Raw genomic sequence first — 136415 nt, forward strand, 5'->3', positions numbered from 1 at the left:
GGGAACCCCGTGATAATTTGCAATCATATATACATAATTATTTATGTTCTATAACATGTGGCGTTATATAAAGATTATGTTGCATGTTATGTTATAAATATTATTATATGTTTATACATTAGATATTGTGTTTTACCTGTGTAATGTTATGAATACTATATGTATATGATAGGCTAGTATTATAACATTTATATAAAGATTACTATAACATATAATGATGTTACATTATATAGTTACATAATACATAATTGTATTTATAATGTATAATCAAATATAGAAATGTGTAAGAGAATATAGTAACATTTAAATATAATACCCATAGTATTATTAATATAGTAACCAAGTGACTATAAAATACTCATATGCTATATATGATACTGACGTAATATATAATATTATATATAAATATATAATTGTATGTATAAATAGAGCAACATTTAAAGGAATCAATCTCTGGGTATTAACATATTTGTATTCATAAATTTGTTTAAAATTTATTTTTAGGGGTACCCGGGTGGCTCAGTGGGTTAAGTGCCTGCCTTGAGCTCAGGTCATGATCCCAGAGTCCTGGGATTGAGCCCCACAGCCTGCTTCTCCCTCTCCCTCTGCCCATCTCCCCCATCCTGACTTGTACTAGCTCTCTCTCTCTCTCTCAAATAAAATCTTAAAAAAAAAAAAAGATTTTATTTTTAAGTAATCTCTACATTCAACGTCAGGCTTGGACTCATAACCCCCAGATCAAGAGTTGCACGCTTTCAGGCATCCCTGCATCCTTAAAAATCCCTAAGTATTTTTAAATGTTTAAGAGACTTTGGCCGTTGAGAAATAACAGATCGGCTTTGGCTTTTCCTGTGTAACTGAAGAATGCACTTAGGTTGTGATTCTGGGGTTGAAATACATACCTGGTCTTCACAAGGCTCAAGGCCAGCTCTTTGGCCCCCACAGGATGGGAACACTTGACCCAGGGCTTCCTTGCCCTCTGGCACCCGCTGCTGCTGCTCCAGCTCTTACCAGCATTCTGTTCATGTGGTCACTGCATTCCCCAAGAGGACAGCTCTCCGGCCTACCTTGGAGCCCTGGGGATGCACATCCCCTCCCACAGTCTCCTGGAGGTGATGGAGGCTTACCCATCACGCACCTCGAGAGTGGTGTTCTTAGCCTCTCCCAGACCCCAGTCCCAGAGCCACGTGCCCATCTTTAGGACCTGTTCCCAGGTCCTGCTGGAGCCATCCTCACAGAGCACCACAGACTGCACTGTCCCTGCTCTGGAGGCTGGAAGCCCAGGGTCTTCGTGTCCCAGGGCTGTTTTTTTTTTTTGTTTGTTTGTTTGTTTTGTTGAGGACCGTGGGGGAGGATCTGGGCCAGGCTTTCTCCGGGGCTCAGAGGTGACTGGCCACCTTCTCCCTGTCTCTTTCCTCTGGCCTGTCTGCATCCTGATCTCCCCTCCATACAAGGACACCAGTCCCTGGACTAGGGTCCACCCCGAGGACCTCATTTTCACTTCATCACCTCTGTATAGACCCTCTCAGCAGATCAGGTCTCATGCTGAGGTCCTGAGCTTAGGACTCCATCATAGATGTGGAAGGAACGCAGTTCAACCTACAATATTCGTGCTCTAGATCGCTGAATTTTCTTACCACTGTCTGTGGGTTTCTTGACATGTGACTTCGGGGCTGAGTAAAATGTCACAGGTTTCTGGAGAGCACAGGGGAGTCACTTTTCTCTACCCCAGGACGCACAATCACACCCAAACAGACTCCAAATAAAAGCTGTTAAATTTCCAAACCTTTAATCCCAAACCGACCATAGCAAGGTCAGACCCAAAGATTTCCCCTCCCCTGGTTCAAATTAGGTTGAAGAGGTCTCTCCCACAAGTGAACACATCCAGATCAAGAAAACGAGTCGGTCCAACTCCCTCCCAAGACCCCCTGGCCTCATCCCGCCACCCCACTCCCTCGTTACCCCATCAGGTCCCCTTCCCTCCCACCTTCCCTGGGGACCCTCGTTTGCAAAAATCCTCTCCCCATCCTACCCCCAAGCATCCCAATTCAGCCACAGAGAAGAACATATTCACAGAGGGAAAAGATGAGGCAGAAGCAGGTCTGTGCGAACCCCATGCGCCCCACAACAAGGCGAACACAGTCTCTCCAGGATTGGGGGGGCAGATTTGGGGGGATAAAATGGAGAAAAGGAAGGGATTAGAAGTAGCTTGCACAAGGCACAGAGGTGGTTCTAGGCGGCCCTGTGCCCCTGCTTGGGGCAGAGTGAGCCCCAGGGCCAGGGAGGTAAGGTGAGCAGGAGAAAGCAGCCGCCCCCCAGCAGCAAGACCAGGCTGGCCCCCACCCCACAGCCCAGGGACCAGGAGTATTCGTAGGTCAGGGCGGGGGCAGGGGGAGGCTCAGGGCTGACTCTCCGCAGGAGGGCTTGCACGGAATGCCGGAACACCTCCAGGCTGACCAGGAGCAGCAGGCCTGTGGGGAAAAGACAGGCAGGGTGCTCAGGGCCCCAGGGGAAATCCCCCCACCTGGATCTGAGCGTTTCCCTAACATGCTCCATCTCATGCTCCTGTCACCCCCCCCCCATTCATCCAGCTGATGCTTACTAAACACCCACTACACAGCATGCACAGTCTGGGAAGCTGGAGATACAGAAGGAACACAACACAAACTGAGAGGGACAGAAGGACAGAGGGATGGAATGGTGGCCACCGGAGGCTGAGGGACCGGGGGAATCTATGGGGGTTGCTTCTTCACGGGACAGAGTTTCAGCTGGGGAAACACGAAAGTGAAAAAGGGGTGGAGATGGGGTGCCTGGGTGGCTCAGTGGGTTAAAGCCTCTGCCTTAGGCTCAGGTCATGATCTCAGGGTCCTGGGATCGAGTCCCGCATCGGGCTCTCTGCTCAGCAGGGAGCCTGCTTCCTTCTCTCTCTCTCTGCCTGCCTCTCAGTGTACTTGTAATTTCTCTCTGTCAAATAAATAAATAAATAAAATCTTTAAAACAAAAAAAAAGGGGTGGGGTGGGGATGGAGAGCAGCGCTGGCTGCGCCACCGGACAGACCGACCACAAAAATGGATGAAATGGTAAATTTCATGTTGTGTGTGTTTTATAGCCTTAAGAAAGAAAAAAGCAGGCGGTGTCTGGGTGGCTCAGTCTGTTGAGCATCCTGCTTGACTTAAACTCGGGTCACGATTTCAGGGCTGTGGGATCAAGCTCTGTGTTGGACTCCATGCTAGACATGGAGCCTGCTTCAGATTCTCTTTCCTTCTGCCCCTCCCCCTCCTTCAAACAAACAAACAAACAAACAAACAAATAAAGCCAGCCCTGGGATCAAGAACAGCAAAAAGCAAATGACAACTCCATTTTAAAATATTTTTTTGAAAAAAGAAAAAGAAAAGAAAAGGGGTGTCTGGCCAGCTCAGTTGGTAGAATGTGTAACTCTTGATCCCAGGGGTTGTGAATTCAAGCCCCACATTGGGTATAGAGTTACTTAAACCAAAAACAAAAACAAAACTCCATCAAGGCTTTTGGAAAGAGTGATGATGGAATCTGAAACAGTCCGACTCATGGGAGCCCAGAGTAGAATGTGGTTGCCAAGGGCTGGCGGGGAGGGGAGTTGGGGAGATGTGGGGCAAAGGGCACAGAATTCAACTATGCAAGGCGAAAGGCGAATGAGTTGTGGGGATCTGAGGTCCAGCCGTGTGACTATGGTTAGCAACACTGTATCCTACACTTGAAATCTGCTATGAGACTAGGTCCTCAGAGTTCCCACCATGCACACGAAGGCAGCCATGTGAGGTGACAGATAGGGTTAATTAGGCTGACTGTAGTTTTATCATTTCATGATGAGCAGGTATACCAACACATCAACTTGGACACCTTGAATTACTACGATTTCCACTCATCAACCATACCCCAGGAAAGCCCATTTGTCATACCCTAATGAAGAAGTGGGATCATAAAACGAAAAGAAAGTCAGTCAAGTCGCAATGCAATTTGGTTAAAAACAACAACAACAAGAGAAGAAGAAAGAACAAGATAGACAAAGACGCTAACCTCATGGAGCTTATGTTCTACTCGGAAGAGACAGGTGGTGAGCAAGTAAAAAAAGCTTGCAAAACTTAGATGCCCGCAGGAGGCAACGAGGAAGTATAAATCTACAAGGCAGGTGAGTGTGGTGGGAAACATGAGAAAAAGCAGCCAAACCTCAGCTTTGACCAACCTTCACTTCCCCTTCAGAAATAGGGACTTACATTGCCAGACCTTCTGATCAAGGATAGCTGGAATTTTTTAAATGATGACTGTTTTTATGGAAATTCGCCCAACCTTTAAACACTTGCTCAGAGACATTTTTACGCACTGCCCGCCCAAGTACGTTTCTGGGTCATTGCTGGCTGTGGGCTGCCAGGCTGTAACTTCCAAAGTAAACACATGAGGAGACAAGATAATTTCAGACAGTGATGTGTGCCGGGAAAGGAGATAAATACAGGGTGATGGGAAGGGGAGTGACATCCAGGGGTGGAGCAGGGACTTTAAGATGGTGACACCAGGAAGAGCCATTTGAGTAATACCTGGAGGATGAAAAAAAGAACGAGGCACACACAAAACTACGTGATGGTTGTTCCAAGCAGATGGAACAGCTCGTCCAAAGGTCCTACGGTAGAACGAGTACAGGGTATTTGGGGGAAAGAGAGAAGGTCAGTGTGGCTGGAACAAAGAGAGTGGGGAGCAGAGAGTGGCGGGTGATGGAAGTAGAGAGGCCAGCAGGGGTCAGGTCACGTAGGACTCTCTGATGGTCATCCATGAGTCATGGGTCCTAGCGGTCTCCTCTCTCTGACCCTGAGTCTGGCCCCAATCTCAATCCCAGACCCTCCTTCTGCCCGGCAATCTGCTTCCCTGTGTGGATTTTAATCAGGGGACTGGAGAATGCAGCCAGGAAACTCTGTCCTATGGGTCACTGGCTCCCTGCTGAGGCCTCCTTGACCCCACACAGCTCAGTTTAAGGGACTGGAGTACAAGAGCATTGGGACAAGGAGGAGACGTTCTCCAGTCCCCTTTCTTCCTTGGCTAATCCACTCATCCTTCATTCATTCAACAGACCTTCCCTGAGTTCTCATTGTAAACAAGACTAACAAAGACCCTGCCCTCCTGGAGCTCCATCCCAAAGGGAGAATTGGACAATAACCAGGTAGATGTATTGCTGTGGGCTGAATTGTGGCCCCAAAAGTTCAGGTGTTGGTGTCCTGACCTGTAGTTTCTCAGAATGTGACTATATTTGAAGATAGGATCTTTAAAGCCATAATCAAATGTAAATGAGGCCAATAGGGCCCTCATCCAATACGGAGAACAATATGACTAATATTCTTACAAGAAGAGGTGGTGAGAACACAGACACACGGAGTGATGATCGTGTGAGGACACAGGGAGAAGACAGCCATCTACAAGCCAAGAAGAGAGGCCTTGGAGGAAGGCAGCCCTGCCCACACCTGGATCTCAGACCTCCAGCCTCCAGAACAGTGAGAAAATACATTTCTGTTCTTTAAGCCCCTTCCCTCCCCTCAGTCTCTGGTATGTTGCCATGGCAGCCTGAGCAAACAAATACATACATAAATACATAATTTCGGGTATTGATCAAGTTTGTGGAGGAAGAAAAGGCAAGGTAAGGACATACCAGGTAGTGGACCTACTCTAGACAAAGTGGTCAACAGTGGTCCCTCTGAGACAGAAATATCTGGTCAGAGACTTAGATGATACGAGGAAAGAAGACACGGAAAGATGTAGTGGAAGAACATTCCAGGCTAAGGGGACAGCAGTGCAAAATGCTCTGAGGAAATGAGCTTGGAGTATCTGAGGGGGAGTGGAGAAGCCCACATAGCCTGAGTGGAGGGAGCGAGTGGTAAGAGCTGAAGTCCCACGTAGTCAGGAACCAGGCCACGTAAGACCTTGGATCCACATTATTCTAGTGGTAGTAATTTATTGTTACTCTATTGGCCTTTGAACTAGGTAGGAACCACAGTATGATTCGCGGTTTGAAAACATGACTAACCCCAAAGACAAAAAAGGAAGGACTTGGCCATGGGCTATAGTCTGTGGACCCCTGGCCTTGACACACTAGCTTTGTACCAAGAATCTCACCAAATGCTGTCGTGTCTCATCTCTTCCCGCTAGACCTTACGAGATATGTATTATTGTCTATAGATGGGGAGTGGAGCTTGGGTTTGAGGGAAGCCAGGGCTACTCCGTACACTATTCTGTTAAGCACATCTCTCTACCTCCTCCTTGACCAAGCCTGACATCCCTTGTATGACCTAGAAGGGCCCATGTGATCTGGCCCTTGCCTACTTCTTCAGCCCCCTTTTGGCTGCTCTTTTCACCTAATAGTAGAGAGTAAGACTTCTTTCAGCCTTTAGATGCACCAAATTCTTTCAAGCCTGGAGCCTCGTATGCATCCCTATCTACGTTACACTTCTTCTGAGAAGACCTCCCTGATCACTGCTGCTTAATTCAATATCAGATCTCCCTCTTATACATTTCCTTCTTACTCTGTTCATTTATAGCATTTACCACAGCCGGAATTATCAACATATATTAATTCATATTAGTGCTGTCTGGCCGGCCAATTTCTATCTCCCTCACTAAACTATAAATGCACAAGGGCAGGAAACTTGTCTGTCTCAGAGCTCTAACACATGAACAACACGTGATGTGTATATTTTATGAAGAGAAACAATATTACCCAAATATGTCCCTTTATCTAAGGAGACCTTAAAAACACAATCTGCACAGTCCCTGATACCCGATATAACCAAAGCACCTACAGCATCAAATCCGCCCCCTCACTTTCATTTGGCTGTACAGTCTGCAGAAAATTTCATGCCTGAGACTTCCATAAAATACTTTTCTATCCACACCTCCATGGCACCCCCAGGAATAACCCGGGTATGAGTTCAGTAATAACAGCAGCACCAAATCCCTACCATGCTGTAAATTCCATGAGAACAGGGACATGTTGACCTCATTCATCATTCTATCCCCCAGTGGTTCCTAACACAGCATCGAGCACTTACGAGACATCAAAAAAATACTTGTTCAATAATTGGATGGATGAACAGATGGAAAAATAGATTAGATGGAGAGGAGGAGAGAGAAAGGGAGAATGGAAAAGGAAGAAGAGAAGAGAGTGGGAGGAGAACTAATGAATTGATAGATGGATGCCTGGATGGACGGATGGGATGGATATTTGACACATGGATGTTTGGATGAGTGAGTTTGGGGATATAAGAATATTTGGGCTCAGAGATTAAAAAAAAAAAAAAAAAAGATTTGCCAGATCACGTGACTCTTCAGAAATTGGGATTCCAACCCAGATCTCTTGATTCCCTGGTCCATCTTTTATACCAGGATCCGCTTCACTCTCCATGCTCCAGCCACACTGGCTTTCTTTCAAGACCTTAACTTCATCAAACTCTGTCTAGCTCGGTTACTCATGGTAACTCTCTAACTCTCTGCTTTAAACCAAGGATTCTTATTATGCACTCTCACAGAAATCTACTTTCCTTTTCCTCTATAGCACCTAGAAGTTTATAATGGTGGGATGACCTGTGATATTTCTGTGTCCTTAACCAGATGATAATCTCCATAAGGGAAAGCACCTTTCTGTCTTGTACATTCTGATAGGACCTCTACATACATGTACAAACGTATTGTGTGTACTGTGTCTGTGTGTGCACCAAGAGTAAAATGAACACATGAATTAATGAAAGAAAGGAAGGGACATGACTGAATTCCCCCTCTTATTTAGGAAGATACCTAAGGCAACAAAGTAATAAGAATTGGCCATTATTATTTTCCAGTCATATGTTCGTGCTCTCGAAGACTCATCATGTCTCTCTTACCTTGCACCAGGATCTACCTCTCTTGTTGTTAGAGTTACCATGTACCATTGTGCAAGATTTGTCCTGCTTTATGCTCTGACCTTCATTCTGTTCCTCAAACTTGTTAAGTCTTTTACAACCTCTGTATATGCTAAACCTTCATCACCATCATCATCACCATCATTGCCAACATCACCACAAACACCACCAATTTTGCCACCACCTCTGTCACCACCACACTCTGATAGGATGATTCCCATTCATTCTTCAATTGTTAGCTTAAATATCACCTTCTCTGAGTTTCTCGGACATACCCTCACTACAATACACTCTCCTAATAGGCTTTATCCTGACTCTCGTCACAATTATGGTTGTAATATGTGTAATTACTCATTACGGCTCAATTGTTTATTATATTTTATTTATTTATTTGACAGAGTGAGAGAGCATAAGCAGAGGGAGCAGCAAAAGGAGAGGGAGAAGCAGGCTCCCTGATGAGCAGGGCACACAATGCAGGACTCCATCCCAGGACACTGGGATCATGACCTGAGCTGAAGGCAGATTCTTTTTTTTTTTTTTTTTAAAGATTTTATTTATTTGTCAGAGAGAGAGCGAGCACAGGCAGACAGAATGGCAGGCAGAGGCAGAGGGAGAAGCAGGCTCCCTGCCGAGCAAGGAGCCCGATGTGGGACTTGATCCCAGGACGCTGGGATCATGACCTGAGCTGAAGGCAGCCGCTTAACCAACTGAGCCACCCAGGCATCCCTGAAGGCAGATTCTTAACCAGCTGAGCCACCCAGATGTCCCCGGTTACTAGATCTAATTCTGTCGGAATCTAGGCTCTGTGAGGGACAGACACCATGTCTTGTTAGTCTTGTATCTCCAGCCCTTAGCACAACACATGAACTATAGCAAGTGCTCGTAAACACACAAAGCATAAATAAATGAAGCTAATATAATTAATGACGTTTATATCTTCCTTAGAAAACATTCGATCCAATGAGGACTACATTAACAAAATGTAGCTTTTTTTTTTTTTTTTTTTTTTTTTTTGGACCATCAACTCCAAGAATACAACAGTCCTTAAAGACCCCAGTTCCAAATCTAAAAGAATGTTTGGAGACCTTCCAATTCTCAGTGAACAATAGGGCTTAGAACCCTCACATTTGAGCCTACAATAGCCCTGTGCTTCCCAGAATCCAACAATGCTAAGAGATGTCCTTCAACTTCCTAGTATACAACAGTGTTTGAAGACTCCAGGTTGAACCTGGAGATGCACCCCCCCACACCAATTCCCAGCCAACAACAGGGCTCAGAATTCTCCTATGTTTGAGCCTGCTATAAACGTTGAGCTTCTCCAATCACCAGCATCCAACCCAGCATGCAATAATCCCTGGGGACCCTTGGTCCAAATTTAAAATAGTGTCTGGAGAACCTTGATCCCCAGACAACAACAAAACTTGGAATTCTCGGGGTGCCTGGGTGGCTCAGTGGGTTAAGCCTCTGCCTTCGGCTCAGGTCATGATCCCAGGGTCCTGGGATCAAGCCCCACATCGGGCTCTCTGCTCAGCAGGGAGCCTGCTTCCTCCTCTCTCTCTGCCTGCCTCTCTGCCGTCTTGTGATCTCTCTCCTTCTGTCAAATAAATAAATAAAATATAAAAAAAAAAAACTTGGAATTCTCCCATTTTGGAGCCTACTATAGCCCACGGGTTTCCCTCAACTCTCAGCATGCAAGAGTGTTTGGGGACCCTACCTCCCAGCATACAACAGTGTTCAGCACACCCTACCTCCCAGCATGCACAGTGCCTGGAGACCCAACCTCCCAGCCCAGAACAATGCCTGAAGATCCAACCTCCTAGCATGAAACAGTGCCTGGAAACCCAACCTCCCAGCATGCAACAGTAGTTGGAGATCTAACCTCCCAACATGCAACAGTGCTTGGACACACTACTTCCCAGCATGCAACAGTGCCTGGAGATCCAACCACCCAGCATGCAATTCCCTCAGTCTCCAGGCTCCCAACCTTCACCTGAGAGGCCAAAGCAGACGGCTCCAACTCGGAGTAGGAACTCTGCACCTTTGCTGAGCACCATGATGACACAGAGGCACCCCAAGGCCATGACTGCCAAGCCTAGGACTGCTATCACTGCAGCTGCCAGATTCACTTCTGCAAGGGGAGGAAAGGGAAGAAGCAGAGAACATGGGATGTAGGAAGATCTCCCCTATAGGGACCCAGAACTAAGAAGATGGAAGATTCAGATCTAGTCAAAACTTTTCAGGTAGATCATCCAGTCCAATATTTTGCTTACGCTGTTGAAGGAACTAAGACTCGTAGACGGCCAGGGATTTGCCTGAGACCCCAGAGCAAAGAGGAGACACAGCCAGGATAGGAAGGGAAAGGTAACATCATTACTTATGATCTGGTCCCTGTTTGCTTACAGGTGAAGCAGCTAAGACAGTGGATGTGAGGGTGACAACAGAGAAGAGAGTATGTTACAGTGAAATGGTCCAAGTCAGAATTCTCCCCAGCCACTTCCTCATTGGAAGACTGTAGTAGAAATCACCAAACCTCTCTGAGCCTTGGTTTCCTCCTCTAGAAAATCAGGATCAAAATCTCTATTTGATTGGGTTGTTGTGAGGATTAAAAATCTAATGTGTCCAGTGGAGCGCCTGGCACACAGCAGGTGTGCTCAACACCGGCACGCTGATGACTTCCTCTCCCAGACAGGCACAGAGACTTGCCTGAGCTCACTGAGCACAAAGACAAGACACAAAGGAGGGAGACCCACTCTACTATGCACGGGACACCACACCGTCTGTTTTAGCTGCATTGTCGCATTAAATCCTTACAAAGACTGGATAAGAGTCATGATACGACCACAATCCCTTACTGGTGGGGAGGAAAACTGAGACACTGGGCTGATGGAGAGGCTGTGGTTGTAGCAGAAAGGGTAAAATTCTAAGAGTTCCATTATTCAGTATGTGTGTGGTCTATGTGCAGTCTTTTCATTTTAAGTGGACTTAAATTAAAACAAAATTTGGGGTGTCTTGGTGCTTAGTGGGTTGAATGTCTGGCTATATTTTTTTTTAAAGATCTCACCCTACTTGAGAGAGAGAACAAGTGTGGATGAGCAGGGGAGGGGGCAGAGGGAAGCAGGCTCCCTGTTCAGCAGGGAGCCTGATGTGGGGTTCCATACCAGGACCCTGAGATCAGGACCCGAGCTGAAGGCAGATGCCCAACTGACTGAGCCACCCAGGTGGCCCATGAAGGTCGGACTCTTGATCTCAGCTCAGGTCTTGATCTCAGGGTTGTGAGTTCAAGCCCCACATTGGGCTTCCATGCATGAAGCCTACTTAAAAGCAAACAAACTCCAAATTAAAAAACAAAAAAACCTAGTTTCTGGTGGCTCAGTTGTTAAGCCTCTGCCTTCAGCTCAGGTCATGATCCCAGGGTCCTAGGATCGAGTCCCACATTGGCCTCCCTGCTCAGTGGGGAGTTTGCTTCTCCCTTTCCCCTTGCTCCTCCCCCCTGCTCATGCTCTCTCTCTGTCAAATAAATAAATAAATTCTTAAAACACACACACACTGAGTTTCTCCATCACACTAGCCACATTCCAAGTGCTCAGCAGCCACATGGGGCCCATGGCTACCATACTGGTCAGCAAAGATAACATTTTCATTTCATGGAAGATTCCATCGGAGATCATTGCCTAGGAGTCAGGACTATTTGGGTTTGAATTCTGCCACTCCCTCTGCCACTTCCCGGGAGAAGTAAATGTAACCATTTCTGGGCCTCCATTTCCTCATCTGGAAGATGAAGACAGAGCTGCTGCCCCACGGGGTCATGTAAGGGACCAGAGTTCTTAGAAAGGAAACCTTCAGCACTGTGCTTAGCATGTGGTGAGCACACATCACTAAGATGTTAAAATACTACCCACAGAAAGGGGCTGTGGCCTGCCTGAAGTCACACAGCACGTGACAAAGGCAGAGCTGGGGCAGAAGCATCAGGCACGGCAGGGCTCCCCCAAAGATAGGACCTCCCAGGGCGAAGCAGAGAAGACAATGTCATCAAGAACTCCTCCAGCATGGCCAGCCTATCCCCTCAACCCCACTCCCCCACCGCAGGGTTCAGTTCTCACCTTTCTTTGTAGTTCTCTGGAAGATGCGTGCATTTTCCCCCGTGGTAAAGAATTTAAAATAGGTACAGTTTGCTTCTGTGGGAGCAGGAGAGAAAGAGGTGGTGACATGGAAGTTGCTAGGCTAAGGTCAGGATGGACATTTAGCATCACTCACAGCAGCCTAAAAATAGGACATCCGCATCCCTGACAGACACAGGACACAGATGATGCTCGAAGCAAAAACCACCTGCCGTCACCTAGCTATCAGCAGCTGGGGCTCCAGTCTGCTCTGAGGTCCAGATCTGTGACTTAGTGAGAGCCACTGACCTCTCTGGGGCCTCTGACTCTTTCTCTATAAAATGAGAAAACAGTCTTGTTCCAGGCTCCACCATATGGGTTTGCTGAGGGCCACGTGGGATTATAAACAATGATCGCTTTATTCAACAAAGGACACCAAGATATGGGGAACAGAAGGCTAATAGACTCGGAAGAGATTCTCATCTCAGAAAGAATTCACTCCTGCAGGTCAGCAAGAAAAGAGAGGGAAACCAACTGAAAAATGGGCAAAGGACAGAAATAGTCAATTCACAGAAGACGTCTGAATGACTCACAAGGATATGAAGAGATGCTCCACCTCCCCAGGGATCCCAGAAATGCAACTTAAATCAGCAGGGGAACGCCACTTTATATCAATTAGATTGGCAAATATTAAAAGGATAATATCAAGCAGTGGAAAGAGAAGAGGAAACAGCTGGGAGTATACACTCGTGTTTTTTGGAAAGCACTCCGACGTCCTTTACGAAATGAAGTACATTGATAACCTATAGCCCAACAATTTCATCTCTGGGTACGTGCCCAGGCAAACACTAGTAGCAGGAACATACATGTGCATGTTTGCTGCAACACTGTTGCTAATAATGGGAATCAGAATCAGCCCAAGCATCCATGTCTAGGGGCTCAAGTAAGGGTGAGGGACTGGCTCTTGAGCAAATCTCTGCAGCGCACAGTAGCCAAGAATTAGAGTAACAAAGCCATGTGGGGAGATCTGAGCAAGTGTTGAGAAAAAAAAAATTATAAACAGGAAAAAAATCCACAGCATGGTATCATTTATGTAAATTAAAACAAAGACAGATATAAAGAATGCTCAGTATTTTCCAAGTTAACATGTATATTAGTGTGTGCATACCCAGCCCTTTAAAGAGCCGAGTTAGAAAGGAATGGTGGTGAATGGATAAAGAAGATGTGGTATATATACACATGGAATATTATGCAGCCATCAAAAGAAATGAAATCTTGCCATTTGTGACAACGTGGATGGAACTAGAGCGTACCATGCTTAGCGAAATAAGTCAAGCGGAGAAAGACAACTGTCATATGATCTCCCTGATATGAGGAAGTGGTGATGCAACATGGGGACTTAAGGGGGTAGGAGAAGAATAAATGAAACAAGATGGGATTGGGAGAGAGACAAACCATAAGTGACTCTTAATCTTACAAAACAAACTGAGGGTTGCTGGGGGCAGGGGGGTTGGGAGAAGGGGGGTGGGGTTATGGACATTGGGGAGGGTATGTGCTTTGGTGAGTGCTGTGAAATGTGTAAACCTGGTGATTCACAGACCTGTACCCCTGGGGATAAAAATATATGTTTATAAAAAAATTTTTTTAAATAAATTAATTTTAAAAAAAGAAAGGAATGGTGGGGGGACAGGGAAGAACAGCATCTAAAATAAAGCATGAGAAAGATCTTGGGAAGGCAACTGCTGACAATTGTGGTGTCCGCCAAAGAAGAACCAGATTCATCCGACTTGGTGTACCTGAGGTCCAAGGACACCAAAGCTTTAAAAAGGCAGGAGAGGGGGCACTTTACGAACTGCATTTCAAAACCAGCACCTCTCAGAGAATTTGCCTGGCCCTACACTCTCCTTCTACAGATGGGGAAACTGAGGCACGGGAAGGCAGACAGGAAGAGAGGTTCAAGATGTAGGAGAGGGGGGCTGGGTGGTCTGGAGAAGGAGAAAGGAACTGACCAAATTGTGGAGTGACAAGAAATAAGGTGCTGAGTCAGGCGAGGTGAGGGGAGACCCCACAGCTGTGCCCCAAAGGAAGGCGAGGGGCAGGCGGGGTCCCGTCCAAAGCAGTTTGACGGGAGTCCTTACCCCGCAGTGGCAGCAATCTTGCAGCAGCAAGATGTAAAAGATGCTTCATGCAGTAGAGCAAAGGGTGAGGCTGCTTATTTTGTAGCAGTCAGTGGGGGACCAAGGGTCTTCATCCATGAGGGAAAGGTGAAGTCCCATCTAGAGAGTAAGAAGGTCTGGTATATCTTTCTGAGAGAGTGCGGGCTGTCTGGCCTCCTGTTTTGGCTACTCAGGATTGAGGACCTCTCACCTCTGACTCCAGATGGCATAGCCCATTTGGAAAAGAGTAGGATGGCTCACATACACCCTTCTCCCCATGCAGCCCAGGGAAATATGAGAGCCCTTTGAAGACCAGGGCAACGTGTGGGATAGTCCTGAGATAATGGAAGTTGTGAGTTTCTGGAGGGTCCCCTGGAGGGTCAGGACTTGGAGGGAGGATGGAGACCTTCCTGGGAGGAAGCTGAAGTTCTTTCTGATCAATGGGGCGGGGAGGCATCAAGGGATGTGAGGAATCCTGCCTTGTGCAGTGAGCTTGGGGCAGGGGGCATCCCCTCAGGGGACAGCCAGGACCTCTGGGACATCTTTGTGGACTAGTGAGATGCAATCCAGTGTAGTTGTTAAGAACAGAGACAACCAGCGTTCAAATCCCCTATGACTAGCCTGGGTGCAGAGATAAAGCCGCTTAACCTTCCTCACTCCTCATTCCTGGCTTCTATAAAATGGGGATGATACGTAGTACCTATCCAGAAGGTTGCTACAAGGATACGAGGATTAATGAGTTCGCACATGTGAAGTACTTCGAACAAAGCCTGGGGGCATAAGCCTCCAAACATATTACACAAGCATAGGATTCCCACGGCAGCTCATTTTGGCAACATTTGGGAACTTCCTGCCTGAGACTCCACGGGGCAAACAGAAAAAAACAAAAAATGAGCCCATCTGCAGAAGCGAAGTGTTTAATCCAGACCCTGAGTGGGTAGGGAACTCACACAAGGGGTGCTGGGCATCTCATTTTGCTCTCAAGGACTTGGGACATCTTATTTGGGATCCTATGGATATAAGATAGCACATCTAGATAAGTGAGAAGGGAAATCTCATCCTGAGCCCGGAGGGGTAGAGGATCTTCTCTGAGGAGCACTGAGGTGCTGGGAGAGTAGAGTGCTGGAGATCTCATGTGGGTGATGAAGCCCGTGACAACCCGTACAGACAGCGAGGGTGTGGGATACAGAGCAAGAGCCCGCTGGGGCTCCCAAGGGGTATAGGATGTCCCACTGGTGTACATGAAGGGCATAGCATGCCCCGTCGGGGAGAGTGTGAGGTATGGGATAGCTTTCTGGCATCGGCAGGGGTGAAAGGGCATTCTGTAGAACAGTGAGGGCTGTGGGGTGTCTGTAATAGAAAGTAAGAAAGACCAGAGGGTCCAGTCTGGACACTCCAGAGTGGGAGGGATGGAGATGAAGCTGCACGTTTCCCGGAGGCATCAGATCTCCACTGGGATGTTGCAGGGTGACTGGCAAACCCCAACTCTCTCTCCAGGAGCCCAGGCTGTGTCAGGAGTGTGGGTGCTTCTGGGAAGTGCAGGCTGCTTGCATTGCCAGCGGTGTGGTGGGGGACAGGTCGGGGCTCAGGACACGGGCTGCATGGAGAGGTACAAGATCTCTTCAGGGAGCACGGACTCTCTCTGGGATACAGGCTGGCCTGGAGACACACAGATGTCTGGGCCCGCATGCTCTGCTGGACGTACAAGAGCTCTGGAGGTCAGAGCATGGTCTGAGGCACAGGCTGGCCTGTGGTACCAGCTGGTCTGAGGGTGCAGGCTGGCCTGGAGTTCAGGCTGATCTGGGGGTGCAGGCTTGTCTAGGGTGAAGGCTACTCTGTACATACAGGCTGGCCTGAGGGTGCAGGCTGATCTGGGGGGTATAGGCTGGTCTGGGGGCACAGGCTGGTCTGGGGGTGTAGGCTGGCCCAGGCGCACAGGCCAGTCTGGGGGTACAGGCTGGTTTCAGGTATGAGCTAGTTTTAGGGCACAGACTAATCTGAGGGTACAGGCAGTTTGGGGCACGGGATATAACTGGGACAGGCTGCTTGGGGGGATGGGTACAGAAAGGCCAGTTACAGGCTAGTCTGAAGTAGTCTTTCTTCTCTCCCTCTTCTCTCTCCCTTACCCCCTACTCTACCCCCCCCACCCCCAATATAGTTTGCGTCTGGGGCAAAGGTTATACCAGTGAGCACTGGCTGATGCGGGCATGGGCTGGTTCTGAGGCTGCAGGTTTCCTTCTTGGGGCTCAGGGTCCCCCTGGGGTATGGGTTCCGCTGACCCCCACCGCTCCCACTCCCTCGGGGTACAATCCTCGGGCTGGGGGCGTGGCTTCTCACCTCCGGGCAGCTCCGCGGGGCCGCAGGTGTCTCTGCCCGCAGGCACGTCGGACTGCCACAGCCGCTTGGTGCACATCTTCCACAGCCCCATGTGGGCGGCCTCGCAGATGGCACTGCCATTGGTCTTGTAGGTGTTGAGCTCTACCCAGAACTCGGTGCCCACGGCCAGCACGGCCAGCGTGGCGCCCACGGCGCTCAGCAGGAGCCCTAGCTTGATCTTTCCCTCCCGCTCGGGGGTCAGCTGGTGCTGCCCCTGAGCCCGCCGGCGGCTCGCAGCCTCCCGCCGCCGCCGGTCCTCCTCTTGCATGAAAAAGTTAGACCACATCATCATCCTGGAGGCGGCAGCCCTGGCGGGGCTCAGAACAGGTGCAAGAGAGGCAGAGCGGAGGAGGGTCCTGAGGGCGGGAGCGGGGAGGCAAGCGCCTGTGGTCCTGAAGGAGTGAGGGGCTCAGTTTCCACTGGATTCTGAGAAAGGAAGATGTGAACCTTCCCCAGAACCTCCAGTAGGGGAGTTGAGGTTTCCTCCGGAGCTTAGAAGAGGAAAAAATAGAGCCTCTGGGCGGAAACCCTCCAAGTTCAGAGGAAGGCCTGGGGAGGCCCAGAAACTCCACAAGGAAGGTGGGACCCAGAAGAAAGGCAGGGTACCCCCAAAGTGCAGAGCTGGAACCTGGGTCTCTAGCAGAGGGACCTCAGGGCTCCAGAGCAAGAACTGAGCCCTGGCTGAGGCTCTGAGGGGTCACTCTGGGTCCCCACTGGGAGGAATCACCAGTGGGAAACTGGGTGTCCAGGAGCACCCCACTAAGGCTCAGAGCTCGGGGTACCCAGGGAGGGTTGCCGAGGGCCTCTTGAGTGTTTGAGAGAAGTCTCCTGGTTCCTTTTGGGCTCAGAGTCTGGAGTGGGAGAAGCTGGGTCCCCTCTGGAGTTCAGAAGAGATCCGAACTCCTTCTGGGTCTCAGAAAGGCCGTAGGGCCCCCAACATTCACAGAAGGGGACAGTGGAGTCCTGACGTGGCTTCAGGAAAAGGGGGTGGGTGTCTCCCTGGCCATTCAGAGACGAGAGATCACAGAGTCTCCCTGCGTCTGAGAGAGAGGACAGTGGCTCAGAGACACAGTGGGGTCCAGAGAAGGGGGCTGGCGGACGCCCCGGGGCTCAGGAGGGGGACCTGGGGTCCCTATCGGGGCCAGAGGGAAGGGCTGTGGTCCCCACTGAGGCTCAGGAAACGGGCACGAAATCCCCCCGGGATTCGAAGGACAGCTGGGACCCGGAAGGGACTCAGCGTCCCTTTGGGATCACTCGGCTCCTCCTCCCCCGGGCTCCCAGGGCCTGCCGGGCCGGGAGGGCTCCAGGCTCAGCTCCAGGCCAGCTGCCTCCCGCAGGCCTCCCACCCTGGTCTCCCGGGCAGGGTCCCCTCTCGCTCTCCTGCCTCCGCGCCGCGCCGGCCCCAGCTCCGCGACGCCTCCGAGCCGTCGGGTCCTGCAAGTCGCAGCCCGCTCCGCCCCGACGCGCCACTCGGCTCCGTCCGGCGTCGCCCCACCCGCCTACCCCCGCGCCCTCCCGGGCTATTTCAGGCTCGACCCGTAAATAACACCCGCACCTGTCGCCCAGCGCCTGTTGCCATAGGGACCCTGGGTATTTTAAGGGGACGCGAGGGGAGGAGGGAAACTGCCCCGGGAGGAGGGCCTGGGGGCGGGGTCCTGACCCGGCTGGAGCCCGAGGGGACTTTTATTTCCTTAAGGGGCAAGCGCCTGAGCCGAGGATCCCATCTCCATGGTGGCAGGGAACCTGGATTTGGGGTCCGGAGCAGGCCTGGCTGGGAGCCTGAATTGCTAGGTCTGAGGGAGGAGTGACTGGGGCCCCTGACTCCTGGGTCTGAGGGAGGAGGAGGGGCTGGGGCTGGGGCTGGGGCTGGACTCCTGGTCCGAGGGTGGAGAGGACTGGAGGCTTGGTTGGATTCCCCAGTCTGAGGGAGGAGGGGGCTAGGGGGCTGGACTCCCGTGTCTGAGGGGGTAGGCTAGGGGCCTGGACTCCTGGGTCTGAGGGAGGAGGGGGCTGAGAGCCCGAAGCCCTGGGACGGAAGACTGAGACTCAGACTCCTGGGTCTTGATGGATGCAAGAACTCTTGATGGTGCTCCCGTCTTCAGCTCCCCAGGGGTGAAAGGGGCAGGCCTCGGGGAGAGGCTGGGTGTCAGGGGCCCTGGAACCAGAACCACAGTCCTCATCATTGAGTTTATTAGACAGGGGGCCCCCAGGGGACCTTCCATGCAGTTTCAGCTCCCCTGGGGGCAGGGACAGGGATGGCCATGTGGAATGGCAGCAGGGCCTCATCTTCACCCCTTCCCCCTCCCTCAGCCCTTGTGCAGATGGGCCAGGTGGGACCCACCTTCCACCACCTCTTCTGTTCATCCATGGTTGGCCGCTCCAGGGTGCACCCTGGCCCTGTCCGTCCGCCCTGCTGTGGACACGTTCAGCGCCCTGTGTGGCTCGCATTGGAGCATGAGTTGCCTGGAATGTGACCGTGTGTGTGTGTGTGTGTGTGTGTGTGTGTGTGTGTGTGTGTGTGTGTGTCTCCAGCTCTCCCACCAGCCTAGGGCAGGGAAGGGTACAGGAGAGACTCATCTTTGTCCTCAACACCGCCCAGCCCAGGACTGGACACACAGGAGGCCTTGGGAGATGTAAATTGGGTGACTTAAAAGGATGGACTGGTGGATGAAATGAGATGAGACACACAGACAGGTCCTCCCAAGAGAGGGGAAGGGGCCCCGTCGGGACGCACCTCCCTCTATGTTCTAACCAGCCTTGCTCCCTGTCTCTCAACCAGCAGCTGGGAGATTGCCGGCCAGGCTCCTGGAAGGCCTGGGACTCCTTAAATGAGTGACACCTGTTCTCTCCTTTCTCAAGCCCGACAGGACCCAGAGGGGAGCCGGAGCATTCGGAGCACACCCTGCCCGGGCAGCACAGTGCCCATGTCCTGACTCCATCTTCCCCTCCTGGCCCGGGTTGCCTACCACCACCACCACCACCACCACCACCACCACCACCACCACCACCACCACCCCCCGCAATCCCCTGGTCTGCATCTCACCCTCGCTAAACCACGTGGGAGTGCACAGTTCTCTCCTGTCTCCCCTTGCTGTCTTTTCCCAAAAAGAGTGTGAACTTCCTTTGGTATGAAAGCCCTTGTAATTTTCATGCTGAAAAGTGGCTTGCCCCTTTCCCTTCTTCTGGTCTCAACCATTGCACTGAAATGACCTCTTACCAGGCCAGACCTCGCCATCCTCTGGCTTCTGGGCTTTCTCTGCAGTTCTCAGTCCCACTGGCCACTGCCTAGCCCATGGTCACCTCCTCCCCCAGGGCTTCGTTTGCTACATCCTCTTCTCCCCCACACAGATGACCCTGAGCCTCTAGCCAGGGTCACCTCTCTGTCGGCATTCTCCCTCTAGGCACCCCCTCCCCCACTCAGGGCAGCCCCGTGGCTTCAATGTCTCCTGTATGCCGACCTTTCCAAAACTTATATCACCAGCCATTGCTTCTCCCTGAAGCTCACATATCCAGCGGGTTACCCGATACCCTGAATTGGATTTCAGGCAGGCATCTGTAACTTGACATGTCCAAAGAAGGACGCCTGGTCCCTCCCACCCAAATCCTGATTCCTTGTTCCAGGACCCCTTTCCAAGCAACACACCACAGCTCGGTGCTGTGCAAGTCCGATTAAGAATTCCTCTTTCTGTCACTCAGGCTTCCTAAAATGCAAATTTCTTCCCAGGACTACAGGATGGGCACCTAGCCTATGCCCTGACCTTGCCCTACTGTGTTCACCCCTGTTAACCAGCCTGCCACGAGGTCTCCTCCCAAACCTCCCGTGCCACCTTGGGTGGCCTGAATGCTTGTCCTGTCCTCTTTCCATGTGACAAGTCCCATATCTGTTCAAATGTCACCACTGCAGTGAGGCCTGAAGTCCCGTGTCCCATCACTGTCACCACACCCTGGATAGTGTTAATTCACCTCTTGGTAACCACGGGGTTTATCGTTGGTCTCTCCCAAGGATCCCAGAGGGCAGGACCTTGACCGTCTGCCCACCACATTCCGTAGGCCTAGCCTGGGTCCAGAACAGTTTGGCACTTGATAAATACTTCTTGCATTCTAATCCTGAACACAAACAAAAGTGGGTCATTCCTATCCTGTCTCCATGCTTGCTTTGGGGCAGATCTCTGGATCCGTCTCTATGGTTCCACCTCTCTGTCTCTGTTTAGTTTTGTGTACCTCTGAGACATCCATGCTCTGACATGTGCACCTCTGCTCCCCTCTCTCTCCACATCTGCTCACCCTCAGGGTCTTCAACTTTCCCTGGCTCTGGGACTCTTACATCCCCTCCCTCAACCCCGCTCTTCCCGTCTCTCCACTCCTCTTCATCTCCCCCATCCTTCACCTCTTTCTTGCTCTATATTTGGCCTTTGGACTCTAGAATCCACGCCCCCCCCCCAACCAGTTCTACCCCCTCCTCCACCAAGGAATCCCCCCTCCCACCCATCTTGTCTCTCTGGACTCTGCCTCTCCGTGTTCTGTCTCTCCATTGAGCTTCTGTACACTCTGTCCTGTAGTCCTTCCCCCATATTTTCTACCCACTCTCCCTAAAACTGCTCCCAGGGAATTCCTCCCTGGTTCCCTGCCCTCCAGGTTCTCCCTGTTTCTAGTCCACCCATAGGGCCCCCAAGGGGAACTCCCAACACCCAGTCTGATCCCATCCCTCCCTTGGCTGCCTCCTGTCATCAGAACAGAGGCTGCTGAAGCCCCTGGCACCACCAATGACTGCTTCCTCCCCCTCCATGTCCCAGGCTTTCTTCCCACCAGACTGGGAGCCCTAGAGGGCTGGGCAGTGTCTAAAGCATCTCCATCCCCCAGTATGGTCAGGCTCAGGGCCTGGCACAGAGGAAATATTTACTGAGCAAATGAAGGGACATCCATGAAGCAACGTCCCTTCTGCATCCCCGGTGGCCTTTGAATCCATCCCCTCCACCCCCACAGCCCTTGCTCAGCTCACCTGTGGCCCTCTTCTCCCCTATCCCAGAGCATCAGCCTCTTTCACCACTTTCCCAAGTGGCTCCTTCTAACACGCAATCCAGTCCTGGACTTCTGCTGCTCAAAACTCCCGTTTCTCCTCACTGCCCTCAGAATAAAGCCCAAACTCCTTCACCTGGCACTCCAGCACCTTTCAGCTCTGGCCTCTAGCTCCTTCTCTGACCTGACCTCTGACCCTACCCAGGCCTGCGATGTCCCAGAACTTTGAACCCTGTCCCAAATACAGAGTGCCATGTCTCTCCCCCTGGCCCATGCCTGGGTCGCCCCCTTTGTCACTTGAAAGGTTCCTATGCATCCTTCTTAAACTTCGGCTGGGATTAGGTTCTCCGGGAAGTTTCCCAGAGTACAGCTGACTGCTGGAGCTCAGTCACTGTGTTCTCCATTCAAGTGTCCATCATAGTCCCTGTCACAGCACCAATCACCCTGCCCACAATACGGTTTTTGACGACTCCACCTCGGGAGCAAGGGAACGGTCTGTTTCATCTTGGGGGACCCTGATCCCAACACACACTACCTGGTATGTTAGCAGAGGCACAGAAATGTCAATGAGTGAATGGCTGAATTAATGCATGAATGAGACACAAATGTCTAAGTCCCACAGAGACAGGGCTTCTCCTGTACACCAGATGCCTTGCTGTGCTCTAGGATTTTGTGATTACCTGCTTCCTCCCAGGAATGGAAGTTTCAAGGACCAGGGCCTGTGTTTGATGCTGAATTTCAGCCTGCCTCTGCCTCTCACTCTCCTCTTTGATTTCTGGCCTCCCTTTTGTGCCCTATTCACATTGTGCTCCTGTTTAAAGCCATTCCATGGCTCCCTGCTGCCCTCAGAATGAAATCCAAACTTCTGACCTAACCTACAAGTCCCTGGGCAGTCAAGCTGTGTCTACCTCTCCAGCTTTGTCTTGTCCCATCTGCACCTGGCTTGCTACACTTAGGCCCTCCCTGGAAGCTCTTCCTGCCCCAGGGCCTTTGCATATGCTGCTACCTGGCTGAGACACTTCCCCAGCTTCACCCGGCTGGTGTCTTGTCATCCTTTCAATGTCAGCTAAAATATTCCTAACTTTTAAATTGGGTTACATCTCCCTAACAGAGCAAGTCAAAGCATTTCAGATTTCTCCTGGGTTCTAACCATAACTTACTCTTTGTATATACAGTTCTTTGATGAATGTCTCTCTTGCACAAGATGCAAACTCTATGAGGACATTGGGGAACGCTGTCTTCCTTCTGTAGGCTCAGCGGCTACCCCAATGCCTAATGCTTAAGTATACCAATGGATTTCAGATAACGAATGAACGAGTCACCCTCTGTGGCCATTATGTTCCCTCCCCAGGACCTTCCTGGTGCATAAGAGGCACTCAATAAACCCTTGTGGAATAATGAATGAAAAAGTGAATGAATGAGCACGTCCATTCCTTGTTACCTTGCCTTTCTGCAAGCCTTCTCTTTACCTTTCTGCCTCTTCACATAGGGCATATATATAGTTTGTAGGATAACTATATATTCGTGTGTTATGGGCCCCTCTCCAGGAGTTGGGCTGGGCTGGGAGTCCCTCCCTCCCCCCCGCCCCGCCCCCACATGCACACAGCAAAACATTAAAAAGAAAACATCTCAAAACTGCAAAAAAACTCCACGGCCCTCCCCCCACCCCCCATCCCCCCCAAAAAATAAAACACGACGCCCCCTCCCAACGGCCTCCACCCGGTGGGGGTCCCCGATCCGAGCGCGGGGCGCGGGGGAAGGCCAAGCAGTCTCCAGCGCGCTCGCGGGGAGGGAGGGGCGCCCCCGCCCCCACGGCAGCCTCGTTGCACGCGCGCCCGCGCACGCGCCCCAGACACGCCCCCTCGGCGCCCCCCGGCGCGCGCCCCTACACCGGCGTGGTTTTCCTGTTGAGCGTGTTGGTGTTGGAGGCGGCGGCCTCCTTGGCCAGGGTCCCGGGGGCTGGCGCGGCGGGCGCGGGGGCGGGCGGGGCGGGCGCGGCGGGCGGCCCTGTGACCGTGACCGTGACGCCGCCGCCCGCCTCCTTAGGGAAGGCGTTGTGCAGCGTGAGGAAGCCGGGCGCGCCCCCGCGGTCCCGCTCGGCGCCCGCCCCGCCGCCGCCCGCGCCTGCGCCCGCGCCGCTGTACGCCCCGCCGCCGCCGCCGGCGCCGCCGCCACCACCACCACCACCACCGCCGCCGCCGCCGCCACCGCCGCCGCCGCCGCCGCCGGCCCCCGCCAGCCCCGCGGCCACGCTGCCCTTGGACGGGTCGCGGCTGAGCGTGTACATGGAGATGTCCGTGGAGGCGAAGCCCGGGCCCCCGGCGCCGCCGGGAGACGCATCCCGCGACGGCGACGGCTCGCTGGAGCGGGAGCTAGAGCGGGAGCGGCGGCGGTAGCGGAAGCGGTAACTGGGCAGACGGAGGATGGCCGAGGGGCCGCTCCCGCCACTGCCGCCCGCGCCCCCGCCGGCCTTGAGCAGGTCCGAGCGAGACTGGCAGTGCGCCTCGCGGCTGCGCTCGATGTAGATGTTGACGGCCAGCACGCCGATCACCTCGGCCAGGATGAACGACAGCCCGCCGAAGTAGAAGGACCAGCCGTACGAGTAGTGGTTCTTCTTCTCCTCGTCCCGCTTCGGGCCCGGCTCGCCCGCGTTGGCCGAGATGTACACGATCACGCCGATGATGTTGCTCAGGCCTGGGCAGGGGACGGTCAGACGGGAGCCTGGAGGCCACCTTGGCCCCGCCCCGCCCCCGCTCCCGCCCCGCCCCGCGGCCCAGCCGCGACCGTCCGCACAGTCTCGTCCCAGGTGTCTAACTCCTCCCGAGCTGATCCACAACCCGCCCCGCGGTGGTCTAAGCTCCACCCACCGGTGGTCTAGTTCCTGCCCCAAAGGAGCCCTGTCCCGTCTCAGGTGCTTTAATTCCTGCCGAGCTGGCCCAGGCCCCAGCCCACGCTGGTCTAATCTCCACTTCCGAAGGGCGTAAGCCCCGCCCCAAATGATCTCTGCGCGGTCCCAGGTGTTCTAACTCTTCCTTGGCTAGCTGGGGACCATGCCCCAGCTGGTCCAGGCCCTGGCTGGCCCAGTCAAAACCCCCAGTCCCAGCTAGCCCTGGCCCCAGCGGGTCCAGGCTCGGTTTGGTCTTATCTAAACCCTGCCCGTGATGACGTAATCCCGGCCTGGCTTTCCAGGCCCTACCCTGAATAGTCTAACTCAATCTTTCATGTTATAAACCTAGGTTTTCTCCCGAGCCCTAAACTCGTTTAAACTGTTAATGTGGTAATTCCGCTCTGATTCTCTAGGCTCAGTCCCCGGCTGATCTAAACTCTTACTTTCATGGTATCAATCCAGACTGGTTATCTAGTCTAGGCCCTCCCCCTGCTGGTCTAAAATTCGCCCTTACTGAATCGGGGCCCCCCTTGCTACCCTAAGCCCCGCCTCCAACTTATCAAACCCCGCCCCCTGCGGGTCCAGACATGGCTTCTCCGCCCGTACCCCGCCTTTGAGTCCTCTGGCCCAAAAGCAGATCTTGACCCATCCCCAAAGCACCCCCTTCTCTTAATGCTAAATCCTCCCTCTTCTCTGGATTCTGTCCCCTAGCATTTCCCAGCACTACTCATTTGACGTAGAAAAGAAGGGAAGCCGGGGTGCGGGGGGAGGGAACCTCACTCGAAGTTGGTCTAGATAGCGTGCGAGGGCAAGCTCTTCTTGGATCAACCGGGTTTCACGAGGCCCCGCCCCCTAAAACAGGTTCCCCCCTCCATCTGCTGCCAATTCCCTTTCTCCCTCTCGCGCTCAGTCCTCGGGATGCCAGCCCCGCCCCTCGATCCTCAAGACCCCAGTTGTCTCAAGGCCCCACCCTTCTCCTAAGACCCGCCCCTTCCGTCTGCTGGACCGCGGGCTTCGGAACCTGAGCTCCCAGCATCCCCAATTACGCGCTAGACACCTGTCAGTGCTGGCTTGTTCCCCCCAAAGACGGCGCAAAGGCGACACCTACCTTGCCCAGCGGGTGGCGATGGAGCTCAGGAAGAGCCTAGGAAGGCTCCAGGCCCCAGCAGGCGCCTGGGGCAGGGTGGCTTTACAATCGCGCAGACACGCGCGCACACACAAACACACACACGTGCGCCCGCGCAGGTGGCCTCCCCCTCCCTCTGCCTCTCACCTGCTGCCACGAACAGGATCCCTGCGCCCAGAATGATGTTCCTCTTGGATTTATAGACCCGGGAGGCCGCCACGCACACGCCCCCGAGCAGCAGCAGGATGGCACTGAGGATGGGGAAGATGCTGGAGGCCCGCACGACCCCTGCGAGGGAGAGGAGAGGAGGGGAGAGAGGATGGGGGCGAGGGCGTCATTTGCGGCCTTCTGGGCCCCCTCGAGCGCTGCGCCTCCTGTCTCCGAGCCTCTCGCTAGAATCCTCCAATTCTCGCCCTCTGCCTGTGTTCTGGCCATTGATTTTTTTTTTTTTTTTTCATTCTCTCTCCTCTTTAAAATTTTTCTGTTTCTCGGTCCGATCTCCTCTCCCGCCTTTTTCTTCCTGCTTTTCTTTCTCTCTCGGCCTAGTATTCTCTCTCCTGACACATTTTTCCCCCCTTTTTATTTCCCCAAATCACTCTCCCTCTCTGTTTTTCTCTGACCTTCTCTGTGGACCCTCCCTCTTTTTATCTTTCTCCTTCTCCTCTACGTATTTCTTTCCTTTCTCTGGATTTATCAAATCTCTTAATATCTTGCCCACCCCCTTTCGGCGGGGCTTCATCTCTCTGGGTTCCACGCCCTTCCTCCCTCTGAGCCCCACCCCCTATCCTTCTGCCCGGATCCATCTATTCCTCCGGGCTTCGCTTGTGTGTGTGTCCGTCTGTCTGTCTTGTCTTTCTCTCTGCAGTCCTTTCCACCCACCCTCCAGACCCTAGCAAACGGATTTTGCGATTTCTGAGCTCCGCTGAGGCCGCAGCCAATCATAATTCAGGATTTGCCGCGTTCTCGGAGTAGCTACCAATCGCACCACCGGCTTCCCCGGTCAGCTCTCGAGAGTGGCCAGTCCGCGCTGCAGGTTGCCTCAGAGCCAGGGCGCAGCGGCCAATCCCAGCCCAGAAACCGACAACCAGTCACGGAGCAGTGTCTACGCGAGCTTGGGCTGTAAGACGGCCAGTCACCTCCTGGGATCCCCCCTCAACCCGCCCCAAGGTGAGAGGAGGGGGCGGGAGAGGGATCACTGAACCAATTGGGGTCCAGAGGATCTCAGCCTCCGGCTCTGGACTGGCCGGCAAGTTCTTCCCTGCCTGTCGATCTAAGTGCGCTCCCCCGCCCCTCCTGCCGCGTTCCGCCCCCGCCCCAGCAGCCCCACCCACCCACTCTGACTCAGACCCCCACGTACGGAGCAGATACTCCGCGCTGTCATGATCGTAGTCCGTGTCCTCCGGGAAATGGTTGATCTTCACGCAGACGCCTCTTTTCAACCCTGGAGGGGGATGGGGGTGATGGTGGCGGGGGACACTTAAGAGTGGGAAGAACCCCCTGCGAGAGAAGACCCCTTCCTTCCCCAAACCCCTCCTCTCTCTGGGCCTATTGGGAGACAGGAAATCCTGGCTCCCGAGCCTTTCAGCATCTGGGACAAACTAAACTTCTCTGGCCTCGGTTTTCCCAGCAGTTAAAAAAAGAAAAGAAAAGAAAAGAAAAAGGAAGAAAAAAGAGAGAGCGGGGAAGGAAGGAAGAAAGAAAAGTAAGGAAAAAAAAAAAAAAAAAAAAAAAAAGCAAAAACCATGCAACACTCACTAAAAGGCCACAAAGACCTTTTTGTCCTGTAACCCGGGCTAGGACACTCAACCTCTCTGGCCTTCTGTCTTCCCCCGCTATGAGAAAGAAGGCGCCAGTCTCAGCAATGTCAAGGCGCTCTGCGACTCTGAACTTGTCGACAGGTCTGAAAACGCGTGGGAAAACGAAGGAGCGCGCAGAAGGCGAGGACTACATTTCCCATGAGGCCCTATGAAGTCGCAGCCCCAGTGAACAATGGGAGTTGTAGTCTCTTCAGTTCTGCCTCTAGGGAGAGGGATTCCCAGTCTCTTACCTGGAATCCTCTGGAAGATGGAGTGGCTGGAGCAAGTAGAGGCATGTGAGGAGGTTTGCCTCTAGACGTCATGCGGTCTCACCCCCTTCTTCCATCCCAGAATCCTCATCCTCACACCCTTTGGGGACCCATCTTCTCACCTTTGGGGAAAGCTCCTATTCTATCTCTATCACATAACTAGAGATTGATATGTAAATAAATATAAATATAAATACATTTAGACTCCTCGATTCTCCAGGCTCCTTCCAACCTGCAGGCCTTTGCCCATGCTGTGGATTCCGTTCACATTCTTCACTGGTGAAAAACTTAGGCTGCAAGGGGGCAGCTCACAGGGTACCTGCTTGAGGAAGCTTTCCCTTGTATGCGCACGAGCGTGTACACACACGCCTCCCACCGAAGATGGGTCAGCGTCCTCCTCCAGTGCAGAACAGCTCCCTGCAGTACCCTACTCCCCCCTCCTTTTGGGGCGTGTCTAGGGTTGCTTTATGAGCTTCTTTTCCTCAGTAAGCTGGGGGTTTCTGCAGGCCGACAGGCATGGAGTCTGATTCCTGTGTGTCCCTAGCATTGCCTGGCACAAAGGAGGGAGGCCTCAAGAAATGGGTGTTGAATGAATGAATGAAATTATGAATATAGGGAGAGCAGAAGGGGAGACTGTAAGCAGAAGATGATGGGGAAAGTGATGGGGATAAAGGAAAGGGTTGAGAAGGAATATAAGGCAGTGAGTAATTCCACTAATAGGTAACATTTGCTAAGTGCTTCCTAGGTGGATTAACTCATCCAGAGCTCCCACGAGTCCCATGAAATAGATAATGTTATTGGTGTTGCACAGTGGCCAAATGTTGGGAATTGGACTCACACTGCTTGATAATGAAACCCAACTCCATCATGTCCTGATTCTGTGACCTTGTCGGTGTTACTTAGGCCAATTTGCTTCAGTCCTTTCACCTACAAAAGCGGACAATAGGACCTACGTCATGGAATTGTTGTGAGGATTGAAGCCAGATAGAGATTGAGCACTTTGTAGAACATAATTAAGTGCTCAGTTGATATCAGTCCATCTACCCATTGTCCAGATGAGGAGGCAGAGCCACAGAAAGGATTAATCAATTCCCAGCTGATGGGTGGTGGAAGCAGAATTAAAACACACAGCAGTTTGCCCTACTGGCATATAAAGTTATGGGTCATTCACTACTATCGTCCAAGCATCTAGAACAACATCTAGCACTTAGTAAGTGCTTAATAAATATTTTTATGAAAGTATGATTGAATGGGCCAAGGACACGAAAAGATGCTCAACATCACTAATTAGGGAAATGCAAATCAAAACCACCATGAGATACTGCCTCATACCCACTAGGATAGCTACTATTTAAAAAAGCAAAGCAGAAAATAACAAACATGGATGGGGATGTGGAGAAATTGGAACCTTTGTGCACTGTGAGTGGGGATGGAAAATGGTACCAGCTGCTACCATTTAAAAAATTAATTTAAAGATTTTTATATTTAAAAGTGCTACTATATGACCTCACAATTCCACTTCTGGATATATACTCAAGAGGATTCAAAGCAGGGTCTCTGAGAAACACGTGTACCTCATTTTCAGGAACAGCACTATTCACAACAGCCAAAGCCAACCCTATTTTCCATTGGCAAATGAGCAGAGAAACAGAATGTGGTCGATACATTTAACGGAGTATTATTCAGCCTCCAAAAGTAAGGGAATTCTAACGATGTGATGAAACAGATGAACTTTGAAGAAACCCTGCTGAAGAAAGGAGGCCAGTCACAAAAATACCAATATTGTATGATTCCATTTCTAGGGGGTATCTAGAGGAGTCAAATTAATGGAGACAGAAGGTAGAGCGGTGGGTGTCAGGGGCTGGTGGAAGGGGGCATAGGGAGTTTTTGTTGAATGGGAACAGTTTCATTTTGCAGAATGAGAAGAGTTCTGGAGAACAGGTGCACAGCAATGCAAGTGTACCCTTAAAAAGTTACGATGATAAATTTAATGTTATGGTTTGTTATATTTTACCACAATTTAAAAAAAATGAATGATTGATTGATTATACACCTCAAGTGCAAACTCTCATCCATCAGCACATTCATTATGGTGTGGTCGGTAAGACTGGGGGTTCAAGTTCTCCCCTTTCTTGAGTGGTATCACAGCACACCTCTCAAAACACTCATCATAATTAAATGAGGTTGAGCATGTAAAGCACAGAGCACACAGTCCCTCTCAACAGATCAGTGATGACAGCAGTAATGACAACCAGTACCTACTAAGGGACTAAGCACACACCAAGCACCTAGAGCATTCGACAGGTAGTAATGCACTTGGGAATTATTACAAACCCTAGGGATACTGGATAATAATGATGTCCCTGCTTTACAGGTGAGAACGGAGCATAGAGTGGGAGACTGCTCAGTTCCGTGTAGATGGTAAATTGAGGGGAAGGAGATTAACTGTACCTGGGCTTCAGAGGTGAGCATATTTAAGACAGTCGAGCACAATCCCTGAAATCACATGCCAGGACAGCTGCTTCCCAGCTGTGTGGCTTTGGGGACTTGAATGCCCCTGAGACTCAGCTTCCTCATTTGGGAAATGAAGACAATGCCATGACCTCAGAGGCTTTGATAAGGGTTCAGTGGAACACAGGGTCAAGTGCAGAATACAGGCGGCTGGGTAACATGCTTCTGTGTATTATCTGACCTGACTAGGCTGAGCCAGGAGCTTTTTCTGTCCAGGGATGGCATTAATGTGCCCCTGGGTCTCCCTTGAGCCTGCCTAGCACAGACCTGGGTAGGTGGGAGTCAAGAGGGGGCTGTGCTGCAGTGAGGGTGCATGGAGAAGTGGGCTCCAGCCTGCTCTGCCCCTCACATGTTGGGTGACCTTGTGGCTGACTCACTTCCCTTGCTGACCATCAGCTTCCTCCTCACACCACTTCCCCCCGCACAGTTGGGGGACTGGGGAGATAATAAGATGTGCAAAGTGCTGGGCACAGGGGCTTGAGATACCCCACTTGAAGGACTGGAGCTGTGGGTCTGGGTCTTGATTCCTGAGGAGGGAGCTACACCCACACCCATGTTACCAGCCCCAGGTGGCTCCTGGGCACTTGAAATGTGGCAATTGAGATGAAGTGTGAGCATAAAATACGTACCAAATTTCAGACTTAGTGTGAAATAAATGCATAATATTCCATCAATAATTTTTTACATGGACTAAATATTAAAATGATAATATTTTGGCTATGCTTGGTTAAATAAAAGATATTAGCCTTTATATTGATTTATTATAGTGTATAAATTCTATTTATTAAATTATATTCATTGAACCTTCTCCTTTTTCCTTGTTTGAGTGTAGCTACTAGAAAATTTTAAATCATATATGCAGCTTGTGTGATGGGCAGTGCTGGGTAAAAGGCCGAGATTTCTGGGCTACCAAGGGAGGGGGTACTCAGGATAGTCACCTGAATTCTGAATAATTAGAAGAACAACAACAACAACAACGAAATATCAATGACACAATCTAACCCTTACTCTGTGCCTGCTAGCCTTTTAAATACCTTACATTTACAGCTCATTGAACCCCTCCATAATCCCTGGGAGTTAAGGAGTGTTGCAAACCCCAATCCTTGGAGGATGGAAATGAGGCACAGAGAGGTTCAGTGTGGAGCCTGAGGTCACCCTGCTGTGCTCAGCAGGCAGCAAGTAAACCCAATCCCAGTCTTGTCCCAACGTCTGTGTCTCAGTCGCTCTACCTACTGCATCTGTCCGGGAGACTCACAGGGACATGGGGACGGAACCCGAAAATCCCCAGGGATCGAGTGCCTTCAGGAGGCAGTGGTCCGGGGGGCTTGGTTTCTACATTCCCGGGTCCCTCGTGGGCTGGAGGCTGGCGGATGCCTTGCTTTGTTCTCCTAGGAAGGAAAACAGACCTGGATTCAAATCCAGACTCGACTGCCTATGAGTCGTGTCACCTTGGGAAAGTCATTGCACTTTCTCTGAGCCTTCACCTGCATTTCTAGAAGGTGGGGATGATGGGGCTACTGTGAGCGCTGTGTGGCAAATACGTGATGATTACAGTAATAATGGAGCCGGCCTTCATTTACACCCTCCTTACCACATCTCCTTTGGCTTCTGGGACACCCACTTACCTCATTTTCCCTAAATCTCCATGGCTTTTGCTTTCTGAGCTCCTTTTGCTGGCTTCTCTCATCTCTCTTTTAATAGTGGACTAGCTCAGGCTGCAGCCCTTCAACTAATTGTTTGGTATATTTCTCTCTTCGCATTATCTAGGTGACCTCATCCATCCATATGCAATGACCCCCCCAATTTATATCGCCAGCCCAGACTGTCCCCTGAACTCTGGCCTCATACAGCATATCACTCACAACCTAGATCAGGGGTCAGCAATCCACAACCCGTGGGCCAAACCCAGCCTGCCAAATCTGGCAAAGAATGGGTTTTACATTTCCTAAGTGAATGGAAAAAAAAAATATCAAAGGAGAATGTTTCGTGGCACATGAGAAAGATACAAAATCCAGAGGTCGGTGTCCACACAGGAGTTTAACTGGAACACGGCCACGCTCATTCACTCACCTGTCCTCTTTAGATGTTTTCAGGAGTGGCTGTGACAGGCACAGGTCCACAGAACCTAAAACACCAACCGTGCGGCCCTGAGCTATGCCCACCCCTGTCTTAACACTTAAAAAGCATCCTAAATGCAACACATCCAAAATCGAACTCCTGCTAGCTGTCCTCAGAATAAGTTAGACCAGAGAAAATAAAATACATAAAATGAAATACCCTCTGAACCGTCCCCCAGAGGCCTCCCTGCACCCACCTCCCACCCCCTCCCCGGCCATTCTTGGGCGCTCAGGCCACAGCCTTGGGAGCAGTGACTCCCAACCAGGGATGAATTTATTCCCGGACAGAGAAAGTGGACAGCTTTGGTTGTCATGACTTGGGGACTGCTCTCGGCACAGAGAAGAAAAGGCGGAGGCCAGGATGCTGCCGAGACCCTACAGTGTGCAGGATGGTTCCCACAGCCAAAGTGTCCGGAGTGCTGAGTTTGAGAGATGCTGCCCCGGAGACCCCCGATCTCTTTCTCTCTCTCGCCTCCCACAGCCACCCTGCCACAGTGCCGCAACCCCCACGGCCACTCTGGTTTTGGGACACACTCTGAATCCAAATCTCTCCTCCAACTCCACCCACCCACACCCCAGACAAGCGTCCACCTGTCCTCCCTCTTGCCTGACCCCTCAGTCTCCGCCCAGGGCGTCCAGAGCCCTCCTGTCCGCTAGGTATGTCAGGAATGCTGGACGGGAAAGCCAAGTCACATCCCAGCACCTAGAACATGTGAAATGGGGGCCTGTTCTCTCTTGGATTGCATCTCCCACCACACACTCTTGCTCATGTTACCAGGGGCCAGACACCCAGGCTCCCAGCTCAGGGCCTCCGCCATGGCTACCTTCCCTCCGGAGAGCCACGTGGCTCCATGTCCCCTTCCTTTAGGCCTCCACTCCGAGGTCGCCTGATGGGTGAAACCCATCTTCATCTCCTCACCTGTAATGTCACATGTATGTCCTGACACTTTCCAACATGTCCCCTGTCCTCCTTAGCACTTAGTGCCAGCTAACACCCTAAAGGTTCTGTTTACTTATCTTCTTATCATTTGTCTCTCCCTCGTGAATAGAAGACATATAAAGCTGGGATGTTTTGTTTTTTCCTGCCATTCACCCCCACAATCAAGAACAGTGTCTGGCATATAGTGTAAACTCAATAAATATCAGTCCTATGGATGGATGGACAGATGGATGGATGGACGGACGGATGGATGGATGGCATTCTTATTATATGCTGTCCACTGTCCTAGGGGTTTCAGGACACAAACCCCCACCCATGGCTGGTGCCTGGCGTTTGGTCCGACCAGTGAATGGACCAGACTCGAACGCCCACAGGAGGAAGGAAGTACAATAATAAGACAGTGGACAGATGTGAGGGGACAGGGAGCAGAGGCGACTGTGGGGACGTGCACACCACATGCCTGATCTGCAGGGGCAGCGGCTGCTTGGACCGGCCAGTCGTGGCCACTGCAGAATGAGGTCCTGCGCTGTCAGATCTTCCACTAGTTCAAAAGAAGCTGGAAATCAGATTTTCAATGTGAAGTCTCCCTATTTTTAAATGTTGGCAACTGATTCGGATTTTGGTTTCAGTTTTAAACACTTGGCACACCAGACAAAGCATATCAGCACATCCCATCCTTGAGACCTGGGTTCTCTTGGCTCTGCCCCAGTCACAGCTGGGTGACCTTGGGCAAGTGGCTTAACCTCTCTGAGCCTTGGTTTCCTCATCCCGGACAGGATCCTGCCTCACAGGATTAAAGGAGACAACTGCGCTCCTCACTCACCGCGAGTGCTCAGCAAAAGAGAGGAGGAAAGGATGGGAACAGAGAAGGATGAAGAAGTGGAGGGACCTTGGTCTTTTTGATGCTGGAGGAGAGGTCTGGGACCGTGGAGTTTGCATAAGAGCCGTGAGGCTCAGGGAGGTGAACAGATAGTGATCACACAGGAGGCGGACGCATGGTGGGCCTGGGACCCAGATGTCCTGCCTCCAGCCCCGGGCCCAGAGCTGTGCAGACACCCCTGAGTGGGAGGGAGGAGGGGCTGGGGCAGGGGGCTGGGAGAGGACAGCAGTGAGTAGGTGAGCAGAGGTTGAGGTAGAGGCCCCCCCAGCATGGAGAAGGGCTACAAGAGGGAGAGCAGCACCCAAGGACAGAGCAGAGATGGAGACTGGGAGAGGCGGTGGTCTTAGGGTTCCCGAGCGAGGTGTTCAAGGAGGAGGAAGAGGTGGAAGGAAGCGTGAGTGGAGTGAAGATGAGGCAGAGGAGGCCTAGGGCCAGGCCGGGAGGCTGGAAGAAATCCTAACGGAGAGGGCCAACGTGACTGGAGTCTACAGGAGGGAAGGGAGGAGAGTGTAAAGAGCTCTGACCAGAGAGGGCTCGACCATGACCCATGACGTCTTAGGGAGAAACAGCCCAGGAGGAGGAAGCAGGGGCAGGGGGGTGGAGGGGACGGGGGGGGGGGGCGGGGGGGGCGGGGGGGGGTAGGGTGTCTCTCGCCGAGAGAGGGGGGCCGGAGGAGGCCAGCCTGCCCAGCAGAGGAAGGGAGGGTCCCCGGGAGAGAAGGGAAGGGGAGGGAAGGAAGATGGAATGCAGAGGGCACCGTGGAGGGAGGAGGCAAAGCGAGGGATGGGGCCGGCGGCGGCAGGCGGGCCACTAGGGGACGGTGTGCGGGACGGGTTGGGAGGGTGCAAGAGGTGGGGCCGGACCCCACGAGAGGGGACAGAAGCAGCCAGCGGAGGGGGGGTCCCCGGCCCGCGGAGTCTGGAGGGGAGGTGGGGCGCGAGGCCAGGCCCCCCCGCACCCTACCTTCCAGGCAGCAGATCCTCCAGAGCCCCGAGTGGGTGAGGCCGCCGGGGTCCTTCTTCTCCGAGGAGCCGCTGCCCCCGCGGTGGGGCGGCGCGTCGTCGCTGGCCGTGAGGTTGGTGGTGTTACAGATGAAGGCGCGCGTGTACAGCCAGTAGTCGGTGCTGATGGCGATGGTCATGAGGCCGAAGGCTGCGAAGGCGCCCACCGTGGTCAGCAGCACCTGCACCCCCTTCTCGCACCAGAGGCCCCTCTCTTCGTTCCAGCGCTTCAGCGACTCCAGTTTGACCACGGGGAGCCGGGGGGCCGTGGGCCACCACCGGGGCAGCGGGGGCGGGGCCGTGCCGGCGGCTGGGGGGGTCACAGCGCAGGCAGAAGTGGGGGCCCGGGGCTGGCCGGGCTGCGCGGGGGCGGCGAGGAGGAGGCGCGGCCCGGGAGGGGGTCAGAGGGCGGCCATGGGCGCCGGCTGGTGGGGGCAGGAGCGGACACAGGGTTAGTAGAGAAGGAGCGCACCTCCCCCACCGCTGCCCAAACCCCACAACGGACCCCCACTGTCTCCCTGCTTGAAGAAACTCCTTCCACTCGGGGTCTCCCTGCCTCCCTTTATCTGGAAAGTCTCCCTCGGCCCAGGGCAGGCTTCCCACCAAACCCCACTGGGAGTTGGTGGGAAACCGCCGGCCACCGAGCCTGACGCTGCGCACCCCCCTCCTGCGCCCTCCGGCACCTCCCCCTGATCCTCACGTCTTACCCACCCGGAAGGCCGCTCCCCCCTACTCTGGCCCCCCGGGCTTCCTCCTCCCAAGGAACCTACAAGAGCCCCATCACCATTCTTATCTCGCAGGGTTCTGCTTGCTCCCCTCGTCCCCTGCAAGTTTCACCTCCTCGCCTACTGTGTCCTCTCCGCAAGAAACATAAATCTCTCAATCTCTCTCCTCAGCTAACAAAAATCTTCCCAACGGATCCTCACTGTTTGCACAACTAAGAAGAACCACGTGGTCACCACCACTCCCACTCCGGCCCCCTCCGGCTCCCACTCAGACCCCTATGTCTCTGGACCAGGGTTCTCAACCTCTAACACAGCTGGAAATCACCGAAGGACCTTAGAGATCAGGATACCCGAGCCCCACCTGGGCAATTCCAATTTCATTGGTCTGGGGTGTGGTCCCTGAGCATCTAGGTTTTAAAAATTTCCCTGGGGGATTCTAATGGGCCACCAGCACATGGAACCCTCTGGTTTAGAAGGATGTCTCCAGCCCCCTCAAACTCACTCCACAGTCCCCACTGTCTCCCTTGGACCAGCCCCAATCCCCTACTGCGTCTTGGACTCAAGCAAAATACCCCACCCTCTGCTTTGCTTCAAGAAGTCTTCCGAATCTGGCCCCCACTGTCTCTACAACTTAGGCAAACTCATCATAGCCATCACTCTCTCCTCCTCCATTAAGAAAAATTTCCTCCATGAGCTCCACGGAGAAGCTACTCACAAGAATCCCTTCCCCCAGACCCCCAGTTCCTCTCCATTCAGAAATCTCCTGATGTTTGACCCAGACTCCCACTGCTGTCCAGGGAAAGTTCCCCACTCTGCCCAGCATCCCCCCTCCCACCCCATTCCTCTGCCCTTCCACCATCTCCCATTGCCTCCAAATCCCCTAACTGGAGCTCTGGTTCCCCGTTATCTTCATCACACTGATGAACCCCCAAGTCTAGATCTCCCCAACTCACTTGGAGCTCCCACTCTCTTTAACTTACGAGAACCTCCCCCCTTCTCCCTAACCTGACTTCTCTTATACCACCAAGAATCCCCTTCCTCCACCAACATCTCCTGTACTCAGGAAAATTCCCTTCAGGAGCCCCACTACCTTCTCTTCTTGGGAACCCCCCCACAACTCCCCTTACTCTTTCTCCTGTGCTGAAGCACCTACTTTTTTCCAAATGTAAATGGAGCCCCCCATAGACAGTGCCCCTCAGAAAAATTTCATCCAGGAGACTACAAACTCTCTTTCCCATTCAGTAACCCCTGTGTCTGCTCATTTCCCTCTTCCACAGCATGCCCACCACCACACCCCCAGCCCTGCCTTCTCTACCCCAGCCCTCCTTCCGGGCACACGACCCATACCTGCTTCCACCACTCACTGTTTCCTAGACTTCTTCCCCAAATCCCATGTTACAGTTCAGAGCATGGAAGCCAACAGAAGGAACCCCCCCACCCCCCCCCCAACCGCCCCGGGTCCTAGTACCAGGGTGACCTTGGCCTTTTCCACCCCAATCAGCTGGCCCTGTCTGGGTCTGCTCCTAGGAGGGGTTGCTGAGAAAGGTTGTCTATGGGGGGTATCTCCATGGCAACTGGGCCTAGTGCCCCACACATGTGTTCCCTCCCCCACCTCCACTAGCCTGCCTACACGCAGCCCCTACCCGTGCCCATTCATCAGCCCACTGGACACTGGCATCCCCCAGCCCCCATCCTCGGTTCTGGCCCCTTCCTCTTTCAAACGCGGAGTTTCCTCTCCTCGGCTCCTGGTTTCTTCTCCCCCATCCGTACCCCTCGCCACCAGCACCAACGCCTCCACTGTCCTAGCAAATCTCTGCTTCCACCCCGGGGTGAGCCCATGACCCCGAGGTGTACCCCTCCCCCTGCTGGACCCCCCACAATCCAAGATAAGCAGGGAATGGAAATGGGGTGAGTGAGGGAAATTCTCCATCAAAAAAAGATTTGAAGATCTTTTCATTTTGTCGATTTGAGGGGCAATCTGTTTGGTTTTAGGGACTCTTCCTTTCGTCCATCTGTCAGCGGCAGCAAAAGAGGAGGGAGCAGGGGACCCCCAATTCTAAAGCTTCCGGATATGAGAGGGGTCGCCAGCCCTTCTCCCTCTGAAGGGGCTGACTCTTTCCTCCAGAATTAGGGGGGGTCACAGAGCCTTCCTTCTACACCCGCCCACCTCCGATTAATAAAAAGATCTGTCTCACCTCTGTTAACGATAGGTCAACTCTCCGATGCACTGGGGAGGGGACGATGAGCCCCCCTGTCTGCACCCCCCCCCAGAAAAACCCTTGTGGCTCCCACTTCTCACTGCTCCCCCTCCCCCAGCAGCGAGGGACCCAGGCGTCCGACCTGGTTGGGGGGGTGGAGATGAGGAGGCGGATGGGGATTGAGGGTGTTGAGGTGGGAGGGGATGCTGAGGGGCAGCTCTGAGCTCGGGCCCCAAGGGAGTGGGGGTCGGGATGAAAAAAAAAAGGTGAGGAGACAATTTGGTTCTCGTGTCGCTGGGTAAAGTGCGGAGCTGGAGGACGAGAGAGGGAGGGAGGAGGGAGGGGGGAGGGGAGCCGCTGAGGATGGGGGAGCCACAGAGAGAAGGTGGGGGGAGGGAAAGGATTGGGGGGCAGGGTCTGGGTGGCAGAAGGAAGCTGAGGAAAAGGAGAGAGAGAGACCCAGAGAGGGAGGGAGAGAGACAGAGAGAGACAAGGAGAAGCGGAAAGAGAGAAACCCAGAGACTGTGAAACAGAAATGGGGGAGGGAGAAATTTGGGGGAGGCAGCGGCTGGTAGCAGAAGGAAGTTGGAGAGAGACACACACACAGAGAAATATCCAGAGAGAGAAGGGGACAGAGACAGAGACACAAAGAGAGAAACCAAGAGACTGGGGGACAGATGGGGGGTGGGGTAAGGGAGAGGATGGGGGGGTCAGAATGGGATAACAGAAGGAAAGAAGAGACAGGGACAGAGTCATCCAGAGAGGGGGAGGAGAGACAGATGGGGAGAGACAGACAGAGACCGAGGGTGGGGGGGAGAGAGAAAGGGAGAAAGGGAGAGAGAAATGGGGGGTGGGTGCAAGGTCTTAATAGAGAGAAGGATGCTTTAGAGAGAGAGAAAATGGAGAGAGACAGAGAGAGAGAGAGAACGGACAAGAGAGTAAATAATAAGAGAGATTTAGGGGAGAAGGCTCTGAGTGGCAGAGGGTGGCTGAACACGGAAAGGCAGGTGCGGAAGGAAAGAGAAAGACCCACAGAGAGGTGGAGAGCGCCTGACTGGGAGAGACCCCGGGAACGAGACACAGAGAGACACTGAGGAGGCATCAGAAGGAAGCTGGAGGAAAACAGGAGAGGGGCCAGGCTCCGATGGATGAAGGAGGTCAGAGATCCAGGACACCCGCGCCCCCTCCCCTACCACCTCCCTCGCCCCTGATCCCTACCCCCATCCCCATTTCAAAGCCACCACCCCACCCCCACTAGCCTCCATCTCTCCACAGCATCGCCTGCCGCCGCCACCGCCTCTTCCTGTCGTCATAGCAACAGGATCCAGGCGCCCAGCCAAGGCTGGCAGCAGCGCCGGAAATGAGGGGAGGGCCTTTCCAAAAGGACCCCAGGAGCTGTCCCCTTTCCCCAAATCCAAGGGACAGCTCCACCTCCCGGGGCCTTCCCACCCCCCACAACTGCCAAGGGCAAAGAAATTCTCTTGTATTCAAGTTAGGAGGGTAGCAAGCCCTTAGTTCCACTGACATTTCATTCCCCCCCCACCCGCCCCTTGCTCCAGAGTGAGAGTCCCCCAAGACAGGAACGGGAGTGAGGGGGCAAACAGGAGGTGCGAAACTGGAGTGAGAATCAGTCTTAAATCTGCCTGGGGCTGGACGGGACGGCTCTACAAGTTTGAAGAATAATGATTGTTGGAGTTCCAGAACTAGCCAGTGGGCAAGGGGGTGGGAAAACTCGAAGCAGAAAATCTGAGATGAGAGTCAGAAAGTTCATTCTTGGATTCAAGTCTCAGAGATGCCTGTAGCCAGTGGGTGACCTTGGGCAAAACATTTCCTCCTTTCTAGACTCAGTGATAACAGGAACAAATGGAGAACGGGGATAGAAAAGGTCTTTGCACACTGCTCTAGACAGACAATTATTTCAAAGACAGTGTCCTCCTGCAAATGCTATCCAAACCCAAAAGCTAGGCGTGACCACACACTTGGGCTGGGGAGTTTGCATGCTTCGGTGTCTTGTGGAATTCTTACAGAATCCTTGTGACGGGGCACTGAGAGTCCCATATTACAGATGAGCAAACTGAGGCTTGGAGATGTATGGCGAGCTGCCCAAATTGCTCAGGGAATAAAAGGCAGACTTGGGGATGAAGCAGCCTCTTTGTGGGGCTTGACAGGGGTGGACAGCCAGAGGGGAACCTCAGAGCCATTTAACATGCCACTTTGGGTCCCTTGCCTCCCTTTTGGAGACTGGCAGAGACAGAGAAAACCTATATTTCTCACACATCCAGTCCTCTTCCCCTGGAGGAGCCCTACCCTGTACCCAGCATCTCTCATATCCACTGGAGTTTCTAGAGGTCAGTTACTTAATGCTCACCATGGCCCACGGGGGAGAGGAGTTTAGAGAAGCATTCTGACACCCCTTGTTTGGAAGCAAAAAAACACCAGCCTCGAGGGAAGGGGCCTGGAATTCATTCATTTGAGAACTATTTGTTCTGCCTCTGCTCTTTTGCCAGGGAGAGGGACGCAGCTGCGAACAGGCTCGGCCACGGACATAAACTGAGCTGCCGATATTACAGACTCAAAGTCATTTGCAGCCATTGACTCGGTCTCTTGGCTTCTGTCATCGGCCCCCGTTTCAAAGACGGGGAGACTGAGACCAAGAGAGGTAAGCACATCACCAGGGTGGAAAGTAGCTACAATCAGAACCGAGGTTTCAGATCCCAGAGTCTGTGCTGTTTTCTCGGCTAATAATAAGCAAAAAAAAAAAAACCAAAAAAACCAGAAACCTTATTATGAAACTAATAAAACAAGCCAGGGTTTCCAAGCCTCGGAACTAGTGATACTCGTGGAGTAATTCTCTGTCAAGGGGGGCGTTCTGTGCCAGAGGCCAGGAGCAAGGGGTTATTATAAAAAGAAGTCAATCTGTCCCATCTCAAATCCTGTTCCTTTTTGGAAAAGCCTCTTAAAGTTTTTGGCTGTTTCTTCTCTGACTTACCTTACCATCCTTAAACAATAATTCTCTCCTGGATGTGTCAGCCTTATACATCATGGATTCTTTTTCTCTGATAGAGATAAGGATTTCACTCATTTTTCCCCTCCCTTCCTGCCCAAACACATATTTTTAGTTTTTCTATTGGTTAACTTTGTGGCAATAAGTGACAGACTTTACGTTGTGATTCCTTGTTTCAAGGGCATATATCTGGTTTCCTTTTTTTAAGATTTTATTTATTTATTTGACACACAGAGAGAGATCACAAGTAGGCAGAGAGGAAAATGGGGGGGAGCAGACTCCCCACCAAGCAGAGAACCCCACCTTGGGCTCCATCCCAGGAGCCTGAGATCATGACCTGAGCCGAAAGCAGAGGCTTAACCCACTGAGCCACCCAGGCGCCCCAATAAATAAAATAAAAATTATTTTTTATTTTATTTTTTTTTTTAAAGATTTAATTTATTTATTTGACAGACAGAGATCACAAGTAAGCAGAGAGGCAGGCAGAGAGAGAGAGAGGAGAAAGCAGGCTTCCTGCTGAGCAGAGAGCCTGACGTGGGGCTTGATCCCAGGACCCTGGGATCATGACCCGAGCCGAAGGCAGAGGCTTTAACCCACTGAGCCACCCAGGCGCCCCAATAAATAAAATAAAAATTATTTTTTAAAAAAGATTTTATTTATTGGGGCGCCTGGGTGGCTCAGTGGGTTAAAGCCTCTGCCTTCGGCTCACGTCATGATCCCAGAGTCCTGGGATTGAGCCCCACATCGGGCTCTCTGCTCAGCTGGGAGCCTGTTTCCTCTCTCTCTCTCTCTGCCTGCCTCTCTGCCTACTTGTGATCTCTGTCAAATAAATACATAAAAATAAAAAAATAAAAATTAAAGATTTTATTTATTTATTTGAGAGAGAGAGCATGGGGAAGTGGGGGACAGAGGGAGAGGGAAAAGCAGATTCTCTCCCGCTGAACAAGGAGTCCAATGCGGGGCTCGATCCCAGGACCCTGAGATCATGACCTGAGCCAAAGACAGACACTTAAGCAAATGAGCCACCCAGTGCCACCAAAGATTTTATTTTTTAAAAGTAATCTTTATACCCAATGTGGGGTTCAAACTTGCAACCCTGAGAACAAGAGTCACATGCTCCCCGAAACTGAGCCAGCTGGGTGCCCAGGTCACATGTTTTTGCATCTCTTGGGCATATACTTAGGAGTGGCATTTCTGGATCCTGTTTAACCTTTTGGGAAATGAGATAGCATCTTTGGACTTTGTGTTGTAAGATAGATACGTTGGACCCACTGATCAACAATTCAGTTCATGGAAAGGCTCTTCAGAAGGAGTGGCACAGAAGGTACAGGTCGTGGCTCCATTCAGATCTCATTCCTATATTTGCTGATGAATTCATGTCACATTACCCAGGGTCTCCCATGGGCTGGACCTAGAGATCTAGAGACTGTAGAACCAGAGAGAAGCCTGCGAAGCCCCTAGGCTCCAGAAGGTCCTCTACCCTTAACTTCCCCTGTGGTCGGCAGAACTCTAAAATAACCCCCAACATCCCCCCTGCCCCCAGGCATACACACCCTTTAGAATTGCCTCCCCTTGGGGTGCCTGGGTGGCTCACTCTTTAAGCGTCTGCCTTCTGCTCAGATCATGATCTCAGGGTCCCAGCATCGAGCTCTGCATCAGGCTCCCTGCTCAGTGAGAAGCCTGCTTCTCCCTCTCCCACTCCCCCTGCTTGTGTTCCCTCTCTTGTTGTCTCTCTCTCTCTCACTCTCTCTGCCAAATAAATAAATAAATAAATAAATAAAATCTTTAAAAAAAAAAAATGGCCTCCCCTTGAGTATGGGCAAGTTTGTGAATAGAGTGAGGCGTCATTGCCACAGTAGATTACATTATACGGCAAGGTGAGGGGATGCACATGTAATTAAAGTCCCTAATCACCTTACTCGTAGTTAATCCAAAGGGAGGGTATCTGGGGTGGGCCTAACCTAATCAGGTGATCTCTTTGACAAGGATCAAGAAGTGGCAGAGACTCAGAGCAAGATTCTCCTGCCCTGTCCTTAGGGAAGGCCACACACTACACACCTGAGGATGGCATCTGCCGGATCCACCAGCAAGAACACAGGAACAGCGTCTGTCATCCCAGGGAAATGATCTTTATCTCTATCCGAGGGAGCGTGAGAGAAGACCTCTCCCTAACGGAACTTCCCCATGAGAATGCCGCCAGTCGGCTTCTGGACTGCAGCCTTGGGAAACCACGAGCAGAAACCCCGTGCACTGCGCTGGCATCCTGAGCCACCGAAAGTGTGAGATTAATAAACACGTGCTGCTTTAGGCCACGGCATCTGTGGGCATTTGTTACAGTGGCCAGTAACTGATAGACTCTGGAAATGACATCGCACCGTGAAGGTCACACAGAGGCTGTTCAGCCAAGGGTGCATCCATGTCCACTCTCCATGCCTCCCTCTTACTCCCACAACCAGTCAGTCAGTCCCCGCGTGCAGACTCCTCTCTCTCCAGGATCCCTTCCATATCCATCCCCTTCTCTCTGTCCTGCTCTTGACTGGACGGTCCCACCAGCCAGTGGATGCCACCAGTCTCCCTTCAGCCCGATTCTCCTTTGGCCCCTAAAGACTCCCTAACACTCAGAGCGGACCCTTTCCCTCTTCTGCTCAGAATTCTCCTATGGCTCCCTATTGTCCTCAGGAGAAAATACAAGCTCTTCACCTGTGTCCTTTGCCAGAAGCGCCAGTCTTGTCTTATGCCATCTCCACAGCTGCCTCCTGGAGCCTGGAGTGGTTTCCCCCACTCTGCTCAGCTCCTTCACACTTCTGAAGTTCCTGAGTGTGGCTCCCTCACCTGGAACCCCTTTCCATCTCTTCCATCTCTTGGAATCTTCTTCTGTCTCCCACATGAAGACTCAACTGAAATGCTTCCTCCTCTGGGAAGCGTTCCCCGACCTCCCAAGGCTGCATCAGAGGAAATAGCTGCACTTCCCCCATGCCCTGTCGTGCCTCCATTAGAGGAGGGTGACCACCTGGCATTGTGACCGGCATGTCAGTCTGTCCCCCCAGCAGAGTAGGGGCTGGTGCCCCTCACTCTCCTCCAGTGCCTGGTTTTGGTACTGCAGGTGCTGCACGGACAGAGGGACAGACGGATGCAGGAAGGAGTGAAAGACTCGGGGAACAAGGGGATACATATTCTAGGGTCCTCTGGCAGCCAATTACAACCTCCCATCCCTGTCCAACCCCTCTCCCGCCTCATATCCTGAGTATGCGTTCTCCCAGGTGTTTGAGTGTATCTTGTCAACAACAGCTGGGGCCTTTGTGTTTTCTCAAGAGGAACAGAGTGGTGGTGGCGTGTTTTCCCGCTGTACCAGGAAGAGAAGATCAGCGTTTCTAAAATGTCCTCATTCAGGGTGAAGTGGAAATATTCCAGTGCTGAGGAATCAGGTGGCCTGAGTTCTAATCCTTGCTTTTCCTTGCCTCCCCAAGGGACCCCAGAACCAAATCCCTGTGCTCTCGGCACTTTGTGCTCTTGTCTGTAAAGGGGATGGGGAGGGGGGCAGTGATCTCGCTCCAAATGGGATGTCCTGGGATGATGACTCAAAGCCACACATCCAAGGAATTCTGGCAGGGTTTTGGGGTGTCTGTGAAGCCGAACATTGCCTCTGAAATTTTGTGAATATGGGTACTCTTCTCTGGAGGCTCATAGCTTTCATCCCGTTCTTGAAGGGTCCCCTAATCTCCTACAAGTTAAGATTGACTGTCTATTGACAGATTGAACAAAATCTCATTTGTGTCAGTAAAAATAAAAATTTTTTTAAAAAGCAAGGGAGAATACATGAATGCAAAGTTATTGTCTAACGCAGGTTTCCTCAACCTGAGCACTAGCCATATATCGGACCAGATCATTCTTTGTGGTGGCATCAGAGAGCAACCTGTAGGTACCATTCCCTGGCTGCTACCCACCAGAGGCCAACAGCAACCCCCAACTGTGATATACCTAAAGCTGCCCACCCCCCAGGGGTGGGGGGTTGGGATCAGTGAGAAGATGAAAGGCACTTTTTTCTTTTGGTCCTCTGCTGCTTAAATTTGAAATTCATGACTAAACATTAAAAGTATAATAAAAATGAGTTTAGGGGGTGCCTGGGTGGCTCAGTTGGTTAAGTGACTGCCTTTGGCTCAGTTCATGATTCTGGAGTCCTGGGATCGGGTCCAGCATCCAGCTCCCTGCTCAGCAGGGAACCTGCTTCTCCTTCTGATCTTTCCCCTCTCATGCTTTCTCTCCTCTCTCTCTCTTTGAAATAAATAAATAAAATAAAACTAAATTTTAAAAATGAGTTATTGCTAAAAATAAGTTACCTCCATTCAAGGGACACACACAGCTGTTAAAAAAAAATGGGAAGAATCTCTACATTTGAAAAACGGCAGAGATGTTTAATGTGTTTACTCTCAGAACCCCTCTATGGGCTTTACAATGCCAAGGGGGGTGCGCCTGGGTGGCTCAATAGGTTGAAGCCTCTGCCTTCGGCTCAGGTCATGATCTCAGGGTCCTTGGATTGAGCCCCTCATCCAGCTCTCTGCTCAGTGAGGAGCCTGCTTCTCCCTCTCTCTGTCTGCCAGTCTGCCTACTTGTGATCTCTGCCTGTCAAATAAATAAATAAAGTCTTTTTAAAAAATGCCAAGGGACCTCCAAAAACGTTTGTTTCTGCGTATTATGTCTGTGGACACATAACATATTCAAAATTCAAATGGGGGAGACTTAACAACCTGTATTAATTTCAGTAAAATAATAAAATCATTGAATGTTTACCTAGACAACTCATTTTAGTGAAAAATAATTGTATTTTCCCAAAATACAATTGGCACACAAAAATACAGTGGTGTTGACTTATATTTTTGAGAATCTATACAGTGTTTGGTCTACCAGAAGAAAGTGGGGTTCTCATATCTTCTTCTGCATTCAATTTATTCTGATAGCACCCGTTGTGTAGATACAAAAAGACCCTGGACCTTATACATGCATGAGAGACTGAAAGTGGCAATGGCAGACCATATCTCAGTATTCTTGTAAAAGTGGTTTTGACCTCACGGACCCCTTCATCAGGTCTCAGGGAGGCCCCAGGGTCCCTGTGCCACACTTTGAGAACTACTAACATGTGTGGTAAATTAACTGAGTGGGGTAATGTGGTGTAAGAATGTGATAGTTGGGGCACCTGGCTGGTTCTGTCAGTAGATTGGGCTTGGAGTTCAGGCTGAAGCTGCCGGGTTTTTTTTTTTTTTCTTTTTTAAAGATTTTATTTATTTATTTGACAGACAGAGATCACAAGTAGGCAGAGAGGCGGGTGAGGGAAGGAGGGAGCAGGCTCCCTGCTGAGCAGAGAGCCCAATGGGGGTTGGCGGGGGGGGGGGGGGGGGGGGGGAGGCTCCATTCCAGGACCCTGGGAACATGACCTGAGCCAAAGGCAGAGGCTTAACCCACTGAGCCACCAGGTGCCCCAAGCTGGAGCCTTCTTAAAACAAATAAAACTATGATAGGTAAACAGATGGAACATTGTGGCTCAACATACTTAGAGTATACAGCTCAGTGGTTAAGTGTGATCAGTTCAGGAAACCCCCACGTTTCAAATCTTAGCTTGACCGCCTATAAGCTGTGAGACCAGGAAAAGGTTACTTTACCTCTCTGCATCTCCAGGATCTCATTTTATAAAAATGGTATGAAAAGAAAAGCACCAGTTTCCCTGGGCTATTGGATACAAAGTGGCTGGCACATAGAAAGCAGTCAATAAATTATGCAATTAATTTATGCAAACTGTTGTTATTAAGTGTCCTTGAAAAACAATAAGGTAGCATTATATAACTGATACTGAATACTCTTCCTAATACATGGCCCTGTGAAACTGGGAGGGGCAGAACTCTGTGTACACAACGATAAAAGCCATGTCAAAACTACCTGTATGCACTATGTATTCAGTTGTATGTGGATTTAAAAACGCGTGCCTGGGGGCTCCTGGGTGGTTCAGTGGGTTAAGCCTCTGTCTTCAGCTCAGGTCATGATCCCAGGGTCCTAGGATTGAGCCCCTCATCCAGCTCTGCTCAGCAGGGAGTCTGCTTGTCCCTCTGCTCCTCCCCTCACTTGTTCCTTCTCATTCTCTGTCTCTCTCTCAAATAAATAAATTAATTTACAAATAAATAAAGATAAAGAAATCTTTAATCTTTAAGATCCCATTCCATTTTCAAAAATGTAAAAAACAAAACAACCAAACCAAACCAAACAAAAAATCTTGGTTAGTTCTTTTTTAAAAAAAGAACTTAAACTTTAGGACATTAGGTTTGTTAAGTTTTGGACAAAATGAGCAAATATCCAGCAAACATCCAGCACTTACTCCAAAACTGTCCTTTCTGCAGGCAAGACAGACAGCACCAATCGACAGGGATGGCAGACAGCACCAATCAATCCAACCAGTGGGGACATCCCTTCCCAATGAGCAGACAGATATTAAAAATCCCTCTCCACACCATGTTCCAGGCAGCCAGTAGGAATTGATTCCTCTTGACAAAGGAGCTGAAACCTCTTTGCCAACCCAGATCTCAAACATGACCTCCAGAAATTCCTGAAACCATTGGAAATGACTCAGAATATTTCCCTCAGGGAATCTGATCCTGCTGAATCGTCTTCTTCCCTGCTAACCTGCCCCCACCACTCTCGCTATTCCAGAGGGATTTGGAGTCCTTCTGCCCATCCCCCCTCCTTTTTACAGAAAAAGAAACTGAATCCCCAGAGATTAAAAGACTTCTCAAGGTCACAGGATGAATTTGCATCGAAGTCATGGTAGTGAAATAGAGTGGCTTGAGAGAGGCGGTTCTGGGATCAGATAGGCCTGGGAGAAATTTCTCCCTGGCATCTTACCAGCTGGGTGATCTTATCTCCGGTGTGCTGGTTTCTTCCTCTACAAAATGTTTGCAATGCCTAGTTCCAAGAGGTTTGGGAGAATCCAACCAGCGTGGTCTTGATTGTGGGAGCTGTCCAGTTCGCCCCCAAGAGCCCAAGTCCCAACAAGGCAAAGAGCCTAAGGGCTAGCGCTGTTTCCTTTCCAATACACTTCAAGGAGAAGCTTGGTAAACATCCAGGCTGGTTTCAGCCCCTCGGTGGAATAGGTGAGATCACAGATCTCCGGGCCCGCTTGGAAGCCTCAGACAGGGGCTGTGGGCAACGTCTCGTGAGATCACGTTGGGGAGGAACGCGTGCATCCCACAGTAGGGGCGCAACAAATGCAGCCATGGTTTCCCAACAGAGCATTGGGAGAGCCCGCTGCTCTCCGTGGGAGCGCAGGGAAGCTGAGGCTTGGGCACCAGATGAATCTGCTTTCAGCTCTACCTCCGCCACTTTGAAGCTACGTGACCCCGGGTGGGTCATCTCCCCTCCAGGGCCCTATCTGCAAAATGACTTCAGGAAATTCAACACATGGGCTTGGGGAGAAAACCCGATGAAGCAATAAATGTAGAAGGCAGGCCAGCGAGAGTTACAGTACTCTAAGTGGTCATGGTGACACCAAGAGTTAATTTTTATTGATCCTGATGGGTGTCGTTTGCTGTCCTACACGCTTTACACGAAGCGAATTATAAAGTGCTGCTGTTAATAATGAGGATGATTAAGCAACTTAACAAAGACCAACCTAACCTTGTTCTGCGGGACTCAGAGGCCCCCACCCTGGGGGCAGAGACCAGGACCCAGACTCTGTATCCGATCCCCTCCCCCTCGGCAGGCGGAGACGTGTTTGAAATAAAGTTTATTGAAGTTTCTGTCGGTATTTACATATGATACACGGCAAATAACAGAGCCAGGCCCCCCCACCCCACCCCTTCCCCACCCCGAGCCCCCCTCCCCCCAGCCTCGTTAAAAATCGCTGCGTAAAGACAGGCTAACTGCTGCGGTCCCCCCTCCCCCCTCCCACCTAAGATGCAAACTAAAAGCCCCCGTCCCTCCCCTGCCCCCTCCCCCCACCCCGGGGGCTTTTCTGGTTTCGTGTACAACACTGTGCTACCTCGTCCCCGCCCCCCAATGGGGGGAAGGGCGAGTTTCTGGTGACCTTCCCCCCAAATCTGTCCAAGGGGGCGGACGGACCCTTGAAAGAGGCCAGAGTTGGGGGTCTAAGATGGGAAGGGGGACTTCAATGAGGGGGAGTGCCAGAAAATGGAAGACTTCGAGGTTTGGGGGGTTTGGACCCCCGCTACTGCCTCTCCCTCCCCCGACGGGGCCTCGAGGGGGAAGAGGCCGGCACAGGTGTGGAAATGGCACGGAGGAATTCCCTCCACCCTAGGGTCTCCAGCCCTATTGTGTGGCGTGCGGGGCTAGATGCACCTAGAGGCTTTGGGTGAGCGGAAGGAAGGAGGAAGGGAGAACGAGCTCGAAGAAGAAGAAGAGAAAGAAAAAGAAGCCAAGGGCAGCTGAGAAAGCAAGGAGATCCTTCCGATGGCGCCCCCTGAAAGGCAGGTGACCTTCAGGAGGCCGAGAAGAGCCCAGCCGGTGAGGAAGAATGGGACCTCCCAGGGGAGTAGAGAACTGAGTTGGGGGAGGGGAGACACCGAGTTGAGCACGCCCCGGCCTCCAGCCTCCCACCCCACCCTCAGCTGCGGGCGCAGCAAAAAGACTGCCCGCTGCACCCGCCGGCCCAGAAGATCCGGAGATGAGATTGGGCGGGGAAATAGAGAAGTCGGGGCCGAGGCGAGAAGAGGCTAGTTGGCATTCCAGGCGGCTGCCCAACCTACTCTCCAGCCCAGCGCCCCTGCGGCGAGGCCGCAGGCTGCGGGGCTCAGGGTGGGTGGGCGCCTGCACCGCTGGCCCCCAGCGTGCAGTGCGCGGGGCAGGGAAACCCGCCGCCGGGCACTGGAGGGGAGGGGAGGGTCAGAGGGAGGGGGCGGAACCAGGGAGAAACTGGGGGCCCTCTGCGAGTGGCTGGGACGGAGGAGGTCGAGAGACCCCGGAGGGGGAAGGAGCCCTTGGAAAGTATAGGGACCAGCACGGAGGCGCGGGGCCACCGAGAAGAGGGCGGGGCTAAAGCGTGCGCAGCATCCGGGGGGGGGGCGGGGTAGTGAAGTTCTGAGGGAGGGAGCGGAGCCCTGGGGCCTAGAGACCCCCAAGGGGAGAGGTGGAGGAGGAGGAGGAGGAGGAGGAGGGGAAGGAGAAGGGAGAGCCGAGGGGCGGGCCTCAGCAGGGCGAGGTGGAGATGTGCAGGTGGTCCGGGTACTTGATGGCGGGAGGGTAGTTCTGCGTCATCTGGATGGAGACGTCGCTGGAGATGTCGGAGGGGCTGCGGCCGCGGCGCCACGCCTCGGGCTGCAGAAACTGGCCCGAGTAGTCGGAGCAGTCGCTGAGGCGCGGGCGGTAGAAGGCCGGGTGCGGGCGGTACATCTCCTCCTCCGCGTAGCGCTTGGTGAACAAGTACACGGACATCACGCCGGCCCCCTGTGGCAATGCGGGGTCAGGGTCCCAGAGGCTGGCCCCGAGCTCCCAAGGACCCCAAGACTCCAGACCCACCCCCCAGGCCCTCCTCTCTCAGACTCCAGAGTCCAACCCCCTCCTCCCTCATTCCCTGGAGTCCAAACCCCCAGCCCCCTCCTCCCTCAGACCAGGAGTCCAGACCCTCAGTCCCTCCTCCCTCAGACCCAGGAGTGAGTCCAGGCCCCAGCCCCTCCCCCACACCAGGACCCCAGAAGTTGGGAGCTGCCAGACCCTCCTCCAGGACCAAGGGTTATGTCCTCAGTCACCACCTCCCTTTTAAATCCATCATCTATGCCCCCAGTTTCCTCTTCCTCCTGAGCCCAGGAATGAGCCTCCCTCCTCCAGACCAGTCTCCATTCCTGTCTGGGCCCCACAGACATCACCTCTTTGAGGAGGAAGGAGGAAGCGGCGAAGGCAAAAGACCACCCATAGCGATAGTGGAAATACTGCTCGGAGCTGCTGGGCCTGTTCATGACCTCGTCGTTGATGCTGGAAATGTAGAGAACCAAGCCCACCACCAAGGAGAGGCCTGGGGAGCAGAGAGTGCCCTTGGTATCTTAGCAGAGGGTCCCTCTCTCCAGCCCCAGCCCCTCCCCCATCTCACCACCATCCCCTCCCCTTTCCTCCCTGCTCAGTCCTGAACTAAATCCATTTTTTGAAACCTTTTTGTGTGCTGGGCCTTGGCCGGCTGCAGGGATTCTGGAGACAATGAACTTTCTCTTCCCCCCTCCCCTAATCTACAGTCCAGGAGTTCACAGGCAATTGGGGAAGGCAACTAGGGACACTGGTGGGTAGTCACATAAATGGTGATATGCGCAGTCAGGGAAGTAGCAGCACAGAATCCTGTGGGTCCAGGAGAGACACCAACCCACCTAGGGGACGGGCAGGGATGGTGGGGGTGGTGCAGGGGAAGTCAAGGAAAGCTTCCTGGAAGAAGGGCCTTTGTCCAAGTCCTAAAGGATGAGGCCTGGGGAGAAGAGTACACAGTTATACCACGCTAGCCAGAGGGAACAGCGTGGCCAAAGGGTTGGAGAGGGAGCACCGAACTGATCCATCCATATAGCCAGAACACCGGCCCCAGCCACAAAATATGAGGCCAGAGAAAGGGGCAGAGACACGGCCATAATGGGCCTCAAATGCCAAGGGCACTAGGGAGCCATGGAAGGTCTGGAGCAGAGGAAGGGCAGGTTCAGTTCAGAGTGTTAGAAGAACCCTTGCAGGATGGTTGGTTCTGGGAAGAGAATGAAGAGAGAGACTAGTTGTGACATGCCAGGAGGACGAGGATGAGGCCCAAGTTGAAACTGTGGATAATAGCCACAATGTCAGTAATAATATTAATAAAACAAGAGCAACTGCTCGTATAGGTCTTGCCCTGTACCAGGCACTGTTCTCAGTGCTGTGTATGTATCAGCTTCTTCAAACCTCCCAGCCACCCCTCCAGTGGGTATCATTTTTATCAACACTGACAGCTGAGGGAACAGAGGCACACGAAGAAGGTGCAGAGGAGATGTCTGCATTGAGAAATTGTTAAGAGGCAACTACCACTTCTTCAAGCTGCTTTAAGCAGCAGCCATACCAAGTGTGGCTTAAGGAGGTGATCAGGTGTCCTACCCTAAATCAATCCAAGTCATCCCCATCGGCATCATCCCCCAGAATCCGACAAATAAACACTTGTGTGCCCCTTGCAATCTGTATTCCTTCCACTGCCTGCAACAGGGGTCGGCCAACGACGGCCCATGGGCTCCATCCAGGCCACCCCCTGCCTTTGTATGGCCTGCGAGCTAAGAATGGCTTTTCTGTGATTAAACTGTCGGAAAAAAAATCAAAAGAAGAGTGGTATTTTGTGGCATGTAAAAAGTATATGAGTTTCATTTGGCAGTTCCTCCAAGTGTTAAAGATAGAATTACCACATGACCCAGCGATTCCCCTGCTAGGTATCTCCACCCGAGAGAATAGGAAACATATGTTCACACAAAAACTTTGCATGAATGTTTGTAGCAGCATTCTTCATAATAGCCGAAAAGTGGAAACAACCCAAGTGTCTATCAACTAAATGGATAAACAAAATGTGGGATAGCCGTATAAAGGAATATTATTCAGCCAAAAAAAGGAATGCAATACTGATTTATACTGCCACATGGATGAACTCAGAAAATAAGCTCAAAGAAAGAAGGCAGATACATAGTGTATGATTCCATTTATATGCCATGTCGAAAATAGGCGAATCCATAGAGAGAGAAAGTGGAATAGTGGTTGCCAAGGAGCGGGGTGGAGGGGAGATTCCCACTAGCTGTCGCTAAAGGGTATGAGGTTTCTTGCTGGGGTGATGAAAATGTTGTGAAGTCAGGCCCCAGGGGTGGTCCCACAACCTGGCAAATATACCACAACCACCGAATTCTGTGAACTTCATGTTTTGACCATGGTAGTATCTCGGCTTGCAAAGTATATGGATTCCTCATGTCAGGGTGTGTAAATAAAATGTTACTGGGGGCCTCTGGGGGGCTCAGTCATTCGGCGTCTCTCTTCCTGCCTTCGGCTCAGGTCATGATCTCAGGGTCCTGGGAGGGAGCCTGCTTCTCCCTCTCTGCATGCCGCTCCTCCTGCTTGTACTCGCTCTCCCTCTCTCTGACAAATAAATAAGTAAAATCTTTAAAAAAAAAGTTTCACAGCATATTCTTCTGATGAGGCTGGGGTAATGAGGAAATGAGCTGTTCTGCGTTGCTGGTGGAAATGCAAAATGGCCCAGCCCCAGTGAGAGGGCATCTGGCCATGCCTGTCAATACCGTGCAGGGGTCGGCCCTTCAACTCCGCCATCTAACCTATAGTAATGACCCTGGAGCTCTCTGTCCATCCATGCAAAAGGACACAGATGCATGCTAATCCATGTCATTACCCGGAACTACAAAACCCTTGGAATGACCTACAGGAACTTACACAGAGGATTAGTGGGACAGACTGGGAAACATCACGGAGCAGAGGACTGTGTCACTGTGAAATGAGAATGAGCAAGGTTCCTGGGAACTGGAGTGGAGCTCAATGATAGTCCCAGACTCTGTCACTCGGTTTAAAAGAAAAAGTAACACTCAAAAGAGTATACAGGATGCTAGCTCTTAAGCAAATAAATAAGTAAAATAAAATACAAATGGGCATCTGCTTATTTTTGCAGAAAGAGACACAGTAAGGAAAGCAAACGAATGAGGCTGGTCACCTACAGGAGCTGGAAGGGAAGAGAGGGAGGGACGCTCCTAGGAAGGGAGCGGTGCTCTTCTGAGTACATATTTTTGCATGATTTGGACCCTTGGAAGAATGCTCATCGTTTATACATTTAGAAGCTAAGATCAACAAGGATGGGGACAGAAAGTCTAAAGTTGGATACCAACAAAAATAAACATAGCTAATTTTCTATCAAATGATGATACCACCCCAGGAAGGGGTAAAAGTATTCTAGTAACTCTTGGATACAGTACTTTGATTACATTTCACTTTAAAGACAAAAGATCCGCAAAGAAACCTTGAACCTTACTTCTTTCTGGGAGAGCAGCTTAGAGGCAGCAGCCCTTAAGCAGTTGTAGGGCTGAGCACATTTGCAAATATACTGATATTTAGGGAGCTGGATTCTGGTGCTAAAAAAGGGAAGACACAGATCAGAATGGCCCAAGATGAAGAAAACCCCGGGTGTCAGTAGCAATGAGCATACTTAGCGCCCGGCTTTTGGTCTCTAACAGCATTCCCCACTAAATAAGAAGCAAGGGCTTCCAGAAGAAATCGCTCATTTGAAGCCTGGGGAGAGGCAGTAAAATTGTACTTGGGCCACAAAGGAAGGAAAAACTCAAAAAACGAGAGGGACACGTCAGAAGAGGATGCAGGGACTAGTTTGAAAGGGGATCCCTGATCCAACTAGGGACAAGTGGAAGAACAAAAGGAATAATGGAAGTAAGGCCCGTAGCGGGGTACCTGCATGACTCAATTTTGGCTCAGGTCATGATCCCAGGATTGTAGAATTAAGCCCCAGGGATGGGCCCCATGCTCGGTGGGGAGTCTGCTTTTCTCCCTCTTCCTCTGCCCATCCCACTCAGTGTGGATGCTCACGTATGCACCACACTGTCTCTAAAACAAATCAATAGTGGCTCAGTAGGCTAAGTGGCTGCCTCTGGCTCAGGTCATGAGCCCAGGGTCCTGGGGTCAAGCCCCACATTGGGCTCTCTGCTCAGCAGGGAGCCTTCTCCCTCTGCCTGGTGCTCCCCCGCTTGAGTGAGCTCTCTCTCTCTCTCTGGCAAATTAATAAATAAAATCTTAAAAAAAGAAAAGAAACAGCATAGAACGTGCTGAATTTTTAAAAAATGTGAACCCATACTGACATCCTTTTTAAAAATAAATAATAAAACAAAAGAGAAAAGTCTTCTTTTTGGTGGTATACATGTAGATGGAACAGCAGATTTACAAAACACCATTTCGCAACCCTACAAGTAATCTTAGGATCCCAGCCAGCACCGTCAATGGCATTAAATCATGTTATATCTGTCTGTATGCCCGACAGAACCTTCCTCTGGAATATCTATTAATTATAAAGAGATTTTCTTTTAGACCCCCTTTATCATAAAGGAACCTAACATCCCATCTCAGACAATCGACTAGAACTAATGCCACCAAAAGCGGGGCAGACAGATACTGTTCACTCCTGACGCGAGCCTGCCATGACTCCATTTACGTAGGATTCCTGCTGAAAATGTGTAACCCGAATCCATTCCTAAGAAAACCATGGGCATTCTACTAGACGACTGGCCGCTCTCTTCAAAAAAAAAGCCAACATCAAAGATATTTCTTTTTTAAAAAGGCGCAGGCGCTCCATAAAAGATAAAAGGCCACAAAAGAGACAGGACAAAGACATACAAAGCATGATCCTAGATCAGATACTGAATGGGGGGAAAATGACTCTACGAGACAACACTGGGACAATTGGTGAAATCTGAGTATGGACTGTGCTTTAGCTATAAGATTGGACAAATATCAAACTTCCTGAATTTGGTTATTACACCGTGGTGAGAAGAGGGAGTACACTTGTTTTTAGGAGATACTTGCTGAAGTATTTAGGAGTGAGGTGTTTGTAACTTATGTTCCAGTGGTTCATAAACTTATGTCTGTAAATATCTCAGATACGATATATACACTTACAGATACATATATACATAGAGAGAGAGAGAAAGCAAATGTGGCAAAATATTAAAATTTGGTCCAGATGAAGGGTATATGAGAGTTCACTGTTTTATTTTTGCAACTTTTCTGTAGGTTTAAAATCTTTCCCCCAAATTTCAGTAGAATGGGGGAGGGTTTTACCTTCCCAAGGTACCAAAGCATTACCTGGCAAACCACATATTAACTGGAAAGAGGAAAATGTGCCTTATCAATGAACAGCCCCGATGGTCACCACTTTTATTAAGGGTTCCGACGTGATCAAGTTTCTACCTGACAGTCTTTGTCACCTGAAGGGCTGGGATATAAGGAGCAGGCACCAGCTCTGCCTCTGTTTGCTTGCCAAACCTGTCTAACCCAAATCTAATAAAGCCTCTAGTCTAGACGGAACTTGCAGGTTAGAAAACACAAGGAAACAGGAGCAAATCAAATGATGCCTAGTCAAACCAACCTAGGATGTGGGGCATTCTACATGAGGCCCTGGCCTCCAGTCTTCAAAAGGACAATGACGGGGGCCAAGCTGGTAACACCTGAACCAGTGATCATCCTTAACATCTCAGGAAGAGCCAACCAGGCATTCTTATGTGTCTGCATGCAGTGCGGTAGGATGTAAACAGCACCCCCTATCTATGAAGTATTTTTGGCCTCCAAAAAAGCACCCCAAAATAGAAACAAAACCCACAAATCTGGATTGGGTCAACAGCAGTTTTATAAGAAAACAGAGGGTTGATTGAGTACCTTGCACCACAACAGAGGAGAGAGAGAGCACAGTGAGAAAACTCAAAGGTGTGGGCATTCTACAAGACAAACGACCAGATTTCTTCAACAAATAAATGGCAAGGAACCAATAGGGGAGAGACTATTATAGATTAAAAGAGGCTTCCGAGATCTATCAGCTAAATGCACAAGTGGAATTTGAAACCTGATTTGCAACAAACTAATTGTAAAAAAGCATTTATTTATGAGACAAGGGGGGGAAGTTGAGCATTGACTAGGTATTAAATGATATTAAGTAGCTGCTCTTAATTGTTTGGGCATGATGGCTATGTTAAATAACAAAGTACTTATTTCTCAGGGATATACTGGAATATTTGTGCATAAAATGATTTAATGGTTGAGTCTGCCTTAAAATAATGTACTGAAGTACAGAAGGGAGATACGGCAGTATGACTAAAAAAAGATTCGCCATATGTTGATAACTACTGAAACTGAGGGAAGGATACATGGGATTTCATTTATTTATACTATTCCTTCTATATTTTTGTAATGCAATTCATTTTAGAAGTCAGTGTTGTAAAAAAGAAAATAGTGGGGGAACTAGTCTAGAGTAAAGGAGACGTGAACTAAATGCCGTGTGTGAACCAAGTCTGAATCTCAGTGGTGGTGGTGGGGGGGGCTATAAAAGGCATTCTTTAAACAATGGGACAGTCTGAAAATGGGATAAATTATACTATGGAACTATGGCAAAATTTCTTGGTATGATAATGGCATTGTAGGAGAAGAATGTCCTTCCTCTTCAGAGATGCATACTACAGTGTTTATAAATTAACAGTCATGACGCCTGTGACTTATTTTGAAATAGTAAAGACCCAAAAAAGTACATGTGGAGAGAAAGAGAAAGAGAGAAGGAGGGAGGGGTGCCTGGGTGGCTCCATGGATTAAAGCCACTGCCTTTGGCTCAGGTCATGATTTCAGGGTCCTGGGATCGAGCCCCACATCGGGCACCCTGCTTCCTCCTCTCTCTCTGCCTACTTTTGCTCTCTGTCAAATAAATAAATAAAATATTTTTTTAAAAAGAGAGAGAAAAGGAGGGAGAATATGGCAAAAATATCAGCAAAATGCAGGATTTAGGTGGAGGAAGGTAGGCTAGTGCTCATTGCACTATTCTATCAATTTCAAAGTTTTCATTAAAACACTGGAGCGATTGAGATAAAATAATGCCCCCATCACTCTCTCCACCAGAATACTTGGAACTAGCCTATTATTTCCTCCTGCACCCCTACCATCTAGCACAAGATCCAACACATACTAAACACCAGTTGAATGGATAAGTGTACCTACCAAGCAACTGGGGCTTCTGGAAAAGATCGTTAATTGCTTCCCCTTTTTGAACCCATGCTAAATCCCACCATTCCTTCATTTTCTCTAAGAATTAACCTTTCCTTGCTCTGAACTTCCATAGCACTTTCAGTTTCTAGTATTCCATGATTTTGATATTCAAGAAGAGAGGGTCCACAAAGTATTACGTGATGGAAAAGCATCTGAGATAGGTCTAGAAAGATGAGCAGGTTTAAAGAAAAGAAGGAATCCCACAGTCCACACTCACTCAGGTACCCTAGTCCAATGCAGGGGAGTCATCCTGATTTTACTCTCTCTCTCATCCAGCAAAGATGTTCAGTCATCATGTCAAGTCCATTTTACTTCCTCCATCTCATAAATCAACACTCTTCTTGCAACCATAAGTTTTCTCAACCAGTTAAAACTTACTTTATATGCTTTTACCATTACCCCTAAATCCTTGTCCCCCTGCTTTAGATCCTGGTTCTTTCTAAAACCCAAACAAACTCAATCCTTCTCTTATCAAAATTCTTCCTTGGGGCAGGGTGGGGGGCGGCGGGCAGACTCAGTCAGTTAAGCGTCTGCCTTTGGCTTAGGTTATGATCCCAGGATCCTGGAATCCAGTCCCACTTCAGGCTCCCTGCTCAGCGAGAAGACTGCTTCTCCCTCTTCCTCTCCCACTGCCCCTGCTTATGCCTTCTTGCTCTCTCTGTCAAATAAGTAAATAAAATCTTAAAAAAGAAAAAAAAATTCTTCCTTGGCTCCTTACTGACCAGAGGAGGTTTTTCATTATTCCGCCTGACATTCTAGACTCTTTGATCTGATTCCTGCTAACCACCCAAACACACACCTTAAACTCCATATTTCACATTGTAGTTCTAAGTAACAGTCTCTGCCAGGTGAATCAGGGACAAGAGTTGATAAGGAAACAAATATTTCCAAAGAGAAAGAACGTTTGCTGTTCTTTGTTGCTTTTGCTTTTATTTTTAGTAATTGAAAATCACATGAAAACAATCACAAAAGGTAAGTTATTCTTGCCATTCTTTCTTTTTCTTGGACTTTTTATAGTAGCTCTGGTTCTCCAAAAATAATCTTCTTTCCTCCTTTTACTCTTTTCCTCTTTTTCTCCCTCCTTTCTCCCTTCCTTTCTCTGTAATCCAACTCCTACTCCCTCTTCCCCCTCACCCCACCTCTGTTTCAGAATTGCACAGTAGGCAAGAATCACCTACATTCCAGGCTGAATAGAAACAGCCCAGCCTTAGAACAATAGGATTTCAGCACCATGGAGAGCTGCACATGCATCTACCTGTGTTCCATACTTTCTGGGGCATTAACAGATGCTGGAACTTCCACCTCCATACAAGACACTATTCTTTCCTCACTTGAAAAATTCTCCCTCACCCTTTCAGCTTCATCTACTCAGACGTCACCTCCTCTTGGAAGCCCTCCTAAGTCATTCCCCCCTCTCCACCACCCGACTGTGCCAAGTGAATGCATCCTCCCCTTTTCCAGAATGCCCTAAGTTGTCCTTATCACTCCTCTCTTATACAAATACTTCAATGTGTACTTTGTACCACCAATTCATCTAGGCTCTGCAGACACAAATAAGAGCATGCTTGTAAAGTTCCATATTTGTCAGAGTTTACATTCTAGCAGGAGACAGAAAACGTGTAACATGACAATAACTATGAATAAAATACAAAGCATGCAAACTGATGGTATAACGTGGACAAGGCAACATTACATACTGTGGTCACAGAAAGAAACCCTGAAGAGAGAAAGTTTGAGCCCTTTGAGTATCAGGAGGAAGAGACTTCCAGGCATGGAGGGCTAATGAGTGTAAAGTCTTCATGTGGGGCTGAGATGAGCGTTTTCAAGGAATAGAAGGAGGCCAGTGTGGCTGAGGTTGTAAGCAATGGAGAGAGTGTTAGTGGGTTAGGAAATGAGGTCAGAGATCTGAGCATTAACTAAATCCTAGAAAACCTTGTAAGCTAGCATGGAGAGTTTGCCCACGTGCAGTGGGATTGAAGCAGGTGTGTAGTTTTGATGGACAGGTGGCTGGGGCTGTTCTGTCATTGACTGGATTGAGCATTCACCTAGGATTCAGCCACATAGTCAGTGCTCAGTGCAGAGCCACACAATGTAGGATGTCTGTGTAAATGCTTGAGGAGCAAATGAAAGTGCACATGCAAAGGACGTGTTGAGGGCCAGAGGTTAGGACAGGATTTGCATGGGAAACCTGCTTCTTCTGACCTGGAAAAAGAAAGTCAATGTCATTCCAGCCTCCTCCCTGCTTCTCTTGCCAACCATATCCAGCCAGTCATCTGGTTCCATTGATTCTTCTGTCAATATCCTTCTCTGTCAAAGCCATCCACTTGCTTTTATCTTTCCAGCCCCAGCCCCAGCTACTCATACCCACACCACTGCATTAAGCTTCCTCCTTGGTTTGCCCATTCCCCATCTCTTTCCTGCTCGTCCATCCCTGAAGATGCTTAAATCCCAGGTGAGACCCTGTTCCTCCTCTGCCCCAACCCTCCCACCCCTTTCTTCAGAACTGAATGCCAATGCCACTATCTACCAGCCCTTAGGCAACTCCTGTCTCTCTCTCCAAGTCTTGGGAACATGAACTGATTAGACTAGATTATTCTGTTCCCAGATCTAAGATGCAGTTACTGTCATCCTTCCCTTTCCATTTAAATCTCCTTCATTTTTTGGGTGCCTGGGGGCTCAGTTGGTTAAGGGACTGCCTTCAGCTCAGGTCATGATCCTAAAGTCCCAGGATTGAGTTCCCACATGAGGCTCCCGGCTCAGCAGGAAGTCTGCTTCTCCCTATGACCCGTCTCCCTCTCATGCTCTCGCTCTCTCTCTCTCAATCTCCCAAATAAATAAAATCCTGAAAATATAAAAAAATCCCCTTCCTTTTTATGATTTTTTTAAAGTAGGCCCCACACCCAGCATGGAGCCCAATGCAGGGCTGGAACTCATGACAGGAGATCAAGACCTGAGCAGAGATCAAGAGTTGGATGCTCAAAAGACTGAGCCATCCAGGTGCCCCCCCCCAATTCTTATGATATTTTAAAATTTTTTATTTCTTATTTACTACCCTATTTTTTAAGCAATCTCTACACTGTCAGGGTCGAACTCATGATCAAGAGTAGCTTGCTCTACTGATTGAGCCAACCAGGCCCCCCATATTTTGATGACGTTAATTGTGGTGGGGCAGCATAGTGCCACAGGGAAGGCCTGGGTGGGAATCCTGCTTCCACCATGGAGCAACTTAACCTCTGGGTGCTTCTGCTTCCTCACCTGGAGAATGGCAACAACGACATCTGCCTTATGAAATAAAGACAAAGACTTCACGTAAAGCACTTAGAGCTTCCCCCAACCATGGCACTCAACCAAGTGTGTATTATTTTGGTTGCTGCTGTCACTACAACTATGAATGAACAAATGTATGTTTTTACTGAGCACGGGGTCAGCCCTTCACATCTGTGAGGAGACCAGGGGCTAGCAAACGACCACATATCCCGGCACGTGTTTTTGCACGGTTTTCGAATTAAGCATGGTTTTTACATCTGTAAAAGGTGCAGGGGGTTGGGGTGGAGGAAAAAACAAAGGAAGAAGAACTTTTCAGGGGCACCTGGGTGGCTCAGTGGGTTAAAGCCTCTGCCTTCGGCTCAGGTCATGATCCCCAGGTCCTGGCATTGAGCCCCGCATTGGGCTCTCTGCTCAGTGGGGAGCCTGCTTCTGCCTTTTTCTCTCTACCTGCCTCTCAGCCTACTTGTGATCTCTCTCTGTCAAATAAATGAATAAAAAAAAAAAAAGGAAAAAAAAAAAAAAGAAGAAGAACATTTCATGGTCATGAAAATTAAATGGAATTCAAACTCCAGGGCCCATAGGCAGGGTCACTGGGACACAGCCACACCCATTGCTGCACCTCTGCTTCATTTCGAGTTATAATCCTACAGTTCACAAAGCCTGAAACACTTACTCTTCGGCCCTACACAGGTTTGCCAGCCCTAGACCAGGGTTTGTCCTCTAGACAACTCCATCAATGAAGGCTCCTTTCCCCTCTCCTTTCTCTGTAATTCAACTTCCACTCCCTCTCCTTTCTCACCCCACCTCTGTCTCAGGACTGCACAGTAGGCAAGAATCACCTACATGCTAGGCTGAATGGAAACAATCCGGCCTTAGAAAAATAGGGTTTTGGGACCATGGAGAGCCCATGTAGTTAAGGGGAAGAATTCGCACCCAGGTCTTTCTAGGTTCACAGTAGCATGAACAATCAGTCACTACACCTCGGAACCATGAAAGCACGTGACAGACTCCTTGAAGTGGGATGCACGGGCCATAGTCTATGACATGAACTCGAGGAAGGGCTTCTAGAAGTAGGGTTCAATCCCCCTAAATTTCTCTACTGTTACATCAGAAGCCTGACATCCAGTCCTGACAGCACCACTGATCCTCAGTGTGGCCCTGGGACATCAGAGCCTGGAGGATCACAAGAGCGTGAGTTTGGGTTTGGGGATGTAAACACCCTCTGGACCAACCGCCCCTCCTCCACGAAGCTATGCTGCCCCTTCTGTGAACAGCAAACAATGGGATCTTCCCTCTACTGTTTTGGGTGGATTGAATTAGTGTCTCCCTGCTTCCTACCCTTGTCCCACTTTCTCTCTCTCTAGGCCACTATTTTTCGGTATGAAAAATGATGAGACCTTTCTGCTCGACGCTCTGGGATGGTGATATCGTACGTGTCTTATTTTAGCTCCACACGCCATGATTCAAGTTTACTGGGAGGTTGCACCCTCGTTTCTCTGGAAAAGGTCTCGTCAGGGTAGGCTGGAGGCACAGGGGAGGTTTAGCTGGCTGAAGAGCAGGGACGTTCAACCCTTTGCCAATTCTAGAGAGGGACCTGGGTGTAGGCCCCAAGGGACAGTGTGGAAGCCAGCTGGAAGCGGGGTTTGTTCATAAAATATCAACTGGATGAAAAGGACGTGACCGGAGTTGATGAAATGATGTTGAATTAATTTGAACGGAGTCAGAATGGACCGGATGGATGAGTTAAATGTGTTAGGCCTGGGCTGACCTGGCCTGACCTGAGCTGAGAGGGACCGAATTGGACCAGATAGTGCTGACACTGGAGGTGGGTGACGCCTGAGAAAGAACTCTGCTCGGGAGCTCAGGACACTCGGTTCCCCCCACCCACTCCCCGCCCCCCCCGCCCCTCCAGCTCAGGCTGGTGTCTTGGGCAACTCCCTGCACAACTGTGGGCCTCGGTGCCCCCGTTTAATCAAGTGAGTTCTAATAATAACTCGGCAGCAGAGATGTTACGGGAAGGGTGTGAGATCGCTCAGGCACAAGAGCCTCGTCTCTCAAAAGATAAAAGAAAAAACAAAGACTGAAAAGTAGCTAATGACATGCAAGGTGACATATTCAGGATGAAGCATATGGACACAACTCACACTGAACCGCATAAAGAGGTAATAATAAGGTGGGCTGGAAGATGGACAGATGGACAGACACAGCCAGTCTAGTCACAGGGTAACGGTTGACTCTGAGTGGTGGATTCATGGGAGCCCACTCCAAAATGCTTTCCACTTTTCTGTTTGAAAATTTTTCAAATAAAATGTCGCACAGAAAATATAGAGCTTTAATGTATGTTAACTGCTAAAATATCAGGAGGGGTGAATGGCAAGTGTGTGGGCCCAGCTCTGTGTCTCCAAGGTCCCGTGGCCCTGAGCCACCATCTGTTTGTACATCCGCACAATGGGACTGTAAGAGAATTTGTCTCACAGGGCTGTGGTATCAGAACGGAGCCTAATAAGCACCTAATAAATATTATTTAGAATGGGGTCCCCTCAGCAAGCTGTGAGACGGGTACTGCTATCTCCATTTCACAGAGAAGACAAGTGGCGCTCAGAGAGGTTGGGCAAACCCTCCAGGGTCACACAGCAAAGAAGTGGTTTTCTTAGTGGAGGAGGGACCACAGGCTCCCAGAACCGAAAACAGTCCCAGGCCCTAAGTCCTTTCCTTGAGCTCACCGGATAAGATGAAGAAGATGCCAGAAACGAAGGCCAGAATGGTCCTCTGCGGGCGGATGTGGCCAATGTTACTGATGACGAAGGCCGTGAACACTAGGAAGAGACTGACCATGGGAAATGGGGTGGCCGTGCGCACCGTCTCTGAAGGAAGGGTAAAGGGAGAGACAAGGGGTGAGGGGGGCCTCGGAGGGTGACACCTCCCCATTCCCCTGGCCACGCCTCTTGCATGGCCCCGCCCCTTAATGTGGCTCCTCCCCTTCCAGATACTTCATTGCTGACCCTTTCACCCAGGCCACACCCTTTAAATTGACACCCCCCCCTTCCTGTGGACTCCACCCACTGCCCAGGCCCTGCTCCTTCAACCTGGCTCCTCCTCCTCATCCAACCACTGCACTTCCTCCCCGCCACCCCAACCCTTTCCTGGTGCTGCCCTTTCTCCCAGGACTCCCCCCTTTGTCGAGGCCCCCTGCTTCCCCTCACTCAGAATATTCTCCGTGTTTTCCGTCACCAAGTTGATCTCCGGTTCAAGGAAATACTCCGAGGCCACACAGCGACCCTTCTCCCGGCCTGGGGGTAAGAATTGAAAGCACAGCTAGATGAGGGGCAGGTGGCACCGTGGGGAGACCCCAGGTATATGAGGCTTGGTCCAAGGATTACTGTCTATACTATTCTGGTGGGGGAAGGCGGGGCGGGTCACAGAAGGTCTGGGAGCTCCTTTTCTGGGCTTTTCTGGAGACCCATGGTTGGAGGACAGGACTGGAACTCCGGGTCCCAATGAGGAGGGGCTGTGGGCCAGAACTTCTGAATCCCTAAAGAGGATTGGCGGGAGGGGGGTTCCAAGGAGGAGGGTCTCTGTGGTCGCTGGAGGGCATGAATTCTTTATTCTGCCCATTCAACACTGGAACTATGCAGGGGACAAGCTCTGATGCTAGACTCTTGCTTCTAAGTGGGGACTCTCCAGGGATTAGGGGCTTGGCATGGGGGCTCTTAGATCCAGGAAATAAAGGGCTAGAAATCGGGTCTCCGGGTAGAAATTTGCCTCCCCAGGAGAGTAAACAGGGTCAGTTTCTGGATATCTAGACCCGAGGGATGGAAGTGTGGATAAGGACCCTCGGGTCCCAGGCAAGGCCAGGACAGTTGAATGGAGGACAGGTAGGGTCTGTACCTGCGAAGAAACAGACTCGCCAGAGGCCGGCATGCAGCGCCATCTTGACCTCCGTGGTCTGGTTCTGCGGCAGCACCGTTCCCTCCTCCATGTACAGCCAGTAATCAGTGCTGACCGCGATGCCCACGAGCAGCAGGCCACACGCACCAAACACGCTGCTCAGCAGGGTCAGGGCGCGGCTGCTGCAGTGACTCATCCTCAGCGGCGGGGGGCGCCCTGCGGGGCCTGAGACGCGAGAAGAAGCTGCGGCCTTGGAGAGCCCTGCTGGGACTAACTAGAGTCCCCAACTCCATGCAGCCACCTGGGACACCGACCCCAAGCCAGGAGACACCATTTCATAAACTAAAACTTCTCAAATCTGACCTCCGTGCCCTAACCCATGACCGTATTTCTGGATTTGAACCAGTGACATCAACTGTTGACCCTCAACCCCAGAACTGGTCTTCCCAAACCTGACACTTGTTTCTGGCTCTCGGTCCTGATGAGAGACACCACACCGGATCCCAGACCCCAGGATCAGCCTTCCAACCCTAACCTGCAGCCCAGACCCACAGACTGAACCTTAGCTCCAACCATGTGCTGGACCTGGGTCCCAAACTTCATAACTATGAATAGGAACTCAGTTTCCATATTCTCAATGCCAGAAGTAGTCCCTCCAACTCTCACCTTGTGCCCTGATCAGAGACCTTAACCCTAGACACCAGACCTCCCCAGGATCCTTAACCTTGAGCCTGGGCTCAAAAACTATTACACCGATCAAGCATTTCAATACTGGAACCACGCAGATTTCCCCAATGCTGCCTCCTGGCATCCTGGCCCCTTTCTTTTGGACTCTGTTAAATAACTACCAGAAATCCCCCAAGTAGGTTACTAACCAGAACCCTAAGCGTCCTACTAACCAAGGACCTACTAACCAAGACCTGAGCAGAGGTCTAAACCTAGGTGTAAACCCTTGGACTCTCATCTTGACCTTTAATAGTTAAGTCTAACACCAGGACTGTGACCCATGACCTTCTCACTTTGATCCTGTGCCTTGACTTTAATTTGGTACCTCAGTCTGAGATCGTGGCTCATGACTCAGATCTCAGGTTTCAGAACCTGAATTCCCCCCATCCCAGATCCAGGTAGGGCTCTGAACTTAGGATGCTGGGACTGTCCTGGATCCCAGGACACTGGGACCCTGAGACCTGGAGCCTGGATTTTGGCTAGAGATTCCAGAAAGTCAAAACCATGATCTGGGATCCCCTTCCCCTGCAACTCAGCACTCTAACCAGAGTACCCTAGGCCATCCTTGAAACTAGGGATCAGGGCTCTGAACCCTAAAATCCCAAATCAGGAAGCCCAGGATCTTCATCCTCCTCATCCCCTTGGCCATCACAAGATCCCCAAATTCCCTATCAGAGATTTTGGGCTCCAATTTACATGCTAGGACTCCCAATTACAAAACTCTTTTCAACATCTCGCCTGGAACCCCTCTGACACCAGGCCCTCAAAACAGGAGATCCCCAGTTCATAGCTGTGGCCTTGCGAATTCCAGTCAAATATCTAGAGATTCTAACCCGGGAGCTCCTAATCTCTTATCTACCACGCTGACCCCCCCCCCCCACAACTTTTCCCCAAACTGCATAATTCCAATTTGCAGGACTCAACTTGTCATCCCCATTCTATCTCATCCTATCTCAGCCAAAGACCATCCCGGAATACCAGTGATCCCCATTATCTTTTCTAACTATGAAGGTTAAGACCCCAAAACACTCCCCAACAATGCAGCCAAGACTTGACATCTGGCTAATCGTAATTCTCAGAGCCTTGAAACTCTGCCCCATGCCAGCAAAGATCTTGGCGTCAGACAACTTTCATCACCCCCGCCCCTCCCCCACACCTCGGCATCCAGAGCCCCCATCCCACCAGGCCCCACCCCCCAGCCTCCTGGAGGAGTCAGGGATCCGAGTTTGGCCGAGCTCTGACCGGCTTTTCCTCCCATCCCCCGTCCCAAGGCTTGACCGCCAGCTGCCTCCTGTTCCAGCCCGCTCAGCTCAGAAACAAGCATCGAAAACCCAGTCACCCCGATTGCCTAGTCCCAAGTAGCTGACCTCAGCTCCCCCCGTACCCGCCGCCCCCCCCCCCCCGGGCTCCTTGGACTCCCAGCTGGGACCTTGCCCCTTGACACCTTTCTACTTCCCCTTTGAAACCCCCTCCTTCTTCGCTCGGATTCCGTCTCACTCCAAATGGCCCGCCCAGATCACCTCATTCTCTTCCAGCCCTTCCTCCTTTGGGACCCTCCCCTAGGCCTGGAGCCACCTTCTTACCCTTCTTTATCTAATGCAATCTCTCCTAGATTCAGAGATTCGGATCCCAGGAGTCCCATTCTCCAAGCCCCAAGTCCAAACTCCGTCTCCCTCCAATCTCTTCAGGAACGTATTCCCCGTTTCTGGGGACCCCTTCTCAGACATGTCCTGCTCTCACCGGGCCCGGGCCCTCCCCACTTCCTCCAGGACCGCCTCCCTCAAGGACCTGGCCCGCACCCTCCTCAAGGCCCACGATCCCTAAGACTCGGACATGAAGAGTCTTGGAGCCCCACTCCAGGACTCTAGGACCCCGTCCTCCCGGATTCCTTAGGCCCAATGTCCCCTCACCCCCCCCCCCAATGCCTCCCGAACTCGGGCGTCCTGACCGCCAGAATCCCACACCCCGGGGCCACTCAGACCCCTTTTAGCCCCAGCCCCCAGCTCCCAGCCACCTCAAGAGGAGCCCCCACTCCTTCCAGGACCCTCCCCTCGCGCTCACCTCGCTCAGGGCTGGGCGCACGCTCCGGGCCGCGGGCCCCGCAGCCGCATGACCGGCCCCGCGGCTTGCCCCGGCCGCCGCCGCCGCCACCGGGGTCGCCGATGCCCGCGCCCCCCGCCCCCGCCCCGGAGCCCGGCGTCCCGGCCCCCTCCCGGCCTCCCACCCCCCACCCCCCGCGCCCGCGGCCTCACTCAGCGGACGGCGCCGAGAGCTGGGACCCGCGGCCGCTCATTGGCTACTGAGGAGGAGGGGAGGGGCGGGGAGGGAGGGGGAGGCTGCAAGGAGGGAGGGAGATGGGCCTTGAGAATGGGGGAGGCAGGGAGGGAAGGAGAATAGAAACAGAGGCAGAGAGCCCGAGAGGGGCAGGGGCACCCTGAGAGGCAGACAGACAGAGCCGAGGATCTAGACTCCCACCGAGACCTCGAGGCTGAGGAATACTGAGACTCGCAGGTCTGGCGACTGGGGGAAACACAGAGGGGGCCTGAAAGAGAGAGAGAGAAGGAGAGGCAGAGATCAGGTCTAAGACCCCGCTGTCCTCGGGCTCAGAGCTTCTGGGGCTCTGGAAGTGGACAGATCAGAGAGAGACAGAGAGACAGAGAGACAGGGAGACGCTCACAGGCCCTGGGCTGAGAGATGCTGAGACCCAGACACCTTGAGCTAGGGAAAGAGACAGACAGAGAGAGAGACAGAGGGAGAGAGAGACCCTGAGAAGGAGAGAGCAGGGGCAATCCTGGGGCTCCCCTGATAAGGACTGGGGCTCTGGGCAGGCCTGGGGCGGAGCCTGGGCTCTGGGCAGCTGGAGGAGGCGGGAGGGGGCGTCCCGGGCCGGGGTCCCCAGAGCAGCAGGCGGGCGCAGAGCGGAGCCGGGTCCTGCAGCCGCCGCGGAGCCGGGAGCCGGGCCAGCCCCCCCCCCCCCCGCCGTGATGTCAGCGGGGCCACTCTTAAAGGGGCAGGCCGCCCGCCGAGGGTCGGAGCGGGGGCTGGGGGCGGCGGGCAGAGCACGGGGGTTACTGCTACGGTGCTGGGGGATCCAAGGGGAGCCCCAGCACCCAGCTGGGCTGAGTCCCGGAAACCCAAGAGCCTGCAGAGACGAAGAGATGCCGGGGCTCCCCGAGGGAGCCTGCGAAGCTTTGGGGCTCAGTCCCCTCCAAACATACAGACACAGACACACCATTCAACTGGCCTGCCCGGGTCCGGGACTACATTTTCCATCAGCCCTAGCGGTGAGGGGCCGCACTTGGGGAGGAAGGGTCCGCTGCGGTGTCTGCTGGGAACTGTAGTCTGTTGGGACTGTTTTGTGCGCGCACACCCCCCACCCCCACCCCTGCAACTGGGTCAAGGCAAAGAGGCCCGTCTTCTGGCTCGCGGGCTGACTCTTAAGTTCGCGGGCTCTGCTCGTCTGGTTTCTCTCTCGTGGAGTCTCCAGGTCTCTCAATAGGAGGCCAGACTTTCATCTCCCCTCTCAGGACTGCGCCCACCCCTGCCCCAGTCACTGGGTCTCAGTGTGGGTCTGGGAGCTTGTGTATGGCTCTGGGTGAGTAGGTGCATGCCTGTGTCTCTGGGCCGGGGGTCTCTCCCTGACATTCCCCGTGTTCTGTGTGTCCATCTCTACCTCCTTGTGCACGTGCCCACTTGGGTCCTCACGGCGGCACTCACGCCTCCCCCCACGCCTGGCCTCTGCTCTTTCTCTCTGGCGCTGTGGCTACCTTCTCCCCACTTTCTGGGTCTCTGTGCTTTCCCTCGCTCTCTGCTGCCCAGCCCCCCAGCCTCTGTGTGTGTGTTTCCGTGTACAGTCACCGGCCCACCTCCACACCCCCTTCATTCTGCGCGCTTAGAAGAAAACATCCAAACACTTCAGCATCAGCAACCCAAATTTATTCTCCGGCAGCTGTGGCCGGGTGGGAAAGCCAAAGAGAAGAGTGGGCGCGGGGAGGAGGAGAGAGTCCCAGAGAGTGGCAGGCACGGGGTGGGGCGGAGGGAGAGCAGGAGGGAGGAGGGGTTCCGAGCAGGACTGGAGCCATGCACCTGGCAGGCGAGCAGTGATGGGTTTAGGATGGGGGCGTCTAGAACAAAAGCTGATTGAGAACAGCTGGGGTAAGAATCTTTAACACATCCCAGGAATCCCTAGAGTGTAGAAGAGGAGTACTGGAATATGGGGGCACAGCCTCCCACTTACTCCAGAATGAGCTGAGGGAGTTTGGAGGTGGGGAGTTATTCTGGAATCCAAGTCTGGAACAGCCCACCCCTTGAGACTATTTCCCAGAAAGGAAAATAAATAAATAAATAAATAAATAAATAAATAAGAAAGAAAAAGAAAGGAAGAAGGAGAAGAAGAGGAAAGAAAAAGAAAAACGAGAGGTACAGATTCTACCGAAATGGAGTCTAGAACCCCGTGGAACTGGGAGAGTGGTGGCCATTCTGGAACCTGGTGGAGCAGAATCCCGAACACTTAGGTGCGGGAGAATCCAGGGCTCAGCACAGCAGAATCTAGACCGCGGTGCGGCTCTAGAGGCTGTACGGAGGTTAGAATGACAGGAGCGCTGGGGAGGGGCGCCTGGCCCCTGCAGGGCAGAGGCGAGAATGCTGGGGAGCAGATCTAGAGTGGGAAGGGGGTGAACAGGGGGCTAAGGCCGGCCTGGGGAGGGAGCGGTGGGGACACCTAGTGGCAGCAGGAGATATTACATGACTGGCACAGGCGGTGGGCTGACGGGGCTGCGGGCGTCGGGGTGCACAAAATCCGGGTTCACGTAGGTGAAGCCTTGGAAGTCGGCCTGGTCGATGCTGGCCAAAACTAGGCGGTCCGGCGGGGTCAGTGCGGGTGCCGCCCGCGTGAAGAATTTGTCGAAGTTCTCGCCGCTGCGTCCACACTGGGGGGGAGCACAGGGAGGGAAAGATGAAATTCTCTCTGCTCCTTGGGTGTCCCTCCGGGTCCCCTCCGTCCATCTCCTGCCTCCCTTGGAACCTCTGCACATCCTTCACTGCCTCTGCATGTCCCGTGAGGGCGTCTCCACAGAGGGACCCCCACCCCACCTCCACATATAGGAACTGGAGCTCTTGGGTACCACCCCACCCCCCTCCAACCCGAAGGACGAAGAATATTCCCGCAAGGTGGCTGACCGGACGGGGTCTGAAGGGAGGAGCGATCTCCAGCCGTTCCAGGCGCTCCCAGTCCATCCAGCGGAAAAAACCATGGGCACGGATGGCGGGCTCCCCGTCCGGCCCTGAGCCCAGGCGTTTCGCTGGGTGCTTAGTTAGGAACTGTGGGAAACACAGAGACAGACAGACAGACAGAGTCCCAGACAGGGAGGCACAGAGAACGAGCAAGAGAGAAAGATAAAAACAGAAGAACAGAGACACAGCATAGAGACCCAGAGAGAGGAGAGCAAGGAGGAACAGAGTGGGGGAGGTGGGGGGGAAAAGGAATTGGGGAGAATAAATGAGAATGAGATGGATGAACTCCAAACCCAGAGACCCCGGGACAGACAGACAAAGAGGAAAATCATGGCATCAAGGTACGAGGGGCAAGAAACCCAGAAAGAGGAAGGGCACAGCAAAGAATCCCAGAAAGAGAAGTTGGAGAGAAAGAGAGAAGGAGAGGAAAAGGGAGAGATGAAGGGAGGGAGAGGGAGAGAGAGAGCGGTTGGAGACCCAGAGTAAAGGGGGAATAGAGAGCCCAAGATGGGGAGATAAAGACCCAGGGGACCGGCAGAGACCCAGAGAAGGTGGGAGATAAGACGCAGAAAGAGAGGATGGAGATTCAGCAGACAAACCCCCAGAGAGAGAGGAAAAGACACAATATGAAGGCGGAGACTCAGAAAGAGAGGAGGAGAGTTCCAGAAAGAAGACAGAAATTCAGAGCATGTGTGTATAGGAGTTGGGGGCAAGAGGGAAATAGACACCCAGAGAGAGGCACAAAGATGTGAGAGGTCGATGGAGATCCCCAGGGACACAGAGAAAAGGTGGAGACACAGAAAGCCCCATCGAATGTAGATGGAGGCAGAGGTAGGAGACAGAAGCCAGAGAGTGACAGTCAGAAAGAATGGAGACAGGAGCGGGAAGCAGAAGGGTGCTAATGCTTGTTGAAAAGCTGCCACAGGCTAGGCTCTTTCTCCTGCACTAACTCCATAACCCCAGGAGAGGAGTCAGACTCCCGGAGTTTGGGTGGCTGGCCCAAGATCCCACAGGAAGAGAAGTGGCAAGAGTTAGGTTCACCTGACCCACCCGGTTCTGGAGAAGAAGGCCCTGGCCTTCCAACACTGCCCACAGTGAGCTGGGGAGTGGGTGCTGCAGAGGGGAGGAGGCTAGAGGCCATCCTTGGACTGGAGGTGACAGCAGGGCAGTCCCTCAGTGTTCTAACGACATCTCTGTATGATACAAACTTTTCCAGCAGATGGAAGGGCAGTAACTTCAGGGGTGGGAGCCTTTTTCTAATGAGCACAGAGCCACTGTATGGGAAGCCCAGGATGGTGGTGGTGGGGCACAGGGGTTGTCTGGAGACTCTGGGGGTCAGGGGGCTCTCACCCCCTTGCAGATCGCCACGGCTTCTCGGGAAAGTGACTTGGGGTAAGTGACAGTTTGTTCCATGATGGCCTGAAACAGCTCTTCCTCATCCTCCCCATCAAAAGGGGGCTGAGAAAATAGAGGCATAGAGTCAGAGACTTGACAAACTGGTCTCCCCCAACTTCCATACCCTCATCACCCAGCATGAACTGAACACCCCCCTCCAACATTCTAGGGAAAAACTGGACCAAGCGACCAAAGATTTCTCTCTTTTGTCTCAGACTCTCTGCCTTCCTATCTCAGATGTACCAGCTCTCTGCACCTCCTTGCTGTTCTGTCTCTCTCTGCTATGCAAATCAGCAGGGCATTAATTAGACAATATGTCACTTAAATAGAAGAGAGACCAAAAATGCAGGTAAAAAAACTGTAAAAGCATTATCTGGTTTGAATGAGTTGCTTCCAGTCTTCTGGGATTAGGAAAAGCAAAACCAAGGGAAGGATTCTTTTCTTTTCTTTCTTTCTTTCCTTCTTTTTCTTTCTTTTTTTGTTTTTAAGAGCCTGCAGGAGCAGGGGAGGGGAGGAGTAAGGAGCAGGGAGAGAGAGAGAGAGAAACCCAAGCAGGCTCCATGCCCAGCATGGAGCCCAACACAGGACTTGATCTCAGGACCCTGAGATCATGATCTGAGCTGAAATCAAGTCAGATGCTTAACCAAATGAGCCACCCAGATGCCTCCCAAGGCAAGGATTCTTCATGTGGGGTCTAGGAAGTCTGTTTATACAACTGAGGGGGTCCATGAGCTTGAACAGGGAAAAAAGTACATCCTTATTTTTTAAAAATCTCTAACTGAAATTTAGCATTCCTGTATAAATGTAGGCAAAAACCACAGTGGCAGTACTTGTGACTTCATCACCAATAGAAATCACAGATATTTTCTTAGCACATTAGATTTGCAGATTTCTCAAAATGTTAGTCATCTCAGCTTCAAGATTACTGGTAGACCTTCACGGTTATTTCCCGTCACTGTGAGATAATACTATTTAGTTCATTAACAGGAAATCACATACGTGTCCACATCCCAGTGCTTAATATTTACTTAACTGTATACTTTTAAATTAAATTTATTTAGCTGGCTGAACTGTTAAATTAAAATTTTTGTTTTATAGCCATTTCAATGCGATTGGTTTCCCTTGTAATCCTATTATTTTATTTCATGTATTTAAACACTTTGTTCTGAGAAGGAGTCCTTGGCGCCAAGACAGTTTTAAGAACCTCTGGTCTGTGAGAAAATAATGCTTCAGGACCAAGGACAGCACTATCCAGGCAGGACTTTCCCCCTGCGCAGCACCCCTCCTCAGTCCACAGACATCCCTTCCTAACCTGCTCCTTTGAGATAAAGGCCCTGTGACAGGGGGCATCCCACGTGGTGCTGCCTTTAGCCAAGCCAGCCTCCCCCTGGCTTCGCTTACCTGTCCTGCCAGCATCTCATACAGCAGAACCCCAAAGGACCACCAATCCACAGACTTCCCATAGGGCTGGTAGGCAATGATCTGGTGAGGAAGGGTGGGAGGCAAGGAATCCTGGCCTAAGACCCCTTCTGGCCTCGCCCCCTGGGAACCCTACCCACGTTAAGCGTTTTCAACACAAACTCTTCCCGCTCAGAACACTTAGGCCAGAGCTCCATCTTTTTGCAAAATTCAGATACAAAATTTACGTACGTAGAACATTCCTTTGGTCCCCAAAATAAAGACCATCTAAGGACCAAGTCAAAAGTTCCAACCAGCTAGAATATTTAGGTAACCAGACCTTCTCCTTAAGGAGAGGGTAAATGAGGGCTAAATTTCAGAGACGAGAGAGTTTTAAATCTGATGCACTTACAATTCATCTAGGAGGCTGTTCCTAGCCCTAAGACTTCCAGCCTCAATAGGTCAGTCAGAAATATGTGTGTGTTTTTCAAAATCTCCACAGGTTCTGAAACCATCAACACTGATTACCTGGGCATTAGCGCTGAATCACCCTAAGAGATTAAGAATGGCACCACCAACACCACTTCCTCCCTCAACTGAGAAAAGTCAGGACCCTTTGTCTCCTTATACATGGTCAGATCACTAGCTTCAGTCCCTTAAACAAAGTCAGAGTATACTCCCCCGATGTGAAATATTCAGAGGACAGCTCAGGACTCTGGGGGGATGCCCCCCCCCCACTCAGAGTACACTGGAAGTTGTCTCCACCCTCTAGAATAGTCTAGAATAGTCCTGCTCTCTGAGAATTCTTAGGAGCCAAGTGGGTCCCCCTCTGTTAGCACACTCACCTGCCTGGCCACCCACATTGCCAGCTCAGAGACCCAGCTCTAACTACTGGGAATGCGGGGCACACAGGCCCCTCTGCGTTGCCTGCTGCTAGACCTACCCAAGACTCAGGTAAAGACCCCAGGGTCAGGACCCCCACATTCTGAATGTTAAACAACCAGCCACCCCCAGCTGGCAAACTTGGAGGGCAACAAGAGCAGCAGAGGGAGATTACCTCAGGGGCTATGTAGTCTGGGGTCCCGCAGAAGGTGCGGGTCGTGGACCCCGGGAAGACATTCTCCTTACACATGCCAAAGTCAGTGATTTTGATGTGTCCTTCGGCATCCAGCATGACGTTGTCTAGTTTCAGGTCCCTGGGGGTGGGAGGCAGGACGGAGAGGAGTTGAGGGAAGGGTGGAGTCCCAGCAGCTGGGGGGGCAAGCGTTTGTGTGTTTTCTTTTAAAGTAAGTTCTTCACCCAAGGCGGGACTTGAACTCACGACCGACCGCGAGATCACCCATCGCTCGCTCTACCCACTGGGCAGCCAGGTGCCCCTGGAGCCGCCCGTTGGATCCCTTACCCTCTTAGAGACCTGCTGGCCTCCAGTGAAAGGCCAGACCGCTCACCGGTAGATGATGCCCTGATTGTGAAGGAAGAAGAGGCCGATGGCGATTTCCGCTGCGTAGAACCTGGAGAAGGGGCCAGGGAGCCAGAGGTCAAAGGCTGGGGCCCTCTTCCCCCCACCCCTCCTCGTCTCTTGGCCAAGACTCAGATCACTAGCTTCAGACTCACGCGGCATGGGGCTCCTTAAATTTGCCCAGCTGCTGAATGTGGTACATCAAGTCGCCCCCGGTGACATACTCCATCACGAAATACAGGCGATCCTGGGGCGGGCGGGGGGCGGGGGTGTGGCTCAGAGGAGGGGACACGCGGAGCAGAGGGTAGGACAGGTCCATTTCCGCCCACTCCAGACAAACTTGCATCAGAAACCCAGAGCGGCTGGGCCGTCCGAGGACTCAAGCCTGCCCCTCAGAATCTCCACCTGCCCCTCCACCTGCCTCTCCGAACTGGCCCCGCCCTCTGAGAATGGAGACCGAGGCCTGCCATTCCCCGGAAATCCCAGGGGCGCCACCGCCTCTCCGTGCACCTCCTCGTGCAAACGTGACCCCGGCCATCTGTTAGGGACGGTGTTTCGGGCCCCGCTTGCAATGCACGATAACGTTTCTCGAGATCCAAGAAGCTGGCTACATCTATCCAGAGCTTTCTTAAGGAGTCACGGCCTCTCCAACTCGGGTGATTCTCACTCCCTGCCACACACCACGAACTGGAGGGCGCGCCCCATGTCTGACGAGACCTTCCCTCAGAATCCGAGAGGGACGACCTCGTTCCGAGCAGCCAGCTGCTGGCAGCCGCTCGGAAGCCATTCTCCTCCGGCACTCCCTCTACTCCAAACTCCTCGGCTCAGACCACACCCACCCAAGACCCCCTGGGTGCAGGCCAGGCCCACCAGACCCCCAGCCCTCTGGCCACGCCCAGTCAGAGTGTGGAAGGTTCTTGGCTTCGCGGTAGTCTCAGAATCCCGGAGCGGAAGTCTGATCCTAGCTAGCCTCTGCACCCCTCCTTTCTTACCGGGGTCTGGAAGGTGGAGTGCAGCTGGGTGAGAAAGTGGGGCCGCCCCCCCGGGCCTCGGCCTCCCAGGGCCAGCACTCGCTTCTCCACAAGGGTGCAGTCCACATCGTCGTCCTGGACAATCACGTCTTTCTTCAGGATCTTGATGGCATAGAGCTCATCAGAGCCCCTACGCTCAGCCAGCATCACCTAGAGACAGAGGTCCAAAAGGCCCAGTCCATCTTGGAAAGGAACCCAGAGATGCAGATTCCTGCCCCTCCCCTTCAGGGACACAGAGAAAGGGAATCCCCGGTCCTTCCTCTCTCTCTCTCTCTCTCTCTCTCTCTCAGGGGACCGGGTACCCTGGTTTTGCTGAGCACTCCTTCCTGAAAGCATCCCAGTCTTTATGCCCAACCTCTCAGGGACACTCAGGGGTCCCATCAAGCCCTCTTTGGCGACTCAGTTGCCTAGTGTCCCTCCCCAAAGACCAGGAATCTGATGTCCCCCCAGACATCCTCCCCTTTCCCCCCAGAACCCCAGGAGTCCAACCTTCCCAAAACTGCCTTTTCCTAGAACCATGAGGAAGCTGAAGTCGGATATGTGGAGACGTCCGGGGCTTGTTCCAAAGAAACAGCGCTTGGAGTCGGTGGGACTGGGGGATGGGGAAGGGATGGGAGAGGAAGAGGGACCCATCCGCACGCGCTGTGAGAAAGGGGAGAGATCGGGAAGTAGTCAGACTCCAGATGGGGAAAAAAAGATGCCCCTGAGAGAGACAGCATCCAAGAATGGAAGGGATGGGGAGAGACAGAAAAAGAAAGTTGTCTCTGCCCCACCCCCCACCTCTTGGCATAAGACCTTGCACCGATTTTCCACAGCCTGGAGGTCTGATCATTAAAATAACACTTAGACACATTACTATATGCCATTAGATAAGCTGCTAGCACCCCCTATTTTATTTTTTATTTTTTAAGTACTCTCTAAACCTATTGTGGGGTTCAAACTCACAATCTCAAGATCAAGAGTCTCACACTCCACTGACAGAGCCCACCAGGTGCCCCTACCCCACCCCCACTTTGAGAAGAGGAAACTGGCACAGAGATATCAAATAACTTGCCCAACATCACATAGATTAAAAAGCAGAGCCAGAATTCAAAATCCATGAAAGCCAGAGACTGTCTCCCTCCTTCTTGTGTCTTCAGCATTGCCCAGCACAGAGGGCGCTGAATGGATGAAAGGCTTCCAGGATGTGCGTGTGCATTTCCTATTGTGCAACCTTGAGAGCACACCCAGAGTCTAAACACCTTTTCCACCACTGCTTCCAGCTCTTCCCACCTGAGTCTCCACAGAGCCTCCTCCCTGCTTCCCCTTCCACCCCTTTCTATTCTCCACACAGAACCTTGTCCTGTTCAAATGGAAACCACCTCCTGCCACCTTTGATGCTCCCACCCTCCCACCCCATCTCACCTAGTTTAAAAGCTACAATCCTTCCAGCGAATGACAAGTCACTCCCCTTCCCTCTCTGATTTAATTTCCTACTTTTCCACACCCTGTCCCTCTTCAGCCCCGCTGTCCTCCTTGTTGTACTACTCCCAGCCTGCTTCTACCACAGGGCCTTTGCGCCTGCTCTTTCCTCTGCCTGGAAGGTTTTCCATCCTTCAGCCTGGAAATCTAGTCTCCCCCTCCTGTGCCTGGAAAATCCTACACTTCCTGCTGGATTCACCCCCCCCCCCAGGAAGATGTCTCTGGCTCTCTTAGGCTGTGCTTCCAGTACTCCCCAGGGCCTGAGGCTACTACCTCCATTATCAAACCCATTCCTTCCTGGTGGATGTCTCTCTATGTAACTTTCTCCTACTTTGAAGTTGACACTCCCCAGGGAATGGACTGATTCTACCCTCAGAACAGGTTTTAGCTTCTGTGACACCTCAGGAAATAGGTGTGAGTGAGTGAGAAAAAGAATGGAAGAGAGAAGGCCGCAGTGATAAACAGAAAAACTCAAGGATCGGTCAGGTATAGCCTCCTCAATGCTTCTCCATGGCCTGGGGCACCTCTGAAACATTACATCATCCTGGAATTTAAGTATCTGTCACTGTGGGACTTGGGACTTGCTTAAGGGTCAGGTTCCCCTTTGGGGTGCTAGGTTTAACTCAGCAAGCCCGACACCAGCCCCCAAGTCTGTGCCCAGCCAGATACCAGGGGAGGGAGATGTGGGAAGAAATAAGCAGACCACAGGAATCAAACTGTCTCCATTCCAGGCCTGAGCTCTACTCACCTCATACAGTTCCAGGGGGTAGTTACAGGCCTGGGGGAGAAGAAAGCCAGAGTCAGAGGCCCCAGAGAGGTAGGAGGTTGCGCTAAAACAGAGGGTGGGGACTCCAAAGCCCCAAGCCATGGGAATGGATAGGAACTCTAATTCCCATCATACCCTGGGGCAAGAGTCCCCTAGAAAAGCAGGAGAAGGATCCCCCGGGCCTTCTGGGAATTGTAGTCCCAGGACCCCTGGGCACCCAGCCACTCTGAACTGTGTGTGCGGGGCTGGATCCCCCTGGGGGAAGTGGGGCCTGAGTACCTCAAACTTCTGGAGGAGGCTGCAGTTGTCAGCGTCAGCCACCGGCACATTGTAATATTCGCCCTCCTCCTGGTTCAGTAACTTGTACCTGACACACAGACGGAGACCAGAGCGGGCCAGAGGTGGGGTGGGGGTGGGGGCGGGGTTCAGGGTTGGGGGGGATGCGCCCGAGGGGGAAAAGAGACACAGAAAGAAAGACACAGAGATGGAGAGGGAAAGAGTGAGCTAAGGAGAGAGAGATTGGATGTGGGGAGAGGACGGGGTTTGGGGGGGGGGTGGAGACAGGGGAGGAGGGAAAGAGAAGGGCAGGGAGGAAGGAGGCAGCTGTTGGGAGGAGAGAGATCACACAGAGACCTAGACGCAGAGGCCAAGGCACAGCTGTGACCCTGCCCCGCCCTCACCAGCCGTCCACCGGGGCCTTGAGCAGCTCTGAGACCCCGAAGGACATGGCACCCATGAAGTCGTTGCGGGAAGTCCGGTCCCAGTCCCACACCTCCACGCTGAGCCGGCGCTCCACGTCCCCTGGCTTCAGGTTGCTGCAGGAAGGGTGGGGCAGAGTGAGGTCCAGCTCTCTGCTCCCTGGCTTCCCTATCCTTGGTCCTGGAGGAGGATGCAAGTCCTTCTGGGGTGAGCTGGGGTCTACTCCTGCTCCCTAAACTGTCCTGTCATCTTGGACCCTCCCAAAGGGGGTCTTCCCCAATAGCGGGACCCTGAGTACATCTAGACAGCACTCAGTCTCTCTCCCTTCCTCCCACATTCTTGGCTCCTTCCCATCCCTGCGTCCTGTCCTTTCTCTCCAGATCTCTCTCTTGAGTCTCTGTGGCCTCTCCTTCCTCTGGGTCTCTGTCCTTCTGTCTTTCTGTTAATTGGCTTCTCTTTCTCTTCCTTCCACCCACCCACCACCCCTCTGCTTACACCTCACCCCCCTGCATTCTGTCTGTGTGTCTCTCTGGGTTTGTGTCTCTTCTTTGGAACCCTCCATATCTGTCTCACTCTAAAGTTGTGGGCTTTGATGGATATTAAATGCACAGATCTCTCGCTCTCTCTTGGCTTCTGTAACTCCATCCCTCTCTGTCAGTCACTCCATTCCCTCTCCCACCACTTTTCTCTGCCCTTTTCTTGGGTTCCCTCTATCCTAACACCTCCCACCGTCTGCTCTTTGAGGTCTTGTGGGCCACCAAGACCCTCAGATCCTTCTCTACCAGCCATAACAGCATCCCTTGCACCCGAGGCTCACAACACAAAGGTCTCGTTCCACACAGGGTTTAGTGTGGCTTTCACCGTCCGGGTCTTCTGTTTTGTCAAGTTCCGAGGGTCTGGGATAAGCTTCAGCTTCACATAGGGATCTGACAGACCATTGGGATCCATTGGGATGAGGTTACGGGCCTCGCCAACTGAGAGGAGAAGTGAAGGAGGGTAGACAAAGTTACAGATCTGGGAAGAGGCCCCGAAGTCTCCCCAGTTGGCAATCAAAAATCCAAGCTCTCTGCCTTTCTCACGACCCAGGTGACTTTGGCCTTATCTCTCCAGTATCCAGAACACAGGGTCTAAAGCCCTCTCCTCAGCCAGGGACCCAGAAATCAGACTCAGAGCCCACTCCTCCCTGAGGTCCAGGAATGAGGACCCTGGCCTGGGCATATCACCAATAGTAATCCCAAACCTCCCTCCGAATCAGGTTCTCTCTCCTCCCTCCCTCTCAAGGACCTTGATTTAGAGTGGTCATTAAGAGGCGCTGGAAGGGGGTGCCTGGGTGGCTCTGGCGGTTGGCCATCTGCCTTCAGGTCATGCCTGCAGTTCAAGCCCCCACATCGGGCTCCCTGCTTAGCACGGAGTCTGCTTCTCTCTCTGTGTCCTTCTCCCTGCTTGTGTGCTCTCTTTCTCATTCTCTCTCAAATAAATAATTTTTAAAAATATTTTATTTATTATTTTTTTAAGATTTTATTTATTTATTTGACAGAGAGAAATCACAAGTAGTCGGAGAGGCAGGCAGAGAGAGAGAGGGAAGCAGGCTCCCCGCTGAGCAGAGAGCCCGATGTGGGACTCGATCCCAGGACCCCGAGATCATGACCTGAGCCGAAGGCAGCGGCTTAACCCACTGAGCCACCAGGCGCCCCTAAAATATTTTATTTATTTGTTTGAGAGAGAAGGGGAGGGAGAAGCAGACTCCCTGCAGAGCAGAGAGCTGGATGTAGGCCTCCATCTCAGGACCCTGAGATCATGACCTGAGCGGAAGGCAGACGCCCAACTGACTGAGCCACCCAGGCGCCCTAATAGATAAAATCTTAAACAAACAAACAAAAACGCGCTGAAAGTTTCAAGAGTCAACTTGGAAGAAGCATTTGGAAGGGACTGGAGAGGCCGGGCGGTGCTCAACCTTTGCAGGTGGGGTCAGGAGTGTGGGCGTGACCCGCAGGGGGCGTGGCCCTCCCTGGAGGGTCCCCCCCGCCGCCCCCTCCTCCCCGCTGTGGAACCCTTGGGCCCTTCCTCCTGGGGCAGAAGGGTGGGACCAGACCCAGGAGCCCGGCTTCACCTGTGACGTGGATCTCATCTGCCGTTGGTGCTCGGATCTCTAGCTGCAGCCGCCCACGGCGCTCCGTGTGGTCCACCCCGCACAGAGAGGGCACGCTGCGCACACAGCGCCGGTGCACGTTCATCTCGCAGCCTGCGGGGACAGAACCGGAGGTAGCGCGTCCGGCCACCGCGCAACTCCAGACTCTATCCTCCAGCCCTATCCAGAGAAACCCAGACACTGCGCTCTGAAAGGGGTCCCGGAGCGCCAGGTTCTGGCAGGAGCCCCAAGCATAGACTCACAGGAGCATTTCATGCCCTGGTGCACCAGCCCGTAGAGAAGGGAGCCGCAGTGGTCGCAGAAGGTGGGGCTGCTGTAGCTGTGCAGACGGAACTTGTGCTTGTTTCGGGGGTCCTGGGGGCAGAGAGGAAACATCAGATGGGGCCAGTAGCAGGGGTACCCTAGAAGGGGCTGGGAAGTGGGGGGCCCTAGACGCTGGGAGAGAAGCCCTTTGAACTCTGCCTCCTCTGCCTTGCGCTCCGAGTCTTCATTCACTCTACTGCATTTATGGAGTGCCTGTTGTGTGCCAGGCACTGTTCTTGGTGCTAGGACCAGCTGTGGACAAACAACGAAAAACTCCTGCCCCCATGGAGTTTACTTTCTAGTTGGGGAGACAGAAAATAAACGCTGAATAAGTAAAACAGTGATGGATGGTAGCAGGTGCTGCGGAGGAAAATGAAGCAGGAAAGGGGACTGCCGGGGCCGGGGACTGAAATTTGCAGAGACTGATGAGGGAGGCTTCACTGACAAGGTGGCATGTAGGCAGAGCCTGAAGGAGGTGGGGCTCCTAACGTTCCACAGTCCCTGCGCTCACCCCACCTCCCCAGACATGCTCTCCAAGGATGTGTGGGCCACGATGAACTCCACATGGCTCACTGTCAGCCTCTGTCAAGGTCGGCCCACTGTTGATCTGCCTTCTCTGAGCCCCTTGTGAGATGGACAATATGACCTCTCAGTTAATGAAAGACCAAGTGTAGGGGCGCTGGGCTGGCTCAGTCAATGCAGCATGCGACTCTTGATCTTGAGGGTGTGAGTTCAAGTCCCATATTGGGTGCAGAGATTATTTAGAAAGGAAGGAAGGAAGGAAGGTTGGTTAAGTTGAGTGTAAAGTGCATAGCAGGGCCTGGCATACTCAAAGTGCTCGGTACTGCCGTTTGGGCTGCTGTGGTTACTAACGATGATTTCATTGCCATGTCCACAGAGCCCTAGGTTTAAATAAGAGCTGGGCCATTTACCAGCTGTGTGATTTGGGGCAAGATAGTGCCCAGATTAGAGCCTCAGAGTCCTCTTCTGCCCAGTGGAAATCAACAGTCCGTATCTTAAAGCAGTGCCCAATGTCCGGAGTTCAATTAAGCATGAATTTAGGGCACCGACAAAGCATTCCTTCCCTGCCCCTGACAATGTCTGAGTGTTCAGTAGTTTGGTATCTGCCTTTTCCTAGGCATGCATCGTGAGCTAGGGTGAAAATTCAGGATATTCTTGGGCTTTTATTTATTTTTGCAGTTTAGCGGGGATCCTATTTTGAGTGACACTTGGGGGGGTAGAGTGTGATGATCTCTTTCAATGCTCAGGGCCTCTAAAGATCTTCCGCTGACCCTAACTCAGAGGGTGCCTGCTGCTCTAAGCTCTACTATGTCAGGTCTCAGCAGGAAGCCGGACTTGCAAGCTCCACTGCTCCATGGAGGTAAGCTGTTCTCATTCTCAAGAAATCACAACCAAAAAGGAGACAGAGCTGCAGCTCTAAGTACACAGACCTGTGTCTGCACTGGACTCTGCCCCCTCCCCAGCTCTGTGCCCCGCCCCTGGACACCGCCCCCTTGCAGAGTCTCAGCCTTTCTTCCTGTAAAATGGGGCCACGAGGCCTCCCTGAAAGGGGCCGGATGGAAATCATGCTCGCCAAGCCCTTCCCAATTCTTTAGCCCTTGATCCATGTGACAGCCAACAAGATCCAAAGGAAAATAATAAAAGAGTGAAGTAGAGGAAGACATCCTTCCTCTGTTTCTTCATCAGTGACAGCAACAGTTGTACAAGGATAATAACCCATATGAACCCAGGTATCATCCCAAGCATTTGACTCATTTAGTCCTCAAAACCATGGTCATCATCCCCATTGTGCAGACGAGAACAAGAGGTACAGAGAAATAAAGCAACTTTTGGAAGGACAGAGAATCTCTATGTGGGGGAACTGGGAGTCAAGCCCAGGGCTTCGGCTCAGATGGGGACAGGAACAACACCTCACCTCCTGCTTTATGCGGGACTCAGTCTTGGACCACCTGAAAGACACCTGCTGAGTGTGTGCAGTGAGCCCTGGACAATTCAGAAGTCACGTGGGGGGTGCAGGCAGGCAGGTGAGGCGGCCAATCAGTGACATATATGGCGGCTAGTAGACAGTGGTGCACAATGTATGTGCTATGACATCACATCCTCTACATAAACTTCAACTTTCGTCACCTAACCAGCTGGCAAAATGTTCCATGGACTTCTGGAGAGCTCTCTGTCCCTTTTTCTCTCTCTCTGTCTCAGCTTCTCATTCTGTCCCTTTCTTCATCTGCTAATCATAAAGAGGGCTCGAACCCTACGTCAAACCCTGGGCTAGGCCCTCAAGCCTCCTGGCTTCGTTGGACTATCAAAACAAGCGGGGGTAGGTGGGGGATTTTGCTGTCCCAGCCCATAGCCACTAACCACATGTGGCTATTTAAATTTCCATCAGTTCAAATTAAATGGAATTTAGATTTCCCTTGCTCAGTCCTGGTAGCCCCTCCCAAGGGCGCCTCCAGCTAGCTGGGTGTGGCTGGCGGCTGCCATACTGGACAGAGGGGAAATGGAGGCTCAGAGAGAGGAGCCCGAAGACCAGACAGAAAGTGAAGGAGGGATTGGGAATGGGCCACAGCATCGGCTGTTCTTGGAAGCCCACCTGACATCCCCCGGATGGGAAGCAGACGGAGAGAGAGACAGAGGTGGTGTGGATCTGTGTGTGCACATGAGGGAATCTGTATGTGCACCTGTGTGTGCTCCTGGGGGGTTTGTGCGTGTGCGTGCACTGCAGGGTCTCCTTGGGCCTCCCTCTTGGCATCTCAGAAACCATTCTTGGTATCTGCCATCTTCTACTTTAGCGGGTCTCTCTGGGCGTCTGCAGCTCTGCTTCTCTGAGTTTCTTGTCTCTGTCTGTCTCTCTCAGTCCCTGTGGCTCCCCATTTCCTCCCTCCTGGGTTGCTGTCTCTGTTCCATTCCTCTTTCTCTGTCTCACTCTCTCTGGGTCTCTTTTTCTGCGTTTCTGAGATTCTCTGTCTTACTTCCGTGCCTGCATCAATGGTCGTCTCTCTCTCTGTCCCTCCACTCTCTGTTTTTTTAAATCTCTTGACCCCTGAATGACAGCCCACCCCCTCCAATGCTCATCTTCAGTCCCCTTCCCACTGTTTCTTCTCTGTCCCCCACCTGTGTCCCCAGCCTGTCTCAGCCCCCTCTCATTTCCCCTTTTCCAGGCCAAGGGCAGGGAATCTGGGCCAGACTAGCTCCCCCTATCTCTCCAGCCCCCCTCCCCTCCCAGCCTTAAAAATAGCAGGAGAAATTGGGACGGACGCCGAGGGGGTGAGGGCGGGGGCGCGGCCCAAGGAGGAAGAATCAGGTGTCCGGGCACTCACATCCGTCTGGGGGCCCTTCCCAGCGCCTGGACACTCGAAGGTCACAAATTCGTGGCATCGTCGATGAACCACAAAGCTGCAGACTGAAGGTGAGAATCATAGAGACACAGAGCCAGAGAGAGAGAGCCCAATGGACAGAAAATCAGAAAGAGAGAGACTCCAACAGAAGGAAAACCACAGAGAGGGGGACCCCAAAGTCCAGAGAGTTTAATAGAAAATCAAAGGAGAGATCCCAACATGGAGTGGGGGAGGGAAACCAGGAGATAGAAATTCAGGGGTTGAACCCAAAGACAGAAACAGAGACATAGAGCATCACAGAGCAGAGAGACCCCAGTGCCTACACACAGCCAGAGGGAGACACAGAGACAGACTGAGAAAGAGCGAGACCCAGGGACACAGAGAGAAAACAGGATCTTATCGACAGACGAGCCCACTGAGGTGAGGCAAGAAAGCAAGGAAAGAGGCAGGCTGCGGAGAGCAAACAGCAATGTCCTCCGACAGCACAGAGAGAGCAGCGACTTGGGCAGAAGTGAGTCTGGGGGCCGCGGGAGGCCTCCCCCTCCCTGAGTCACTCTGTTCTCAGCAGTAGCAGCTGGTGCTTCAGGACTCGCCCCCCTCTCCCGCCCCGCATAACTGTCAGCCCCGCCCGGCCCCCACCCGCCCATTGGTGACCCCACCCGGCCTGCCCCTGCCTAGGACTGTTGGTGTTGTCATGGCGACAATAGCTTGGGGGGGGGGGGCTCTGACTCCGCATCTCCAGCCCCCCCTTCAGCTCCCCTTTTCCAAATCTCCCTGTTGCCATGGCAACAGATTCTCCAAATATCTGTCCCCACCTGGAGCCGGCCGAGGGAGGGGCCCCCAGCACCACCTCCGCGGTGGCCCCACCATCAGAGCTCCCTCCCCACAGCAGGCTGTGTCTCTGCCACACCCCCCGCCCCGGGCTCCCCCGCGCCTCTCTGGGGACCAAAGAACACGTGTGTCAAGCCTCCTGGGCTGTGGGGCCCTAGCCTCTACCCTCCTGAGGGTCCCAGGAGTCCAGGTCCCCAGGTCTTACCTTGACATTGCAGGCCCTGTTTTCCAATCCCCCTGAAAGATCAAGGATCCGAGGTCAGTGCTGAAAAGGGAAGCGGGCCTCCCACCTCTGCCAGCTTTACTGCGCCTTCCTCCCTCCACGAGCAGGACCCCAGCTGCCTCTTGTTCTAGAGCCCAGAAATTCTGGCCCTCATCCTTTCTTCTCTCAGTCCCAGGAGTCCAAGCCCCCAGCCTCCTCCTCCCTCAGACCCTGGAGTCCAGGTCCCCAGTCCCCTCCTCCCTCAGACCCTGGAGTCCAGGTCCCCAGCCCCCTCCTCCTTCAGACCCAGGAGTCCAAGACCCCAGACCCTCCTCCCTCAGACTCAGGGGTCCAGTCCCCAGCCCCTTCCTATCCTCGGACCAGAAGCCAGGACCAGCAGCTCTTTCCTTCTCCATCCCTCAGGGGCTGGGGTGACATGAGTCTCCATCCCTCCTTCCATCTTCCCTCAAGCCCCCAGCCCCTTCCCTCACCAGATGAAGTCGGTGCAGTGGCTGCAGAAGGTTGGCTGCTTGAAGAAGCGGGCGGTGAACTTGTGGCTCTTGACTTCGTGGACCACCTTCTGCCTCAGAGCCCCCTTTCTGCAAAACAGGGGCCGGGGTCCCCCCTCTGAATCGCCTCCGCCGGGGCCCAGGCCTGCCATGGCCCCAGGAACGTAGCAGGGACCAGGATCCTGCCTTTCTGGGGAAACAGGTGGAAAGGCGAGGAGCCGGAGAGTCGGGAGAGCACTGAGCCACGGGGAGATTGCGAGGAGGAAAGGAGAGGGGCGAGGCACCTCCAGGCGCGGAGCGCAGGGCAGGGAGCGGCACCCCGGGGCGCGCCGGCTCCGCCAGGGGGAGCGGGCGGGCAGGGCGGAGAGCGGAGGGCAGGGGCGCCGAGGAGCCGGAGGCAAGGGCGGCGGCGGCGGCGGGAGCTCCGGCTCAGGCACCTGCTGAAATGTGGGAGCCCCGGCTGGGGGGAGGCGTTGCCATGACGACCGAGGGGCGGGGTTTCAGCTTAAAGGCGTCCCCCCCTCCCTGAGACTCGGGACAAACGCCCTGCCCCCGACACACACGTGCGCACACCCACTCTGGGGGCTGGCTGGAGGGAGGGGGCATCCTCTGAGCAGTGCCCTGCCTCCACCTCCATCTGTCGCCCCGGCCGGGCGTCCTCCCCACTTGGGACCTCGGTGGGTCCCGTGAGCCCGCTGAGACTGCATTCGGATCCCTGGGTTTCTGACGGTGTCACTCTGCTTCATTACACAAACTTTGTATTCAGTGCTGGGAACCCAGTGGTGGACGCGGAGACCTGCTGTCTCTGCTGCTCTTCAAGTCTTGATTTCTCTCTGGGTGTGGGTGAAATTTGTATGTCCGTGTCTCCCTCTGGGGTTGTCCCTCGCTCTCAGTCTCTGTCCCTGTCCGGTGTTGCCGGCTCCCTGTCCTGTGTCCCCGTCCCAGTGTCCCCACCTCCCTGTCCCATGTCTCTGTCCCTGTGCAGTGTTCCCAGCTCTCTGTCCCGTGTCCCTGTCCCAGTGTTCCCGCCTCCCTGTGCCGTGTCTCTGTCCCTGTCCAGTGTTGCTGGCTCCCTGTCCTGTGTCCCTGTGTTCCAGGCACCCTGTCCCGTATTCCTGGCTCCCTGTCCCTTGCCTCTATTTCTCTGTTTTGTTTTGTTTTGCTCTGTGTCTCCATCTATGCCCGTGGCCATCCTGTGATCCTCTGGGGTCTTGGCGTCGCTTTTTCTGTGGCGTCTGTCTCACTGGGAATCAGTGTCCTTCGGCCTCTCGGCAGCGGAGGTCTCATACATCTCCTCTTCGGCCTCTCTTTGTCTGTCTCTGGGCTCTCTCTCGGCCGCTCTCCGCCGGGCTGTGACTGTGGGCCTCCGTGTCCCCTCCCTCTGCGTCTTCCTCTCTGAGAGCCAGTCTCTGTGTCCCTCCACCCCTCCGCCCTCCTTCTCCCCGGCTGTGTCCGCGAACCTCCCTGTGCTCGTCGCTCTCTGACCCACTCCCTGGCTCTGCCAGCCGCTCCCTCCGTAGCCGGGGGTCTCCGAAGGTCCGAGCTCTTCGGCTCCCATCTTGATCCCTCTCTCACCCTCTCTGGCTAGGAACCTCTCCCCGTGCCTGGGGGTCTCCCCGGCCCTCCCCGGGCCCCCCTGACCCTGGAAAACCCTGTGCACTCCGGCCCTCCGCAGGTCGGCCCAGTGGGGCTCCCGTGCCGGCTCCGTCGCCCCGCCCGCGCCCCTGCCCCGCTCCGCCCGGCCCTCCCCCGACGCGCGAAAGCTACGGGTTCCGGGCGCCCGGGCCCCGCTCTGTTGCCAAGGGCAACCACGGCCCGCCCCGGGCCGCGGAGTGCGGTGCATCCTGGAACTTGGAGTCTGAGCCTGCCGACTGCCTGTTGTGGCGACGCGGCCGGGAACTTCCTCTCCCGGCGAGCCCCGCGAAGGGGGCGGGGCGCCGCCGCGGCGCCTGGGGACCTGGTTCGCCGCACCTTCTCTGGGAATTCTGGAGGTCCCGGGCCGGCTTCCCGAAGCCGAAGGGGAGATGAGGGAATCAGGCTCTTCTCCAAGCTCCTCGGAAGTGGGGTGCTGTTGCCTGCCACCCACCTCCAGGCGCCCGGCCTTCCCAAGGGCAAGGATGGGGAGGGGGCGGCCGTGGAAACGGACCTGAGGATCCCACCTTGCCCGCTTGGCTGCTTTTCTCCCATCACCAACACATCACCCCCGGGTCCTAGAGCTGTTCTCTCTGGTCCCTTCCAGAAGGGATTCAAGCATGGGGTGGGGAGGCGGGGCTAGGCGCCCTTGCAGGAGGCAGGCTTTGGTGTGGGTCAGAATTCCGGGGTGGACGCTGCAGAGCTCAAAAGAACGCCTCTCCTCGAAAAGGAGTGCGTCTATTCCCGGTAGCCCTTCCTTCTCTTCGGGGGACCCTCCCTGGACATAGCGCTTGCCAACTGCTCTTGCGGGTGTAATTGCAGATGGGTTGCTTGATCCTGGGGTTTGTGCGGATTTATCTTTATGTATTTGTGATTCTCCTCAGGCAACAGGGCCTTCTGTAGAACAGAGACTCATTGTAAGAGTAATTCGTTTGCTCTTTATCGAGGTCTTCTGTGGACCGGTTGTGTCAGGGAGCTTAGAACTGAGCGTAAGGTGGAGCTGGTGGGAATGCAGGCAGGGCCAGATCTCAAGGTCCAGAGGAGCTCTGGTATCACCTGTAGGCACATACAGGATTGGAGCAGGGGAGGGCAGTGTCAGAGGTTAGAAGCATCCCCCTGGGCCAGAGTGGGCAGGAGGTGGGCTAGTCAAGGAGCCTGGGGTACTAGCTCAGGACAAAATGATACCTGAGCTGGTCAGGAGCTGGCAGAGGGGACAGTTGAGGAAGGATAGACAGTGTCTGGTGAGCGACAGATAGAGTGGATGGGAAGAACCAGAGCCTGGGTTCGCAGGCTGGGGAGCCTATTACTGAGATGCGGAACCTGAGGAGTTGATTTTGGGGGGAAAAAGTGTTGCACTCAGATGGGGACACTGTTTCTGGAGTTGCTCATGGGATTCCAAGGAGGGCCCAATCTCATTCATTTCAATCCTAACTAGTTCTCCTGGCTTTGGGAGATCCAAAGGCCAAAGTTGTCTTGGCCTGGTCCAAGGCTCCCTCTCCCACCAGACCCAAGAATCTGGACCTTGCCCTCTCTCCTGGAGCCCTCCCCAGCAATAAAGCAAGCACAGTTTTTCTTTTATCTTTATATTGATGTAAAAAAAACAAAAACAAAAACAAAAAAACAAAACACAGATGTGGGGTGAGGGAATGGACACGTCTTCCCTCTGTAGTTCACAGCAGGGACTGATGGGAACCAGAAGCTCCAGGGAATTAAAAAAAATTTAAAATATATATTTATACATTTATATATATGACATTGCGCATGTGAGTCCCAGAGAAGCAGGAAGCAGCTACAGGAAGCAACTAGCATGCAGAAACACACGTGTGTGTGTATGCGTGCGCGCGCACTCGCGCACCACACTTGAGCAAGCAATTCCTCTATGGCGATGGCCCCACCCACCCCCAAGAAAAACACATTGAAAAGAAACTTCCCTTTTAGAAGAGGGCCACCCAGGACATTTTGCCCTTGTGACCAGAAAAGGAAAACCAACCAACCAACCAACCCAGGTTCATACTGCCTGCCTTTAAGGCAGGCAGGTGGCCAACCTCTTCTCCCAGCAAAGGCAGTATATGCTGTTTTTAATACTGAGATGGGAGGGCCATATCCCTACCCCCCCCCCCCCAACTAACACTTAGACAGTCGTCCTTAAGACCATATGGTTCTTTGCTGGCCACCACTTTTTCGATAACCCAGAGAGCAGTTGGGATGGGAGGCTTCCACCCTTTACTTCCTGTAAGATGGCCTCCAGGCAGTGGGATGTTAGTAAGCCTGGCCAAAGTTCTGGAGCCAATATCAGGGGAGGCTGGGGGCCAGGCAAGGCCCACAGACCCGGGGCCTGTGCTTGAAGCCTCATGCCCACTGGAGATCATTGGCCTCCAGAGATAAAAGGGGACATGCGCTGTCCGCAGCCCCTTCACTGGGAGAAAGGGAGCCGCATTCTCTAGCTGCCCACCCCAACCCCACAAACACACACATACACACCAACTAAGGCACAGCCAGGGTGGGTAGGCATGCTTTGGCAATGAGGCCCCTTGGGAGGCCCAGGGAGGGAACAGCTGCAGGAGAGGGGAGTGGGACATGGAGCTCAGCACCTTCGGAAGTGGGGGGCAGTGGGGTGGAGGCAGAGAAGAGAGAAGTCTCAGAGCTCCCAAGGAAATTGGAAGAAAGAAACTGGGAAAGAGGCGGCCGGGACAGAACAGGGAGGAAAGAAGAAGTGAACACAGAAAGAGGCAAACAAAACAGGATGTGGGCAACCCAACAAAACAGGAAGGAAAGGCGAGAGCAACAGGAGAGAGGCAGGAAGCTAAAGGAACAGAGAAGAGCAGGATGGATGGGAAGGAAACAGGAGAGGCAGGAGAGAGGCAGCCAGGAAGAGGAAAGGAGGACTTGGGAAAAGAAACCTCGGCCCACAAGAGGGACTTGAGAGCGCCGGTCATGGTCAGAGCCTCAGACCCTGACGAACACCAGGCGGGCCGAATACACCAGGTCGGCCAGGTAAGCCAGCAGGTTGATGGCCGTGAGGATGGCCACGGCCAGTCGGCGGTCCCAGTCGCACACATAGTAGGTGTGCCGGTTGCTGCAGCCCACGTCCGAATAGCGGCGGGAGTGGCCTCCGTGCCTCTCGCTGAACTGGTAGAGTGGCCAGAGCACGATAGCCGTGGCATACAGAAGGACAGAAAGCAGCGCCAATCCTGACAGGAAACTGGGAAAGGAGATGGGCAGAATGTTGGTGCAGTCGCCCAGGTTCAGCAGGATGGCAACGGCCGCCAGGATGAAGCAGATGGAGTACACGGCCACACACCACTCCAGGGCTGGCTTGTCCTGGTACAGGGAGGGGCCGCCGATGAAGGCGAAGATGACGCAGGCCACAAAGGTCTCCAGCACCTTGAGCAGGCCTGGCACAGTGGCCATGTAGCCGGTGATCTCCCCGGGGCGGGCCCGGGTCCAGGCCACTTCAGTGGCGTAAGCCACGCATGCGATGCAGGAGAAGGTGGTGGCAGCGATGGCGTGGTCCCGGGAGCGGCCGTGGGACAGGAACTGGACGTAGGTGGTGGGGTAGATGATGGAGGCCGATAGGCAGAAGAGGGCAGCGTAGCAGGCGTAGGTGATGGGGAAGTTTCTCCAGGACAGGGGGAAGCGGGCCTGGAGCCCGCATAACTCGACTATGAGGATGATGAAGGTCACAGAGAAGCAGAAGCACCAAGTGAACATGGACCAGTTACCCATGGCCCCTGTCCAGGCACCCACGCTGGCCACCAGGGAGAAGGCCACACAGGTGGACAGCAGCTGCAGCAGGCGGAGGAGGCCCAGGGGCTGGGTCAGTGCCCGAGGGGACCCCACGATGGTTGGGGAGCCCAGGCCTGAGGAAGACGACGTGGTGGTTGTGATGGTCGTGCGGGTCACCGTCACCGGCATGGCTGGGACTTCTTAGTGTCCTAAGAAGGTTCCAAATGTGGGAATCCAGGCCCTTGGCCTTTCCTCCCCCCAGGGGCACAAAGTAACCTGGTGGCTAGCTGAGGGGCACCCAGGGTGCAGGCTTTTCAAAGTGGGATAGTTGCGAGCCTGTGCGGATCAGCTGGTCACCCAGGTCCCAGAGCCCTCCCCACTCTGGACTTGGATTCCCCACCTCCCACCTCCCCTGTCAGAACCCAGGAGTCTAGGCTGCCTCTCCTCTCTCTGCAACCCAACCATTGTAAAACCATCTATCTCTGCCGCCCCCCACCCCGACACTCAGAGCTGCCGTCAGTCCCCCAGGGCTCAGCTCTTGGGAACATGCCCTCTCAAGTCCACCCTCTACCAGAGAGATCAAGGGTCCGTGACTTCCGTCGCAATCTCACCTGGGATACAGGGCTGGAGTACTACCCCCAAGGACATTGAGCTTCCTTCTACCTATGCCCCTCCCCCACATGGAGTCCAATCTCCAAGTTCCCTAACTTCCAAGAAACTCAAGCACTCCAAATTCTCCAACTGTCCAGTGCCCCAGCCCCTTCCACTGAAATCTCCAGGCCTCTCACGTCTGGTCACAGAGCTTCAGACCTCAGGACTCTGGGCCCTAGGCCTTGAGTTCACCAGACACCTGCAGTCTAGAAAATCAGCTTCTTTTTTCTGTCCCTCCAGAACCTACAACTTCTATCTTCTTGTCCTAGAGACCCTCAGGGAGAGAGGGCCCAGTGTCTTGGAGACCAGGTATCCAAATCCTCCCTCAGGCCTTTGACATCTGCCCTGTTGCCCTCCACCCCTAAAAAGCTCAGAAGGCTTCTCTCAGTTTCAGGGAAATAAAACTTCCTCCTTCCATGGGCAGGCACAGGAGGGCCTATCGGACAGTAGAACAGGTTCTAGCTTGCCCAGCTGTCCCTGCAAGAGGTCCCAAGACCTGGAAGCCCATTTCCTGGACACACTGTTTTCCCAGGTAAACAGGTGTCTGGGTCTCTTTCCATGGAAACCCAGCTCCAAGGTCCTTCTCTCGGAATCTCAGAGTCCAGGTCCCAGATGCTCCTCCCTCCAACACAGAGTCTAGGTGGGAAGCTCCCTCCTCTCTCAGACCCAGGAGTGCGGGCCCCCAGACCCTCTTCCCTCCGACGCGGAGTCCAGGCTCACTCACCTGCAGTCTCTGCCAAGAACCCCGAGGGCTAAAGATCCGGCTCTGGAGGTGGATTAAGTCTGACACCTGGAAAAGACTGGTCAGAACACAGGAGGGAGGAGGAGAGAGCGAGTCAGCACCCAGCTCTATCCGGCTCCGCCCCGCCGGGACCCAGGCCACCCACCCGCCAGCCGCTGGGCTCGCCCGGAACGCGCAGCCAGGCTCCGCCAGCCGGGCGCCCTCCCAGCCGGGGCGGGGATCTGGCCTCGAGCCGAGAGAGGTCCTGGAGGTGACCCCAGGGAACCCCAGCCCAATCCCCAAACTGCGGGGGCGGGAGTGGAGGGAAGCCGGAGAAAGTGCACGCCCGCGGGCGGGCGGGGGCGTGAGTGATCTTAACCCTGCCGCAGCCGGGGAAGGCCGCGGGGCTGACCGGCGGGAGGGCCCTGGGCGGTGGCTGCGGGGGCGGACGGCCAGGCCCCGCGCAGCGTCTCCGAGCCTTATAAGGGCTTCAAGTCAGCGCAGCCATCTGGAATGTCGCGGGGACCCGGGCGGAGGGAGGCGGGGCGGTGCTGGGACCTCCGCCCCCCCGCCGGCCTCCGGGAGGGCCCGCCCCGCTCGTGGATCTTGGGAGAGGAAGGTCCACCTAGGACGTGAGGCCCGAAGCCTGAATTTCTGTGTCCTTCAAAATGTGAGTTCTGGGTCCCCAGAGCAGGGGCTGGAAGCCTGGACCCAGGAGGGTCTGTGAGAGACCACTGGCTGGTAAGCCGGACCCCTGGGATTTGCCTAGCTGACCACCCCCCGCCCCCGCCCCCGCCCCGCCAGCCCCTCGAAGGCGGAACTGCGGTGTCGGAATCCAGGCCAGAGATTGGTAGCCACACCTCCCACCACCCCTCGGAAGTCAGGTCTGTGGGTAGGGGCTGGGCCTCCCATGCCACCTGGGAGGTGCTACCCGGGGCTCGGCCGCCTCGTGCTCCACCGACACGCCCTTCGAAAACCCGTTAGGAGGAAGTCAGGACCGGCCTACACTCTGGCGTTCTAGAAAGCGGGTACTGCCGGGTCCCAAGTAGGCAAGGAGGAAGAGCGCGAGCCACAACTCCAGAAGTGCCCCAAGGAAGGAGGTGGGTAGCGCAGGGACCTCGCGGAGGGGAGGGGTCCGTCGCCTTCCGCCCGGCGGCCGCCGCCTGAGGTCAGAACTCAGGAATGCACCGCCGGAGACAGCCCGAGAGAGAGGAAACACCCCTTCGGCCTCTCCCGGCTGCTTCTGGACTCCCCTGGCCACGCCCATCCCCTCTCGCCGCCTCCATGCCAAACACCACACCCCACGTCGCTCAAACTGAGAATCGCATCCCTAAACCCTAGCCTGCTCCACTCTCAGCAACCCAAGGACGCTGGCCTCAGCCTTGGCTTCTCTGGCTTAGGACACCAGCTTCCCAGTCCTCCCTTTTTGGCGTTTGGGGCCCAAAGTTCGAATTCTGTCCCCACAATGGAGGGGTGAGGAACGTGGAAGGCCATTATTTTTCCCAAACCCAAACTTCCAACTCCAAGCTCCTCCCCTCCTGAAGACCTTCTTGTACTAGATATCAACCCCCTTCAGCCAGGGCACATAGGGGTCCCCAACCCTCTCAGACCCAGGAGTCCAGACACCCACGTCCCTCCTCCATCAGACCCAGGAGTCCAGACACCCAGGTCCCTCCTCCATCAGACCCCGGAGTCTAGGCCCCAGCCCCTCCTCCCTCAGACCCTGGAGTCAGGCCCCCCCGCCAGCCCCTCCTCTCTCAGACCTAGGAGTCCAGGCTCCCAGACCCTCCTCCCTCAGACCCAGGAATCAGGGCCCCAGCCCCTCCTCCCTCAGACTCTGGAGTCCAGGCCCCCAGTTGCTCCTTCCTCAGACTCAGGACTCAGGGCCTCCCGTTCCCCTCCTCTTTCCGATGGATAACCTGTATGAGTGCAGGTCTCAAGCCCTGTCGTCTCTAGAACCCGAGTCCTGATCCATGCCCCATTCTGCCTAGAGACTCAGACACTCGGGACGCCAGCCCCTTCCTCCCTGAGCACCCAGGAATCCTGACCGCAGCCTCCACGCCGGGGGGTCCCCGCAGCCTCACCTCTCAGGCAGCGGCAGCAGCTGCAGACTGTAAGGGTTTGCTTACTGGGTGGGGTTGGCGGTCTGGGGCGGGGGCGGGGCCGGGGGTGGGGCCGGGGTCCCGGCGGGAGCGCGGGTTTCGGGCTGAGAAAGGGACTCCCGGAACCGGGAGGGATATCCCAGCCCCAGCCCCCGAGGCGGGGCCAAGAAAAGACCACGCCCCTCCCCGCGTAAAATGGACCGAGACTCCCCCGCCAAGCCAGTGATGGGGGTGGAGGGCTGAGGTCACTGTTGCCGTGGTGACAAAACAGGAAGACACAACAGCTGGCGGTGTGGGGGCTCCTGGGGGCTGCCCTCCCCGACTCGGTCTTAGCTCGGTCTCCAGGCGCGGCCGGGGAAGGCCGTTGCCATGGCAACCCGCCTGTTTAGCGTCTGTTTAGGACGGAGCCCCCAGCCCAGGTCCCCACCCCAGTCTCACCTCACTCCACTCTCCCTCTCTCTTCCGGCCCCCTCCCATCCCCGTCTGCTCCAGCCCCGCTCTTCCAGGACGGATGGAATCTTGGACATCTGGGTGGCGGCGGGCTGGGAGACCAGGCCTTTCCGTTTAATGGGATCTGTGGGATACGGTCTCTGTCTCCTGGGTCTCTGAAAGGCGAAATAGTTGAGGCTGCCGATCCCTAGGGTTTGAGGGACTTTTGGGCTGAGGTCCCCGACTCCTGGGTCCCCAAATCCTCATTTATACGGGGGCTCGCGGTGTTAGGGATTGGTGGGCGGGACTCCTGGGTCCCAGAAGTCACAGTCGATGGGGGCAGGAGAAAGGCTCCGATAGCAAAACGCCTGTATCTAGGGCGGTGCGAGTGGGACCCACGGCCTCCACGGTTCCGAAGGACGCCTAGGCTGGGGGCCCAGATTCTTGGAGCAAAAAGCAATGGAAGCTCGGACTCCTGGGTCTTCATCTGCTCCGTTGTGGTTGCAAGCCGAGCCTCCCAGATCTGGAACCCAGGGATATTTTTGGCCTGCATTCCTGGCGCCCGGATTGAGGGAGGGGCTCGGGAGCTCCTGGAGGACCGGGCTGGGGGGCAGGGGGCGTCAGATTCCCGGTTTGGGCAAAAAGGGAGGGGCCCGAGGCGCCGGTCTGCCCGAGGCCCAGAACAGGGAGGGGCTGTGGGGTCCTTTCTTAGGCCGGCTCTGGGGCCCTGAAACGGAGTGACGGAATCGGGAAGCAAGCTGAAGGTCGGGATGCCTGCCCGGGGTAGGGGCGGGGACCGGGATGCCTGGGTCCCTCCCCGCTGGCCCTGCTCACTCACCGCGCTCTGCAGTAGTCCCTGGCGCGGCCTCGCTCGCGGCTGCCTCTGGGCGGGGCCTGGTGGCGGCTGCGGCGGCTCCACCACGCCAAGCTAACGGGGCGCTGCTGCCGCTGGGTGCCTTCTAGAAGGGCAACTAAGCTAGGGAAGCAGCCGCGCGAGTCGCGGCGGGGGTGGGGTGGGGTGGTCGGACCGGGTCCGGGAGCCTGTCTGGCAGACTGCGTGCCCTGCGGAGATGGGAGGGGCGGGGGGGGGGCGCCAGGAAGCGGTGAGCGCGGCGGTATGGGGCGGGGGTGAGGGTTGAGGAGCGTGCCTGCCCACGTCTGTGCCCCAGCAAAGGGGATAGGCACAGACCCTCCTTGTCATTCTGTGCTCTATAGGGGAAGGGGTCTCTGTGCCTCAGGCATCCGGCCCTGCCTGAGGAGTCAGGACCCGGCGCGAGCTGCCACTCGCACACCTCCAGGTTCCACTCACACACCTCCTTGGCCCCTGGTGCAGAGGCGTCTCTCCCTCCTTCCTGCCCCAGTCAGTCACCCCCTTTGCCTGACCTCATAGCCGCACTCCTCAGATACCGCAAATAGTCCAGGGGCGGCCTCCAGTCCCACAATTTTACTCTGTTGTGCTTTCTGGGGGAAGTGTGTTCCTTTAGGCACGAAAACCCCAAAACAGCAGAGTTCAGGGTGGCAGGAAGAGGAAACAAGCATTGAAAAAATGAGTCAACGGGTGTGATCTTGAGAAGTGATACCTTAGGGCTCCTGGATGGTATAATTTGGCACCATGCATGTGCCCCTGGTTCCGAGTGTTTGTCCATCCTGTAGGGCCCCCACACCCACACCAAGGACATTGTCTCCCATCTGGCACTGTGATGCTTTCCCAAACAGGCTGTACCTCTGTTTTGTGAAGCTCACTTTGGGGTGATGGGGTACATGGGCTGCCCACCGACTTACTAATAAATGGGGTTCCTTGATCAGAAGCAATATTGTGTGGGTCAACGTGACGGTGAATAGGGCCATTCAGTGGGTGCACAGATGCTGCTGTTGGCAGGAGGGAGAAGGCCAAGAAAGCAAATAACATCCCAGATTTAATTCCAGGGAGGAAAAAGTCATTGCTCAACTCATGATGGAGAGAGCCCAACATAATTCTCAGGTGACCCGGTATTTGGCTGGTCTCCCTAGGAAACCTACTACGTAGGGGGCTCAGCACTGGTCAAGTGCTTTACAGGGGCACCTGGGTGGCTCAGTGGTTTAAGCCTCTGCCTTCGGCTCAGGTCATGATCCCAGGGTCCTTGGATCAAGCCCCGTATAGAGCTCTCTGTTCAGCAAGGAGTCTGCTTCCCCTCTCTCTCTGTCTACTTGTTATCTCTCTCTGTCAAATAAATAAATAAAATCTAAAAAAAAAAAAAAAAAAAAGGAAAGAAAGCACTTTACTTAGTATTACTGATTTATTATAAAGGATACAACTCAAGAGAACAGCCGAAGAGACTTGTAGGTCAACGTATGGGAGGAGAGATGCTGAGCCTCCATATAGACATACCACCTCCCAGCTCCCTGATGCCTTTACCAACCTGGAAGGTCTCTGAGCCCCGCTGTTTAGGAATTTTATGGAAGTTCCGTTACATGGGATGGTTGATTAAATCATTGGCTTTCCACAATCAAGTTCCTAGGGGTGGGGCTGAAAATTCCAACCTTCCAATCACAGGCTTGGTTTCTCAGGCAGTTAGCCCCATACTGAGCCACCTAAGGGCTCACTGAGACTCATCTCATTCGCATAAACTCAGGTAAGATTGAAAGGGGCTTATATTACACAGAGGATTCTCCTCTCCCCCCACCACTCAGGATTTACAAGGGTCTTAGGGAGCCCTGTTGTATCAATATCACACGGATCTTTCCCTACATGCTCCAGGTCCAATCTGAAACCTGCAGTCCTTCCTCAACATATACAAGTGCCTCCTGTGTGAGCACAAAGCAGCCTAAGGAATGCCTCCTCCCGTGGAGATTTTATCTCATTTGTTAGTAATGAAGTTAGCTTCATCTGAATGGGATGTTCCCACTGTCCTCAGACAGCCTGAATCTCAGGAACCTCCTTGAGGCGACAGGCTCCCCGATTTTCAGGGTGTTTATCTCCCATGCTCTGGCATGTGTGTGTTAAGTGAGACATGCACTGTACCTGTCTGCTCCTTCCTGCTCTACAGGTCTTATCAGCATTGCGTCATATATGCCGTTTGATTATCTCAAAGAATAGTCAGAGAATTAGTGTGACCCCCCGGGGGAAGGTGTGACTTGTGGCAGTTTCCTGGGGCTATAGGAACACTCACCACAATCCGGTGACTCAGGAGGCAGAAACTTACTCTCTTGTGGTCCTGGAGGCCAGAAGTCTGAAATCGAATTATCAACAGGGCCTCACTCTGGCGGCTTTTCTTCTCTTCAGTCTGTCTCAAATATCCTCCCACCCCCCACCTCCGTTTTTAGGATGTTAGGACTTTTACAACTGGGTTTTCTTTCCTTTCCTTTTTTTTCTCTGCAAGATCCCTAAGTTCATCACATCAGCAAAGACCCTTTTCCCAAGTAAGACACCATTTATAGGTTCCAGAAATTTGGATGTAGACGTATCTCTGGGGCTAAACCTACGCCATCCCTAGTGAAAGCAAACAGCTTCGAGTTCCTCTGTCTACTGTGAGAGAGAGGAATGGATTCGCCATTCTGGATGCCAAGGGCGGTGTTGATTTCATCCAGCAGGGAGCTTGCACTTGGAATAGCCTCTGCGGTTGGGGTTACCCAGCTGGTGTCCTGTATTTCCAGTAGTGACCCTCATGGAAGTGGGGAAGAATTAGGGTCCTGTGTGTCCAGATCTCAGTTTTCCCCAGGGAAGTTGGGTTTCTTGAGATGATGGAAACCCATGACTTGGGCACCATCTAGGAGGGAGACTCCTAGACAGTGGCTCTCTCAGTCACCACCACCCTGCTCCAGCGCCTCCCTCCTCAGGTCATCAGAAACCCTTGCTTTAAGTCCTCTAGAAGTGTTCCACAAGCAGCAAATCAAATTCCCCTATCAAAGCAACTTCAACAACAACTTCAACAACTTCTTCTCCTCCTCCTCCTCCTCCTTCTCCTTCATCCTCTTCTTCTTTCCCTCCTCCTCTTTTTGTTCCCCTACACCCAACATGGGGTTTGAACTCCTAACTTTGAGATTGAGAGTCACATATTCTACCAGAGGCAGTCAGGCACCCCAAAGCAACAATTTTTTTTTTAAAAGATTTTATTTATTTATTTGACAGACAGAGATCACAAGTAGGTAGAGAGGCAGTCAGAGAGAGGGGGAAGCAGGCTCCCTGCTGAGCAGAGAGCCAGATGTGGGGCTCGATTCTAGGACCCTGGGATCATGACCCGAGCCGAAGGCAGAGGCTTTAACCCACTGAGCCACCCAGGCGTCCCCCAAAGCAATAACTTTAAGTGTTCTTCTTTGGCCTTCAATGAAACAAACACCTGGGTGGCTCAGTTGGTTAAGCGTCTGCCTTTGGCTCCGGTCATGATCTTGGGATCTGAGGAAGGAGCCCCACATGGAGCTCCCTGATCAGCCAGGGACTGTTTCTCCCTCTCCTTCTGCCCTTCCTCCTGCCCACCCCACTGCTGGTGCGCGCTCTCTCTCTCCCAATAAGTAAAATAAATAAAATCTTTTATTTTATTTTATTTTTTTAAAAGATTTTATTTATTTATTCGACAGAGAGAGATCACAAGCAGGCAGAGAGGCAGGCAGAGAGAGAGGAGGAAGCAGGCTCCCTGCTGAGCAGAGAGCCCGATGTGGGACTCAATCCCAGGACCCTGGGATCATGACCTGAGCCGAAGGCAGCGGCTTAACCCACTGAGCCACCCAGGCACCCCAAAATAAATAAAATCTTAAAAGACAGAAAGAAATACCCCCTAGCGTGTTCTCTGGACATAACCACCTTTTTGTCACCTCCTGGTCACCTGCACTCCTTTTCCACATGGTTTCCTGACATTTTCTAAAGAGCTTCCCGACTGATGTGCCAAGAGCAGGTCACAGGTGGGCTGGGGGACATTGATCTCCTCAGCCTTCAGAGTGCCTGTTTGCCTCTGTCTGTGGCAGGCTTATCTGTTTACCTCAATGAGCTGTAAAAATATCATTGTCTTTCTGTTTGCCCCGTGATGGGAGGGTGTTAATGGTGCTCCCTACTCCATTTGCTCAGTTTTGCACACCCCTTGGACCTCAAGCACTCCTCCTTCCAACTTGCTTTCTCAGCGGCGCCTACCATGATCTTTTCTTAGCTTGATAGGAACCCGCATCTTGCCAACCCTCTCTTTCCTCTGGATATGATTCCAGGGCCCATCATTTCAATAATACTTTTGCCACATTAGGCATCTAACATTCCTTTGCCCTTCTGTCTTAGCTTCATTTTATTTTTTAAGATTGATTGATTGATTGATTGATTTTAGAGGGTGGAGAGGGGGAGAGGGAGAGGGAGAGAATCTCCAGCAGACTCCCTACTGAGCTCCCCATGTGGAGCTCGATTTCACCACCCTGAGATCATGACCTGAGCTAAAACCAAGAGTTGGACACTTAACTGACTGAGCCACCTAAGTGCCCCTTCCCTTCTGCCTTTGTAAGGCCCCAGTCTTGGAGAAGAAATAGCCCATCCACCAGGATTTTTGTTTCTCCAAGTTTGTCCCTAGGCAACTGAGCATCACTAAAGAACGTCCCCTTACAGGGCAGAACAGTTCCACTGTGAGTAAGTGATGGCTGAACTCCATGAGCTCTCAACATGGCCCTCAGTCCCACTGCTGTCACCCGGTCAACTTGTTCTCATTTCCATGGTGACAAGTGCACTATTTTTATCCTCTTTAATCTCCGACACACTTTCTGCCTCCAGCCCCCCCCCCCCACCCCATTCTCAGCCTATGACCTGCCTCCTTTATTTGAGAGATGTTAGAAGCCATCGGCTGGGAATCCCTCCGACTCCTAAAACCACAGAGCTGACTCTATTTCCATCCCAGTCCTTCCTAGTTTTGTGATTTTTAAATACATCCTTCTTCTTATATCCTTGCTGTTGCTCTCGCTATTCTGCCTCTTTTTGGATAGTCAGTATCCCCCACTCAAAGAATCTTTCACTGACTTTTCAAGAAATGATAGTTCTTTTTAATTGTGGTAAAACTGCATGTAGCATAACGTTTACCATTTATTTAAAGATTTTTATTTGTTATGTAATGGAGAGAGACACAGTGAAAGGAATCATAAGCAGGGGGAGTGGGAGAGGGAGAAGCAGGCTCCCCGCCGAGCAGGGAGCCTGATGTGGGGCTCGATCCCAGGACTCTGGGATCATGACCTAAGCCGAAGGCAGACACTTAATGACTGAGCCACCCAGGCATGCCTAACGTTTACCTTTTAAACTATCTTTAAGTATATAGTTCATTGGCCTTAGGTTAAGCCACGCTGTGACCACTGAAAAGACAGGCAAAAGATGGCAGTCTATAAGCCAAGGAGAGGAACCTCTGGAAAAAACCAACCCAGACAACATGTTGATCTGGGGTTTCTAACTTGCACAACTGTGAGAAAGTACATTTCTGCTTACTTCTATAAATTCTGTAAATCTCTGTATCACGCTGTCCACGGTACTTTCTTATGCACCCCCTTAGCGAACTAATACGGTTTCCCACCACTCTGAACAATTTTTTTCCCCAGTTTTTAACTTTCTGATCTCTCAGGGAACTGAAGCTCCTGGTATTTCCTTCCAACCTGAAACTGTTCTCGGGGATTTCGTAGGACCTCATTCTCCTGGTTTTCCTTTTGCTTCTTTGGGCTCCTTCTCTGGCTTCTTTCGAAACTCATGCTCCTTTGAGTCCCTCAAAACTCTCCCCGAGGCCCTGCTCTTCTCATGACCCACTCTTGCTAGGGGATCCGGTACACACCAGACTTCGGGTGGCACCAGTGGGTACAGAAGCCGTGCACGACTGAAGACGCTAGTTCAGCAAAGGCTCACACAGGGGCTGACCAATAACAACAATAATGGGAGCCGTGTGTGCAATTTTAAATTTTCTGGTAACCACATTAAAATGAAATAGAAGGAAAGTGTTAATTTTAAGAACATATTTTATATAATCTAGTCCATCTAAAATTTCGGCATATGATGCTAGCCACGTTTCCAGGGTTCAATAGCCCCATGTGGCCAAGGGCTGCCATATGAGACAGTGCAGACCCAGGCAAGATAATGATGTACTTTTCTCTCTTCTAGCAGTCCAAGAGTTAGCAAACCAGGGTTGATAGGATACCTCCACCCTCTCAAGGAGCCGTCCCCCTTATTGCTCTGTCCTCTTCAACAAGGGCTTCTGTCTGGGATGCAGCATGTGATCGAATCATACCATTGTGTTGGCATTGCCCCCAGCAAGAAGAGGGGAAGGGGAACGTTGGCATGCTTCCTTCTTTTCGAGGGAGTAACCCTGAAATTGCACACATGCCATCGTCCAGAACTTCGCTGCATGACCATGCGGAGCTGTAACAGAGACTGGGGGGAATCTAGTCTTCATTTGGGGAGATATATGCCTAGATAAACCTTCTATTACAAGGAAGGAAATTGGGGGAAACCACTGGATAGGAATAGACCGCGACTCATAGGATTAGACCACAACCCAGATCTTTCCTCCGCGCTCCAAATGAATGTATGGGAGTGCTCGCTGTGCCTCCATTTGGATGACACCAAAGTCCAAACTCAAAACATCAACAGTGAGCAGATGACCTTTCCTCCAACCTTGTCGTTCCCAGGGCAGCACATACTGCCAGCGAGCAGAAGCCAGAATTCGAGGGTATCACTGATTATCTCAGCTCCCACATCCAGGATACCAAGTCCTGCCATGTTTGCTTCCTGTAGTCCCTCTCAGATTCATCAATTTCTTTACATCTCGGTACTAGTCACACATTGCTGGATAATAAATTTCTCCAGAACTCAAAAGCTTTGTTTTGTTTGTTTTTTATAGTTGTTGTTTCAACAGAGAGAGAGTGGAGAAGGGCAGAGGGAGAGGAGAGAGGGAATCCTAAACAGACTCCACACCCAGCATGCTGCCGGACTTAGGTCAGGGCTCCATCCCAGGACCCTGAGACTGTGACCTTAGCCGAAACCAAGAGTTGGGCGCTTCACGGACGGAGCCACCCAAGTGCCCCCAAACTCAGTGTTTCAAAGGAAAGAAATTTAGACATCTGCTACAACATAGATCACAAAAGGACAAATACAGAGGGATTCCACCTGTATGAGTCCCCTCCAATAGTCAAATGTACGGATACAGAAAGTGGAGTTGTAATTACCAGCCAGGGGCTAGAGGCAGGGAGGAGTGGAAGTTTGTGTGTAAGAGATACAGAGTTTCAGTTTGGGATGTTAAAAAGTTCTGGAAATGTGGAGTGGTGAAGGTTGTATGACCACAAGAATGCAGAGGCTCCTGGCTGACTCAGCCAGAAGAGTGTGCGACTCTCAATCTCAGGGTCATGAGTTTGAGCCCCATGTTGGGTGTAGAAATTACTTGAATAAACTTAAAAAAAAAAAAAAAAAAGACTTGCTTATGAAACCACATGCTTGAGTGAGTGTGGTGTTGGCACAAAGCGAGATGAAGAGGACAATGGAACAGAATGGAGCATTCAGAATAGAACAGGAGAAAATGGAAAAAACGAAGCTCTCTGAACCTCTCTCCCCACCCTTTTTTAAAAAGGAGCGTTTGAGTATTGCAGTGTGATTTGTAAGAAATCTATATTTAGTCCCTCCGATGACCGAATGCATATTTCTCCCATCATCCACAGTTTCCGGATCACCGCTCCTGAAACCCTTGGGATTTCCCGTGATAAGGATGATAAATGCATCTTTTGTTAAGTTATGGAGGTGATTTTTGGATGCCACCCAAGGGCGGGCGCTGGCGGCCTGGAGGACCAACTGTGGGATGGGAGGACTGGAACTCCTCCTCCCCCTGACCTCAGGGGAGAGGAGAGGCTGCAGGTGGAACCAGCCAGTGGCCAATGAGTCAGTCAATCAAGTCGACGTAATGAAGCCTGCAGGAGCTCCTAGAGGGTTGGTTGGCTTCAGAGAGAGCTCCCGGGTTGGTGAGCTAGGGGCGTCCTGGGAGGGTGGTGGTCCAGAGAGTGGCACAGAAGCCCTACACCCTTTCCCCACACCTGGCCCTATGCATGTCTTCCATCTAGCTACTGGTAAATATCCTTTATCATATCCTTTGAACCTAAGTGTTCCCCTGAGTTGTGTGAGCTGTTCTAGCAATTTCAAAGAACCTAAGGGGGCACCTGGATGGCTCAGTTAAGCGTCTGCCTTTGGCTCAGGTCATGATCTCAGGGACCTAGGGTCAAGCCTGCATTGGACTCCTTGCTCAGCGGGGAGCCTGTTTCTCCCTCTCCCACTCCCCCTGGTTGGATTCCCTCTCTCAATGTCTCTCTGTCAAAATGAAATCATAAAAAAAAAAAAAAAAAATTCTCAATAAGACCCAGTTATTGGCCATGATAAAGATGCTGGCCTGTACTGCCTTCAAAATTCAGGGGCTATTTTGCATTTCTTTAAAACAAAAATTACTTACTTGAGAGAGAGTATGAGCGAGGGGGAGGAGCAAAGGGAGAAGGAGAAGCAAACTCCCCCTGAGCAGGGAGCCAGATCCGAGGACCCTGGGATCATGGCTGAGCAGAAGGCAGACTCTTAACCGTCTGAGCCACCCAGGCGTCCCACTACCTTGCGTTTAGAACACATCTCAAACCGGATGCTAACATTTTTAAGGGAAATGCTTCCTCCATAGGTAGAATTCATAAAACAGCTGAAAAAGTAAATCCCTATGCCCAAGTTGTCCAAACATACTTCCGAGTTATCTAACCGAATTAAGTATCAGCATTTAGCTTAAATTAAACATCAATAAAATGTTAAATCCAGTTCTGTAGCCCCACGGGCCACCGGTCAAGACACTCAGTGAGGCCCTCGGATTGCGAAGCTCATCTTTAAAACGTCACTGCCTTGTGCTCAGAGTGGAACTCCGTTTTTTTTCGGAGTGTGCCAACCTAAACCAGCAAATGGATTCCAGCAGTATTTTAAAAAATAATATATTGTGTCCAAGTGGAGTTTACTCTCGAAATGCAGTAGATAATAGCTAAATGAAGAAAAGGCTCATGTTCAGAGACCGTTCATGAAAGGTTTCAGGCTCGCAGAGCAGGTAGGAAGAAAATTGTACGATGATCCCATCTATGCAAAGAGTATTTGGCAAAATTGAATATCTATTAGTGCTTAAAACAAAACAAAACAAAACACCCAAACACCGAATAAGTAGGAAGCTGCAGTTGCCAGAGGTCTTAGACGTCTGTGGCCCTCGAAGACTGCTGTGCTGTGAAGGGGTTTTCCTGGTCCCTGGTATCAGGGCGTGAGTCTACGGCCCCTATAAATGCTATAGATGATGCCAGATATTTGGGGGGCTTCCCAATATCTAGGCCCCAACCCTATTCTGGATGTAGTTCCCCAGCTTGGGTACTATGGTGGGGGCTGGTGTCTGATTTTTTAGGAAGCCTAGGGGACCAGACCTGCCTTCCTCCTATCCCTGGGAGGTAGGTAGGAGTCTTGAAATGCTTCCTCCTGGAACTCTGATTAGGTGGGAAAGAGGCTAGGATGTGGGGAAATTCAGAGTGCAGGGGGAAGTGGGAAGGCTTCATCCATTGGTCAAGAATGGAGATGAGGTAGTGTCCAGTGGAGACAGTGGTGGCCCTGGGGCAGCTGGCTGCAGTTTCACATGACTTTAGGGACACTCTGCTGGTCTGTTCTTGGCTTCCCACCAAATTTCCAAGCTTGATTGTCTAGCTTTCCCATGCAGCATGTGATTTACTCAGGGTCCCTTCCGTAAATGCCTTCCCTGCTTCTTAGACCCAGAAAGACGGCATTTGCAAAGCAGGACCTCAGTGGGGAGAAGCTCTGGATGCCAGTGCTGCCCTGTAGGAGACCCTCAGGAACTACCCTCCATGGATCTGAAAGGAGATGTCATGCCCATGAGACGATTTTCCTTTTCCTCCACAACGCAGATTGGATTAACAGATGGTGACTTTCATCCTCCTTAAGTAAAACAGACTGGAGTCCTCTGTTTTGAAGACGTAGGTGGCATTTGTGTGTGGGGAGGAGGTGAGGAAGGAAATCTAGTCGATTTGTAAAACTCCCCTGCTAAATGTTCCTATCAGATGGGAAACAGATCAAGTCCCAGCTAGAGAGGAACGGACAAGCAAACGCGGATGCCTCCTGATAATGCAGCCCTGTGCATATCTTTAAAAGAAAATAAATAAATAAATAAAGGAATTAGAAGAGATCTGTTTACCTAAATGGAAAATTTTCCAGAGTATGGACTTAATGAAGAAGGCAAGATGCAGAATGGTATAAGAGGATTTAACCTTTTGTGTGGGAATACTTAAAATTAGAATAGGTCTATTTGCTTTTTTTTTTTTTTCTTCAAGATTTTATGTATTTGACAGAGAGAGAGCACAAGCAGGGGTTGCTGCAGAGGGAGAGCGAGGGAGCCTGACATGCAGGGCTCAGTCTGAGGATCCCGGGATCAGACCTGAGCCCAAGGCAGACGCTTCACCCACGGACCCACCCAGGCACCCCTATTTGCTGGTGTTTGTTTAAATACTGTGAGGAGACACAAGGGTCTGCCAAGGGCAGGCAGAATGTCAGATGGGGGCACGGGGGTGGAAATGAAACTTCTCCGTGTCTATGGATACATTTTAAATTTTAAACCTATTACACGATTATTTCCTATTATATCTAAGTGTAGATTACACGACTCAACACGCGTGAAATGCTTAGAAGGACGGTTCCACAGCAGTAGACTCTAATTACGTACAGTATGATACCTAAGACATCCCAATATCGTCTGCAATACGCCGTGGAAAGTTCTGGAAAGATACAACAGAAATCCGGTTGGACCAGAGGGACAGGAGAATGGGGCAGCTGGCACTCGGGCATGGGCAAAAGACTTATTTTTCAGTATCCACCCCTTTTCTGTATTTTCTGAATCCTCTGCTGGGGTAAATATATTACCAAGGCAAAAACGTGTAAGTACGCATGCATGCATTTTAACGGGCTATTTTTAATCTGCCAGGCAAGGAGCCTTATGATGATAAATGAATACAGATGCCTTTTCCTTACTAAGCTCCCTTTCTCCGATTAAAATAGTGGGGATCAAACACACACACTTGGAAGGCTGGGAGGCCAGGGCGGATTTATCCCAGTGCCTGTGACCTGCAGGCGTGAGATGCAGCCCGTACCTGCTGTAGGACCCCAGGGCTCTGCGTACCAGGCTATGGCCTGGGGGGCTGGGGTCACCCCCACCATGATGGCCATGGCCATCTGGCCCTGTTAACCTCTGCATGCCCTCGGGGAGACCGAGCTTGGGGACTAAGAATTACTCCTCTTGGGTCACCTTGTGCTGAGTGAACCTTGGCTTCCAGCTCTTGTAGTCTCTCTTTCTAAATCTGTAGCGAAAAGGCTCAGTTCAGGGAAAAGTCACAAAAAGAACTCCAGACAGCCGGCAGGGCCGGGCCCTGGGGGCGCATCCACGTAGGCCGCCCTCTAGGGGACTGTGAAGATGCAATGCAGGCTTCAGGATGTGGAAGAGGCACCTTTTCCTTCTCGCTCATTCCAAGAGGAGTCGCCGCCCTGAGGGCCGCAGGGCGTGGGAACAAGTCATGGGTTCCTCACGGCTCTGGACACACAGTCGAGGGAGAGACGGCGAAGACGCAAAGACAGACACAGGTGGTGTCTGCGAAGAGACTCAAGTATGCGGAGGACTGCGCGGGGCTGTTCCAGATGGAGAGGTCAGAGAAGGGGGTGGCATGCACGCAGCCCTGAAGGGCCAGGAGAAGCGGCCTCCCAAGGAGTCCGAGGGAGGAGGCGCAGGGCAGAGCCGCGCACATGCCCAGAGGAGGCGGGAAGGGCAGGAGGCGGGAAGGGCAGGATGGTGACGGGCTGAGTCCAGAGCGACAGAGAGGCTGGGGGGAGGGGGGTGGTCGCTAAGGTGGCATTCTCACCGAGACTGGCACAGGGGTACGAAACACACACACCCAGGAAGTCGCTTGGGGCCTGGGGGGCTCAGGTGGTGAAGCATCTGCCTTCAACTCAGATCACGATCCCTGGCTCCTGGGATCAAGTCCCGAGTCCCTCATCGGGCCTCCCTGTTCAGCGGGGAGCCTGCCTCTCCCTCTCCCTCCACTGCTCCCTCTGCTTGTGCTCTTTCTCTGACAAATGAATATATAAAATCTTAAAAAAAAAAAAAAAAGAAAGAAAGAAAGAAAAGGAAAGGAAAGAAACTCACTTGACTCAGGAACAAACATACCTCGCATTGCAGTGGAGAAAGGAGGGTTTGGGGGTTTGGATATTCTTGTTGTTGTTTGACTCTTGCTGAGCTAATTGCCCTGAACAGGTTCAGACCAGGTCTCCCCCAAAAGTCCCACTTTGCCTCATAGACTGTTTGGGGCTGAAGGCAATCGAGACCCTGTAGGCCCCAGAGAAACTTTTGCCCTTTATTTAACTACCTAGAAGACTCCAAACTGGGGTTCTTTTCCAGAATTAGAGCTATTACCCAAGACAGGTTTTATCTGAGGGCCCCATCTGCACGGCAGGGCGGACATCTACTTACCACATGTGTGTTCTTAGTGCCCTGCTCCCCTCTGAGGCCCTGGCCCCCAGCCCCGTCCTCAGCTCCGTGTGGCACGGAGACCTGCCTCAGCCTTCCTCTCTGTCTTGGAACCTCTCATGTATATGGGGATCCTGCATGTGCAGAATTAAATTTGGTTTTCCCCTGTGCATCTGTCCCGTGTCAGTTTAATTCTTAGGCCATCCAGAAAACCCTCGGAAGGGTAGAGAATTTACCCCAAACAACCCCCCACTCCTACCACACCTGCAAATAAATTTCCAGATGACTTTGAGCTAACTGTGAAATATAAAACAGTAAGTTTCAAGGGGGCACCCGGCTGGCTAAGTCAGAGTAGCACGTGACTCTTGATCTCAGGGTTGTGAGTTCGAGGCCCCCTCTGGGCGTGGAGATTACATAAATGAATGAATGAATGAATAAACTTTAAGAAAAGATTAAGGCATTGGAAAGCATCTTTGGAATATTGGGATTGACAGAGATTTCTTTTTTTTTAAGATTTTATTTATTTATTTGACAGACAGAGATCACAAGTAGGCAGAGAGGCGCAGAGAGAGAGAGGAAGGGAAGCAGACTCCCTGCGGAGCAGAGAGCCTGATGCGGGGCTCAATCCCAGGACCCTGAGACCATGACCTGAGCTGAAGGCAGAGGCTTAACCCACTGAGCCACCCAGGTGCCCATTGACAGAGATTTCTTAACAGGACACAGAGCATTGTGTAGAAACAGAAAGTTTGAGTTACCTAAAACAGGATTTTTCTTGCTGTAGATTGAATGTCTGTGCTCCCCCCTGCCCCCCCCCCCGCCAATAATGAAACCCCCAGTGGGATGATTTGGGGAGGTTTGGATCATGAGGGTGGAACCCTGGTGAATGGGATTGCTGCCCTTATAAAAGAGACTCCAGGGGCACCTGGATGGCTTAGTGGGTTAAGCCTCTGCTTTCAGCTCAGTTCATGATCTCAGGGTCCTAGGATCCAGCCCTGCATCGGGCTCTCTGCTCAGCAGGAAGCCTCCTTCCCCCTCTCCCTCTGCCTGCCTCTCTGCCTCCTTGTGATCTTTCTCTCTCTGTCAAATAAATAAAATGTAAAAAAAAAATGTTTTTAAAAAAAGGAGACCCCAGGGATCCTCCTTGCCCCTTCCACCATGCAGGGACACAGGGAAGAGACAGACAGCCCTCTCTGAGCCAGGAAGCAAGCCCTCGCCAAGGCAGAATCAGCCCGCACTTTGATCTGGGCTTCTGGCCTCCAAAAGTGTGACAAGTAAATTTAGGCTGTTCATAAGCCATCCAGTCCACGGGTATTTTGTTATAGGGGCCTGAATGGACTAAGGCATCCACTCATCAAAAGCTACCTTTGAGGGGTGCCTGGAGGGCTCAGTCACATAAGTGTCTGCCTTCAGCTCAGGTCATGATCTCAGGGTTCTGGGATTGAGCCCCACATCGGGCTCTCTGCTCAGCAGGGAGCCTGCTTTCCCCTCTCTCTCTGCCTGCCTCTCTGCCTACTTGTGATCTCTCTCTTTCTGTCAAATAAATAAATAAAATCTTAAAAAATAAATAAATAAAATTAAAAAAAAAAAAACTACCTTTGATAAAGGTCTGGCCCCCAAAGTATCCATATCCCACATCCCCATAATGCTCTTCCACACTTCAGGGGTTTTCAGACATGTCAGCGTACTGGGCACCTTTGGAGTAGGCAACCACAAAACTCTAATGGGTATCTGGAGGAGTATTGATAATTTGCAAAGGTGTGAGGGCATTAAAATGGGGACTGCAGGCCCCAGATGGAGTCACTTGTATTAAAACCCCACATCAGCAAACCAAATGTAACCTAAATGTAATTTAGAAAATGACTTCTACTCAGTCAACTTGGAATCCTCTGGCAGGCACCAGTGTGGTTGGGACAATTCCTCAGTTTCCCTCAGGGGAATGCCCTCAGGCAAATGCATTGTCTAACACAATGCATTCTTTGCTAACAATTTACTTTTTTCTGCCTTTAAAAACCTATCCTTTTCTGGGGAATCTGGGTGAGTCAGCCAGTTAAGCATCTGCCTTCACCTTGGGCCCAGACCCCAGGATCCTGGGATAGAGCTCCTCATGGGGTTGCCTGCTTGGTGGGGAGCCTGCTTCTTCCTCTCCCTCTGCTGTTTCCACCTTCTCGTGCTCTCTCCCTCTGTCAAACAAATATATAAAATCTTTAAAAAAAAAATAAACTTACTCAGTCGAGCTTTTGTTTCTATTTTTTAAAATTCTTTTTAAAACAATCTTCTACACCCAGCATGGGGTTTGAACTCGTGACCCTGAGATCAAGAGACATGTTCTACACTGAGCCAGCCCGGTGATCCTACTCAGCTGAGCTACGGTTATTTAACTGGATGGAGCATAGGAAAATCTCCAGAATCTATTTTCTAGTAAGATAAGCAAGGACAGACCAGGATTACGTCATCATTTGTGTGAGGAAAGGTTTAAAAATGGGAATATATTTTCCTATCTTCTGGGTTTTGCATAAACACTGGAGGGTTGCATAAGAAACTCATCAACGTGGTGGCCTGTAAGGGAAGGATGCCTGGCAAGTGATTAGGTATGACAGCATGGGTAAGACCTTTTGATGTGTACATTTTTGCATTTCTTAAACCCACAAATGTGTTTCCCATCTAACAGTTATGTATTAATTATGAAGCTCAAAGCAAGGAGAACATTTAGGACAGTGCCTCCAAATCATGGCATCTTGTCACTTGCTAACCATGAAATACATTCTTGTAGATGTCGTGAATTTCTGGAGAAGATAATAAAATGGTTAAGGGGCAGAGGGACTGAGAAACTGGAAAGTGGGGATGGGTGGGGGACTATTGGACTTAAAATTTTTATTTTTATTGAGATATAACTGACATGTAACATTGAATAAGTTTATCTTTTTAAAAACTTCATTTGAAAGAGAGACAAAAACAGAGAGCACAAGCAGGGGGAGCGGCAGGGGTAGAGGGAGAAGCAGACTCCCCACTGAGCAGGGAGCATGGCATGGGGCTCAGTCACAGGACCTGGAGACCATGACCTGAGCCAGAGGCAGATGCTTAACTATATGAGCCACCCAGGCGCCCCAACATTGTGTAAGTTCAAGTTGTACACCAGCTGATTTGGTTGATTGGTTTTTGTTTTTGTTTTTTATTTGTTTTTTATATTTTTTATTTACTTGACAAAGAGAGAGATCACAAGTAGGCAGAGAGGCAGGCAGAGAGAGAGAGGGAAGCAGGCTCCCTGATGAGGGATTGATGAGGGACTTGATCCCTGGACCCTGAGATCATGACCCGAGCTGAAGGCAGAGGCCCAACCCACTGAGCCACCCAGTTGTCCCTTGGTTTTTGTTTTTAAGTAGACTCCCAGTGTGGAGCTCAATATGAGCTTGAACTCATAAGATCAAGACCTGCACTGAGATCAAGAGTCCAGTGCTTAACCGACTGAGCCACCCAGGCACCCCTGATACACATATATTGCAACAGTGTCCCTTGATTTGATACAGTTATATATACCAATAGTGTCCTGATTAGATACATTTATATATTGCAACAGTGTTCCCTGACTTGTTACATTTATATATTGCAACATTGTCACCTTAGCATTAGCTAACATCTCCATCATGACATACACTTACCATTTTGCTACAATGAGAATAATTAAGATCTAGTCTCTTAGCAACTCTGAAGTTTATAATATAGCATTGTGAACTGTAATCACAATGCTGTGCGTTACATCTCTAAGACTGATTTATCTACCAGTCGCAAGTTTGTACCCTTTGACCAACATCTCCCCACTTTTCCCACCCCCCTGGTAACTGCCATTCTACTCTGAGGTCTAGGAGGTCAGCTTCTTCAGATTCCACATGCGCTATCCCATGGTATTTGTCTTTTTCTCTGGCTTCCCTCATCTTGCATAATGCCCTCCAGGTCCATGGATGTTGTTGCAATCTTCTGTTCTTAAATGTTGCATCTTGTCCTTCGTACAGAAGTACTTTATGCTCTGCAGTTTACCATGTAAAAGGATTCCTGAGTCAAAGCTGGGCACAAAATAGGATCTGGCCAAAAGGGAGCCTTGCGCTGGAGAAGGAGTGTTTCTGGAAGGAGACTGGTGGATTTGTCCCTGGGGAGAAGACCCCTGTCTTGTGGCAAAGGTAGAAATAGTGATAAGTAGTAGCAGCTGGTAAGTCCCCAAACAGACGGCTGGAAGCGAGGCCAGAATTTGACCCCAAGGGTCGATGATCTCCAGACTGGGGCTCTGCCCCAATATTTAGTGCTAGGACCCTGTGTTCTAGGAGTCAGGCTGTGACCACCCCAGCAAACAGGATCAGTTCCAGGGCTGGCAAAAGGGTCTAAGGAGGTTTCCAGAACCACGCCTTGTTTCCCAGCAAACATAAACCTGGAGAGCAAGAGACCAGGCGGGCCCAGGGCTCTCTCCCCACCTGAGGTCTCATGCTATATTCTTAGACATGAGTCTGGGGTGGGGATGTTTCAGGAAAGTGAGTAGGTGGACTGGGCGAATCTGGTCTGGAGAGGGCTCCTGCATGCTGAGATCTTGCTCTAGGAACTGTGATGAGAGAGTTCATTTATCCCCAGGCATTGATGAAGACCACAAAGATTCTTTTCTTCTTTCCTTCAGCAAGAATTGGTTGGCTACATGGGACAGGGAAGATGGCCATAGAGGAGACAGACGTGGCCCATCCAGGGCACATGATCTGGGGAGAGAGGCAGACAAGACAGATGGAAGAGATGTGGATCAGATCCCTTCAAACATGAAAGGGGCTGTGTGACCATGCCCAAGGATCGAGACCTGGTGGGAGAGGCCACTTGAAGTTGGTGACTTTGGAGCCAGAATGGAGGGATTCGGAGAAGCCAGCCACGTAGGGAGTGGAAGAGGAGGAGTCTAGACATTTCGAGCACTGGGAGGAATCAGCTTCAGGACCCTGCATCAAAGGGATCCAGTCGCCTATGGCAAAGAGCTTTTAGGCTGATGTGATGTGGGACAGAGATGGCCGGTGGGAGGCAGGAAATGAAGCGGCTGAGGTGAGCGGGAGCCGGATGGTGGAAGGTGTTTGAGGACATGATAGAGACTCTGGCTTTTGTTCAAAGTGGAAAAGGAAGCAGTTTGAGGCTTTTAAAACTGCAAATGACATAATTTGATTGCTCTGCTTCAAACCACTGTGCTCAGTGGAGAAAAGCCAGCAAGGTGGCTGCTGTAGAGATGAGAAGGGAAGTGAGGAGCCAGAGCAGGCAGGGGCCCTGGGGAAAGATGCCAGTGTTGGCCGCAGGGCAGGGGGTCAGCTTGCTGACTGGGGTGACGCCCACCCAGCGGTATTGACAGAGAGCCCTGTGCCTGTTACAGGTCCCGCAGGTGAGGCCATGAGGTCCATGTGATGGGGGTGACCAGGTGGCGCTCCAAGGCAGGCGATCCGAGAAGGCCTCTCTGCTTGGGGCCTGGATGTCTTAGAGCCGAGCTTTCCTGGGAGTGGGAGGAGGACATTAAAGTGTGTGTGTGTGTGTGTATGTGTGTGTGTGTGTATGTGTGTGTGTATGTGTATGTGTGTGTGTGTATGTGTGTGTATGTGTGTGTGTATGTGTGTGTGTGTATGTGTGTGTGTGTATGTGTGTGTGTGTATGTGTGTGTATGTGTGTGTGTATGTGTGTGTGTATGTGTGTGTATGTGTGTGTATGTGTGTGTGTATGTGTGTGTGTATGTGTGTGTGTATGTGTGTGTATGTGTGTGTGTGTATGTGTGTGTATGTGTGTGTGTGTATGTGTGTGTGTGTATGTGTGTGTGTATGTGTGTGTATGTGTGTGTGTATGTGTGTGTGTGTATGTGTGTGTATGTGTGTGTGTGTATGTGTGTGTGTATGTGTGTGTGTGTATGTGTATGTGTGTGTATGTGTGTGTGTATGTGTGTGTATGTGTGTGTGTATGTGTGTGTATGTGTGTGTGTATGTGTGTGTGTATGTGTGTGTGTGTGTGTATGTGTGTGTGTGTGTGTATGTGTGTGTATGTGTGTGTATGTGTGTGTATGTGTGTGTATGTGTGTGTGTGTATGTGTGTGTGTGTGTATATGTGTGTGTGTGTGTGTGTGTGTGTGTGTATGTGTGTGTGTGTGTGTGTGTGTGTGTGTGTGTGTTGGGGAGTGGGAGTGTGTTTGCTTGTTCTGAAATGAGTCAAATGGGGGCCCCTCGCTGGCTCAGTCCATTAGGCATCTGCCTCCAGCTCAGGTCATGATCTCTGGGTCCTGGGATCAAGTCCCACATCGGGCTCCCTGCTCAGCGGGGAGTCGGCTTCTCCCTCTCCCTCTGCCCTCTCCCTGCTCATGCTCTGTCTCAAACACATAAATAAAATCTTTTAAAAATTAAAATAAAATGAGTAGGATGAATGGAGTGGGGTCTAAGAACGAGCAGAGTCTGAGGGAGATACAGCTGAAAAACAGGTCCTCAGGGAGCTGGTCTGGGTCTGTCTATAGGGAGGGAGATGCACACACACTCAAGGACAGATAGTCTTGTCAGAGTGGATGAGGACTAGGATTATAGATTCACGCCGTAAGGCTATATCCATCCAGGGCCGGTGGGTGAGATGATCGGAGGGATCCCCCAGCTCCAGGAAATGCTGACTCAGTGTCTTGATGACCGAGTTGCATCCATTCCCGACCAGGTGGCCCAGTCATCCTGCCAGGTACATAGGGCCGTGTCTCTGGGAGAGGCTGTCGGTGCCGGGATACAGCTGTCCACTGCCCATCTGGCCACTTCTCAGGGGCTGAGTTTGCCACAAGCAGCCTTTGTGGGTGAGGGGCTGTCTCCTTCTGAGACAAAGAGCAGAGAGAGGCACGCTCTATCAGAGACAGACCCCCAAGCTGGCGTTCTTCAACTTCAATACCACAACTACATGGACATAGCCCACCTGTGCCCCTCTGCATTGCCTGGGTGGGACCTGGGGGACCTGGGAAACCAGCACAAGCATGGGGTCCTCCTGCCTGCTGTAACCTGGGAATAAATCCTTTGTGACTTAGGAGTGCAAGTCTTCTGCCGGCATCCGTGAAACAGGGACAAGATAGCACATGAGTGTGTAGGAATTACAAAGTCCCAGGCCTTGACAGACATGTTCTTGAGGAATGAGCTGCCAATCCCTCCAGTCTCCAAGGCTCCCCAGGGGAGGTGGGCTCAGACGGGGCTGAGGTCCTGCTTCCCACTCAGAGTCAGCAGCTCAGCCTCTCAGAGGATTTGGAGGAATGCCTGGAGCATAGTGAGAAGGTTAAGAGAAAGAAGCTATTCCTGGAGTTATTAAATGCTTTTTACGGAGGCATTGCAGACTCACAGTGTACGAGGAGGCAGGGCTCATTTGGAATATTCTGGGAATCCAATGAATGCATCCAGGGGATCTGGGTATTATGGGAAGCAGATGAACGCACTTGGGGGTTTGGCCTCCCCCACCTCGAAGAGTTGCTCCCCCAGTGGTCACAGCTGATAGGATGATAGGATGACAGATGACAAAGCACAGTTATTTGTGCTTTTATATACATATATTAAATTATGCATATATTTATGTGTATATAACTTCTATGTAAAATTATGGAGGCTGACAAGTCCCAAGATTTTCATCCAGCAAACTAGAGACCCAGGAGAGCCAGTGGTGTAGTTCTCATCTGAAGGATGACAGGCTTGAGACCCAGAAAGAGCCAAAGGCAGGAAACAAAAATGAATTTCCCAGCTCAAAGGCAGTCAGGCAGAAAGAACTTTTGGGTCCATTCAGGTCTTCAAGTGATTAGAGCAGGCCCACCCACAGTACGAGGGCCATCTGCTTAACTCAGAGTGCTGATTCCAAGGTTAATCTCCTCCAGGACCACCCTCCTCCAGGAACATGCCTAGAATAATGCTTGACCAAATATCTGGGTGCCCCATGGTCCAGTCAAGCTGACACATAAAATTAATGTTAACAGATTAGACTTCACCGGGAACTTCAGAGGAGGTAGGTCTGCTTCTGAGCAGTCCTTGGCACAGATCTTTGGAAGTGTGCAGGGAGAGGCTGAAGAGCATCAGGGTTACGAGCAAGGGTGTGGTCCAAACAGCCGAGCTTCCAATCCTCTCTCTACCATTTAGAGATGAAATGCCCGTTATGTGCTTTATTACAAAGACAGTGGCAGACAATTCCTCCCCAGTCTGTGGAATCATGTTGCTTGTCCCATGGAGAGGTGGAGTTTGTTGACCTCCCCTGTGGTCCGGTGACTTGCCTGGGCCAAGAGCACATGCTGGGAGTGGCACTGTGTGACTTCTCAGCCCTAGGCAGTATGGGACTTGGCAGCTTCTGATTTCATTGGGTTGGAAGCCAGCCAGCAGATGAGAAGCCCCACGCTAGACTCTGATGAGTGTCCTGGAGGAAGACCCCAGTGGTCCCATCATTCCCACCAAGGCTCCAGGCATCTGAGGGACACCATCTTGGATTTTAGCCCCCGACTGAACAAAGCTTCACGAGTCCCTCTAGTCAGCACCCTGCAGAGCTGAGAGCCCAGCCAACCCTGGCAACCGTGGGAAGTAAGAAATCATTATTGTTTTCAGCTCGTCCAATTTTGAGAAGTTTCTTGCAGAGCAACAGATGACTAGCAGATCACTTCAGCTTTCTGTGCTCACACATACCTCAGATTAAATTATTTAATGCGTGGAAAGGGTTTGGATCGATTCCTAACACAGTCAGTGCTCAATAGACATTACCTATTCTGGTTACCCCAGCTTGATGAGTAGGAGACATGCCAGGCAAGGACAGACTCCATCAGAAGCACGGTTCCGGCTGTCCCCTCTGGGCTTATTTAATTCTGTGCAAATAAGAAATACGGATGATAAACCTGATCCTTTATCAAAATTATCATGGAAACCAGAGGCCCTGAGTTTCAACATGTAGTTACTGAGAAAAACCATCAATTTTTTTAATAAAAATTTTTTCCTTAAGATTTTATTTATTTATTTATTTATTTATCTGAGAGAAAGAGAGAGTGATAGAGCTCCCACGAGCGAGGGTGGGGAGGTGGCATAGGAGCAGAGGGAGAAGGAGAAGCAGACACTCCACGGAGCAAGGAGCCCCAGTGCAGGACTCAATCCCAGGACCCTGGGATCATGACCAGAGCAGAAGGCAGACATTTAACCAACTGAACCACCCAGGAGCATGCCCCACTTTTTTTTTTTTTTTTAAGATTTTACTTTTTTATGTCATCTCTACTCCCAATGGGGCGTTCAAACTCACAACCCTGAGATCAAGAGTCACATGCTCCTCTGAGTCAGCCAGGTGCCCTCAGACCCTCTTTAGTGGCTGACAGAAGTGAGGCCTCATAACTAGGTTAGTCATTAATCTTTGTGTAAATAGCTCAGAAAAAACTGCGCAAACATTGACATACCAAACATCTAAAAATGAGAGTCCAAATTATATTTATTCTGTAACTCGCCATCATAAAGACAATGCTTGAATAACATGATGGGTTTTTCTTTTCTTCTTCTTAAATAGTCCTGGGGCTCATCACCTTGAAATCTTGAAACTGTGACTGTCAGTAATGGACAGTGAGGTTTGTTGAAATGTTTGTTGTGCAACAGTCTGGCCATCCAAAGCTGTGAAGGAGGTTATAAAAGGGAAGGGAGCTTGCTCTACGAGCTTGTGACAATTACTGACAGCGGCGGTGACACTAGGGGTGAGCCCAGAGTACTGTGTATGCCCATGGAATCACTTACTTGTACACTTGAAACTGCAGTAACATTGTATAACTATATTTCTGTTAGGGGCACCTGGGCGGCATGTCGGCTGAGCATCTGACTCTCAATTTCTGCTCAGGTCGTGAGTTCAGGGTCATGAGATCAAGTCTAGGGTAGACTCTGGGCTCATCAGGGAGTCTGCTTGAGATTCTCTCTCTCTGCCCTCCTCCAATCCCATTCCCACCCTCTCTCTTAAAAAAAAAAAAAAAAGCCACAATAAAAACTATACTTCAGTTTTTTTTTTAAATGGGGGAAAAAAACCCTCCACAAAGTCTTGTGATAATTAACCATTGGCTGTGACCTTGCTGACACAGTTTTAAGTATCTTCACCTATAGAGTTTGGGGAGGAGAAACTCTCCTCTACCCTTCAAAGGCTGCTCTAAGAATTAAACCGACATGAGACAGATTAGCAGGAAAGATCAAATTGACTTTTGCCCATATGAGATTCCAAAACAGAGAGGTAAGTTGAGGCAGGTCTCTGTGCCACGTGGAGCTGAGGACAGGGCTGGGGGCCGGGGCCTCAGAGGGGAGCAAGGCAGGAAGAACACACGTTTGGTAAGTAGATGTCTGCCCTGCTGTACAGATGGGGCCCTCAGATAAAACCCGTCTTGGGTAATAGCTCTAATTCTGGAAAAGACCCCCAGTTTAGAGTCTTCTAGGGACAGAAGTTTCTCCTGGGCCTGTAAGGTCTGGTCTCAATTGCCTTCAGTTCAGAAAAACATGCCAAAGGGGCACCTTTTTGGGGAGATCTGTTCTGAATTCTCTCAAGAAGATTGCAGACAGGTGGGGCGCCTGGGTGGTTCAGTGGGTTAAAGCTTCTGCCTTTAGCTCAGGTCATGATCTCAGGGTCCTGGGATCGAGCCCCACATCGGGCTCTCTGCTCAGTGGGGAGCCTGTTTCCCTCCTCTCTCTGCCTACTTGTGATTTCTCTCTGTCAATTAAATAAATAAATAAATTCTTTAAAAAAAAAAAAAAAGAAGAAGAAGAAGATTGCAGACAGGTGGGGCGCCTGGGTGGCTCAGTGGGTTAAAGCCTCTACCTTCGGCTCAGGTCATGATCTCAGGGTCCTGGGGTCGAGCCCCACATCGGGCTCTCTGCTCAGCAGGGAGCCTGCTTCCCCCTCTCTCTCTGCCTGCCTCTCTGCCTACTTGTGATCTCTCTATCAAATAAATAAATAAAAATCTTAAAAAAATAAAAAATAAAATAAAATAGAGGTTTTGGGGGCGCCTGGGCGGCTCAGTCGGGTAAGCATCTGACTCTCGATTTCGGCTCAGGCCATGATGTCTGGGTAGTGACGGCAGGCTCCGAGCTCACTGGGAGTCTGCCTGAGATGGTCTCCCTCCGCCCCTCCCTGACGCACCCCCTCTCTCCACAATAAATCAATCTTTAAAAAAAAAGTTAAAAAAAATTTTTAAACAAACAAATAAATAAATAGGGGTACCTGGATGGCTCAGTGGGTTAAGCATCGGCCTTCTGCTCAGGTCATGATCTCTGATCCCCCAGAGTCCTGGGATCAGGTCCAGATCAGACTCTCTGCGCTGTGGGGAGTCTGCTTCTCCCTCTGCCGGCCACTACCCCTGCTTGGGCATGCACGAGCTCTCTCTCTCTCTCTCCATCAAATAAAGAAAATCTTTAAAAATAATAATGAGTCAACAAACAAATAAAATGGAGGTTTTTACATATGATTTCACTCATAAAACAAATAAGCAAAGGGGAAAAAAGAGAGACAAACAGAAACAGACTCTTAACTGTAGAGAACTGATGGTCACCAGAGGGGTGGTGGGGAAGGGGGAACCAGGTGATGGGGATGAAGGCGTGCATTTGTCATGATGAGAACCAGGTGTTGTATGAATACACTATCTTGTACAACTGAAACTAATATAACATGTTAACTGGGATTAAAAATAAATAGACTTTTTATTATTCTTCAGGGATAGTAAGGCCAACAGATCAGGGCAATTGTTTGCTATTGAAAACATAATTTAGGGCTTCCTCCCTAGGTGGCTCAGTCAGTTAAGCGTATGTCTTCGGCTCAGATCATGATCCCAGGGTCCTGAGATCGAGTCCCACATTGGGCCCTCTGCTCAGCAGGAAGCTTGCTTCTCCTTCTGCCTACCTTTCCCTTTGCTTGTGGTTGCACTCTCTCTCTCTCACAAATAAATAAATAAAATCTTAAAAAAAAAAAAAAGGAAAGAAAAGAAAACGTAGTTTATAACTGGGCATTCTCTGGGCTCCTGATTCAACTTCTAAAACTGTTGTAATATCCTGAGTGATGGGGGGACAGGAGCATCTTTTGTTCTAATATTTGTTCTTCGTGCGCAGCTCCTGGCACTCAGCTCCCAACACGCCTGGGCTCTCTGGAGTGGTGTCTTTTGCATGCTGAGGTGCTGACTGGTGGCCCCTACCTGGCTTCAACAGGGGGGCTGGCTTCCACCAACACCCAGGTGTGGATGGAGGATTGGAGCCTGCACCCCGGGGAGTGGAGGTGCTGGACGTGGAGTCCATCACCGATGGCTAGAGATTTAATCAATTGTGCCTATGTGATGAAACCTTCATAAAACCCCTGAATGATGGAGTCTGGTGAGCTTCTGGGTTGGCAAACCCATCAAGGTGCAAGGAGGGTGATGAGCCCTCAGAGGGCACTCCCCAAAACCTTGCTCTATGCATCTCTTTTTATACGGGTGTTTGAGTTTGGGCACATGGGTCCTTCTAGGAGATTGCATTTTATTTATTTATTTATTTTTGCTTAAAATTTTTTAAAATTAACATATAATGTATTATTAGCCCCAGGGGTACAGGTCTTTGAATTGTATTTTATTTATTTTTTTAAGTAAACTCTGTGCCCAGTGTGGGGCTTGAACTCACCCCTTGAGATCAAAAGTTGCATGCTCTACCAGCCCAGCCAGCAGGCACCCCGTGCATCTCTTCTTTTTTCTTTTTTTTTTTTAAAGATTTTTTTTATTTATTTGGCACAGAGAGAGAGAGATCACAAGTAGGCAGAGAGGCAGGCAGAGGGGGAGGGGGAAGCAGGTTCCCTGCTGAGCAGAGAGCCAGATGCGGGCCTCGATCCCAGGACCCTGGGATCATGACCTGAGCTGAAGGCAGAGGCTTAACCCACTGAGCCACCCAGGCGCCCCCAGTGCATCTCTTCTTATGTGGGGCTACACCTGAGTGGTATCTTTGATAATTATCAGGTTATCAGCAAAGCACTTTCTGGAGTCCTGCGGGCCATTCCAGCACATGGTCAAACCTGAGGAAGGGGCTTGTGGGAACCCCTGGTTTATGGCCATTCGGTCAGAAGTATGGGGGGTGAATTCGGACTTGCAGCCGACTTCTGAAGGGAGCGGGCAGTCTGGTGGGACTGAGCCTTAACTCATAGGGTCAGAAGGGACATGAATCACCGGACACTCAGCGTCTGGAAAGTTGGAGAACTGGTTGTGGGTGTGTGGTTTGCTGTCAGAACTGCCCATAGTAAAAACAACCTGGGTACTTTCCTAGATCCCAGGAGGAGGGGGCATGCCACCCCAAGGCGAGGCACCAGGGTCCGAGAGGAGGCAGAGGGAGGGGAAAGCATGACCAAGAGCCTGATTGGGGGTTACTATGGGAAGGAAAGGGGGAGGGAAGGGTGTACAGATTTAGGATGGACTTCTGGCCATTAGGGGGTGTCCTGGTTGTCTGGCCCCTGGCTCCTGGTGATTAGGACAGAGAAGAGGGGACATGAAGGGGGCGTCTGCATAGGAAAGACACATGCCACTTTGCTGTTTCTAGGAATCAGTAGACCTGAATAGGGCGGTCCCTCCAGGGTTAGCCAGACCCCAATATGTCAAAGCATCAAAACACAGAATAAAAGGAGATGATTATACACCCCTTCCCCCACGACAACTTCAGTGTTCCGAGACAGTTTTGGGTGTCTCTGTAGGGGAAGGGGAGGCAGCTGCGGAGAAGCAGGGGTAGAGGCCAGACCTGTAAGCCCAGCAGCTCTCCCACAACTGGCCAAAGAAGGACTCAGCCCCCATTTCCAGCTCTGCTGGGCCTCAGAGACTGTGCTTGAGAACAAACCGAAGGAGCTTATTTTTTTCCGCAGCTGATTCACGAATCCAGGGGACTTTTCCCTGAGACCTCTGGTGTTCTGGGCCTCGTGCTGGAGGACGGCTGCAGAAGGACCCACTGGCGGGGGCAGGCTCCAACCCATGTCCGAGAGGCGCGTGACAACAGCCCTGGAACAAGTGGAATGAAGCGAGGGGTTCTGTGTGCCAACTGTTTATATTCCTCTTCCCGAGTCTTTGATTTGATGAGAAACATGACTAATTGTTTTGTTCTGCTGAGCAGGATGGCATCTGCTGCCCGCTTCTCCCTGTATCTCATGAGCTTGCCAGGCATCCCTGCGGATGTGATGAGGCAGGCACCTGGGACCAGCTCTGTCTCCAGTGGGCTAAGAGAGCTCCGTGAACGAATGAGTGAGTGAATGAATGCACGCCGGCCAAGCCCGAGCACGTCTTCAAGGAAAACAAAATACGTGCAGAGAGAGGCCTCAACGATTCCTTTCTGAATCTTCTCCCCCTACTCCTTCCTTAACAACAGATGCAGCAGAGGAAGATACCTGTGGACACCATCTGCAGGGACACTAGGCGGCCAGCATCCCCATCAACTCCGAAATGCAAGCCCACGGAGCTCAGCCAGAGACGGACGTCTCATTCAAAATCACATCATCACACCGAGAAGACAAGGATATCACCCAGGGAAATCTCAGAAGATGCCCCAAGAGGCACCGAGGGAGGTCAGGAGAGGACTAGAAATGTTGAAGAAGATATTTTAGATGTAAATTGGAAAAAAAAAGGGGGGGGGAGAAGATATTTTAAAAATGACAGCTGAACTGTAATAGGAATGAACAGACCCACAGAACACATGGTAGGTGAAATTGAGTATGAAAAGAAGAAGAAGAAAAACAAACCAGATATAAATGACCGTAGCTGACCACTCCCCAGAAAGTGAGAGGGAAGAGGAAAGAGGAAAGAGGAGGAAAGACCTAAAGAAGAAAATCCAAAGCAAGGGAGGGAGACGGAGAATAAAGGCCAGAATCTTTAAAAATTTCCTGAAATTCGGGGCGCCTGGGTGGCTCAGTGGGTTAAAGCCGCTGCCTTCGGCTCAGGTCATGATCCCAGGGTCCTGGGATGGAGCCCCACATTGGGCTCTCTGCTCAGCAGGGAGACTGCTTCCTCCTCTCTCTCTGCCTGCCTCTCTGCCTGCTTGTGATCTCTGTCTGTCAAATAAATAAAATCTTAAAAAAAAAAAATTTCCTGAAATTCCTTTCAAATGGAAAGGCCCAGGATGTAACTAGGAAAGTCAGCTGAGGGGTGCCTGTGGGGCTCAGGTGGTTAAGCGTCTACCTTGGGTTCAGGTCACGATCTCAGGGTGCTGGGATGGAGCCCAGCACTGGAATCCCTGCTCAGCGGGGAGTCTGCTTCTCCCTGCTACTCCCCTCTTGTGCTCCCTCCCTAAGTAAATAAAATATTAAAAAAAAAAAAAAAGAAAGAAAAGAAAAGAAAAATTAACCAAAACCAGTCCTCAGCTTCTAGAAAAACTACCAGTTGGCTTTTTTTCTTTTTTTAAAGAGGAAAACAATTATTTAGGCATCTGAGCAATAGATCAAGTTGACTTAGAAGAAAGAAAAAATTAGATCAGCATCAAAGGTTTCGACCGCAGGGCTGTGTTCCAGGAGAGAGTGGTTTGGTAGGTGAAGGATACTCAGCAAGGTATTAAAACAAAGGAACGAAAATACATCTTGGCTGAGTGGGGTGTGCAGGGAAGACCCAGATCAGGAAATCAGTAATTTATCATCTTAACAGAGAAGTAGAGAAAGAATCCCGTGACCATCCCCAGACATGCTCAAGGGGCATTTGACAAAATGTAATACCTATTCTTTTCTTTTCTTTTTTTAAAAAAAGATTTTATTTATTTATTCGACAGAGAGAGATCACAAGTAGGCAGAGAGGCAGGCAGAGAGAGAGGAAGGAAAGCAGGCTGCTTGCTGAGCAGAGAGCCCGATGTGGGGCTCGATCCTAAGACCCTGAGCCCATGACCTGAGCCGAAGGCAGAAGCTTTAACCCACTGAGCCACCCAGGTGCCCCCCCTAATACCTATTCTTGTTGGCACACAGTGAAACAGGATGTGACGGTTCTTTAAAACATGAGGTAGCTTAGCCTGAAATTCAGGATCTCCATGAATACACATTTGGGTAAATAACACCCCAGAAGCTAAGCCTAGGTCAGGCACAAGAGAAGAGCCCCGCTGTCTGGGGACAGCGTGTTTTCCGTGGTGTATCGGCGAGGAGGACTTCCTAGCCACCTGTCAGCATCTGGGAAAATGCATTGTCCTTTCGGGTCTGGCGGCAGGTTTCCCCACTCTTCGTGCCACTGACAAGTGAAAGGAACCCAGCTGCAAATGACCCAGCACCCCAGCACGACCATTTGCCAAATATGCTGCGCCTGCCTACAGCGTGTCAGGAACTCAGCCCAGCCGCGTGGTCCGGAAGGATGGGGAGGGTCATGGTGACAGCTGGCCACCCGTCTTACCTTGCTCCCTTGAGGCATTCTAACAGGATGCACAGACCTCACTACTGTCTTCCTGATTCCATGGGATTATTTACATCTGGGGAAAACCATTTGGGGAACACAACCCCATCCCTTTTCCCCAACCATGCCCTGGGTGATCAGTCTCTGGGGGGACTGCCTGCTGCGGGGTGCAGCCAGGGCTAGCCCACACAAGGGAGGCTCGCCCGGCTTCCGCTCTCTTCCTCTCTCTCCCCCTCTCCCCTTCCCTCCCCGGGTCTGCCTCCCTCCCCTGCTTGTTCTTTAAACACGTTAATTGCTTGTGCTGCCTTTAAATCACCAAGTTATGCGGCGGCCTTGAAAATACCTGTGACCTTCCCCGGAGCTGAATCCTGGAAGACAGTCTCCTCCGCAGACGGTCTGGGGAATAGAGGGGGTGTCACCTGCTGCCCCGCAGGCGTCCAGAGACAGGTGATCCCCCTCCGTTTTGCCTGAGAACAATGCAGGCTTTCATTTGCATTCCTTAGTGTTTCCTCCTGTTCCGGGAACTTTGCTTACCTTGCTCAGCGGCCCCGTGGCCCACAGAGGATTTCCGGGAGCGGCCGCTCAGGTTACCTAGCGGAGACGCCTTCGCAAGTGGGCGGGGCCGGCTCACCTGGCTGCGGCTCCCTGTGCGACGCCGGCGGGTAGGCATCTGCTGTGTCGGAGCGCCCTCTTCTGGTAGCGCGGGCCCTCTGCGGGTGCAGGCCCTCTGTGGCCGCGGGCGGAGGTCAGAGGTCAGCCTGCAAAACCCAGCCAGGGGCCCCACCTCCTGGGCCTCTAGGGACATAATCCCGAATTTGCCGGCCGCTGCCCTTGGGAGCTCAGGGGATTTTGTTTTCCATTTTATTTTATTTTATTATTTTGGTTTATTGTTTTTTATTATTTTACTTTTAAATTTTATTTTTTATTTTTTAATGTTTAACTATCTTTTATTTTATAGCTTTATTTTCATTTTGTTATTTATTTTATGTCATTATCTATTTTATGTTATTATTTATTTTATTTTATAATAAATAAATTCTACTTTTACAATTAACATCGTATGTGGGGCGCCTGGCAGTTTCACCGGGAAGGGCATGTGAGTCTTGACCTCGGGGTTGTGAGTCAGAGCCCCAGGCTGGGTGAAAAGATGACAAATAAATACATAAACATACAAATATACATAACATTGTTTATGATTTTCAGCCACCATTAACTATGTGACTCGCCTCCACTGTGCTCAGCTGTAATGGATAACTCCCACCTGCCCTGCGTTGTGTCCATTAACTTTCTTGAGTGTGTTCAGATGTGTGGGGCAAGCACTGGTCCCAGTCGGTTTTCATACTAACTCTGACCAGTAGAATTGCTCCTAAAACCAGCTGGATGGATGGAAGTCCGTTCGGCTAATATCATATCTCTGCTTGGCAATAAAATGAAGGCCCTTGTTACTGGAGGCGGGACTAGAGGACACGCCACATTTTGGATAAGATGGCTTGATGCTTTTTAAAAAGTCTGGAATATGCATTTATTTATTTGTTTGTTTGTTTATTTATTTATTTTAAAGATTTTATTTATTTGACAGTCAGAAATCACAATTAGGCAGAGAGGCAGGCAGAGAGAGGAGGAAGCAGGCTCCCCGCTGAGCAGAGAGCCCAATGCAGGGCTCGACCCCAGGACCCTGAGATCATGACCTGAACCAAAGGCAGAGGCTTAACCCACTGAGCCACTCAGGCACCCCGCTAATTCAGATTTTTTAAGAAAGATTTTATTTATTTATTTGAGAGAGAGAGAGAGAGATCAGGAGCCTGGGGAACAGACAAAGGGAGGGAGAAACAGACTCCCTGTTGAGCAGGGGACTTGGTCCCAGGACCCTGGAGCATGACCTGAGCTGAAGGCAGACACTTAACTGAGTGACCCACCCAGACATCCCAAGGCTAATTCATTTATTTTTTAAAGATTTTATTTATTTATTTGAGCGAGAATGAGTGGGGTGAGGGGCAAAGGGAGAAGCAAGAGCCCAACATGGGGCACCATCCCAGCACCCCGAGATCATGACCTGAGCTGAAGACAGACACTCAACGACTGAGCCACCCACATGTCCCAAAAAGTGGCTTTATTAAAGCAGGGGACAGGGGTGCCTGGGTGGCTTAGCGGGTTAAAGCCTCTGCCTTTGGCTGAGGTCATGATCCCAGGATCCTGGGATTGAGCCCCACATCGGGCTCTCTGCTCAGCAGGGAGCCTGCTTCCTCCTCTCTCTCTGCCTGCCTCTCTGCCTCCTTGTGATCTCTATCCGTCAAATAAATAAATAAAAATCTTAAAAAAAAAAAAAAAAAAAAGGCAGGAGACAAGACCTTCCTGGATGTCTTACAAGAGCACGCCCCAGCCAGCCAGCCCCCTGCCCCGTGGAGGCAGACCTGGATATCCTGTCTGCACATAGTGAACAAAGTCCATTGTGAAGGTGCACGTAATGAATTTAACACACAACGACTATCTGACGATGAGTGGAGATGCAGGCAGCCCCAGAGCCGGCTCAAACGCAGGTGGCCTCCTCCCCAGGCTGCACACTTACCCATCAGGCTCTGCGGCCTGTGCGGCTGGGCTCCCCCTGCTGGCCAGCCAACCCCAGGCCCCTGCAACCCATCCTGGAGGCCAGCCTGTCCTGCAGTGGCATCCTTGGCACTGCCCTGCACTCGCCTTCATTGGGGCTCCTCGGTGGCCTGCCCTGCCCGCATCCTGGCAGCCTCCCTCGGCTCTGGGAGCTGTCCCATCACGTCCCTGAACCCCCTCAGACCTCAACACCGCCAGAGGGTCCCCCCGGGAGCCCCTCTGTCTGCTGCCTGAGCAGTGAGCTGGTGCAGGGATTTGCTGATGGCGGGGAGAAGGCTTTCTTCTAAGAAGCTCAGGACATACCAGTTTTGCAGATGACTGCGTGTTCCTTGCTTCGTGGTTTCTTGTTCTTTGTTTTTTTTTTTTTTCCAATGAAGGCAATTTTTTCCCCCACTTGAATAGGGAGGGAAACGCTGACTGTGGTTATAGTTGTGCGTTCCAGGAGAAAGGAAGATAGAAAAAAAAATCTGCTTTTTTTCTTCGGAAAACATAACCTCTGGCATGACGCTGGAGGCTGTTAGTCACTCTGCCTCCCCAGGTTCTATTTTAGCAGAAGAACACTTTGAATTTGATCTGGGCACCTGATGGCCCATTAGAGACATGTGCCATCCCCTGCACCACCCCCCACCACACCGCCACTACCTTGGTCATGTGACTGCTTGGGAGGATTGGGGTAGGAGGGGGATGATCTGTGTAATGAATGGTGCGTGGTTTCCTAAGAAAATTGCTCGCTCTCCATTTGTTTTCTTCCATCCTGCTGCCTGGGGTCTGGAGAGAGCATCAGCGACCACCCTAGATGGGGGTGTGGAAGCCATTTGCATCCAGCAGCCTGGTATGTGCTGTGTCTGGAACTGAGCCACCTGCTGGCCTCGTGCCAAACACATATTTCTCTTGCGGGAGAAAGACAGGCCTGTCCTAGCTAGCTGCGTGGATTCTGGATTCCGTGTTACATCACCTTGGCAAGCTTTTCCCTACTCACTTTGCTCCAAAGGCAGATTCCCAGAGCAGAGCAGGGAGTGCAGAGATCCAAATAAAGGGACAGAGTGGGGAGGGCGTTTCCAAGACTGCAGTTAGGGAATCTTGGAACTTGGGGAGAAGTGGGGGGATCCACTCTCCACTCCCAGAGCTTGATCCCCAGCACAGACCTCACCCCAGCTCTCCTGGAACAAACCTGGATTAGCTGGCCGATCAGTGGGCCCCTGGTGGTCATGGACTAACTGGGCAAGGAGAGTATAGAATTCCACACTGTGCTAACTTCTGCGAAATATCCTCCTCCTGCATTCGAGGAGAGCTTGTAATGGAGAGGCGTGACGTGGTTGGAGGTGTTAGGAACAGAACAGATTGTCTTTGAGTGCCTCGCTCTACTGGGTTTTAATATCCTCAGCAAGTGGCCTGCTCTGCCCAGTTGGTGAGGGCAGAAATGGTGGAGGGGATCCTGGAGGGCTCCGGAAGACTGTCCCCAGCCCCGTGGGGGCGGACCCCGCACAGCTGGACACTTCCTCCAAGGTCTGCGGTCAGAGCCGGTGGGTGAGGACACAGCTAGCTATAGAGGAAGTTTCACAACCCCTGTGCACAGGCCCTGGTGAAGTTGTGACTGTGACTACTGGACGGAGAGGCCCTGACAGTAGCAGTAGTGAGAACTTGGCAGCTTTGGGGTGCTGAATGATGGCCTGCAGGTCACTTTGCTTCTTTGGGCCCCAGTGGACCCCAAATTGGAGGAGTCACCTCGTAGGGCAGTAAGTGTCCTTCCAGCAGATAAGGGACCTAAAAGCTGGAACTTGGAGATGCCCGGGGGGCTCAGTTGGTTAAGCATCCACCTTCAGCTCAGGTCATGGTCCCAGGGCCCTATGATGGAGCCCTGCATCAGGCCCCCTACTCAGTGTGGAGTCTGCTTCTCGCCCTTCTTCTCCCTTTGCCCCTCTCCCCCTGCTTGTGTTCTCTCTCTCTCTCTCTCTCTCTGTCTCAGATAAATAAATAAGATCTTTAAAAAGAATAAGAATCAGTCCCAGCAAAAACGAACACCTGACTCGAAAAATGACATTTCATGTCGTTCACTTGTTCCTAAAACCAGTACTAAGAAGGAGGTGATGTTCTTATGCTCATTTTTTCAGGGAGGAAAGTGAAACTTGCAGAAGGGAGTGGTTTGCCCAAGGTCTCAGAGCTAGCACAAGGCAGAGCAGAAATTCACACTCAGCCTGACTCCAGGACTGTGGTCTTTCCAGTGCATCACACCATCGCAGGCTTGAACTCTTCGTGACAACAATTTTAGAGCATAACAAGAATTCTTTTACCTGTTGAACTCTATGCCAGGGGTCAGGGGATCCGTTCTGGCCAGTGAAATGTAAGTCTTCTTAGCAAGCATTTGCTCTTCCTGATAAAATGATTGCACGCTTTCCCATGGACATTGGCCCTGATCATGGCTGGGAAGCTGGAAGCTGTGGTGGCCATCCTAGGATGATGCACCAAGAATGACAATGAGAGTAGATGCCAGGGACGGAGGGGAACACATGCAGGAGGGAGCCAGGGTGCCTGAGAGTGCTGGTGAGCAGCTGGGCAGCTGACCTCTGGCTTTGTGTTATGTGGGGAAAATAAAACCTATTTACTTAAATTACAGTGGAATTGACAGGTAAATACCGAAACTAAGTTGTATAAGTCATCAAAACTTATGTCGCACCCAATCAAACAAATGATGAAATGTGTTATTTCTGTCATATTTAGAAGCAGCCCTATCTGGACAGTGGGTGATATTCTTAACCTTGATGTTAGTTAGCTTCCTTGACCTGATGATCTAAGAAACTTCTCCTGAGCCTCTGCCAATTAACATTGCTCTCTGGCAAAGTGTCTACAAATGGTGGAAGGATTATAATGTTCTAGGGCTCCCTTTGCCTACAGGAAGTATTATTTCATACACGGGTTCTCTGGTTCCCCAAAAAACAATACTCAAGGGAAATCCATTCACACAAAAGCATTCCTGAAAATAGCAGACTTTACTGAAGATTTCGTGGAGGGATGGAGAGATTTCACTGAAATCGTGATTTCACTGAAATGGCAGAGATATTTTAAAAATTAATTAACTTTTAAAAGATTCTATTTATTTATTCATGAGAGACAAAGAGAGAGAGAGAGGCAGAGGAGGAAGCAGGCTCCCCAAGAAGCAAGAGCCCAAGTAGGGCTCAATTCCAGAACCCTGGGATAATGACCTGAGCCAAAGGCAGATACTCAACCATCTGAGCCACTCAGGCACCCTTAAAAGTTAATTAAAAAAAAAAAATGATAGTTGGGGGCACCTGGGTGGCTCAGTAGGTTAAAGCCTCTGTCTTCAGCTCAGGTCATGATCTCGGGGTCCTGGGATCAAGCCCCATATACGGCTCTCTGCTTGGCACAGAGCCTGCTTTCCCCCTCTTTCTCTCTGCCTGCCTCTCTGCCTACTTGTGATCTCTGTCAAATAAATAAATAAAATCTTTAAAAAAAAAAAAAAAAAGATAGTTGGGTGCCTGGGTGGCTCAGTCGTTAAGGGTCTGCCTTCAGCTCAGGTCCTGATCCCAGGGTCCTGGGATCAAGGCCCTCATCAGGCTCCCTGCTCAGCATGAAGCCTGCTTCTTCCTCTCCCACTCCCCCTGCTTGTGTTCCATCTCTCTCTGTGACTCTCTGTGTCAAATAAATAAAATCTTTTAAAAAAAATTTTTTAAGTTAAAAAAAAATGATAGTTTACAGAACATCCATCACTGTTAAAAGCGTTGGCAAGACGGGTGGGGGCTGGGGTAACCAGGGGATGGGCAGGAAGGAGGGCACGTGTTGTGGTGAACACTGGGCGTTACACGCAACTGATGAATCATTGAACACTACATCAAAAACTAATGATGTACTGTATACTGGCTAAAAGAACATAATTTTTAAAAATTTAACAAAAAATAGTAAAATATTTTTTTTAAAGATTTTATTTATTTATTTGACAGAGAGAAATCACAAGTAGGCAGAGAGGCAGGTAGAGAGAGAGAGAGGAGGAAGCAGGCTCCCTGCTGAGCAGAGAGCCCGATGCAGGACTCGATCCCAGGACCCTGAGATCATGACCTGAGCCGAAGGCAGCGGCTTAACCACTGAGCCACCCAGGCGCCCAAAAAATAGTAAAATATTTTTAAAAGTATTTGCAAGGGCTCTGGTGGGTACGTCGACTTGCTCTAGCCTCTCCTTTCGTCATTCCCCTTTTCCCCAACCTAAGGACACCCACTCAGCATCTGGGTCCCACTCTTCTGGTTACAGAAGTGTCTCCCCTTAATGTTCCTAACATCATCTTTCTCTTTCAACTTGTTCATCAAGATTCTCCTCTGGGGACCTGGGTGGCTCCACTGGTGAGCCTCCGACTTCTGATTTCAGCTCAGGTCACCATCTCAGGCTCGTGAGATTGAGCCCCGAGGATGGGGCTCTACACTGGGCATGGAGCCTGTTTCAGATTCTGTCTCTCCCTTTTCCTCTGCCCCTCCCCTCCTGCCCCCATACTCACTCTCACTCTCTTTAAAAAAAAAAAAAAAAAAAAGATTCCCCTTAACATAAATCCTGGTGCCAGTCATGACAGCAGTAAGAATTTTTTTTTTTTTTTTAGATTTTATTTATTTATTTGAGAGAGAGAGAGACAGTGAGAGAGGGAACACAAGCATGGGGAGTGAGAGAAGGAGAAGCAGGCTCCCCACTGAGCAGGGAGCCCGATGCAGGGCTTGATCCCAGGACTCTGGGATCACGACCCAGGCCTAAGGCAGACACCTAACAACTGAGCCACCCAGGTGCCCCAATACTAAAAGTTTTTTAACATCTTTATGTGTCTTTCCACTTACTAACACACTAGAATATTTTGAAATAAAGACATGGCATTTTTGAAATCAGAAAAATCATATTTTCTTGACAAGAAAAGAAGTCTCAGGAAGCATTTTCAGTGTTTTCTGAATTGATTGTCATTAAAAAAAAAAAAAAGTCTTTCCTTGACCTTAAACTCTGGGACCCTTGAAGTCAGGAGCTGGGATGGATTCATTCCTGTGTAGAAATAATGGTGTGCTCCACAAGTCCCCAGAAACTGCCAGTTCTCTTCCTTCCCTGGAGAAATCAGGGCTTTTTTGAAAGGAGATGCATAAAATAGTTACAGACTCGGCTTTCCTCTGCCTTCCCCTCTGCATTCTTAGAAATCCTTCTCTTCCTGGGACAGTGGTGGGGAGGGAGGCGTCAGCTACTGAGTCATTCAGGCAAGCTCAGCTCTAACGGATAAAGAACGCAAGTTAGCAGCATCTTTTCCTTCTCCCCCTGCCTTAGAATGTCGCCGCTTACCCCCACATCTCTCAAATACATCCACTGCCCCCACTTGGGCCTCTGAACCAGGGCTCCAGCCTCCTCCTCCTTTTTTTTTTTTTTTTTTAAAGTAGGCTCTACACCCAGTATGGGGCTCAAACTCATGACCTTGAGATCAAGAATCCCGTGATCTATAGACTCAGCCAACCAGGCACTCCAGCCGGCCTCCTCCTTACTCTCCCAGACTCCAAGCTGTCTCCTTCCGTTCATCCTCCACAACAGCCCTGAAGGATTTTCCTTTAAAGGGGACCTGACACCATCCCTCCACTGCTCAAAACCACCCCATGCCTCACAATGAAATATTATATAGCCATAAAAAGGAATGGAGTACTGATTTGTGCTATCGCATGGATGAACCTTGAAATGTATATAAGTGAAAAAAAAAAAAACCAACATAGAAGAATGTCACATATTATATGATTTTATTTAGATGAAATATCCAGAAAAGAGACAAGTTTATAGGGAGAGAGAGTAGGTAGGTGGTTGTGAGGGGCTGGGGGTGGGAGAAATGACTTGCTTGGTGGGTCTGGGGTTTCCTTTTGGGATGAAAAATGTTCTAGAAATAGATGGTGGTGATAGCTGCACAAGATTGCCAATGTAGGGGCGCCTGGGTGGCTCAGTGGGTTAAAGCCTCTGCCTTCGGCAGAGGTCTCAGGGTCCTGAGATCGAGCCCCACATCGAGCTCTCTGCTCAGTGGGGAGCCTGCTTCCTCCTCTCTCCCTGCCTGCCTCTCTACTTGTAATCTATGTCTATCAAATAAATAAATAAAATCTTAAAAAAAAAAAAAAAAGATTGCCAATGTATTTAATGTCTCTGAATTGTACATTTGAAAATAGTTCAAATGGCCAGTGTTACGTAGTGTGCATTTTACCTCAATTAAAAAAAGAACACTCCATAGCTCCCCATTGCCCTCGGGATAAAGTCCAAGCCTCACTCAAGGTGTTTCTGACCTGTCTCTGTATTGTCTCTTACTTTATCTGACATTTTCCTGCTTTCCTTCCACAGGCCAGAGCCACCTGACAGCTCAGCCACTTCCCATCTCCCTCCTGCCACAATCCAGTCCCTATACCTGCAAAGGTGTGCTTCCATGGCTGAACCTGCCCATCCTTTAAGACTCACCTCACACACCGTGTCCTGTGCAAGGCTTCCTGAACTCTCCTCCCTGTATTTTTTCCCTTCATAGTGTTTTTCATGATCTCAAATACAAATGTGTATATATTTATTTGTGTCTGTTGTCTCTATTAGGTAGTAAGTTCCATAAAGGTAGAGAATTTGCTCATATTTCGTGGCTTTTTCTGGCACCTTCAACAGCAGCACACAGCTGGGGGCTTAATGATCTTTTAACCAACGTCACCCAGATAGCATCTAGGGCATTGTTGGCATCTGAAACTCTCAACTCCATAGCTTTGGAGAATCCAAAGTGAACCCATTTTTTTTTTTTCTTCATTTATACAAATGCTTGTTATTTATTTCCTTATTTTGTTCTAGGCCAAGACCTTCTGGAGACATTTTTACAGAGGTTTAATCTTTTTCTTTTTTTAAAGATTTTGTTTATTTGACAGAGAGAGATCACAAGTAGGCAGAGCGGCAGGCAGAGAGAGAGGGGAAGCAGGCTCCCCACTGAGCAGAGAGCCCCATGTGGAGCTCGATCCCAGGATCCTGAGATCATGACCTGATCCGAAGGCAGAGGCTTAACTCACTGAGCCACCCAGGCGCCCCCATACAGAGGTTTAATATTGACAGAAGTCTGTCTCCTTGCCAACGTGCATTCAGTCCAGCAGTGCTAACATCAACTGAGAGCTTGTTAGGAATGTAGAATCTAGGGGAGTCTGGGTGGCTCAGTTGGTTAAACATCTGAGCTTGATTTTGGCTCAGGTCACAATCTCAGGGTGATGAGACTGAGCCCCATATCTGGCTCTGCTCTTAGAATAGCATGGAGTCTGCTTGAGATTCTCTCCCTCCCTCCTTCTCTCTCTGCCCGCCCCCACTGTGCATGCTCATGCCCTCTCTCTCTCTAAAAAAAATAAGAAAAAAATGAAAAAGATGGGCGCCTGGGTGGCTTAGTCCATTAAGCGTCTGCCTTCAGCTCAGGTCATGATCCCAGGGTCCTAGGAGTGAGCAACGAGCCCAGCCTTGGGCTCCCTGCTCAGTGGGGAGCCTGCTTCTCCCTCTCCCTCTGCCCCTCCTCCCTGCCCCTGCTCTCTCTCTGTATCTCTCTCACAAATAAGTAAATAAAAACTTCTTTAAACAAAAAAAAAAGAAAGAAATTTAGCATCTAAGACCTACTAAATCAGAATCCTTATTTTAATAATATCCCCAGGTGATTCATGTACAATCACAGTTTGACAAGCACTCAAAATCATGAGATTTTGAGCTGGTACCGAGCCATGATCACTAATCCCAATCCCACTCTTTATTTTTTTTTTTTAATATTTTATTTATTTACTTGAGAGAGAGACAGTGAGAGAGAACATGAACGAGGAGAAGGTCAGAGAGAGAAGCAGACTCCCCATGGAGCTGGGAGTCTGATGCGGGACTCGATCCCGGGACTCCAGGATCATGACCTGAGCCGAAGGCAGTCGTCCAACCAACTGAGCCACCCAGGCGTCCCCCAATCCCACTCTTTAAAGAACCTCCTCCAAAGCTATATTCTTTGTGTATTCTAACTATTTTTTTTTTTTTTTTAAGGTTTAGCACTTTGTCTTTTTTTTTTTTTTTTTTTTTTAAAGATTTATTTATTTATTTATTTGACAGAGAGAAATCACAAGTAGGCAGAGAGGCAGGCAGAGAGAGAGAGAGGAGGAAGCAGGCTCCCTGCCGAGCAGAGAGCCCGATGCGGGACTCGATCCCAGGACCCTGAGATCATGACCCGAGCCGAAGGCAGCGGCCTAACCACTGAGCCACCCAGGCGCCCTTCTTTGTGTATTCTGAGTGCTGCTGTA

General features: G+C 51.7%; 6 protein-coding genes and 2 long non-coding RNA genes across 11 annotated transcripts; 1 reads left to right on the forward strand and 7 right to left on the reverse strand.

Moving 5' to 3' along the window:
- Positions 1–1768: 1768 nt before the first annotated feature.
- On the reverse strand, positions 1769–18913 carry CACNG6 (calcium voltage-gated channel auxiliary subunit gamma 6). Of its 4 annotated transcripts, XM_059153678.1 has the most exons (4): positions 16501–18913; positions 12011–12085; positions 9901–10038; positions 1772–2471 (listed from the first exon to the last, which is right to left on the reverse strand). In XM_059153678.1, the coding sequence occupies exons 1-4, from the start codon at positions 16829–16831 to the stop codon at positions 2233–2235; spliced, it is 783 nt and encodes a 260-aa protein (XP_059009661.1). In that variant the 5' UTR covers positions 16832–18913; the 3' UTR covers positions 1772–2232. The 4 variants fall into 4 exon arrangements, with proteins under 4 accessions (XP_059009663.1, XP_059009664.1, XP_059009662.1 ...); XM_059153680.1 differs by lacking the exon at positions 9901–10038 and having other exon boundaries at positions 1769–2471; XM_059153679.1 differs by lacking the exon at positions 12011–12085 and having other exon boundaries at positions 1771–2471.
- A 647-nt stretch (positions 18914–19560) lies between these two features.
- Positions 19561–35442, reverse strand: CACNG8 (calcium voltage-gated channel auxiliary subunit gamma 8). Its single transcript, XM_059153672.1, has 4 exons — positions 35045–35442; positions 26926–27009; positions 25716–25856; positions 19561–24249 (listed from the first exon to the last, which is right to left on the reverse strand). Exons 1-4 carry the CDS (start codon positions 35220–35222, stop codon positions 23441–23443), a joined length of 1212 nt encoding a protein of 403 aa, XP_059009655.1. The 5' UTR covers positions 35223–35442; the 3' UTR covers positions 19561–23440.
- Positions 35395–39107, reverse strand: LOC131818883 (synaptic defective enhancer 1-like). The gene is made up of 2 exons (XM_059153660.1): positions 38003–39107; positions 35395–35507 (listed from the first exon to the last, which is right to left on the reverse strand). Exon 1 carries the CDS (start codon positions 39105–39107, stop codon positions 38103–38105), a length of 1005 nt encoding a protein of 334 aa, XP_059009643.1. The 3' UTR covers positions 35395–35507; positions 38003–38102.
- LOC131818906 (uncharacterized) lies at positions 39051–45622 on the forward strand. The gene is made up of 3 exons (XR_009348958.1): positions 39051–39162; positions 40513–40664; positions 42996–45622. It is a non-coding gene; the product is annotated as an uncharacterized LOC131818906 (long non-coding RNA).
- A 3347-nt stretch (positions 45623–48969) lies between these two features.
- On the reverse strand, positions 48970–67855 carry CACNG7 (calcium voltage-gated channel auxiliary subunit gamma 7). The gene is made up of 6 exons (XM_059153675.1): positions 67728–67855; positions 64941–65165; positions 64256–64342; positions 63776–63916; positions 50870–51015; positions 48970–50450 (listed from the first exon to the last, which is right to left on the reverse strand). Exons 2-6 carry the CDS (start codon positions 65134–65136, stop codon positions 50193–50195), a joined length of 828 nt encoding a protein of 275 aa, XP_059009658.1. The 5' UTR covers positions 65137–65165; positions 67728–67855; the 3' UTR covers positions 48970–50192.
- A 1725-nt stretch (positions 67856–69580) lies between these two features.
- On the reverse strand, positions 69581–86848 carry PRKCG (protein kinase C gamma). Its single transcript, XM_059153613.1, has 19 exons — positions 86742–86848; positions 86440–86647; positions 85952–85983; positions 84898–84980; positions 81499–81610; positions 81218–81349; positions 79925–80081; positions 79089–79223; positions 78688–78775; positions 78391–78420; positions 76671–76823; positions 76143–76331; positions 75306–75397; positions 75140–75202; positions 74749–74887; positions 73695–73775; positions 72249–72356; positions 70845–70985; positions 69581–70594 (listed from the first exon to the last, which is right to left on the reverse strand). Exons 2-19 carry the CDS (start codon positions 86607–86609, stop codon positions 70406–70408), a joined length of 2094 nt encoding a protein of 697 aa, XP_059009596.1. The 5' UTR covers positions 86610–86647; positions 86742–86848; the 3' UTR covers positions 69581–70405.
- A 4041-nt stretch (positions 86849–90889) lies between these two features.
- Positions 90890–92145, reverse strand: MYADM (myeloid associated differentiation marker). Its single transcript, XM_059153664.1, has one exon. It carries the CDS (start codon positions 92002–92004, stop codon positions 91036–91038), a length of 969 nt encoding a protein of 322 aa, XP_059009647.1. The 5' UTR covers positions 92005–92145; the 3' UTR covers positions 90890–91035.
- A 32147-nt stretch (positions 92146–124292) lies between these two features.
- On the reverse strand, positions 124293–126136 carry LOC131818911 (uncharacterized). Its single transcript, XR_009348966.1, has 3 exons — positions 126070–126136; positions 125879–125931; positions 124293–125376 (listed from the first exon to the last, which is right to left on the reverse strand). It is a non-coding gene; the product is annotated as an uncharacterized LOC131818911 (long non-coding RNA).
- Positions 126137–136415: the final 10279 nt, after the last annotated feature.

Source organism: Mustela lutreola, chromosome 16 (genome assembly GCF_030435805.1).
Source record: "Mustela lutreola isolate mMusLut2 chromosome 16, mMusLut2.pri, whole genome shotgun sequence".
NCBI classification, from domain to species: domain Eukaryota; kingdom Metazoa; phylum Chordata; class Mammalia; order Carnivora; family Mustelidae; genus Mustela; species Mustela lutreola.

Coding starts and splice junctions, on each gene's coding strand:
- CACNG6 (XM_059153678.1), bottom strand. CDS start 16,831: ATGATGATGTGGTCTAACTTTTTCATGCAAGAGGAGGACCGGCGGCGG. Junction 12,086..16,500: donor CCCCGCGGAGCTGCCCGGAG/GTGAGAAGCCAC, acceptor CTGCTCCCACAG/AAGCAAACTGTACCTATTTT. Junction 2,472..9,900: donor CGTCTGCTTTGGCCTCTCAG/GTGAAGGTTGGG, acceptor TTTTCCCCACAG/GCCTGCTGCTCCTGGTCAGC.
- CACNG8 (XM_059153672.1), bottom strand. CDS start 35,222: ATGACCATCGCCATCAGCACCGACTACTGGCTGTACACGCGCGCCTTC. Junction 27,010..35,044: donor GAGGATCTGCTGCCTGGAAG/GTAGGGTGCGGG, acceptor ATCCCCCTCCAG/GGTTGAAAAGAGGCGTCTGC. Junction 24,250..25,715: donor GATCCTGTTCGTGGCAGCAG/GTGAGAGGCAGA, acceptor TCCCCTGCCCAG/GCCTGAGCAACATCATCGGC.
- LOC131818883 (XM_059153660.1), bottom strand. CDS start 39,107: ATGCCTCCTCAGTGTCTCTCTGTGTCTCGTTCCCGGGGTCTCTCCCAG.
- CACNG7 (XM_059153675.1), bottom strand. CDS start 65,136: ATGAGTCACTGCAGCAGCCGCGCCCTGACCCTGCTGAGCAGCGTGTTT. Junction 63,917..64,255: donor AAACACGGAGAATATTCTGA/GTGAGGGGAAGC, acceptor CCCTTCCTTCAG/AGACGGTGCGCACGGCCACC. Junction 51,016..63,775: donor CATCTTCTTCATCTTATCCG/GTGAGCTCAAGG, acceptor TCTGCTCCCCAG/GCCTCTCCTTGGTGGTGGGC.
- PRKCG (XM_059153613.1), bottom strand. CDS start 86,609: ATGGCAGGCCTGGGCCCCGGCGGAGGCGATTCAGAGGGGGGACCCCGG. Junction 81,611..84,897: donor GGAAGGGCCCCCAGACGGAT/GTGAGTGCCCGG, acceptor CTCTGCCCCCAG/GACCCCCGAAACAAGCACAA. Junction 70,986..72,248: donor CCGTGGCGATCTGCAAGGGG/GTGAGAGCCCCC, acceptor TGTTTCCCACAG/TTCCTAACTAAGCACCCAGC.
- MYADM (XM_059153664.1), bottom strand. CDS start 92,004: ATGCCGGTGACGGTGACCCGCACGACCATCACAACCACCACGTCGTCT.